Consider the following 132,261-nt stretch of genomic DNA (forward strand, 5'->3'; position numbering starts at 1 on the left):
AGATCATACGCTCATTCCTCATGTGATCAAGCATGTCTTCCAGGATGATCTGTTCCATGATCTTCCCAGGCACAGAGGTGAGACTCACCGGCCTGTAGTTCCCTGGTCCTCCTTGCTCTCTTTCTTGTTAACAGGATTGACATGACCCTTCCTCCTGTCATCTGGGACCTCACCTGACAGTCATGACTTTTCCAATATGATGGAGATCGGCTCAGCAACCACCTCAGCCAGCTCCTTCAGAACCCTGGGATGCACGCCATCTGGCCCCATAGACTTGTACACATTCAGTCTCATGAGGCGGTCTTGGAACTTGCTCTGCCCTTATAGTGGGTGGGAGATTTACCACCCCAGTTCCCACCTAGAGGTTTAGAGATACAGGGCTCAGGGACGTGAGAAATATTAGAGTCCTGGCTGCCAGTGTAGACTGAGGCAAAGAACTCATCCAGTACCTCAGCCTTCTCTTCGTCTGTTGAAGCCAGTTCTCCTTTTACATTTACCAAAGGAGGTACACTTGTTTTGACCTGTCTCTTCTGGCCAGTGTACCTGTAGAAAGTCTTCCTATTGTTTTTCACATCCTTTGCTAACTTCAGTTCCACCTGTGCCTTGGCTTACCTGATTCCATGTCTGTAAGTCCGGACAGCATCCCTGTATTCTTCCCAGGTGACACACCTTTGTTTGCAGAGCTTTCTTTGCCCTCAGCATGCCCAGCAGGTCCTTGCTGAGCCATGCCAGTTTCCTACCTCCTATGCCCGCTTTCTTATTCAGAGGGATGGAGAGCTCTTGTGCTCTCAGAAGGCATCCTTGAAGAGTAGCCAGCTCTTCTCAACATCTTTGTTTTTAAAGACAGCATCCCAGGCGATCTTGTCTAACAGTCCATTGAACAACTTAAAGTTCACTCTTCCAAAGTTCAGGGTCCTGACCTCACACTTCGCCAAGCCCACATTTCTTGAGGTCACGAACTCGACCAGGGATTGGTCACTGCAGCCCGGGCTGCCTACAACCTTAATGCCTGTGTACGTTCCTGTGTACATGTCCACCTGCATGTTCCCTTGTGAAGTGAGAATTCAGATGGCATAGAAAACCAGAACAGCTCATTAAAGAGAGTAAGGCCATGATTCATTTCAGACGCATAGTCTTTCTTACTCCATTCCTCTTTCTTACACAGTGCTGTTCCATATTTCCAAGGATTTGTCCTTTTGGTCTGTGAACCACATCCTGCTGTGTTCCACCAGGGCAATTCCTTTGACATCTGCCTCATTGCAAAGTCATGTCCAATGTTGTGTTGCATAGATTTCACTTATCAAAAGACCAACAATACCACGCACTTGAATGCCTTTGTCACTTTTTCTCTCCTCCTAGGTGTCTGCTCAATACCTAGTCATTGCAGTATGGGCATTTTTATTATCTATTTAGGAAATTCTATTTCTCCTTGTATTTTTGATCTTCCTGGACTGTCTGACAGCTGAAGCATAATACATAATGTCGCACATTGTAATTTGCCAGCCTTCGGCTACACATTCTCCTTCCTGCCTGAATTTATTAGCAACTCTGAAGCTGAGCTCTCAAAGACAGTTTTTTCCATAAGATGAAAAAGAGAAATGGAAACTGGTTCACCAGCCTTTCAGGCCAAAGTCTGCACTCCTCCCCCCATTTTCTTCCATAGTGCAATAGAATCTCTGGTTTTCTTGGAGTCTTTAGGCACCACTGCAACATAAACACTAAGTAATGATAAGAATACAAGAATAAAAAACAACCACATATAAAAAAAAGTTCTTCCCTCCACAACAAAGAGAATTAATATCCCTAAAACACTGTGTGAAAAATATTTTCCCACTGAAAGATTCCACAGGAAATAAGAAAAGTCATCAACATTTTGACATGAGTTTCTAATTGCACTGTTTCACTTTGTACAGAAATTTAATGAGTATTAAAAATATCTCTGTTAGCATGCAATAGATGGAATTCAACCTTGATGAATAGCCCTCAGTACAAATATTTATAAATGTTAAGACATCAGATGAGATGTTACTTACATGAAGGTGCTCTAAAAAGTCTGCTTGTATCACTGAACTTTTCCAACTCATAAAATGAGGAACAATTTGAATTACAGTCTTCTTTTACATATGTTTTTTCTTCCTTCTTAGGGATTCCTGGGAAGATTAAGTAGACTCATCCATTTCCACTTACCCCAGTCTCTGCTTGTCCCTGTTACACTGACATTCTGATGCAGTACTGAAGTTCTGCCCTCATTCCTAGAGACCTCATGAGAGCGGGTAGAGGAATAAGGTCTATTTTGCAGAGCCATGTGATCCAGCTTTGGTGACCTAAGTGAGGTCTTTGACTTTGAGTGGGCATTGACCACTCTTCCCAGTGTCCCTCTCTTGGAACCACCCTGTTAGACATCTGTAGCACCTTGCTATCTCCTGTGCTGCTCAGTGGATGCACATTGTCTTTCATTTTATGCTTAAAAATCATGAAGAGACGTTGCGTACCATGCAAGTGGCCCAGAGTCCAGTGTTAAAAAATGAAAATGGATCAATAATGGTGTTTTTCACTTAGAAATCATTTCTAACACAAACATAAAATAAAGTAAAACATATGAAGTGAACTTAACACACAAAATAAAGACAACAGTTATATAAGCTTTAAATATCAGTAAAGAAAAGCGAAACTGTAATTATTTCTGTCTATACATCTGATCTTCTATAAGAGATTTCTTTCTGTTATGTCTCAGTCTTCCAAGATATTGAGGGCCCTTTCTAATTATGCTCTCATAGTTCCTGTCTTCAAAGAGATAAATTAGAGACAAGTAATATTTAACTGTTATGCAAAATCACCTGACATTGCATTCCTCTTTAAATCTGTCCTCCTTGTCACTGGACAATCACTGTGAACATAATTCAGTCAAGATGCTAAATTTAACCACATGCTTCTGAATAAACTCCTCTCGCCTCTCTCTCTCTCTCCACAAGTTTTACACCATGGAGACAGCTGGACAAAGCCATCACCCACTCAAACTATGATCTTTCTAATCACATTTCAGTTTTCAGGCTACAGTTTCAGGAAACCTGAGTGCATTCAAAATAGCCCTTTTTCAACACCTTTTTTTTTTTACCCAAGTGATTGCACAGTGGGATTAATCCCCCTGTAAGTAAAACGTGCTGGCATGACAGCTACTATATTTTGCCATTTCAGAGGGAAGGAGAACTCAAAGGCCACCAAAGAAAGGCAGCAGCTCACACAGCCTAGAGAAAAGTCCATGGATGGGTGGCCTCTGGCTGTAAATTCTTGAAATGTGTCTGCTCCCATGGGCTACCCTGTGCTCTTTCGCACAGTAAAAGTAGTGATATTTGCAAACAACAGCAGTGCTCTGGCAATCTGAACTGGTTTCTTCAAGGCTTCTGTTGCAGTCTTGGAGACTCTGGTGACATGGATGCTGTCTGTGCACAAGACTTAAACTGTTACCTGTGAGAGGCCTCTCCAATGAGAAAGTATGAAATGTTTCCACTGACTCATTCAAAATAAACACTCAAGCCAAGATGCTTCTGGAAATAATGCTGATTACTGATTACAGATAGAGGTGATCTTCAGTCACCTAAGAATTTGCTGTCCCATTTTTTTCTGCAAAAATCCGTATGAAAAAGAAAAAATCTGCAGTTACTACTGAAGAAAAAAGTCTTCATACCTCAAAGCACCAAAAACAAGCATTTTCAATAGCAGCAGAGTTTTAAGGTCCTACATATGTATAGTAATGGGTATTGATGGTTATGTGCAGAATACAAATAAACATATATAGCAGAAAAACTGCTGAAATTAAATCATTAGACAGATGGCCAGGCAGAAGAATGGATGTAAGCTTAGAGCTAGCAAAGTTAGGTGAGTTATTCTCTGATAATTTCCATGCAGCGGGGTACTCATTGATACACAAAAATGTTATGGGACTTTATGATTTGATTTGGGTATGCATGTATTTTCATGGCTGACTTACTTCACTGTCACCCAGTTACAACTTCAGCAAAGCAATAAAACCAAAGAGCTGCATTTTGAGAATAAGCATAAGCAGTGTCACAAAAAAAAAACCTCAGAAGACAAACCCAGAAAGGATGTGGTAAACATCTGTCAGTCTGAATCCTTCTTAAAAAATACCCGGGGGAAATACACTTCATTAATGACTATGCATATTTACCACAGACTCAACCTTTTCATTGAATTATTGAGTATCCTTCATATTCTGAAAAAGATGAGTGGTTTGGGAGAGTTGTTAGGTGGGTTAGACTGATTGCAAATAATTATTGCATTCATCAGTTCTTTTCTCCTCTCTGGAAAAAAAAGTTCATTAGTGAAGAAAGATCACTTCAGAGGGACCAGTTTCAGACAGTGGTTTATACAGCCACAATTGTTCAGATGTTGAATCACCTTGAGGAAAAAAAAAAAAGTTGCTAATAACTGAGAGTTGTGCCGTCAGAAGATTTTGGAATAATCTAACATTCTTTTCTGTATTCCAGTATGATGCACAATGTGTGTAAAGAAATGAGAAAACCATTTAAATTGCTAATCATGCATTATCGCATGAGCACAATAAAGTATACCTACACAAGAGCATTAAGGTTGCTTGGATTTCTATTAAACTTCACATTAGTTAAAAACTTCCTGTCTATACAAAGAATTACTGTTTGGCAATTAAAACACTCCTGCAATTTACTTAACTCCTGTGTATATATGCTCTCTAAGTTGACATCATTTTAACATCATTTGCTCCTGAAAACTGAATAAGGCCATACGACAAGAGGATAAAGTTATGGACTGCTGGATTTTTGTAAACCTCAGGATGGTAATTTCTAACTCTATTGGGTCTGCAACCAGTCTGTTTTTAAAAATCTCTTGATCTACTACCAGGCGAAGTGGTCCTTAGTTGGGGGTAGGAAAGGAAGCCATTTCCTTGCACCTAAATCACACTCTACATTTTGTATTATTTATGTTTGGATTCTCAATGCCTTGCAGGAGAAACATATTTTGGATTTTATATACCAAATTAGAAAGTAGTGCTGTTACGAGGAAGCTTATTTTTGAGCTGCTAACTGGAATAACTATGATAAGTGCATCATCTCCTGAGACTGTTCCACTACGGTTGATGGAGACAAAAACATCTCGCTGTAGTTTAACTTTAGATGGCTCAGCATCACACAGTAGCATTCCACCCACTTCCCAGTGGGTTGTGGAGAGAATTGAGAAGGAAAAAAAGAAGTAAAACTTGTGGACTGAGATAAAACTATTTACTAAGATAGAGAAAATGAAAATGATAATGGTTATGACTATATATATGTATATATTTGTATGTAGATGAATGTATATAGCAGTTGATACACAAGGAATTGCTCACCACCATCCAACCAATATCCAGTTAGCTGCCCAGCTAGCCGCCCATGCAGTAGAAGATGAATTCCCACCCATATGATATGGAGTATCCCTTTGGCCAATTTTAGTCAGCTGTCATAATTCTGTTCTCTCCCAGCTCTTTGGGCCCTTTGCTGTGGATGGCCTTAGCTCTGTGCAACTCTGCTTAGCAGCAGCTATAAACATTGGTACATTATCAACACTGTTGTTGTCTTGGAACCAAAAGCATCATAGTAGACATTCTGAAGAAAAAAAATTCTATCCCAGACGAAACCAAGACATGTCTTCTACAGAAATACTGGTTAACAAGTTTTGGACAATTACATGCACATGAACACAGCATGTGTGTGACTCTGTTCACATTAACAGTCTGAGCTCCCAAACCAACCAGCTCAGCTATATGCTTACAGTGATGGAAGACAAATTTGGCAGTAAGATATCAACAAGTTTCCTGCCACAACAGAGCTAAAATTTAAAAGCAGAAAAGTACTGGCTTTATATTTATGAACTCAGTAGCTGCTAAGAGTCTGCAGAAGAATGTATATGGGATTTTCAGCTAGATATTTTGTTCTCCTCACGACTTGAAAACTAGGAAGTTTTTTTATGCTAAGTGAAGCTTCACAGATCTGTTATCTGTTTGCAGGTGGCAAAACACCCATGAGACTTTAGAGGAGAATTTTCTCATATGAGTGCACTGTAAGTAACTAAGGCCTATACTTCAACACTGCTCTTAGCAGTCTGGAGAATGATGTAAGACAAGCCTTTTTCCTCCAGACTTGAAACCAAGACCAACCTGCTAGTCATTTCTGTACAGTCATGGCCAGAAGTATAGGATTGGTTCTTTCCAAAAGGAGCAGCAAAATTTAAGCATTTGGATGTGTCTCTGTTATTCTCCAGAGTTGTGTAAAAAAACTAATACAAGCTAGATCAGATGCTAGATTCTTATCTAGATGCTAGATAAGAACTGGAAGTGGCTGCTCACTCAGCCAAAGCACTGCCTGTAGAAGTATACACTAGACTGAATACAGTAGAAAGCTTCTAAAACTCTGATTTTGGGAAACAATGCCAGCATGAGATGGATAACTCTGTTCTATCAAAGGTCATCTACATCTGTGCCAAGTGATGATGGGGCAGTCTTGAAAAAAAATACAGATATTATTTTATTACCTATCCACTAAAGTTTCATAAAATGCAACTCTCTTGTACCTTATATAATATTAATGTGAGGATAATAGATATGTCATGCTACTTTTTTATTTTCTTCTATTAGCAATATGTCTTGAACCTTCTAAAATCTCAAAAACGAGAAGAAGAACTGAGAAACAATGTACAAGAGCTAGTGATCAGTTTATGCAGCATGACAGAAATGTTCAAGTTCAGAAGGATATGAAACTGGAAGAAATATAACCACAGCTGTGCTGCTGCTCAACCAATCTGATATGCTTAGCAAAATAGGTGCGGGATTTTGGAATAAGGTACTATCCACACAGCATGAATGTTATCACAGAATCATAGAATAGGATTGAAAAGGATGAGAATGATCATCTAGTTTCAACCCCACTGCCACGGGCAGTGTTGCCAACCACTAGAATTCAAGTTAGAATTCAACTTAGAATTCATTCTAAGATCCAACTTAGAATGTTGTTAGAACTAGTATTTTGCATCACTCTCTTGTGCAAAAGACTGTCCTAAAGACCATATTTATCCCATCTAGCTCAGGCACCTAACTGATATGTATTTGCTCTAGTTTCACTGTATAATAAATGAAGAGAAATAGACACTTTATTGTGCCATTTGTGTCTTCAGTGAATTCTAAGTCATAAGCTGATATTTTATTCAAGTGTTTTGAAAATACTGCCTGTACTATTTTTTCAATTTCCCTAGTTTTGAGCATGATTCAAAATCAGAATATGATGTTTTGATTTTTTCCTTCTTCCATGCTGGTCTTCATTTATTTATCAATGTCTAACATATTATGTACAAAATAGTATGCAAAAGATATAGAGTGTCATTTTGCTCCATATTCTTTGGCAAAGGATTTTAAGGCCAGTGCATCAAAAATAGAAAGCATACTACATATGCATTTGTTTCACAGTGCCCTGTATCCAGCTAGAATTAGAAATATTTTGTTTAATATTTTTCCATTTGGGAGCAACAAGAAAAATAAAAACTGGTTCGTTTCACATTTCTGAATGCCAAAGCCATACAGGAAAAAAACACAATCATTCACAGAGAGAGGTGAACAGTGCACTGGATCCGAAGGTGCTAAATACTTTATGCCTGAAAGTAATTGATGTGACTTGTTCAGAAAATGACCCCAGCACCTGGAGCTTGCATGCTGTGTGAGCGATGACAGATGAGCAGGCAGCATGGTTAATTTCGGAGCATATTGCTGTTGGGTGCAGCTTGGCTTTGATTCATCAGCTTCTTGTAAGCATTTCTTCACACTGCCAAGGCTTCTAAACTCTACCTATAGCTTCATTGGAACATGGATTTAATTTTGAAAAGAGACAAAAAAAAAAACCACAACGGAGACTGGGCAATTCTGAAGAAAAACTGTATATGCAAGGTTGGTTGGTTAGATTAGCACTGTACTACCAGATTTGTATGCCCTTTGATCACTGCAGTAGAAATAAGTTATACAGGCAGTCTGACAGCAGAGTCAGGATTATTTAGACAAGATGCAAATGATTTGTGAGCCACATCACCCAATACTGTTGCAAACATATCTGAAAGTTTGCAGTGCCCAGTTATACATGGCGAGGATACCATGTGCCCAGAACATTCCCAAAGCATGGAAGTGGCAGCCACATAAATAGCTGTTTAGATGAAAGTAAGTGCTGAGTTTCCCACTGGAATTCCCAAAAGAGAAAGCAAGCATGCTGCTGGGGGCCTCACTTCTCTACAAACCACTTCAGCTTACAAAAATACAAGAGGAAATTTTTCTTCCCAGGACCCCATGAAGGAGCTTTTAAAGCTTCCTGTTAAACATTTGCTTGCTAGCAGTGAAGATAATATTTATGCTACATGAGAGATTTGTGCTCCTTCTTATTATTCATTCCACAGTGCTCTGATATTCAGAGCCATTTAGAAGGTTATTCCAGCCGGCCTGTGTCCAGGGCTGGCCCTAGCACAAAGCTTATATCTGCAACATCTGTGTTTCATTCAGAAATCAAATTCCTTAAATATTTACTTTGAGCACATTCCCAGGAAACAAGAGACTTTGCTGAAATTATGTTCCACCTGAAATTTATTACCACTTGGCACATCATGCATCCTTTACATTGCTTGTATCCACAGTTCACTGAGAAATGAATGGACTTTCTGGTCATACTCCACACAGTCATCACTAGGGCAAAAATTATTCCTCCAAAAAATAACAAAAGCACTTCACAACACAAAAAAAACTTTATGTCAGAGAAGCTGTAGCAAACCCATTGCACCTTTCCCTGGAAGGTCTATGGCTGGTTATAGCAGCCTCATCCTGTACTATGACAACAAACACACGATACTGATAGTGAGTGAGACTGGCATATTTGCTCTCCTCTAGACAGGACTGTGCCCAGATCATCAACTGAGCATGTTGGCATGTCAGTGTGTCTCATAAGGCCTTGTGTCTCAGTGTGTGCTGCCAATACACAGAATTAGCAAGCCATCGGCATAAAGGAGAGATCTTGAAGGCAAGCCATAACACCGATGTGTTTGGCTGATAGTTTTTTAGCTATTTTAACTATCACACCAGGAGCCGTCCTGTCAGACTCAATGCCACTGGAGGTAGTCTGAAGGCACCACAGGCTCTTAGAGTGTCAGAGGGCAGTAGTGAGCCACACTCAGAGTCACCGACATGGCCGACTGTTCGAGGATGATCTAGGAGGGTGCCCAACTCTATCATGCTACCACATCCAGTCCCAAAAACCCAGGGGTACAAGGATACCCTGAGTTGTAGTTGTATTCCCTCTGAAGCCCTAACAGAATGCAGTGGGCCCAAGGAGTGAAAATCCTCTGGTTTGGGTGGCAATGTGCATCACTACCCATAATATGCATCACTATGCTGTGCCTCATACTAGTTATTCGCGCTTCTTGCAGTCATGGAAGATATTTCAGATTTTTACATTTGGCTGGAGTATCTTGGCATGGTTTGCTCAAACACTGTGCAACTAGAGCTAAGGTAAATCTATTTTTTGCATCCTGTTTTAACAACTTCTGTTTTGCCAACACAAAACATCTAATACATTGGTTATTTCTTTTAAACAAAACTAAAAAGGCACAATGGAACTGTCAGTGCTTTTAATTTAGACACAATAGGTTTCTAGTTGTTATGTGGAAAATTACACAAAAAGAAAATATTCTGCAAATAGAAACACTTCAGAACCTTTCAGCTGTCCAACACTATTTACAAAATATTTGAGTGATTAAAACATAAGGTAATTTTGCATTTAGATTAACACATAAAGAGAAAACACCTCTGATTCATTGCAGAAAAATAATAATTTAAATTAACTTTAGAACTAGGGTCTCTTTATTACACTTTGGTTGCCTGATCAGTCTGAGGAGTTCTGCGTAAAGATGTGTTTATACATAACTTTTTCCTACTCCAAGTCTACTGGTGTTCTAGTGCATATTATTCAACATCTTTAGAGACAGATTTATGCATGAACAAGTGGTAACTACCGTCTGTGTCTGCCATGCAAATGCTGGCTTCATCCTTCACCTGACTCACTGATGGACTTCTTCTGTCCCTCTTAGCCTCTTCTCCCAGCACCTGTTGGTTAAGACCTCCTCCACTCCTTGCATGCCAAGGTGATGTTGTTTTGGTCCACCTTCACAAATCACTTCTTTTTGGACTTATACCTCCTCATTCCTCAAAGTGGAAGCAGTGTCAGAACTTTTATAAAATTAGTCTTTTCACCACCACATACAGCCAACAGTAACAAATAGTGAAGTTTGTTTATCTCAGCTGCCAGAGACCAAGATGGGATGTCCTAAAAAGGAAGGAAAGGTCCTTTCAAAGTAAAGTGAAATCCCAAAAAGAAAAGGCAGCAAGCATTTATTCCTGGCTGACAATTGTTGAGGCCTTGGCTTTGGTCCAGTATTGAATACCATATTCAGGAGGAAAAAAAAAAAGAGTAGAATTTGCATCAAAATTGTCACAGAAACTGCAATCTTATCTGCTAAGCCTGTCTACATAGCATAGAATTCACTTTCATGCAAAAACATAGCCCATTTGCCTGCTTTTCCACTTCTCTAACAACATTTTCCTCTGACTTTGGCTATACATTCTTCATAGCACTATACTCTAAAGCGTTTTCCATCCTTGGTTATTAATAACTTTCATGTGATATAGAGTTCACAGTTTATTTTAAGATTGTTGAAGCTCTCTTTACATCTGTAGCTTTGTATCTTGAACAGTTCACTGTCTTCTACTTTGAAAAGCACAGACTGTGAACATGCTCTGCGTTTAGACCTCATATGAAATACACTGAAACCCTTCTGGCCCTCTCAAAAAAAAACAAAAAACAAAAAACAAAAAACAAAAAACAAAAAACAAAGTATGTTCTTGCAAAAAACATGATACTTGCAGCAATCACCACCAAAGTCTGTCAGAAAAGCATATACTTGGTTCCCAGTTGTCCTTCCTGGAGAACAAAGGATACAAAGCATCAGGGACTGCGTGACTTAGCTGTAAATGTTGTGAAATTTGCAGGGCACTTCACCATGACTGCTGGAACAGTTTAGCAGCCAGCCTGACTTTCCTGGCACACAATCACCATGTAATTTCCCTAGTTTTTGAAAAAGTTTTGCAAACAATTGCAAGGAGTACTCATAGCAGGGAGCTGATTCTCAACAGGGCAGAACACCAGCAGCAACCCTAGTAGCATTTTCTTTGGAAACCATATTTCTTTCTTCAACAGCTCGGAAGAACATTACCAACTCTTTTCTCCCACCGAGGTGTCCAGCACAAAAATTCATAATCTGTATAAAAAAATATACAAATCCACTGGCTGAGTCCTAATGGAAGAATTTCAATGCTACAGGTGCTTTTGAGCACAGATCTTCCTCTCGTGCCCAGAAAATGCAGATCAGACTTTTAAAACTTCATGGTATGATAGAGCTTTTGCTCTATTTAATGCTCTATTTAAACATTAGTTCATTTTTCACAGTAATCATATTTAAAAACTGGAAGGGGAAATAACCGTCCCTGTACATAAATAGAGACTTCTCAGTAATTTATTCAGTAATTTTCACTGTGAAAACCTTAACATTCTTTGGGGAAAAGCCAGCCCAGTTATACAGAGGAAAGGAGCTTTACAGGAAAGCAATGCTGCACATACCTAGCCCCACAGTCCCATGGTATTAACTATTTACACCAAACCAGTTAGCAACTAATTAATTATAACCAGAGACTGTTTCTTTCCTGACAGTGATTGCATCTTCTTTTAGTGCTCCTGATCACTGTGCCAGGTCTACGGTTCCATCCTGATGCAGATGTCATTTTCATTTCTTTTTGGTCAAGCAGACACATTTCTTCACGCAGAGCAGCAACTCCAGGAATTATCCTGAAAGGATCCTTTTGCCTTTGTGCTGATTTCTTAATGAAGGATTCGTGAACAACTGTCATGGAGACATTCACCATACAGACAGACGAACAAGTGAGCATCACAGTTTTTTCAAAACTCAAGAAAAAGCACAATACAAGAGTTAACAGTGTATTCAGTTAAAAGATGGGAGGGGAACAAACAAACCCAAGTACACACAAAAGATCACTTTCAAAAGACCATTCCTACCAGTAAATTCTTCTAGTTCTGTCTTTGTAAGAGATGCAATATGCTCAGGAAAACTGTTACTCTACTGTGTGTGCACTCACACATATATTTCCCTACTGCAGCTGTGACACAGTCCATTAAAACAGCCACTTTCTCCCAAGTCTGCTGTACTTTGTTATACTTCTGTTACTACTCCACTCTTTAGTGAGTGATCTGTTGAGATACACTTCCTGTGGTTATTCATGAGAACTGTAAATACACATCTGAGTGGGTCAACACTCTTTCCTTCCCCTTTTCTGAAATAGATTCAATCTACTCACATATTCTGGACACAACTTCCTGAATGGGAACTGCTTCACTGCTACACGATGCTTCGGAGACTACGTTATCTGATGATACTAAATTAGTGAAGTGCATTTCTCCAGCTCTCATGAGAAATGGTGAGAGAAGGAGCACATGCTTGTATTAGAAGCATATGAAAATGCTTTATCTTTAGCAGCCTTGCATGACCCAGCAGCACTGCATCCATGGGGAAAGTTTTTCAACTCTGTTATTACTAAACAACCACATGGATATACCTGGAATCATGCCACATTCAACAACAGCTTTATAGACATTGCATCATTTCTTCTCCTTTTGTGCTAGGGAATCATGCCTGATTCTCCACATTTGTAACAGGAAGAACTCATATCAAACAAACAATTTTAAGCCACACTATTTTAAGTTGTTCATACATTAGAAGACTTTAACTGATAGAACAAGGACCAAGGTTCAACGGAAAGCTCTCCGAACAAGCACATAAAAAACACTGTTTTCTCAGATTCTTCTACATTCAACTATTCATTGAACTATTCATTCTACTATTCATTCTACTATTCATTCAACTATTCATTCAACTATTGACTAGCCACGTGGAACAGAAACTAAGAAGAATGCAAAAAGTATAAGATGCACACACACAGACGTACAGTACTGCAGCTATTTTCATTGGGATTACAAAATCAACACTTGCAAAAGTATGGCATCAAAACACATTTTGAAATCACCAGCAGTAATCAAAATAATACAGAAACTCACTCAGAAATTGTTGCACGCATACATTATGTACGAGAATTTTGGGAGGAAATATTCTCTTAAGAGTATTCTTGCCCAGAGTCCTTGGAGATTTACAATTGTGTTGGAAGAAAATGTTGCAAAGAACATCACACTGTTATTTCAGTCTTTCCTTTGTCTCTCCCTGCCCTTCACAGGATTGAAGTGTTCCATAGGGTGTGTAGAATAAGGACACTGCCAGAATTTCATTTTTACATGCATAAGTAGGCTTCAGAGAGTAAGATGTTGAAGCCACAGAGAGTGGACTCCAGCAGGTAGGAAAATATCTTTCACATAAACTATGTGAAGCTTAGACCAGCTGTAGAACACTTTGCAGTCAAAATGAAAGGTCTGTCATTTCTGGAACACAATCAAACTGATGTTTTAGAAGAAGAAATTTTCATGTTCTGCTTCTAAAAAGTGAGTAAGTAAATGAAGTGTTTGATTTAAATGTGTAAAGCTAGCAGAACTAATTTATTTACTAAGTATCCAAAGTTTTCAAATAAAAAGGAATGCTGTAAAAATGTTTTTCTACAACAGCCCTTGCTATGTGTTGTTTCTTTGACTTCCAGTACAAGGACAAGGATAATGATGTCCAGAGACAGCACAAGAGGATGACCTATTAGAAAGGAATGGATATAAACAGCATTTACAGAGAAAGGGCTAGTAGTGGTATCTGTATACAAGGATTTTCTGCATGTCCACTGTCCCTTATACCAGTTTTAGAGTACACATGCACAGTTTCCACGAGTATCACTAGAGAAGAACTGTTCTGAGAGTAGAATACACTAGAAAGTATTTCACTGAAATTCTCTTGCTTATTCTCTGTGCAGTTTCTGAGGGTAGTCTGTGCCTTGCAGCCTGAGTAAATATGTCAGTGTGGGACAAAATATCATCTATTACCTGATATGCTATTATCAATAAAAGATTTTGGATACACAACCTCAGTGCCATCCTCTGTGTCATCATGCACTCCCATGGAGTCCACATACTGGACTTTGACTGCTACCTTACGCAGTTCAAGTCCCACCTTTTGGGAATACTGCAACATCGATACCCTCCTTGTTTTTTTATAACCACAGCTTATTCATTAGTCAATGAAAATGGCTACTAACGTATAAAGATACATAGAGAAATTACATACTAGTAAAAGCATAGCACAATAACTGATCTCTTGTTGATGAAATAAATAGAACAATGACAAACACTTGCAGAAGCTTATACAAGCTTATTTGGACTTCCAAAAAAAGTAAATACCTCAAGCATAAAGCAGCACTTGAAATGAAATGTGAACAGCTTGTTTTATCTTCATCAGATCATGTAAAATGTTCTCTTACATGTAACTTAGGGAATTTTTATGAAGAGTTCTCTTCAGAAAAAATATCAGCACCAGCAAGATTCGCAAGCCTTTATACAACTCCAGGGAAATCTGAAAATTTAGAAAGAAGAATAGAATCTACGAAAATACAGAGAAATCTGATGCATTTTGAACTGAATCTTATGCTGACTTACAGATTTTGTTGTATGAGTTTTCCTGACAGCTACACAGACTCCTGAGGCTTCTTGTTACTTGAGCTTGAACTGTCAGTATGAGAAATACCCTCAGCAATTGGTTCTCTACCTTGGAGCTCATCCTCTTTCCTACCCCAACATGGTGAGTGTAGGGATTAGTAAAGAGATTTGAGCTTGAGTAAAGCAGAACAAAAATTCAGAGTCTTTGAGACATATACTTGTGACTTTTATACAAATGTGTTACGCTGCAATACAGCTAATAGGTCCTGGTGACAGTGTGGAGGTTCACTTCTTTTCATAAACCTCCCCTGTGCATGCTGTTATCCACTTAAGACTGGAAAGATTTCATTTTCAAGATACTGTGTCCACACACTCCAAGTGACCATCAGAGAAGACGCAAATTACGGATTTGCTGCTCCAGAACCACAGAACTCTGTATTTAGGCTAAATAAGGCTCGCCAATGGGTGGGACACAAATAACACTATTCCAAAAGTATTCCAGAAATGGAGACATACATTCTTCTTTTCCTCTGGAGGTGGGGAAAATTATTATGAATAATAATTTTCCTCAGGCAGAAGGCATACCCTACTGCACAAGCCCATGAGCTCAGCAGATGAGCAATGATAGTTACTGGCAGGCTTAGGCAAGTTATTCCCACTCTTGCAGTCTCCTGGAAGGTTATGAGATGTAGCAGTAAAACTGACAAGATAGTAACTTTTATTAACTCTGATGCTTTATACATTTTTGTCCCACTGATAGTTAAATATTTTTAGCATAGAAATGAACTGCTAAGAGAAATCTTCATTCAAATGTTCATCAAGAGAAATCTTCATCTTCATCCAGTAGTACGATCGAGTGCACCCTCCGCAAGTTTGAAGATGGCACCAAAATGTGTGGTGCAGTCGATATAACTGAGGGACAGGATTCCATCTGGAGAGACAGATGCAGGTTCAAGTAGTGGTGAACCTCACAAGGTTCAACAAAGCCAGGCATCAAACTGGGTCATGTTAATCCTCACTGTCAGTACAAGCTGGAAGATGTAATGATGGAGCTCCATGCTGCCAGAAAGGACTTGGGCGCACTGGTGGATGGCAAGCTGGACACGAGTCAGCAATATGCCCTTGAAGCCAACCATACCATGAGCTGTATCAAAAAAAGTGTGGCCAGGGGAGGTGATCTGAAGAACTGTGTCCAAATGTGGTTTCCTCAGTACAAGAGAGATATAGATCTGTTAGATTGTATCCAGAGAAGGGCCACAAAAATGATCCAAGGAATGGAACACCTCACCTGCAGGGATAGGTTGAGAGACCTGGGACTGATCAGCCTGGAGAAGAGAAGGCTGCAGGGAGACCTGAGAGTGGCCTTTCTGTATCTAAAAGCATAAGAAAGAAAAGGAGAGACTATTAGTGTCTGTTGAGACGGGACAAAGAGAATAAAAGAGGGGAGATTTACATTGGACATAAGGAAGAAGTTCTTTACAACAAGAGTGGTGAGAAACTGGCACAGGTTGCCTAGAGACGTAGTGGATGCCCTGACCATGGAGACTTTCAAGGCCAGGGTAGACAGGGCAACCTGACTGAGATTTAGGTGTCTCTGTTCATTTCAGGGGAGTTGGACTAGATGGTTTTTAAAGATCCCTTCCAACTCTATGATTCTACGATTCTATGAAATGAATACTAACATAAGATTCATGAGTGAGATTTCAACAAAAGGAAGCAGAGCTATAGGAATATATACAAACATAGGAATAGTTAATGCAAGAAATTGAATAGGAAAAGAACACACTGTAGTTGGAGAACTTGAGTTTCAGAGAAACATTTGAAGATCTGAAGAATAAAAGAAGAGAAAGGGGAAGTTGTAAATGAAAAGGAGACTTAGAAATAATACAAGAACTATCAATATCAGCAGGAATCTCTCTGTTGACATGAAAAAAAGACCAGTATCTCATCCAGTTTGCATCAACTGTTAGGTGATATATGAAAGAAAATGAGACGACTGGCAGACCTAACCACAGTTTAAGGATAGCATTCTCTGCTAACAGAACCTGGTAAAGAATTTTCTAAGGTCATTCCGGCAAAACGGACTGGATACACTTACGGCATGTAGTGATTGCTAGTGCAGATCAATAGACAAAAAAGTTGGTTGTCTACTAAATAGCTGTAGAAAATACTAAAAAAGGAGTAGTCAATGATTCCCTCAACAGGATGGAGGGTGGAGAAACTTTAACAAACTGGAGTACTCGGCACTCACCAAATACAAGAACAGGTGCCAGATTCTGCACCTGGAATGGGGCAACCCCAGGTATATGCACAGACTAGGGGATGAGACGGTGGAAATTAGCCCCATGGAAAGGGTTCTGGGGGTGTTGGTTGACAGCAAGATGAGGTCCCTCATGCCCAGCACTGCTAGCTGGTTGAGGGAAGGGATTGTCCAGCCACTCCATTCTGTGGCTGCCTCACCTTGAGCACTGTGTGCAAGTTTGGTTGCCACAATATAAGAAGGACATAAAATTATCAGTGTCCAAAGGAGGGCTACAAAGGTGGTGGAGGATCTAGAGAAAAGTATGTAGGGGGAGCAGCTGAGCTCCCTTCATTTGTTCAGCCTGGACAACACTGAGGGGAGACAGCCCACAGCTCCTCACAGGTAGAAGAGGGTTTGTGCTGGGCTCTGCTCTCTGGTGACAGCAGCAAGACCAGAGAGAACGGTATGGAGCTGTGTCAGGAGAGGGTCAGGTGAAAGTTAGGAAAAGGTTCTTCACCAGAGAGGGCTGGGCATGAAAAAAGCTCCTCAGCCAGTGGGTAAGGCTCCAAACACTCAAGGAGCATTTGGACAACATAAGATTTGAGTTTTGGGTGGGTCTGTATGGAATCAGGAGTTGGACTCAGTGTTTCTTGCGGGTCCCTCCCAAATCAGGATATTCTATTATTCTATAATTCTATGATATAACAGACCCAGAGAACGGCTTCATGTAAATAAAACAACTTATGTGTATAGAATGCAATAAGGATAGGTTTTTCTTTAACATCTGTCAACTGTTTATGGGCCAGTTCAGCCTGATTCCATGTCTAGTGGAGTGGAGGGAGCCACAGACCATTCCCTGGTAGAGAGGGAAAGGAAAAGGGCAGGGAGATGGGCCTAAAGGCCAAGCAGCAGTCTGAGAAGAAACAAACTTATTTACTGAATATGATATCAGAATACAAGATAACACAATATAACTGGAATTGAGGCTAATAAATCAAATAAAATGAGAGTGTCCAAAAATCGAAAGACTTACTCCAATGCTGAAGGTGAGACTGCTAAGGAGCACACACACTGTGCAAAGATGAGCAGAAAGGGAAAAAAGGGGACATCTCATGACCTGCAAAAAGTTTTATCTTTCACTCTGAACAGGAAATGAAACGAAAAGTCCTCTTGGGTATGTAGTTCTTCTTCCCTTCTGAGACAGGTATACCCAGAACTATTGACAATCCAAGGAATTGGAGCATTAACTCTCTAATTCTCAGTGCACTACATGATGTTATGATACGGAATACCGATAACAAGAATCATAAAGCCATGACACCATCCTTAGAAATGTGGCAGACACTCCAGAAGAGGCAGCAGTGTGCCCCCAGGAATGCGCATTGCTTAGCAGAGTGGAGTGTCCCATGCCAGAGAAATAATGCTTCCAGTAACCGAGCTATATTGTGGATGTTACTACTCAGCACAGACTTACAGTGCATACACAGACCCAAGAGGAACAGCAAAAAAATACACTCAAATCTTTAAAGCAATTTGATATTATTTTATATACAGATGTGGCATCATGTGGGTATGTGTACATTATTTTGGGCAGCCTCAATCACCTAAAGATCTTCTTCTGCCGTCAGTGCCTTTCCATCTAATGACACCATTTGAGGCACATGGGACTGCTCAAACTGATCCCCAGTTTAATCTGCAGGCTACTGTAATAAGGCCATTATTTACCGGGATGTTTCAACCTACATGTTCTATTGAATAGCAAAAAATGCACCATTAGCTCCTAAGAAGCTCTCAGGCTCTGATTCAAAGAAGTGGCACATAAGGATTCTGGGGAACTTCTTGCTTCATCAAATAATAACAGTTCTTAAGAATTCTATGTAGTATGAGAGGAATTTATCTTCAGTATAAGGGGAGACATATGTTGAAAAACATGAGATCATTAACGGGTTGCTGTGAGAGATCTAGAGTTCTTTTCTGAACAGTATTCGTTTTACAATTTGTTTTAACTGTAATTTTGAGTCATTATTATAAAGTCAATACAGATGTCTATTTTTTGAGTTTTCTGAGCATTCTCAATCCCTATTATCCTCAATGGGAATCAGAATATCTCAATGGCTTTGAAAACCCGGTCCATTTCTTTCTTAAAAAATACAAAATTTCTTCTATTCCCTTCTTCCGCTTCCCTTCTAATTTCTTACACTCAGTCCAAGCATAAAATCATAGAATCACAGAATGACTTGGGTTGGAAGGGACCCTAAGAATCAAGTTCTAACCCTCTGCCACAGGCAGGGCCACTAGCCTTCAGATCTGGTACTAGACCAGATTGCCCAGGGCCCCATCCAACCTGGTCTTGCACACCTCCAGAGACGAGGCACATCCACAATCTCTTCAGGCAGCCTGTTTCAGCACCTCACCACTCTATGTAAAACACTTCTCCCTGACATTCCATACTAAATCAAAGAGCATAAGATCACAGAAACCACTCACATTTCCATGTCTCAATTAACCTATTTTTCGTATTGCATATTGCATATTGCATATTACATATTACATATAACTCCCTGCCTACTTTGATGCAAGTCCAGACGCAGGTTTTGACTGAGTAGTAGCCTGGCATACTATTAATATATAGAAAGACTTCTGTATTGCATTCTCTTCCACCTATGGCCACCTCACACGGCCACTGTGAAAATGGCAAACTGGCTGATGAGGAGTACTAATTCTCCTAAGCAGGTATTAGAGGGTGTGTATACGTAGCCTTAATCTAGGCTGCCCACAATTGCATGCATGCTAAGGTACAGAGAATGTTAAATCTCTTTCTTTATGACCCACTGTTGTGTGAACTGTTCAGGTCTAGGCAAGTTGTCTAGAATTTTGCAGTATAAAGAGAATAGGTATCAGGTTTTCACAGTTGAGTCCCACACATCCTGCTATGATTTTCCTTTGAAGATCCTGACATGCCCTGTCAGTGGTAATTATGTTCTCCCTGGTTAGTGTGCAGATGTAATCAGCCATACAGTCCCTTCACGTGGAACAGGCCAGTGCTTATGCGTCTCAGCATGCAGCTTGGATTGTGTTTTCCAGGATATGCTTTGAGAGAATTCTGGAGTTGCATTTGTGGAAAGATCAGTTGCTAATTGAGTGAACTTGACATAGGACAAAACTGCAGTGTCTTTAAGCATGGAGTACCACAGAGCTCTGATTCATGGACTCCTCATGAAGTTCATCAGAGAGGACTAAATGTCAAGGCCCTAGGGTAGGCCATATCCTTCTAATGACCCAAACATTCACGGTCGAGATAACTTTTTCACAGTCCCACCTGGGCCAGGGACCACATTTCAGCTTGAGCTGAGCACCTCACCTCACCCTAGACTCAGCCAGGCTGCAGGGGGACCACCTCCAGCTGCATTTCCCATTATCCCCTGGCTGTGCCTGGGGTGGTGGTGGTCACACAGTGGCTGGGGCCCTGTGAACAGTCCTGTTCAGATGTATGGATCGGGGCCTGGCATCATGAGGTGGTCCTCAGTGAGACAGCCCCTCTCCAGGTTCCCAAACATTAAAAGAGTTATGGCCACAGTTGCCTGCCTGAACAGCTGTCATGGTCCCTTAGAATGATGTATTATCAACTAAGCCATAGATTGACATGGAAGAGGTAAACATTTTCAGGAAAACAGTAAAACAGAGAGCTGTGGGCAGTTTAATTCAGGAGGACTGAAGTAGGGCTGGAAAATCAGTGCCTGGAGTACCATGGTACTTAAATACTGCACATTAAGCATCATTATTACACAAAGTCCATTCTTTCAGCATTGCAAAATAGATTATTCATCTTTTCAGTATGAGTTCAAGTGAAAACTTACCTTGCTTTGTGCTTCTCTGCTGTGCCAGGAGAGCACCAATCAACATGTACCAGGAATCCAGATGTTGCCATATTCATCCTGTGTGTGAACATATGAAAAAACTGTTCAGAGCAGCAGCTGTGGAGCAAGATAAGCAGCATGAGAACCAAGGATATCTTTAGAAGAAGAAACAACATCTCATGGCTCTGATTGGCTAAGCGCCTGTGTGAATGGTTGAAGAGTGTTTTGCAGAATATTCTATTCACATGTATAAATAGAGTAGTACTTAACAATAAAGCAGACTAATAGCTTTTAACCACACTGGTGTGCTGTTATGTCTCTAGCGCGTCCTGAGAATCCTGAGACTTCCCCATATTTGGCGCCCAAACAGGGACACTTTGTGGGATGATTCAGGGAAGTGGACAACAGCAGGACGGTCGCAACAGAGATTGGCAGTGTGTTGCAGTAGCTGGATTAGGTGCCGACGTAAGTGTTGCAGTTAGCTGGAAGTGGGGTCGCAACCTGCCCTCTGCATCCACAATGGAGTGAGAAGCTGTGGAGAAACTGCTGGTAAGTATTCTCTCTAAGAGAGGGGAACAGTCATCTCCTAAAGGCATGACCCAGCTGGTGCATCGGGCTTAGAAGAAGGGACATTTGTCAGAAGTGGCGCTGATATTCACCGTCAACAAATGGCGTGATACTGGGGACTGCATGTGGAAATAAGTCATTAGTGGTGGAAAGGAAGAAAAACTATGGCCCCTTCTGGAGTTCTATTATTAACTCTTTGAAAGCTATGCAAGCTGAGTGACAAGTAGCTGCTGCAGCTATTCAAGCACTGGTCAGTACAACGACTAATTCAGCTTCGGTGTTTGACGTGCCTATTTGGGGTATCACACACCCTGTGTGTTCCTTGGCAGGTCAGGTAAAAGCATCGGTAGAGGCAGCAGCTTCTGATCTTTCAAATGACAGTACTGCAGCAGGAAAAAGGGGTGTACCTGACATCACTCCTGAATTACACTGCCAGGAGCAGTCTCCTGCAGAATCAGAGAGCAACGATGGGGGTGAAGAGGTTGGAAAAACTGAATTGCGAGGTTAAAATATTAACAGAGTGATTACGCTACCTGGAAATCTCTGTGTGGCAAACAAAGGGTACAGGACCTGACCAATGCTCTCAACTAGTGCCTTCTACAGGTCCTGTCCTTCTGATAGCGCCTGTTGCCCCACCGACTCATGCGGCAGCGCCGCCACTGTTTCACGTGTGCCTGCACCGTTCAGCGGGTCTGAGGTGAGCAGTCAGGAACTATGGGGAATTCACTAACAAAGGAGCAGCAAGTAAATCTTGAAGCCTTACAGATAGTTTTAACGTTTCAGAATCAGCCTGTATTTACCTTAGCATTAGTTACTTTTCTCAAATGGTTAAGCAAAAATGTCCCTGAATTTCAGAAAACTGGATTCCCTTTCTATGGAGAACTTTGGGACAAAATTGGCGCAAAACTCCAGGAGGCTTCTATTACTAAAGACAGCACGGCTGCCAAACTTTTATTTGTTTGGAACCAAATAATGGAAGGACTTAAACAAATTCGACAAGGAAGAATTTCTTCCGACTATTCCCCATCGCCCCCCCTCCCAGCCCCGCCGCTACCCTCGGTGCAGAAAGCAGCCCTGTTCCGGATTCGATCCGCAGCTCCGACACCACCCCTGACCACGGAGAAAAGAAATAGCAACCCCCCCCCACGCCGCCGCCCTTGGCTCCGCTCCCGGCGCTCACCCAGCTCCCGCCTTCGGCTCCGCCCCCGACACTCGCGCCGCTCCCGCCCTCGGCCCGCCCCTGTTGCTCGCCGTGACTCTGCCTTCCTCCGCCCCGCCTGCGTCGCCTGCTGCTAGGTGTCTGCAGCCTGCGTATAACTTAGTTAAGGCCAATAACAGGCCTGCTTATACTTCTAAAGACATTCGAACTTTCCTCCAAGAATAGGGTGTTAGACATATTACAGGCATTCCTCATTCTACCACTGGACAAACTATCATCGAGCATACTCATCTAACATTGAAATCCATTCTTAATAAACAAAAAAGGGGGAATACGGGAAACACACCACAAAGACAACTGTAAGCGTTTTTTGCTTTCTCTGTGCCGTCTGTCAATACAGCAGAGCCAGCCTCTCAGTATGAATGTACTGCCTCAAGACACGAAGAATTCTCCAACTATGCGTCAGCTATTCGTAGCCACAGCCTTGCAACCTATTCATAAAGCAAACCCTTATATGATTATTTATTATTACATGGCATACTGTGTTGTCAGGAACAGCCTTTTGATTATAGCTGGAAAGTGCAATTAATCTCCCATCTTTCTCAATTTGGCCTTACAGTGGCACCGGAGAAAGTGCAACGCACCTCTCCTATGTTATATCTGGGTTGGAAATTGTCAGATGCTATGATATATCTTCAGACCGTAGAATCGAAAATTGACATTTCCACACTCACAAACTCTTTTAGGTCACTTACAATGGCTGCGGCCATCAGTTGGCATTTCTAACGCTCAATTAGAACCGTTGCTAAAGTTGTTAAGGGGGAGATATGCTGAAGATGCGATTGTACTGATGCTTGAGGCTAAGCAGGCTCTAATTCAGATTACCGCCCAAATTCAAAAGGCAGCTAACCATCGTCAATCCTTACTTCATGACATTTCCCTTGTCGTGTATATCCAGGAGAAGCATCCTTTCACAGTCATTTGTCAATGGGGAAACAGAAAAAAAAAAAAAAAACCCACAAAAAAAAAAAAAAAAAAAAAAAAAAACACAACCCTTCTCCTCGAAACAGGCCTACTAAACAATTTTCTACTTCTCCTTCTGTACGTTTTTTTTTGCTGGAATGGCTGCTTCCCCCTGCCCAGCCTCAGTCGTTCTTGATGACTCATATCAGTACAGTAGCTGAAGTGATTCGTATGGGCAGAGACAGAGTTCTCTGCATAGCAGGTTGAGAACCTGATGATACTAGTTTACCTTTACCTTGCTGTGGGCAGAGTGGGTGTACAGTCACTCCCTCTCCTTACAGTTGGCTTTAGAAAGGGTACCCTGGCCATTTGCATACAGAACGCCCAGATCAGCGAGTAGTGCAGTTCCTGGAAAAAACTGACTGATCTGAATAACTCGGTATTCAAAATGACCAGTAGACCCTCACACAGTATATATTGACGCTGGACGCCGGAACCACAAAGCTGTCTGTGTGTGGTGGGACAATAGCTGGAAGCAGCAGCTTGTGCCAATAGAGCCATGAGACAGCTTACAAACTATGAAACTAAAGGCGATCTTATGGGCCTTTACTGCGTGGCCAAATGAACCTCTAAATGTTGTAACTGATTTCCTCTATGCCGCTGGCATATGTCAAAGAACTGAGGATGCCCACGTTAGAGACAACAAGAACGTGTGGCTTATCTCTGTTTTTATGTCTTAAGCACACGTTATGGCAAAGAAAGGAACCATATTGTGTCATCCACATTCGTAGCCAACTTGGTTTAGAGGAGGGTAATACTGTTGCTGATAAATTGGTTATGGTGACTCCTGCTAATCTGTTTGATGCTGCTCATAACTCTCATGAGATGTTTCATCAAAATGCCCGTGGTTTACATAGACAGTTTAATATTGGCGTGAATGATGCAAGCTTGATAGTACAAACATGTCTACAGTGCAGTCACCATAACGGTGGCCTTTGTCTGGGGACTAATCCCTGAGGCTTGAAAGCATTGGAAGCGTGGCAAACAGATGTCATCCATATTGCAGAGTTTGGTCAATTGCGATGTGTTCGTGTCACTATTGACACTTACTCTGGATTTATATGGGCTTCTCCGTTAGTGAGTGAATCTGCTAGATATGTCATTAAACCCTGGATTTTATGTTTTGCTATCCTGGGAGTTCCAAAACAAATTAAAACGGATAATGGGCCAGCCTGTAACAGAATGGGCCAGCTATTACAGAATGTGTGCATGCCACACTAGAAGCTCAACTAAACCAAATGAGTGATATCCATGATGTGCCAGATCGCCTCATGAGCGCTATTCTTCCTTAATTTCCTTTCTGTACAAGGAGGTCCATCAGTACCTGCTATAATCTTGCATCATTCAGATACTACCATAGAAGTGCTATCTGAGTCTACTGAAGTATCTTACAATGATCCATTGACTGGAGATTGGAAGGGCCCCATATTTGTAGGAAGAGGTTATTTTTGTCTTTCCACAGATGATGGCCCTATTTGGATTCCTACTCGCAGTGCTCGCCCTTGGTGTGGAAGCGCTACCTGAACCGCACCAAATCAACCTGCAATAAAATATGTGGGTCACCTGGGCTAAATCAGCAGGCCAGACTGACTTCTGCTTAACGCTTGCTTCTGCCACTGATCCCTTCCAAACTTGTTTTATAGGGATGATGTTTCTAAATGATTCCGACTTTTCTGCTTACTCCAAGGTAGTTGCAATGTATTGGATACTCCAGGTTATTGTTCTTTCAAGCTTCTTAGGAGTCTCAATACCACTGTACCCTGGGACCCACAGGAGTTAAATCTTCTTGGAACTCAGAAGATCAGTAACACATCTAAGGGATGGAAGAAAACATATTTTATGTTTGGAAATACCAGTAAATGCTTTTGGGGATCCATGTTACATTGGTAAACTCACTATATTTTCTCTCACTTTCCAGGACATGCGTGACATCCACTCTAAACATAGCGCATGGGTAGCTTTAGCTGTCCTTATACCAGGGGCTGTTGCTGAGAATAGGTATTATAACTATAACTATATTATAACTATATTAGTATAGCTATCAGGATTGTAAAATGTTTACTTAATAAAATGTCTGCTACTGTCCTACATGCAGAAAAAGAAAAAGGGGGAATGGTTGTGCCTACCCCCCCATTGCAGCTCCCCGTTGCAGCTGACAGAACCCACGAAAAGAATGGTGTCAGGATGTGAAATGATGAGAAAGACTGAAACCAGGCTTGAAACGACCATGAACTCATAATGATTGGGATTGTGTGCTTATTGTTTGGTATTGCTTTGTAACTTGTATTGCAAATAGCTACAGTAGTAATGGTTGTTGTGGTTTTTTTTTATTTTTTATTTTAAGTAATAGATTGAATGTGATTCAATCAGGATTTAATGTTACCAATGCTGGAATCTATGGAATAGCTATTTTAATGTATTAGTAGTGCTAAGACAAACTTGGAAAGGAATCCCAGGCAAAGGGATGACCCTATATTATAGAATGATTAATTCTCTTTCATCCCATTAATCAGGAATTTAAAATATGATCATGCAGCACCTGAGACAAAGGCACACTAAGACAGCTAACCTTGATAGTTTATTCTGCAAGTAGGTGTTCCATTTGGCCTCTGTATCACACACTGGCCATGCAGATGCAGTGTACAAATGGAAAATACCCGAGAAGAATAAAAGCAAGAGAGAATCTGTGGTGGGTGAGAGAGGAAAAGTGCACCTTGAAGCAGGGGACACCCTGCTGGCACTGCCTATCGCATTCACCATCACCGTGTTCTTTCTCTCTCCTTTTCTGCAGGTTGTTCTAAACCTACAGCCTTCATACGCATTTACATTCAGCTTGTGAAAAGTCCATGCATTTCCCTTTTTGTCATTCCCAAGTACTGATCTGGGGGAACAGAAAGCACATGTGATTGTATTTGGTTACTGTGTTTGTCAATCACCCCTAAGACAAACTCCAAAATTGTATATTAAAGCAATGTTAATATTTTCAGATGCTCTGACTCAAATACTGTTTTCTAAAGATTCCCATTTTAAATCTATGAACTCAAAACACCAGCAAAGTGGGTTAGAAATGTTGGAGCAGCAGGATCATGGCCTCAGTCATTCATACAGTGTATTTACAGGGTCAGCGTGCCAGATTTACTGTTGAAAAAGAAAGGAGGGCACAGAATCATAGAATCATAGAATCACCAAGGTTGGAAAAGACCTAAAAGATCACCCAGTCCAACCGTTCACCTATTCCCAATAGCTCCTACTAAACCATGTCCCTCAACACAACATCCAATCTTTCCATGAACACCCCCAGGGTTGGTGATTCCACCACCTCCCTGGGCAGTCCATTCCAGTGCCTGACCACCCTTTCTGAAAAGTAATACTTCCTCATGTCCAGCCTGAATCTCCCCTGCCGTAGCTTGAAACCATTCCCCCTGGTCCTATCACTAATGACACGAGAGAAGAGGCCGACCCCCAGCTCACTACAACCTCCCTTCAGGAAGTTATAGAGAGCAGTGAGGTCTCCCCTGAGCCTCCTCTTCTCCAGGCTGAACATTCCCAGCTCCTTCAGCCTCTCCTCATATGGCCTGTGTTCCAGACCCCTCACCAGCTTTGTTGCCCTCCTTTGAACACGTTCCAGGGCCTCAATATCTTTCTTGCAGTGAGGGGCCCAAAACTGGACACAGTACTCGAGGTGCAGCCTCACCAGTGCTGAATATAGGGGAACAATCACCTCTCTGCTCCTGCTTGCAACACTGTTTCTGATGCAAGCCAGGATGCCATTGGCCTTCTTGGCCACCTGGCCATGTCGGCTCATGTTCAGCCGAGCATCAATCAATACCCCAGGTCCATTTCCTCTACACAGTCCTCCAGCCACACCGCCCCAAGCCTGTAGCGTCGCCTGGGGTTGTTGTGGCCTAAGTGCAGGACCCGGCATTTGGCCTTGTTGAAACTCATCCCATTGGCTTCAGCCCAGCTCTCCAGCCTGTCCAGATTCCTCTGCAGGGCCTCGCTACCCCCAGGCAGATTCACACTTCCAGCCAATTTGGTGTCATCTGCAAATTTACTGAGGGTGCACTCGATGCCCTCATCGAGGTAATCAATAAAGATATTGAAGAGGACAGGCCCCAGCACCGACCCCTGGGGAACACCACTCACGACTGGTCACCAGCTGGATTTAGCTCCATTCACCACTACTCTCTGTGCCCAGCCCTCCAGCCAGCTCCTTACCCAGCCAAGAGTGTATCCATCCAAGCCTCGGGCTGCCAGCTTCTGCAGGAGAATGCTGTGGGAGACAGTGTCAAAGGCTTTGCTGAAGTCTAGGTAGACCACATCAACAGCCTTTCCCTCATCCACCAGACGGGTCACTAGACCATAGAAGGAGATCAGGTTGGTCAAACAGGACCTGCCCTTCATGAACCCATGCTGGCTAGGCCTGATCCTCCGGTCACCCTGCACATGCCGCATGATCTCCCTCAAGACGATCTGCTCCACAACCTTCCCTGGCACCGAGGTCAGGCTGACAGGCCTGTAGTTCCCCGGATCCTCCTTACGACCTTTCTTATAAATGGGAGTCACATTGGCAAGCCTCCAGTCTTCTGGGACCTCACCAGTCAACAAGGAGCGCTGACAGATGATGGAAAACGGCTAGGCTCTCACCTCCGCCAGTTCCATCAGCACTCTCAGGTGGGTCTCATCTGGCCCCATCGACTTGTGACAGTCCAGCTGGAGCAGTAGGTCTCTGACTGTTTCTTTCAGAATCACAGGGGGGTTAGTGTGCTCCCAGCTGAGATTACCAGGTCAGAGAGAGGGGTATCCTGAGGATAACTGGTCTGACTTTTAAAGACAGACGTAAAGAAGGCATTCAGAACATCCACCTTTTCCTTATCCTCAGTGGTCACATTCCCAGCCTCATCCAGCAAAGAGTGGATATTCTCCTTTGTCCTCCTCTTACTGCTAATGTATTTATAAAAGAGTTTCTTATTCCTTTTCACACCAGCGGCTAGGTTAAATTCAAGCTGGGCTTTTGCCTTTCTGATTTCACCTCTACACATCCTAACGACTTCCTTATATTCATTCTGAGTGGCCTGTCCCTCTTTCCACAGGCAGTAGATTCTCTTTTTCTCCCGGAGCCTCAGGAATAGCTCCCTATTCATTCACGCCGGTCTTCTTCCCCGCCGGCTCATTTTGCAGCTCGGGGGACTGCCTGCTCCTGCGCCCTTAAGACTTCCTTCTTGAAGAGCAACCAGCTCTCTTGGACCCCTTTACTTGCTAAGACTGAATGCCAGGGGACTCCCCCTATTAGTCCCTTGAACAATTCAAAGTCCGCCCTCCTGAAGTCCAAGGTAGCAGTTTTACTATTCCCCCTCCAGGCTCCACCATGAATCACGAAGTCTATCATTTCATGATCACTCTGTCCAAGACAGCCTCCAACCTACACATCTCCCACCAAACCTTCCCTGTTTGTGAACAGCAGGTCTAGTCGGGCAGTTCCTCTTGTGGGCTCTCTGACCAGCTGTATCAGGAAGTTGTCCTCTACGCATTCCAGAAACCTCCTAGACTGCTTCTTCTGTGCTGTGCTGTACTCCCAGCATACGTCAGGGAAGTTAAAGTCCCCCATGAGGACAAGGGCAGGCGACTGTGCAACTTGTGCCAGCTGCTTATAGAATACCTCGTCTGTTTCTTCATCTTGATTTGGAGGTCTATAACAGACGCCCACCAGGGTGCCTGTCTTGTCAGCCCTTCCTCTGATCTTTACCCATAGGGATTCAACGTTATCGTCCCCAGTCATAATCTCAGTAGCGTAAAAGCATTCCCTAACGTAGAGAGCCACACCGCCATCCTGCCTTCCTTGCCTATCTTTCCTGAAGAGTTTATACCCATCCATTGCAGCACTCCAATCGTGGGAGCAATCCCACCACGTTTCCGTTATGGCAACTAGGTCATAGTTTGCCTGCTGCACAATGGCTTCCAACTCTTCTTGTTTGTTGCCCATGCTGCGTGCATTAGTGTAGACGCACCTCAGCTGAGCCCCTTGCCTCTCACCTAATCCTAATACCACTTCCCCAGGCTGCTCTCTGGCAGGCCTGGCTTTATCCCCCTCCCCTTTCCTATCTAGTTTAAAGCCCTCTCTACAAGTCCCGCCAGCTCCTGGGCAAGTATCCGTCTCCCTTTTGGAGACAGGCAATTCCCATCAGCAGACCTCAGGCCAGATGCCGAGTACACCACCCCATGATCAAAGAATCCAAAATTTTTGCGCTTGCACCAGCCTCTCAGCCATGCATTTATAAGATGGCTTTTCCTGGTCGTCTCAGCGTTCATCCCTGCCACCAAGGGAATACTGGCAAACACTACTTGTATGCCCGCTCCATCAACTAACTTCCCCAGTCTCCTAAAATCATTTTTTATAATCCTCAGGCTTCTAACAGGGATCTCATCACTGCCGGCCTGAACTATCAATAGAGGGTAATAATCAGAGGGGTGGATAAGGCTGGGGAGTTTTCTAGAAATATCCCTGACCCGGGCTGCAGGAAGGCAGCACACCTCCCTTCGGGTAGGGTCAGGCCGACATATTGGACCCTCTGTTCCTCTCAGAAGAGAGTCACCTACAACTACCACTCTCCTTTCTTTCTTGGAGGAGGCAGTCTTTAAACGCGGAGCTGACCGCCTCACCTTAGGCAAGCTTGGCGGCAGTGCTCCCACATTATCATCAGTCACCACTCCCTCTGGTTTCAGGGTTTCATACCTATTACAGAGAGGGATCAGGGGAACTGATATTTAAAAAGATATTTAAAACAAATAGAGAAAATCAAAATAATTCAACAAATGCATAGCTATGACAAAAAAAGTGCATAAGGATGTGAAATTATAATTTTTGAAGCATCCAGAATCTTCTTTCATTACTGTGATTGATAGATAACTTCTTTGATGTAGCAACCAAATATGTTTTTGTCCCTGAGGATTATGGCTCAGCAGCTTTCCAAATTAATACTCTTTTTGTTTGTTTTTCTTTAATATTTCGTATTCTAATAATCATTTCTGAATTAAACAATATTGGGTTTGAGCTTGGCTTTTAAGCACAAAAACATGTGAAGAACCAATTTTACAAAGAAAAATATTTTGCACAACTTCATTACCAAAACATGAAAATGCACAATGTATCTTGCTAAAAAGATAAACTCAGCTGCAGTCAAAAGCAGACAGCTACAATAAGTTATAATATAATTAGGTAAATGTCCTTCTATTTTTAATTGCAGTTTTTTAAGATTGCTCTGCTCATGTTTTGTTTACATATTAAACCAATCAAATAAAAAATAGATGACTGATTTTCCAAGTTATGAAGAATTACTTCAGGAACGTCAGGAAATTAAATCAGTGACAGATCTGCATGAGGATTTCTAACTAATGCATCAGTAGTACATGGTACTAACGTTTTTTAATCTGGATAAGCCAAAAGACCCTAAGTTTTATAAGATCTAAAACAGTTAACATAAAAGAGAGTTTCTTCTGGTACCTGAGAAAGTATTAGTCGTGTCACATGATCTGTGTTTCTGTATAAAAACTGCAAACTCAAGTCTGAGGGTGGCTTCATCTTGTCTGGCAGTTACCACATTTTTTTTTATTCCTATAAGTATTTGTAAAGTTCTAACATTGCTTTTTTAACTTTCAAGCCTGTGCTGAAAACCCTTTAATATAAATGGTATATGCGTCTCTTATTGAGTTGAATCAGAAGCAATTTCTGAATGACAAAATTTACTTATAAATTCTCCATTGAACACAGATGACAGAGAAACAAAGTCATCAGCTGCCACAGCGTGCTGTGAGGCTCCAGACTGATCACATGACTTGGCTACATCACTTCCAAGTCTATTGCTTTGGCTGAGCTACTTCTCTGAGTTCTGAATCTTCCTATTTTATATTCATCTTAAATTCCACCCCTCCCCTCAAAATAAGTGCTCAGTTTTTCTGTATCTGCAGAAGCAATGTTCATGCCATCACCTATGTGACTGTTTGTTTGTCCTTTTAGACAAGATCATGAGTTTTTACAAAAAGAGAGGAAAGAAAACAGGTGGGATCCACCCCATACTAGCTCCAGGGATGGAAGTGTGCTGCCCCAGCCCGGATCCAGCAACCTCTGTTCCATGCTGTGTTTGCCACTAGGCTTAAGAGTCATCAGAACTGTACCTGTGTGTACGTTTAACCATCTTCTACTTTTTTCTCCTACGGCAACCTGTTCCTCAGTTCAATACAATCCTTTTGGAAATTTGTTTCCTTTTGTTTTAAACTGCCTTTCTTCATTGCTGCGCTTTTCCCTTTTGTCACATTAATGATCAGGCCCAGCCAACTTGCATTTTCTCTGCCCAGAAAACTTTCATAACCATCCTGTCACCTTGTGTGCTCTTTTCTGTGGTTCACTGTACCACATTATGCCAATCATAGTGTATAGATGAAGCAGCTAGAAATATGCTCTGATTTTCTTTTCTTATCTCATCATTCCTAATACTTAGTTTCCCATTTACAGTTAATGAGTACAGTGTTTTCAAGTAACTATCCACAATTACATCCATCCCTCCTGAGTGCTAACACTTCAGGCAAATTTATGTATGTATAAGTACAGTTGTTTTTTCCTATATTTCACTTAGCAACCTGGAACCTGACACATTATTTTATCAGCAGGTCACTCAAGACCTTTAGGGTCTGGAAATTTTTTGTCTACAGTTTTAGTTTTCCTGTTGAGTACCCCAATAACATCAGCAAATGCTGCTCTCCCATTATGCATCCTATTCACCCAGCTACTCATGAATTTCCAGGTCATAATAGACTCCACGTTGCTGGGCAATTCAGCAGCTAAACTCCTGTTGCTATGAAAATTGACCATTGTTCTTTGCCAGTGCTTTCTGTTTCTTACCTGATTGCTAATAATTTACCTGAGAAATATGCCATTTCTTTTAAGAGTGCTTCAACAAAGCTGAGAGCTTTTTGGAAAACTATTTGTAAGCATGCCTTTCAGGCTGTTGCACAACGTTCAGAAATGAACCAGAGGGCTGTGCTGAGCTCCCAGAGGGTTGCTGTGGAGAGCTGCTGGGATATGAGGTGTTACCCCAGAAAATCCCTGACAGCACCTGCTTGAGGACCTTTCTCCACTCATTGCTCCTGGGAGGCTCCTCCAGCCTGCACTGCACTATCCTGCTGTCTGCCTCCCTGCCTTCCAGAGGGGAGAGCAGGGGTATAATGTCCCCTGTGCTTACTGCTGGGATCATACTATTCAAAGGGTTTTGTTGGCAGAAGAAGGGCTTGGGATGCCAAACATCAGCATTCTCAGAAGTAATATCTGGTCTGCACCACATATACAGTACTTCCCAAGCACAGTGCTCTGCAGTGAAGGGCAGTTTCCTTGTCCTGTTGTGGGCCCTGGCTACTCATACACCCTCACAAGTTTGTGGCAGGACCAACTGAGGAGCCACACCAAATCCACTGCAGACAGCAAGGCTCGGCTTGGCACCTCCAGCCACTGTTGCCAGAAGAATCTTGTGGCAGATTCCTGACTCTGACCAGCAAGGCTCCTCTCTCAAAGTATAAAAAGGTACTAAAGGAAATACAGAGGAAAGGCAAAGAATAATAACAGATCTGAGAGCAAGACAAAGAGGTGCCTACCAAAACATCTCTGCCAGAACTGGGCTTTGCAGCATGTGGAAAGTGACTTCCAGGGTATCTGCAGAGCATTCTGGGGTCATTTGGCTGGACAAGACTTTCCCATGGTACAAGAAAGCCCCAGCCCGTAGGCTTGGAGTCCCCTTTGCTGTAAGAAGTGGCGTGTGCATCTAAGCAGTGTGGAGGGAACTTTCATTCCACAGAACTGAACAGACCTCAAACAGTATGCGAGATGGAAAGACGAAATCAGGCCAGCACCACTCTCACTGCAGCGCAGTGCTGCCCATAACTTGGTAGGGCCTCAAATACTGGACCCAGAGGCTTCAAAGCAATTTTATGAGTCTTCTGTAGTCTGTAGAGTCTACAGTCATCTGTAGTTCTTATTTCCTAAGCTCCTATCCAGAAATGTTTTTTTAATCATCTCCCATAGATTAAAAAAAGTAACAGAAAACCACCTTGTATTCTGTTCATCAGCTTTGTGTAAAATAAATGTCTAGCTTTTAAGACCCCATTTCTGCTTTCTTCTAGGACTTTAACCAGAGAAGTGGTGCAGGCAACTTGACAGCTGAAACCGTGGCATGAGTATCAGTGCAATGATGCTGAGCTGAGAACATCACTGCTGTGAGGCACTGGGCACCCTTGAGGCCTGCCTGCACTCAGCAGTGCAGCTGTGCTGTTCCTGTGCACCGGATGCACTCTTGACAGAAAGATTTTGCTTTCTGACTTTGCAGTTACTGCTTTGCAGTACCCACAGGTACTTTACAAATTGGAGTAAATTAAGACATTCTAGGACACCAGTTTCAACTTCTTTTGAGAAGTATAGCTTCCAGCACTCAAGCAACCTGCATGCCTATCGCTATCCTTGAGATACTTTTATTCAATCAATACTTCTGTCAAGATGTACCTTGCGAAGGGCCTATTGTAATTGGCAGTTCAGTGTAAAACCTCCACAATTTTTGCTTGGAATTTCTAAATGTGCCTTTCACCTGGTGCCATCCCTCTCTGCCGACTGCTGATTATCAGACACAATAAAATCGAGGGCAGCTGCAGGAAAGGTGAGCCTCACTCGAACATGCTAATAATTCGAGATGAGTAAGAGCTACCTAGAATTTCCTCCCCCTCTTCTCTCCAACAGCACTTAGATGGTCCGCAAAAATACTCCGCAGTGGGCTCTGATGCCCCGCTCTTCTCTCTCTCGGTGCTCACTGCTATTGTTCCACGCCCAGCCTGTCTACATCGACAGACTGACAGCGGGACAGGCAGAACAGGAGGGAGGCGGGAGGAGGCGGGCAGACTTCGGGGTTGAGGAGGGGGCCGGCCGGTCGGGGCGGCTCCGGGCCGGCGGGAAGCGCTGGCGGGGAACGGCTGCTGCCATCTCAGACCCGCCCGACCTGGCCTGGCCCGGCCCGGCCCTGCCCCAGCACAGCCCGCGAGCTCGGGAGCTGCTGCCACTGAGCTTCGGGGGCGGGAGGCAGGTACTGTTCCTCGCGGCGCGGCCCTCTATCCGGCGTCGGTGCGGCAGTGGGTGAGTGCTGTGAATCCCCTGTCCGGCCGCCAGGGAGCTCTTGTTCGGAGCTGGAAAGTTGCAGAAGGCGGCGAGCCCAGGATGCGGCGCGGAGCGGCGGAGCGGTGAGTGGGGCGCAGAGCGCCGGGGTTAGGTGACGCCGGCCTTCTGCGAGCATTCTGGAGCTGTCGGGGTTGTGCTCGGACGGCTCCAACGAGCGCTTTGTCACATACCTCTCCTCCCCTCCCCCCACCCCGCCCCCCGAAGTTCGAGTTGCTGAGAAATTAGAGTTTGCGAACTGAGTGCTGATTTTTTGGGGGTGGGAGGAATAAGTTGAGAGCAGCAGGGGCCGGCAGGGGGGAATAAGTGAATATTCCTTCTTTTAGCGTGCTTACATGCAGGAACAAAACTGGACGGGACTGCGAGGTGCCCGTGTGCTGTTCGGGGTTACAGAATGCAAACGGATGTCTGACTTTCAAAGCCAAAAAGTAACCATTGCTAACGGCCGTAAACTACCAGAACATTCACTTCAAAAACAATTATTTTAAAATTTATTTGAGTTGTCCAATACATTGTTTTGCAGCAGATGTTTGTTGTCTGGATTCTGTTTACATTGAGCATGGCTGTTCTTAAAGGCCTTTTTTTAAATTTGACACTGCCAGGGTTACCAGAGAAATTGCACACATTTACTTTCAATCTATAAAGGCTTTAAAATATACAATGGTTTGGCTGTGAATATACGTTCTTGTCTTTCCCTTTGCTTTTCTTAAAATTGTAATTTGTGGCCAAAGCATATGGCAATGTGTGGAAGAGAAGGAAGAACAGGAATGTGCGTGGTGGTGGTGAGGGGGGCTCCAGTCCGCTTGGGCATGTATTTTCATGGATGATTGGAAGGTAGGAAAATACAGAATCCAGATGACTTGCAGTGAGTGTCCGAAACTTAACTGGATTTTATGCTGTTGTGAAAGGGAAATGTAAGGAGCAGTAAATTAAGTCTTGTTTTCACTTGTGTTTTGTAAGACTGACATGGGCTACCATGAAAATTGTTTGGCTCAGTGTTTTGAAAATACGTCTTATTTTTTCTGCTGTAAAATGCACAGTGACTCATGAGATGGTGGCTGCCTTTTACTCCCTGTGGGTCTCTGAGCAGAATGCCTGATGAGAACAGAGGTATGCTGCAGATAGTTGCAGAAGGGTGTTGGGAGCCTGCATTATCACAGAATCACAGAATGGCCCGGGTTGGAAGGGACCTCAAGGATCGTGAATCTCCAACCTCCCTGCCACATGCAGGGCTACCAACCTCCCCGTTTAATGCTAGGCCAGGCTGCCCAGGGTCCCCTTTTCCCCTTGTCCTGATATCTGAGGGCTAGCTGGTATCTACCCTTTCAAAGAGTTGATTCCCCTCCTGTTTGTAGGCTCCCTTTAGGTACTGAAAGGCTGCAATGAGGTCACCCCGCAGCCTTCTTTTCTCCAGGCTGAACAAGCCCAGTGCCATCAGCCTGTCTTTGTAGGGGAGGTGCTCCAGTCCCCTGATCATCTTCGTGACTCTCCTCTGGACCCTCTCCAATAGCTCTCTGTCTTTCTTGTACTGGGGGCTCCAGACCTGGACACTCCAGTTACTACTGCAGGTGGGGCCTCATAAGGGCAGAGTAGAGGGGGACAGTACCTCCCTGTCTCTGCTGACCACCCCTCTTCTGATGGAGGCCAGGATACCATTTGCTTTCCGAGCTGCTGGCACACTGCTGGCTCACGTTAAACTTTTCATCTATCAAGACCCTCAGGTCCTTCTTCACAGGGCTGCTCTCAAGAACTGCTTCTTCTGGTCTGTATGGATGCCTGGGTTTCCTCTGGCCCAAGTGCAAAACCTTGCACTTTGCCATGTTGAACCTCATTAGGTTCACCCGGGCCCACCTTTCAGCCCTCTGAATGGCATCCCTTCCTTCAACCGTGTCAACCGCACCACTCAGCTTGGTGTCATCAGCAAACTTGCTGAGCGTGCACTCGATTCCGTCATCGATGTCATTGATAAAGATGTTAAAGAGCACCCATCCGAAGAGAGACCCCTGTCTCGTCATCAGCTCCCTGCTGCCTTCAGGTACTGGGAGTTCCACAGTCCCAGAGGAAAATTGCAGGTTGTCCCCAGCAGCCTTACCCAGGCTTACCTGTGGAGAGCCCGGCTTGCCCACCTGCTACTGGTATGTCTAGGGACGGTGGTAGAGATGTACCAGGGGGCAGAACTGAGTGTTACCGACTTCCATGCGGAATTGACCTTTCCATGTGGGTGGCAGTATCAGCAGACTCTGGGAACATCAGCTGTGGCGGTGAGCTCTACTGCAACTTGGAAGGATGCATGAGGATCTTGGACCTCTACAGGAGACCACACTAACAGCTACTGAAATCATAAAATGTAGCGGTGGGCAAGAAGGTTTGCCAGCATGGGCAGATCGCGATGTTCACAGCCACACTGCTCACCCAGCTGCTTGTTCCATCCTCGGAATAGGCAGGAAAGGAGGCAGCTGAATTGTGCTCCACTTGGCTGTGGTTCTTGGCGTCGTTCCTTTGTTTGAACACGCATCCACAAGGAGTCATAGTCAGGTTGCCCTTGCTCTGCCTATAGCTTTATGCTTCTTGTGGTGCCTGGTGGTGCAGCAACAGAGATTCTCCTCTTTCCTTTAGAGAGAATGAAATGGATTTCTCGCTGTATCTCAGGGTATTGAGGTACTTAACCACACCAGTGCTGAATGTGAAACGCACACCAACATATTCTTCAGGTTCTTTTTTCACTGTTTAAAGGTAAGGTCCATACTTTGCAGCTAGTGACTAGTCCTCTGCATCTGGCTGGCACAGAGGCATTTGGAAGACTAGTTTGTAGAGCTGTCAGGAAGCAGTGGTATGGGTATTCTAAATCTGACTGCTGCTATCTCATTGTTATAGTACACAACCAATTGTATAATTTCTGAGTTACTGACTACAAAGAAGGAGAAGAATGAAAACAATCTTTAAAAAATGGCATGGCTGAATGCTGCTGCCAGAAAGGAGTAATTTTTAATTTATTGTATTTCAGGTGACTTTTCAGGTGTATTTCAGGTACTTTCAGGTGACTAGTGAGTGAGATTCATTCCCATAGAGTCCTGGTGAATACTGTTACATTCTCCACTGCCATGACACTGGGCTGTCAGAGGCAGATTTACCAGTGATACTGAATTTGCTGTAATAATTTTAAGAGAAGAAGTAATTATAAACAATGGAAGAGACCCAGTGTAATTTCTGCTGATTGAGTGCATCACCCATGCTTTCTGCCAGGGAAACTGGTATAGCCCATTGCCTTCAATGGAGTCAGAAAGAAATGCATTTGCTCTGTGATAGAAGAGTATCATATCTCTGCTTGGAAAAGTCTTATAGAAACATGCATTTTGTTGCATGTGGTGTTGTAACAACACTAAGTACAATTCTCTCAAGTAGTCTGATGCTAGTTAAGCTGTCATTAATGAATACTTTTCTAATCAAATATAATTGCTTATTGTACAGTGACAAGCACTTGCAATTCATATGAACAGTGGCATTTTGTTGTAACTCAATACAATGAAAGATTGTGATAGTCTGTGATAACAGTGTACAGATTTTAACTGAATTACAATTAGATTGAACCTTGGCTGAGGTGAAGCTCAGAGCTTTGCTGTTCATGCTTCAGAAAGACGGTGAACAACTTGAGGGCCCAGTTCAGATCAGGAGAAATGAATGAGGGGATTGCCATCTTCAGAGAGAAAAAGACTTACAGCTCCAAGAGATAACTGTGCTTCTTGCATAACCTCTCCTTGTGGTTCTCTCCACCAAAGAATTTTGGACATAGAGACTAGAATGGGTGAATAATAATAGAAAATCACTCTCTCAAACAATCATTTTGATATGTCCTGAATGTGATAATGAAATTATGTCATGTCACCACAAGCTTTTGTTAGGTTCATTCTTTTCTGAAGGAGAGAATCCAGGAAAAGGGAGGGTGGGAAAAATGGATTGGGTCATCCTTTACTCCGTTTACATTCAACTGGGACTTGCTTTGCTCCTCCAGTCTTCTACAAGGCACTTGAAATTCCACTCCCACTTCTGAAGTGTCCAAAACGATGTGCTGGAATAGTGGTAACTCAGGAGCTTTTGTGATCTTCAGAAACCTGTGTGCTTTCCAATGAAAGTACATACACTCCTGCGTTAAGCCTAAGCCTACTGACAGTAAGCCTGCATACCTCAGTTATGTAGAATAATTAAGAGAGTCCATGCACTGTATAGGTCAGAGGTTGAAAACTGCTGGTGTACTAGTCGAGGCTGAAATCTCTAATTCATCTCTTGATGTCTTCTTTTGAAAGTGTTTTTGACATATTTGGGAAATGCTCATGGCCATTTTGTAAATAGTATATATATATGAGTTCTAGCTCTTATAAATTCCTAAAATTAAGTTACACTAGGGGGAGGGCAGACCAATAGAAAGTGACCTCCGTGTAGCAGAAATTTTATTTTCCTATTTTTCCTGAATTAAAAAAAAACACACAAATTTGCTTCAGATGGAATCAGTTCTGTTATTGTCTTCATCCTTGTTTGGTAGCTGAACTGAAAAAGTGGCTATCTATTCAGCCTTACTGCATGCATTTGAGGCATGAGCACTGATTCTCATTGAAGTATGCAGTGCCTGTCACATTTTGGTAGAGTATTAAGCGCTTCTGTCACCACCTGATATTTTTATAAAGCTGTATAGATCTCTTCCAATACTTATGCATGGAAGTGCAAAAAAAGAGGTAAGAGAATCAATCTGCTGTGAAAATGCATCATTTCAAAGTCCATGGGAAAATGCTACAATTAATCAAAGTTTCCATTTGAAGAACAGAAGTAAATTGAAAAGAACAATGACTGGTCATTTTAGTATTTAAAAAAGAAAAATCTTAAATCAGTGTCTTTTATACATACTCTATTTTATATCTAGATCTGTGTCCAGGTGGAGACCAGTAATGAGTGGTGTCCTCCAGTGGTCAATCTCGGATCTAGTCCTTTTCAGCACAGTGGGATCGAGTGCTCTGTTTGATGATGACACAAGCTGAGTAGTACAGTTGACATAGCAGACGGAAGGAATGCCATCCATAAGGACCTATACAGGCTCTAAAAGTGGGCACAGATAAACCTATTGAGGTTCAACAAGGACAAGTGCAGAGAGACTCAGGACAATCTCAGATATGAGTACAGACTGGGAGAAGAATTCATTGATAACAGCCCTGCAGAGAAGGTCTTGGAAATCCTTGTGGATGAAAATCTGTACCTGAGCCAGCAGTGTGTGCTTGCAGCTGGGGCTGTATTCTGGGCTGCATCAGAGGAGGGGTGGCCAGCAGGGTGAGGGACGTGATTGTCCCCCTCTACTCTGCCTTTGTGAGGCCTCATCCGGAGTTCTGCATCCAGGTCTGGGATCCTGAGTACAGGAGAGATGGGGAGCTATTGGAGAAGGTCCAGAGGAGGGCCACGAGGATGGTCAAAGGGTAGCTCTCCTACGAGAAAAGATTGAGGGAACTGGGCTTGTTTAAGTTGGAGAAGAGTAGGCTCCAAAGGAGACCCCATTGTTGCCTTCCAGTACTTGAAGGGAGTTTATTAGCAGGAGGGGAACCTACTTTTTACATAATCTAATAGTGAAACAACAAGGAAGAATGGCTTTAAACTAAAATGGGAGATTTAGGTTAGACATTAGGCAGAAGTTTTTTACTCATCACCCTTTGAGGCACTAGCACAGAAAAAACTTCTGGATGCCCCTTCCCCAGAGGTGTTCAAGGCCAGTGGGATGGGGCCACGAGCAGCCAGATCTGGTAGGTAGCAGTCCTACCCAGGGCTGAAGGCTTGATCTTTAAAAGATCACTTCCAACCAAAACTATTCTCTGATTCTGTTTGGTGCATATGCATGTGTTGCATACACAGTATACAAAAAAAATAATAGAAAGATGTGATTGGCTATGTTTGTTTAAAAAATGATAGTCGTAGGTCAACTAATTTGAATTTGAAGTAGGATTAGCTTTATCATGAATGGCTTTCAGAGTGTCTCCTTAATTGCAAGTAGCATAGTTTTGGTGTTGTTAAGTGTGGAAAGCTATTTTACGCATTGGCAGTGTGCACAATGGACAAAGTTTGATGCTTTCTTGTGTTCTCTGCTGCCTTAAATCTCTGTGGAAAACTAAAAAGCAGTAATTTTGCCTTGCTACTGCTCAGGCAGTGAAGATGGGGTGGTGCTTTGGCAGTGCCACATACACTCCAGCCTTTCTGAAATTGCACCAGTTACTGTGCACACAGGCTTGCTGGGAGCTTCTCTCTACTCCTGCTTTTTTTTTTTTTTTTTTTTTTTTTTTTTGGACTTGGAACTTTTGCAGGTGAAAACACTTACCAACAGTTCTTTACATTGAAATCATATTTCCATAGCAGAATTGAACCCATAAGGAGCAAGACCTATGGCTTCCTTACCACCAGCTTAATAAATCTGTGACCTCAGAACTCAGCCGTAGCCAACATCCCTTTTGGATCCAGGGCCTGTATTACAGCTTGAGCAGTCACACAGTCTATATGGGTGATGTGTGATGACAGCGAGACTTACTTTGCATTTGTTCTTATTTTCAGAACCTGGTTTCTTAGCTGCTTTCCCAAATTAACATGAGAGACTCACTGGATCTGGGAATATCCACTGCCTACCCAGAGGAGCACTTGGAGGATTGTGGCTTGATCTCCCTCTTGTGGAACGTTACTGGAACTAAATTCTCGTGACATTAAAGAAGAAACATCCAACAGCAGCTAATAAACTATGTCAGCAGTTACTGTGATACCTGCTGCTGTTGTTGGTACTGAAGGAAATGAGGAGATGGACTCTCTGATTGTACTGCATTATAATTACACAGGAAAGCTTATTCTGAGGGAAAAGGCAACTGATAACATAGACCTTACCACTGTTGCATTTCTGATCCTATGTAGTTTCATAGTCCTGGAAAATCTGATGGTGTTGATTGCCATTTGGAAAAACAATAAATTTCACAACCGCATGTACTTTTTCATTGGCAATCTAGCTCTCTGTGATCTTTTAGCTGGAATTGTTTACAAAGTAAACATTCTTATGTCTGGGAAGAAAACTCTGAGCTTGTCCTCCACAATTTGGTTTATTAGGGAAGGCAGTATGTTTGTTGCGTTAGGAGCCTCCACCTTCAGCTTATTAGCAATAGCTATTGAACGACACTTGACAATGATTAAGATGAGGCCTTATGATGCAAATAAAAAATACAGAGTGTTCCTTCTCATTGGAACCTGCTGGCTTATTTCAATCTCCTTGGGTGCCTTGCCCATCCTTGGCTGGAACTGTATAAACAACTTGCCAGATTGCTCAACAATTTTGCCTCTTTACTCCAAGAAGTATGTTGTATTCTGCATTAGTATCTTCATAGCCATTCTGGTAGCCATTGTTATCCTTTATGCACGCATCTACATCCTGGTAAAGTCCAGCAGCCGTAATGTCACTAACCATAATAACTCAGAGCGGTCCATGGCACTCCTCAGGACTGTTGTGATTGTTGTTAGTGTCTTCATTGCCTGTTGGTCACCTCTGTTCATTCTGTTCCTTATTGATGTGGCCTGCCAAGTCAGGGAATGCTCTGTCCTATTCAAAGCCAACTGGTTTATAGCTTTGGCTGTCATCAATTCTGCAATGAATCCTATCATCTATACTTTGGCTAGTAAGGAAATGCGTCGAGCTTTCTTTCGCCTTGTTTGTGGCTGCCTGGTGAGATCCAGGGCAGCCAGATCTTTGCCTATCCAGCCCACACCAGATCACAGCCGAAGTAAGTCCAGCAGCAGCAACACCCAGAAGCCAAAGGATGATTTCCCACAGATTAGCATTCCATCACGTGTCATTGGGAAACATGAATCTTCATTTTACAATGGAAGCTTCTGTAAGTAAAATATTCCTCAAGACAAGGACCTTTCTAAACTACAAGTGTAGTTTAACTATTCGTGCACTTAAATTTTAGGGGGAAACACTAAACAATTATTTAACTTTAAGGACTTCATCATCAACAGTCATTTGCTTTGCGTATCTTTCAGTAAGGCATCCAGAAAAAACTTTTCATGCTACTCAACAGCCAGTTCAGAGACCATGCACATCTATTGACATTGTGACCGTGATGGCATTACGTTGTGAAGCTGTACTGGACACCACTTGATCCTTCAGGACATCAGTAAAATCTGTTACATTCACTGAATGTTCACAAAATAAGTAAAACTTCAGCATTCACTAAACGCTGCTGATAATTAAAAAATGAGCCTGATTTTGTCTGACTCAGAGAAAAGCTCATTCCATATACTGGGGATTATAATTTTATGTATCTTGCTGTTATGTTAATGGCTTTATTGTATCTGTTATAAATAGCTGTATATTTGTACAATACCTTATTAAAAAGTCATTGACGGGTTAGAGTTAACTGTATTTTAAACATTATATTGTAGTATAGAGTATAAGGTGACGAATTATGGTAATAGGCAGATGTGTTCTGAGGGGGATTTTTAAAATACATGAAGTAGTAGCTTTAAACTGACAAACTTTGATGCCATATCAATGCAGTATTTTTGTTTCTACTGCTGCTCAAACTTTTCATGTTTAGTGAAGGACAACATGACAGTTGTCACCGACATTTCACGATTTATTTTAAGCATGCAGTAGTAAATAACTATTGTGAGAGGTTATGTATGTTTGCTATTTAAAGCAGTTAAAATGTGACCCAACCATACATAAATCAAGGGTGTGTATTATTTCAACGCATATATTTTTACTTACTATTTTAAGTGTATTTAAACATGCATGTAAAACCCATGTAAACCTGTGTACGTTGTGAATGCACTACCTAAATTGAGATTCTTAAGTTTCTGAAGCAGGGATGTATCATTTCAGAGAGCAGTGAACCACAACCAGTGAACCACATTATGCTTCTATCATCTCTGAGCACTTTTGTAGATACAGGAGGGAAGATGTGGTACAACAGAATCATGCTGAACAGCATCTCTCAATTTATACCAGGCCCTGCGTTGGATCTGGAATGAGAGCCCACTCAGTTTGAAAGATCTTCTAACTTTTCAGGAGCCTCAGAATCATCCTTTTGAGGGGCAGGTCCAGAAAACCTCTATGAAAACAGCTTTGTAATTTATCACTGCCTTACCAGCCTCAGTATAGGATGCTGTTTGGCATCACTAAAACCTAAGACCTAGAGTAGATAGGACTTCAGAAGCATCTGAGTTTATATTCCCATGGAAGTGGCCTGTGGTACTTCCATCCAGTTACTTTACAGCTAGAGGCTTTGGTGTAGGCTTTCCCTTCAGTGGAAGGGAAATACTCAGATACTTCTCAATGAAAACATCTAACTTTCTTGGACTCTTTTGAAGATTCCTGTTTAATGCCTCAAACCACACTTCACCTTAAGCACTATCAGAAGAGGTTGAAGCTTTTTTAATTAATAACTTGTAGCAGCTCATCCTTAGCTTGAGTCTGATCTTAGTCATTATCAACAGCATTAAGACAAGCATGTACAATGCAGAAGTGATGTAATGCCTTTAAAATGTAGAGGTTTACATTGTGATTATCTTTACAAGTTAGAAGGGTACTTGTAAATGTTTTCTTCCTTTTAATGAAGTGTACGAACAAAGAACATAGACTGCATTTGAACGAACTGTGAAAGAGAGTAGTAAGTATGAATAACTTCTACCAAAAATGGTATAACACAAGGCATATAGAGAGAAAGAACCAGATAAACAAAGCTTACCATGAACAGGAGCATACACTGCAGATAAGGACAAGGTCAGCAACTCTGTAGGTTTTTTTACAAATAAAACTGACAACATTGTATTGTTGTGGCTTAAGTTCTTACATGCTACAGTGCTATTTGTGTGTATTTTCGGTCTTGAAGATCTGCCTTGAAGTTGCCTGTTTGGAAACTGCCTGCTAAAATGCTAATGTGCTCTTAAGTGCTAGCTAATGAAGTGGTGGCATGTGGCAGCATTTCTTGCTTTTTGTAAATGAGAAAGGCTGAGAAGACAGGACAGCTGGTGAAGAAATCATGGTGGCTGTTCCACATCAACCCTCACACTGTGTTATGATGTTATGTGATATTCCATATTTAAGTGAAAAATAAAAATTTCAGTAGCCAAAATCTAGAAACATGCCTGTAAGTACGAGTTGTGACATCTGGGTGCTAGCCTTAGCTGCTGTTAGTTGATGCATGGTACAAGCAATACAAGAAACCGATGGAAGACATGATTATGTGTCAATATTAATTAAAAAAAAAAAAAAGAAAAAAAAAAAAAAAACAACTCTCACTCTACTTTCTCTCTTGTTTTGGGAGGTCTTTGTTTTTGTTTTTTAAGTTTTGGATTTTTTTTAGGGTAGGAAATTGGAAAGTGAGGAGTATTTCATTGCCCAGCATACTTGAAGCGGGTTCTTAGTACTCATGCTTTTTCATGGAACACTGGTAATAAAATCTACATAATACTGATAAAAATAAGATTCCTGGTCCTTCTTCAGTGGGTACAAGATATATTAGGTTAAACGCAAATTTGGGAAGATTTCATAGCAAAATTTTGGAGTAGGATAAATCAAGGGCTTAAAAGTTATGGATCCTAAACAACTAGGACGTAGCTCTACCCCCCTAAAATTTTATAAAGTTCCTTAAAATGCTGTAGTATCCAAACTTTTTAATATCTTGGATGATTTGAGTCTGCCAGAAATCTGAGTCAGTCTTAATTCATTATTGGTTTTACATGGAACAAAAACTGTAAAGCAAGTTCACATTTCATTCATATTTCAATTTCATGGGTTGGGATTTTCTTTTCCAGATTGCAAAAGAAATTGAAATACAACCATCTAAGGTGAAAAACAACAACAACAACAACAAAACAAAACAAAAAAAAAAACAAAAAAAAAACCAAAAAAAAACAGCCTTCATATTCAGCTTTCACAATTGCTGAGTCTTATTGAGTATGGGTACCATAAACATTTAGGAAACTTTTATTTGAATCTCAAAGCTTTGAGCAAAGTTGTTATGTAGCATTCATCTTTTCAGGAAATGTAGAATGATTCTGGCCTTCCTTAGAAAACACAGATGTAAATTCTGAATATCATGCCTGAAAGCACTATCTGTGAGAGCAGCAGCGAGCCCAAGGCTACTGTTCTGTCAGTCTGGAGCCAGCAGAAAACAGCCTCTTCTGGAAGCTCTCTGACCATATCTGCTTTGAGGGCCCACTGACTGGCTGCAACATCCATAGAAAAGGCTCATTTTGCACTAAGCAACTGTAGCATTGGGTGTAGCATTGCCTGAAGCATTTGTTTTTTTCCAACAGCTTTAGTGAGAAATGGAAAATAGACCTGGGTGTGAAATGTTAGGTGCCAAAAAACACCTCAGATCCTGAGGGCAGCCAATCCACCCCTCCTGAGCTGAGGTTTGCTACCACCAATCAGTGTCATTTAACCCGCCATTTGCAATATAGTCTGCAGCGCAGATCAGCCCTTGACTATGCTGGAGGCATAGTCCCTGGACTTGGGGACAGTGCTTTCTCATGGCAAAAACTCACTAGCAGCAAGGAAAGCAGCAGTGATTCAGGGGTTTCTGCTTGGGTGTCGCTGGGCCATGAGGCTTAATGCAGCCTTCAGCAGGCTGCAAGCATCGTGAAGAGATGTGCCAGCACCTATGTGGACTTCAGGGATGCAGTTCTCACCAAGAGCAATGGCATTCTTGGGCTAAACTTTTCTCCCATTGGTTTTGAGAGAAGGGTCTTTGCAAGGAACTTCTGGTGGTGTAGGAAGGGGAACTGGGGAGTGTCAGCCCAGCTAAATGTCCTTCAAACGTGAAGGCTTTCTTCTCAGCACACTAAACAGCTGCTCTTGTATGGACGTCATCCTTGCAGTCACTCTCCGTGGAGAAACTGTGGAACTGGTTTACTCTCACTCATACATCAAGCTACCTTTTCAGGCGAGCACATCGTCTGCTGCAAAGAGTATGGGCCTGTACTTGTATCAAGAAAATGTTGTTTGGCAAAAAAGAGAAGTAGAAATCAAAGTCATTTCTGTCAAAGTGAATAGAACTGCTCTAATGTAAAGTCAGCGTAGCTGACCAGTACTTTTACGTACTACCTTGTCCTCTGAAATGTTTGGTCTCTATTGCTAATTCATTAACTTAAAAATATTCAATATCCAATCCATAAGTAGGTAGGTAGGTAGGAACTAGGTAGGTACATGGATAGTAGATAGATAGATAGATAGATATAGATGGATTATTAGGGAACCTGGTCATAGGAGCACAAACTTAAGCCCAGTTTACATGCATTCAGTTTTGATAGCAGTGCTTGTTATTTTATTAATTTGGTTATCAAACACAAACTGAGTAATCAGAAAACAGCTGCATGACACTTACATGACACAAATTCTGTTGCTTAAGGACTTCCTCAGAGACAAGATTTGCCTCCATATCTAGAATATTACAATCAGCAGGCAGGCAAAAACTTGAGATTCACTGAAGTTTTTGGGAGTATAAGTGATCTGTTTTTCCACACACTTTATTTTTTCCTGCAGTTCTCAATTAAAAATATTTCTAAAAGTAATAAATATTAATAAATATAAAATGTATAGTCAGACTCTCTTTTACAGCAAAATAGCCACTTTTTTGTTTCATTATTGTCCACAAAATATGAAGAGAAACATTTACCTCAAAAGAAGAAACCCATCTTCCCTCAAGATTTAACTCTGCAGAACTTAGAAGTGTCAGTCTAGCCACAACACAGGATATGTATCTCCTACCAATCATAATCTTCACATACTTCAGTTAACGAAAAAATTCACTGTTTTAGAATGAGTATTTGGGTGTTTTGGGTAGTTTTTGTCTCACTGAAGAAAAAGGACGACAAGCTGTCATTTATTCTTTGTTATTCAACCTTCACAATAACTACTACAGGAACCTAAGTCTGCATCTTAATCTCAGAATTTGAGGCTACATTCCTTACAACGAATCTCCCACAAAATGGGTTAGTAGAATGAATGATCTAGTTTCATCTTCCTTTTTTCTTTTGTTTTCCACACCTGGTGCTGTTGTCAAACAATGTTTTAAACACCCTTTCCTTAGCTTTTCCCCTATACAGTACTTTGGCTAGAAACCTGCATCTCTTATTCTCCTTATTGAGATTCCAAAAAAAGTTTTTGAAAACTACTGCTCACTCTCTGTGGAAGCCATATATTATGCTCATATTGGAGAATGCAGAGGAACAGATCGGAAGTGTCTCAAAAAAAGATGAGCCTTAGGAATTGCACAAGTGTTTTGCAATTTCCCTTGCTGTGGTTCTGCTTTAACCCTATCAACCAATCAGCATGTTTATAATTTGGTGACACATCTTTAGTCTTCTTAGTGGCTTACATGCCTATTGGCTCATGTTGGCAAGCCTCATACTTCTAACCCCCAGGGTCTTCTCTCCCAGGGCAGCTTTTCACGTTTTGCCTCTCCCCAAGTCTCTGGTTAACTGCCGGCAAATCATTATGCCTGTGTATCCTCTACACAGCCTTGTGCATGTTACAGTTGCATCCAGCATGGATGTGAGCAAAGTTCAGACATTGAGTGTGTGTAAGAATTTGAGCAGTAATTAGCTCCATATCCTGACAGCTTTGAACCAGCATGGAGAGTGTATAGGTGCAAACAAAGTTTTGCACAAAAAAGACAGAGCAAACCAACATGTTTTTTCAGCAATTTAGGTAAATGTATATTTGGATTTCTTATGAGCATATTGAGAGACTGGTAGATCAAAAGGAAAGTGTAGCTATTACTTCAGCTCTTTTTTTTTTTTAAGGGAAATGTGGTTTACATAAAATTCTTCGTTTCACCACTTACTTCATACAGATATTGGGATTCTAAGAACAAAGGTTTGAAAGCTGATATGTAATACATTGTCAGAAAATGCACGGATTGCAATTGTTCTAGAGATGCAAATGTCTTAGAGGCTGCAAAACTTTGCTTTGAAGTGAAGCATTTACTACTTACAAATATCAAAATACGCATACATTCTATGATGAATACTGTAGCTGGCTCTTGATATACCAGTAACAGTTGCACTGTGATATAAATTTTATGAATTCTCCTCCTCTTATTGCACATCCTGATGCCTAGGGACCATGATAATAAGAAATGCGAGCATTTTGTAGTGGAAAGAAGAATGATAACAGAATATTAGAAATTCAGTGTTGCCAGGTAACAATAGGCAGTAAATGTACTGTAAATTGTACTGAAATCCTAGTCTAAGACATACCTCCTTTGTTCTTTTCTTTTTGTTGAACAAGTACGGCAGATAGATTTCTGATAGAACCCTGTAGGATTTGCAGTGGAGGAAGCTACTGTACAGAATCACAGAATCACAAGGTTGGAAACGACCTGCAAGATCATCTAGTCCAACCACCCTCCCATTCCTATTAGTACCACAAGCACTAAACCATATCTCGTAGCTCCTCATCCAGGCGCTTCTTGAACACCGCCAGGGATGGTGACTCCACCACCTCCCTGGGCAGCCATTCCAGTGCCTGACCACCCTTTGAGAGAAAAAGTTTCTCCTAATGTCCAACCTAAACCTCCTCTGGTATAACTTCTGGCTGTTTCCTCAGGTCCTACTATTTGCCTGGGAGAAGAGGCCAGACCCTTTTGCACCACAACCTCCCTTCAGGAAGTTGTACAGTGCAGTGAGGTCTCCCCTGAGCCTCCTCTTCTCCAGGCTGAACAATCCCAGCTCCCTCAGCCGCTTCTCATAAGACTTGTGCTCCAGACCCCTCACCAGTTTCGTTGCCCTTCTCTGGACACGTTCCAGGGCCTCAATGTCTTTTTTGTAGTGAGGGGCCCATAACTGAACACAGTACTCGAGGTGTGGCCTCACCAGTGCTGAGTACAGGGGATGATCACCTCCCTGCTCCTGCTGGCCACACTATTTCTAATGCAGGCCAGGATGTCATTGGCCCTCTTGGCCACCTGAGCACACTGTCGGCTCATGTTCAGCCGAGCATCAACCAACACCCCCAGGTCCCTTTCCTCTTCACACTCATCCAACCACTCATCCCCAAGCCTGTAACGCTGCATGGGGTTGTTGTGCCCAAAGTGCAGGACCCGACACTTGGCCTTGTTGAACCTCATACTCATAAAAGTACTTTTATCCACCTCAGCCCAGCGATCCAGCTTATCTAGATCCCTCTGCAGGGCCCTCCCCACCTCCCAACTTGGTGTCATCTGCAAACTTACTCAGTGTACACTCAATCCCTTCATCTAAGACGTCAATGAAAATATTAAACAGGATGGGCCCCAGTACCGACCCCTGGGGGACACCACTTGTAACAGGTCTCCAGCTAGACTTCACTCCATTGACCACCACCCGTTGAGCACGGCCCTCCAGCCAGTTCCTTATCCAACAGAGGGCAAAACTGTCCAAGCCACGGGCAGCCAGTTTCCGCAGGATACTGTGAGAGACCATGTCAAAGGCTTTGCTGAAGTCTAGGTAGACTACATCAACTGCCTTTCCCTCATCTACCAGTCTGGTCACCTAGTCGTACAAGGAGATGAGGTTGGTCAAACACGACCTGCCTTTCATGAACCCATGCTGGCTGGGCCTGATCCCGTGAACGTTGCGCACGAGCCGTGTAATCTCTCCCAGGAGGATTTGTTCCATGACCTTCCCTGGCACTGATGTCAGGCTGACAGGCCTGTAGTTCCCCGGATCCTCCTTACGGCCCTTCTTGTAGATGGGCGTCACATCAGCCTTCTACCCTCTCCTCATGTGCAAAGTCCTTGGCATTTAAACAATAAACCATGGAGATTGCATCCCCTTCTGCTCTGAAGACCAGCCAATCTGAACATCCTTTTATTTTGCTATGGAGGGGAGTGAGGGACAAACTCTCATTGACGTTAGAAGGAATTCAGTTTTCAGCTCATGTTTTCTACCTTTGGGGTTGCTTGTAAAGCACCTGAAGTAACTGGTAACCTGAAAATTTGGGATGTGACTATACCTCAGCTGTCCAATGTAGCCTTCTCAGCTTCAATGGAAAATGCTATTATTGGAATAATTAATCTTTAAAAAAATCAATCATAAGTACTTGTTTCACTTGTCTTGTTTAAAGGAATGTAATGTATTTTCATTGCTTGTAGTTCAGAGAACAGCAATACAACTGGAATCAAAAATGTTAATGAGATTTTCTGATTCAGTTTCACTTCTAGCTTCTCAGTTATTCCCTGGAAAAATATAAAAGGATACCACAATATTGTCTAATTTCAGTGATTTTTATTGAGCCTAGTAGATTTTTCTTTCACTTAAAGTCTAACTCTTGTAGTCATGGTGATGATCATATGATAGTCATGATGATCATATTTTTAAACAAGTAAGTGTGTAGCCCTTGGGACTACATGGAAAAGAAAATCAAAAGGAGAGGGGATTCATAACCAAAGGCAAACATTAAAAGGCTCAAATTGTAATGGTGTTGGCAGTATCATATTTAGTTAATTGTACACCATTCAAATCAGTCTCATAACTTCATGTATCTTCAGTTGCCTACAATGGTGTTTCTCACAGAAATGAGCCCTGACTCCTCAACTCTAATGGCAACAGTTTAGGATCTTGTATCCAAATGGCTGTACAATTTTTACAGCATTGTCATATGGAGGAAAGCCAAATCTATGAGAGTAACAGTGAAAAGAAAAAAAAGAAAAAAAAAAAAAAAAAAGAAAAAAAAAGAAAAAGGAACTTTGATTTGCCCCTGTGCTTTTCCTTCTTTCTACCTTCAAGATCATTCCCAGTGACTTAGAAAAGGATCTGGACCTTGCTACTGACCAGAGTCTCCCAGAACATTGCCACAGCAGGACATTATTGCAGCCCAAAACACCTAGGACTAAATTGTGCCCAATCAAGCTATATGTAATCCTTGGAACATCAGTGAACATACTTGGCAAATTGGATGAGTTGACAGAACATTCTGAAACAGCCTCTGAAAAAAAGTCTGAAAATCTGGAAGCGGTGTGTGACATACAGTTTGGGGAACTGTATATTTCCGCCAAGATTTTTCATTTTATGTCTCTGACACCTGCTTTAATTTCCAAAACATACAGCTATTTGGCTTTTAAGTTATTAAAGCTACCATTAGGACAACAGTAAAAAAATTAGCTGCTTATTTCAGGCTTTATTTAGTGTCTTCAGTCATACACCTGTGTCTGGTCACATTTTTCCATGCATATGTTGACAAGATACTTTGGAATCTAAAACAGAGATAGGTAGCAGGTGGTGTTCTTGAAGGCATCTGAAGAAATTAGGCACCTGACACTTTCTGAAGTGGCCTTCTCTTATGGCCAGTGATATAATGGTAAAAACTTCCCATTTCATGGCTGTAGGAAGGTGGAAGCCCAGAACAAAGGTATTCTGTATGATGAAAAAAAGTGTCAACTGAGATACTTCAAATGGAAATATGGTAAGAATGGATTCTCATCAATAAAAACAGTTTGATGGATCTCTTCACTTTCCCTTGCAAATTCCAACCTGGTAAAAGGACCTAGATCTTAAGAATTCTACTTGTCCCACTCCATGCTAATTTGTGCCATGCTTATTTGATTTCTTTCCTTTGGTTTCAGCTTGCACCCCGACCTAGAAACCTAATAACTAGCTGCAATCAAAATGAATTGGAAACGTTTGGTTCACTGAATGTCTTAGTTTGGTTTCAGAATGTCTTGTTTACAGAATCTGAAGTACTTTTATGGCATAGGTCACACGATCAGTCTTAGAGACCTTACCAATTTTTGTTCTTGTGAACAAAAAAACCTTCCAAAGTTGCAACTTCACCATGTTTCAGAGCAAAAGGTCTAAGAAAATTACCTGAAGTTGTGGTAAGTTTTTTTGTGTTTGGGTATTTTTCTTTCTGTTTTATATATATATATGTATACACACACACATATATAATGATGTTGTCTGAATTCATTCCAAATGAATTCTTTCATCGGTTTGATCTTAATATAACAAATTCTTGAACTTTCAAAATCCTTAAAAGCAAATATCTTAAAAGCTACTTCAGCACAGGCAGGTGCATAACCGAGACTTATCCTGCTGAGTTTTGGTCATTACAAATCAAGTCTATTATTTGATTTGAGATGCCTGTGACCTTGAAATGCTGAAGGCTATATAGTGGCTCTGGCTAAAAACTCTGCCATAACAGGAACTGTGTCTATTGAATTTGGCTCAATGATTTTACATTTTACAGGTTCTAGGAAGATAAATTCATATAGTCCTTGCACTTGAACAGCGCAAACCTTCATTAAAACATTTCCCAGTACCAAAAGTCAAGGATGTATTTGCCAGAAATGCATCTTTGATATACAGAGAAAAACTGATATTTGTACTATCACTTGCTGAAGGCCGAAGTCAAGTTACACTTTGGAAGAGGCACCTAGTAACTTGGTAAACACAAATTACATCATTTGCAAAACTGATCACTAAGTGTTAATAGTTTTCATTTTTTGAAAGAAGAAAAGCTTTTTTCAAACGTCTTTTACCAACCATTCATGTTTTGTATTAAACCAACTAAACACAAGATACTGGAACTTGTCTAATCAGTATATAACATCTCCACTGGAAACTGACAGTCAAGGATACCTACCTCTTCACTACAATTAGAGAACTTTATCAAATTAATCAAATAACTTTGTCACTCAAATTAATAAATTCAAGTTGCAGAATATTGTTATATTATAATTAAAAACAACCAAGTGCATACATCTTGTACACAAAGAGATCACACCAAATCATTGTTAAAGCTACATATAAATGCTTTGAGTAGTATCATACAAGAATTCAGACTTGACATCAGAAAGATAAAATGGTTTTGATATCGATAACACTGAATAACATTTTAAAAATCCTTTCATGTTAAAATTCTGAGTTGGAGTACAAGTTGCTGAATTCATTCTCCTTACATAGTATTTAAGCAGTGTGATCCAATGGTTATCCCCATAGTTGTGCTTCTTAGACAAAATCATAAATAAGATGCTCTTTTTTTTTTCCCTTGAGAAATTGAGACTGCTGTTTTTATCTGAACAATCACAACTGGCAATTTTCTTCAGTTAAAAACACATCTAACAGAAGATTAGTCCTATAACATCAACAGACTGACTTGAAAAATATAAATACTTGTAGTATTTATGTATAATGTGTATACATACACTTAATATTCACAACAGAGAATCGGAACAATTTTATTGAAATTACTTTTTTAGAAAGCCTTCTGTTGTGGCTTCATATCCACATAAAGCATTGAGAATTTTCATGTGAAAGAGGGTTTATTAAAACTAAAGAAAATATACTGGTGAATCATAGGGGAATATGCTTTTTTTTTTTTTTTTTTTTTTTTTTTTTAAACATACATTTTGAGATCTGCAGTTTTCACCAGTTATAGCTTGCAAGTTACAAAAACTGAAATAATTATCTCGACTCAGTGTTTCCTCTCAGCAGGCTGCTGCAAGCAGAGTTCACTCCCAGAAGAAACTATTGGCAAATTATTCTCGAGGTGATGATTGATGAGATGACTTATGCTGTCAAAGACACGATCTTTTGTACGAACCTTCAAAAAAAGGATGCAAGAAGATAGATTAAGCAGCAAAATACCTTTTCCCTTAACTTTACACCAAATTCTCTAAGGATGAAATGGGACAATTGATCATGTCTTAGACACTGGCTGCTCTTCCATCAGAAACAGTAGAAATAGATCTCTGTTTTGTCTATGACTCTTTTAGTCTCTCCAAATAGATATTTGGCTAGTTATCTATGGGCCAGTATACTGTTTTTACACCTGATGAAAGCACACACCTGATCTGCTTGAAAAGTTTCCATAGAATATTTTGCTTTGCCATAAGATGGACTTTTAGCTCAAGTTTTCTTCTTCAAGAAATTAAAGGTTCCTTTCAGGTGTTTTCACTTTTTTTTTTTTTACTTTTTTTTTTTTTTTTTTTATGGCAACAACAGAACCTCTCTGTGCACTTTAGCATCTCTGCCTTTTCCTCAACAAAGAAGGTACCAACAAACATCGCTGGCTTCCACTGGAAAATTCCCTTTCCCTGAAGGTGACCAACTACCACTGCTATTTGACTTGGGTTTGCCCCATGCTGCACGCATAGTATCTGCTTGGGACTTTGAAAATGAAACACATTAGGACAAGGAATGTAATTTTCTCTGGCCCTCTTACTAGCATTTGTACCAGTATCCTGAATGAATTATTACATCTGTGATATGAGAAAATTAATGTTGCAAGGTAAACCAGTCACAGCTAGAACAGATCAAAACCTAATTTGTATTACAAAGAGATATTTAAATTTATAACTTCATCTTCTCAAAACATTTTTTTCCTTTTTACATTTAAAATTATTTCAGGCATATAGTTCCAAAGGCAGAGTAAAGCTGAAACAGTGCTCTGTATTGGGATAGCACTACGATGTCGCAAGAAAAAGTGTATAGACACTGCTCTAAAATTAAGCATATCATCTATTTTCCTTCAACTGTTCTCAAAAATAGATAACAACTTTTATAACCTATTTTTCTGTTAAAACTTTCCAGAAATACTGTACTTCAGTGAGCACCTCACTTGAAATATTTCAGTCTTCATAATAAAGTTCTGGTAACATTATTAGAATTTGGGATACAATGTCACTGGAAAAGGAAACAACAAGCAACTTTGATGCCTTCCACTCAGTTACACATGGCTGCCTCACTAAAGAAAACTAGCAGGCTCTTGTGATTTTTTATTCTTCTTTAAAACACAACTTCCTGTCATTATTCGAAGCTATATTTTGCAAATTAAGATATATTTATAACATCAGGAGCTTTCACTACCTATATTCAAGCCAAGATACTCTCAGTCCTTCCAAATCATGTTAGAACTTTCTCACCATCAGCAGCACATATCATCCTCATTACTGTTCAAGCTCTAATCCTAAACCCAGTAGAAAGTTTGCAGTCCTTATCTTTAGCATGCCTTATCTGAGCAAGTGGGGTTTTGTTTGTTTGTTTGTTTGTTTGAGCTGGATCAGAGTAGAAGCATCAGGACAGTTATCTCTGCTCTCAAAACAGACCTTGAGGGGCTGTAACATGCTCCTAGATAATCTGTGTGTGAAGTGGCTGTTAGGCACGCTTTGTATGAACTAGCTTTTTTTTCACTCTGAGGCCATGCAGAGAAGTACATGCCACCACACACACGCATTTTATGGATGACTGTGACAAATTACAAATAAAGCTGCTCAGGAGCTGTGTCGGGTCCTCACAATTCTTACAAACAGCTCAACTAACCTAAATATAGCTCATTACTGAGTAGTGCCTCCCAAGTCAGCCAAACTCACTGCAAAGCAGCAGAAATACTTGGAGAGTCCTGCCAAGGTGTGCAGAAAGCATCTCTGGCCTTGGTACTCCCTGCCAGCCAGAGGAGTAACAACTATCACAGGCTATCACAACTATACACAACTATCATCAGGCTTCCATACCTCCTGGCTTCAAATCTCTGCACTTGCCACACCACATAGCAACATATTCCTTGCAGAAAGTAGCCTACAGTGTTTATTTTTAAGAAAGAATTAGTGGGTCCGACTGCAGGAGTCAGACAGCACCCACCAACATTTTAAAGAAGGAGGCTACTCCTACCGGTAAAGCCCAAGCCAGAAGCTGGCACATAAAAGTATTAAAAACAGTCTTTGACTGCCCTCATGTGTCAAAAGTAAGTAAGTAAGTAGGCCAGAGAGTGCTATGGTTATTCTGGTTAGAGTCTACAAGACTAGCACAATTCTCCTGGGTCTTCCTTCTGCAGGTTTCTCAGCTGAAATGGATGCCAACAGGCCATCTCGTTCCCAGGAGTTTCTCATTTACTTTGTGGCTTTAAATGCTGTTCTTTATAGCATAAGAGGATTTGCCAGTTGCCAGCTACCAGGAGCCAAGATTAATGTACACCAGTGCTCACTGAAGCCTGCCTCAGCCTCCCTGGAAGTACAACAGGACAGCTAGAAAAACAAAAAGATCTTGGCACTCACTGTGCTGCTGCTGGGAGGCTTCATCAGTTAAAGGAGTCCCTGTGCAACAAAGTGATAGTGTAGCTTTTAACCCATCTGTCTTCTAGCTTTCAGGGCTGGAAAACTTCATGGCTTGGGGAACTTGGTGTTGGTCCTCAAAACTGCTGGTTGAACTTGCATGGCCACCAGCAGCTAGACGATTAGATAAGGACTCAGCTACACTTTTGAGTATGACAATACTGCAGTGGCCAAAACCGGGGAACCTCATCCCTAGGCTTCCTGCAGTTTACCTAAGTCAAGCAGGATGTTTTCACCTACCCCTACAATGTGCAGAATTCATGCAGTACATCTTCGCCTAGGCATTAGGAGAGAAATGGATGTAATTTGCATTTAACATGAAGCTGTAATTACAATCAGTTGCAAATAAGGTTAAACACTCAGAGAAAATAGAGATGGAAACCTCCTGCATCACTGAGTCATACTTACAGTTCCTTCTGGATCCACCAAAAGAAGGTGTTTGGCTTGTCCATTTTGCATGCCTGTCAATACGTAAGAACCTGCATTTGTGGTACTCTTTCTCACAAGGAAGTCTCCGCATTTCTTTAACAGCTGTTCAGCTTCTTTCCTACTCATCTCTCCTTGATACCATGGCTCTATACTCAGCTCTTCTGTTCTAGTCCAGTCAGCAGCTCTACATAAGAAAGGACTAGTACATTCAACAGAAGTCAATTTACTCAGCACAGGCTCAGACGTTTGGTTCTTGAGGGCATCTTCAAATGGTTCTGGTTGTGGAAATAAAACAAGTGTAAGATTATTCAGAGGTAAATCAAATTGCAAAACAGTGATATTCCAGTCATTTTAAACTGTACTTACTTTGTGTTCCAGCAGCTTCTCTTTATCTTTAGAGAAAAAAAGAGACAAAGGTGGGGTGCTGGGCCTACTGATTTATATCATATACTAAGACCAAGGAATGTAATATGTTAAAATAATATGTGACATGCAGAAAAATAGTGACAAAAATCAAAGTGAACCTTAGCAGGAGCTTTTGAAACACTGATTTTTTTCAGAAATGGCCATTGTCAACAGTTGTATTTATATAACCTGGTACAGAGCAAAGCTGTCCTTTTGCCTTACTAATTACATCATTCAGTCTCATTTCAAATAAATTGCATAATACTGGTGCACAAAGTCCATATAATTATATCTGTTCCATTGTCAAGCAACATACTCACTTAACAGTTATCTATTACTGAGTCTCCAGAAAGATTCAGTCACCCTGATTACTCAGCCTCCTCCAAGTCTCAGCTTAGGGAGGGGACTTTGTGATACAGAGGCAGACTGACACTTGTGGTGTGATTTACCTCAGTGAAATCAGCCTTCGTGAAACAGTATTTTAAATTTCAGCTGAACCTTTAATCCCAATGAAAAAGATGTATCATTAAATATCCCAGCAGTCTTAGAGAAGTAGTAAATTGGTCAGTGTATGCTTCATTATAGGCTATACTTAACTAACAGAAGCTATTTGCTCTTTCCAGATTTTCATCTGGCCAACTAGAGCATATTATAAAGACTTTTTTTTTTTGTGTGTGCCTGCTAGTTTTACTAAAGAATATATGCAAAGCAGTACTGTGAAGCATTACAGAAGCTCTGAATAGACTGCTCTAAATCTAGGGACACATAGCCATACTTGTAGAGAACCACTGAGAAGTTATTTTAGGTCAAATTAAAAGGACACATACAGAACTGTCATGATTTGGGTAATTCTTGAATCTATTTTGTGTATGTCTTCACTACATTACAGTCTGCACAAAGCCTGTGTTTAACTTGACAAATTAATAACTTTGTTCAAGTTGACATATTTTCAGATACTACTTTTCCATTATATTTCAATGGTCAATAAAGTATAACACAGGCTGGAACATGAGAAATCAGCTTTCATTTTTAGGAAAAGAATATGTTTAGTATAGAGGTAAGCATGTCTGTATTTTAAGGGCAAAGTTGTTTCAAATCAATGTTAACATGTATAATTTCAGACAGCAGACTTTTCTTATTTCATACATATGTACACTGTCTAACTTTCTCCCCTCTCCCTTTCTTTCATTCTAAAATCAGTGAAAGCATGTCAGAAAGACAGTTTTGACTGAGATATAAGAAATGGAGACAGGTTATTATATACATAACATGCAGGCACCTATCACTTTGTCTCACTGCCTTTTAGTTATATGACCTAAATTGAATAAATGATATCAGCTATTGAGTGGCAACAGAAAGAATAGAATAACAAGAAAAGTTTCCTATTCATCAAACAACTTTCCCCACACTTTTTTTTTTTTTTTTTTTTTAAGTACCAACTCAGTACTAAAAACACTGTATATGGGTATAATCAGCAGCAAAATAATGCTGATGCTGATGCTTAAATCTCTATTTTAAGACAGTAGATAAGATACTGGCTTTGGGAAAGCTGACTCCCAAGTCAAAAGAGATAGCTAGGTAGGATTGTAGTCCTACCCAGAGGAGAAGATAACATACTCTTCTGATTTCCCACTCAGATTCCATGCTGCATAAAGTTTTTGCTGTATGCATTGGCTTTTTAGTAACACATACTTAGAGCAGGCAAGTTCTCCAAGCCATTCACTCACTTTCCTGCAGGACAAAGTCCATGATTAATTTTCCTTCTGACACAGATAGCCATGATGCTGTGGACAACAAAAGTTTCAGCTCAGACTAACACGTATCTAGTACAAATTAGCTTCAAGACTTTGGTCAACTGCATTTTTAACCATGTCAGATATGAAACCCCTGTGATTTCTAAAATTCATTTTAAGTTCACTGGAACACTAGAATTCCATCTGGACAATTCTATAATTACTTGTATGCAGAATTAATGCATGAAGATATTGATTTTCCTGTTAGAAAGGGAATGAAAAGAAAGGGAGCTTACTCATATCGAACAGATCCTTTTCTGGGCTGCTCTCTTTGGTAATATCTGTGTTTCCACTGATGTCACTTTCAGCATCTGCCAGAAGTGCCAGTAGACTTTCCATATTTATATGCTGTGTGTTCACATACGTTGGCATCTCTGCTGCAGTGGTTGCTTGTGATTTCCCTTTTGGCATACAATAAATATCTAGGGATCCAAGAAAATTTAAGAGATTTTTTTTTCTTTTTACTTTTTTTATTTTACAGAACAGTGTTGCTAGAAAGACCAAATGATAAAATCACAACCCATCACCATAGGTTTAAAATTTGCTGAAATGGGAGCTGGAAAGATAGTAACTGATGAACCTTGTAGGAAAAAAGGCTGATGAGTGGACAGAACTGTGTTTCAATGAATTTTAATTATTCAAAAAGGAAGGGAATTTTTTGTAAACAAGGATTCTGAGTTTCAAAATTAATATTCAGCTGGGGACTTGTGAGGAAAGGAAATAAAACAAAATCCCCAAATTGCTGCACATTAACAGCAGATACCATATTCCAGCATTTGAAAATAGAGTCCCCAGAAACACCTCAAAGCTGTCATTTAAGAATGGATGGGGTAAAATTTTATGCAGACATTTTGATGTGATTTCCTTATAATTTACAAGCAACAGAAAAATGAAAACCACACAGTATTTGTTACTTTTAGAGCACAAATAATGTGCAAACACATGCATTATTCCATATTTTAAAATAGCTGCTGACTTTAGGCCCTTCCTTTGGAAGATGGAAACTCCATCTTGCATATTCTCATGGATCAAATTTTCCGAAAAGACCAAAAAGCCTGTCTTTAAATAATACACACTTTAAGACATGGCAAGCTATATGGCGGAAAGATTGGGCTAAATCCATATATGAGTTGTTCTGCAAAATATACATTTTTATAAAACTGTGCATTAAATAATTTATCCAGGGGCATTTATCATATGCTTTACGTTGATATCAGCAATAAATTCTTATCAAAAGGAATCAGGGAAGTGCATTTCATTGCCTTAAGGCTTTAAGGCATCAGACTGCCACATGTTTTGCACACCCAAGATGTTTTGCAGTATTAAAGGTAAAACTAGCAAGTCTCACCTTGCTTAACAGTCTCCTGATGCCAGTCTTCATTGAATTTGTCTCCTACGTGACGATTCTGGTAATAGATCTTCTCTTTTTTCATTCCTGCTGCAAACTAGAATGGAGACGTGCAAAGAAAATCTTTATAACGGTCTGGTATACTATGAGTGGTTTGGACAATTCCCTTAGTTGTATTCTGTGTACTCCCATTCTTCATTTCTGATTTATTATTGTGTCAAAATATATATTTCAGGAATGTGTGTAGGAATAAGATATTACTGGTGACCCTCATGAAAACTTCACTCATTCCTGATTTTATTAATTTCAAATGACACTTCAGAGCATTTGCCTCCTTAGGCAGCCCTGACATTCTATGGGAAAAGAAACTACATGTAGGATCAATGGACACCCCAAGCACTCTCCATAGCTGAAAGAGTCACACTGCTACTGGAAGACTCACTCAGGTATTGATAGGAGAATATTTCATGAAGACAGGGCCCTAAGAGATTTCAGCAGAACTGGGCTGGATCTAAAACACTTACTTGGCTATGTAGGTACTGCAGTTAAACTTCCAACCACGATGCTGGCAGAAATATCTTATTAGGCTTCATTTCAGTATGAGATGAAAGATCTACGTATGAATCTGGCTGAATACTAATTGCTGCTGAGATATTAACATAAGTAACTGTTAGCAATGACTATGCTAGACTGTTCAAAAACCTCTGTATCATTATTTTTCCAGTTAATGTGCACTCATTTCATACTGAGACAGATGTGGTGTTTACAGATACAGTAATCCTGAATGGGTTTATCTTCCTTGAATCTACATAATTTTTTAACACCACAAAGAATTAATCTCCCTTTGCTCTAAAAATGCCTAGTCTGTCGTCTCCTAGATCTTCACTGATCATTCAAAACTGAACTAGCCACACATTTGTGTTCCTGATGTATCCACTTTATAAGACTTTTTTTCAGATCCATCTGTGAGAAGGCAGAAATGCAATTGCACTGACCTGAGTTGTGTCTGCAGCAGTGGGAATCTTTGCTTTGAGTCTGGCATCAATGAAGCCACCAGAAGGGGGCATTTTATTTGGGATATTATTATAATAGGGATGTTCTGCTGCTGCACTCTCTTCCTCCATCAATGGCTCATCAAAACTCTGCATCCTGTAAGAAAATGAGTGCTTCATTTTATCCTTCACTCACAAAGCACTTACAGATACTTGCAGCATGTTGAAACTGCTTGTTAGGGAATCACTTGTGCATCTTATTTGGAAAACTCAGATACCATTATAAGTCAGGAAGGAATGATGGATTGCGCAGCAGACTCATTCTTGGACAGTTTGCTTTAATTTTTTGAAAACTCCCTTTGCAATGGGTGAAATTCCTTAGTCTGAGTAAAGGATGTTTTTACTTACCTTCAACAGTCAGTAAAAACTGCATTAGCAAAATATTTAATTTCATGGTATCCTTTGTTGTATTATTACTTCATTGACTGACTAAGCTCTAAATCATTGTCTTTAATTTTATCTACTCTAGCACTAGTAAATCTTCAAAGTTATTCAAGTAACTATGGAATAACTTCATGAAATCAAGAGATTGAATCTGTGATTTCAGTCGGAATTTAACATTTGTTTACATCACTAGTCATACTGGAAGCCCAGCAACTCTAGTTCACTTTATCTAAATTGAATATGAGAGTAACAACAATAAGGAAAAGTCACAAATTACACTCACTTTTAGCTGTCCAGCTCTGCATATAAACAGAGAATACATGATCATTTTAGTAACTGTACTATGGAATCCAGATTTACTGCATTCTTTTAAAATGGTTGTGTTCTTTTCATATTAAATAGGCAAACCTGATTTGCAATTTAGCAGAACTCTCTTTCTGAAGCATGTAAATCCTTTTCCTCTTCAGCAATTTTTTTCTACAGCACATTTTAATAAATAAATATGAAGTAGTAGATTCCTTAGCAATCTTCTGTAATCATACTCACCTATCATGGAAAGTAGGTATCTTAGAGGGGCACTGCAAGTATTGCTTAAATCGAAGCTCAAATGCTTGCCCAATGGTGCTGATGACATCCTGGGCTAGGCCATCACAGCATTCCAGTATATGACAAGCTACATGAAAAAGATTAACACATGGAAGCTGTTACTTATGTTAGAGTGCATGCAGTACAGCAGGGATATGCAGTGCAGCAGGGATTCGCTGACCTGTGACAAAGCATCTCCATGTCAGGCATAGTTGCCCTATTCACGGTATGTGTATTTCAATAAACCCTAAAGCAAGCACAGTGAACTTCAAACAATGGAATATTTAACGGTTAAATAAAATTGCTGTAGTTTATGTCTGTAATAGATGAGAGCACAAATCAGTTCCACAATGTTAACAGGTCCATAAAGACTGTGAACCTCATAAAAACTCATCTGTAATTACCTCAAAATAACAAGCTGCAAGAAAATTCTGAGGTTTAAGTTGAGCTTATAAAGACATTAGTAAATATTAATAACAACACCAACTATAAAATATTTAACCACTCCATAATTTGTTTTCACTAATATTATCCCACTTAAGCTTTATCCCAGACTCCCATGACTACAGTGTTGGAATGGAAAGATAAAGGCTTTTTAGGAAGGACAGGCAGGGGAGGTGAAGCAGAGATGTCATATTCTATGTCAGTGACAAGCTGGAGCACACTGAGTTCTGTCCAGGGATGAACGAGGAGCTGACGAGAGTTCATGTGTAAGGATTAAAAGGAAGAAAGGATTGCTAACATTATATTGGGGGCCTGCTATAGGCCACCTGGCCAGGAGAAGCAAGCAAATGAAGCCTTCTACTAACAGACAGTTAACCTCTCATTCACACAACCTTGTCTTCATGTGGGACTTCAACAACTCTGATATCTTTTGGAGGGAAAGAAGGATGTAAGCAATCCAGGAGATCTCCTAGAATGTGTTGATGGTAAGTTTGTTTTCCAAGTGATAAAGGAACCAAAACAGAGATGTGCTAAGCTGCACCTCGCTCCTGTCAATAAGAAGAAGCATGTGGGGTATGTGAAGCTCAAAGGCAGCCTTGGCTGCAGTGACCTGAAATTCAAGACTTCAAGATTCTTAGAACAGTAAGGAGAGCACACAACAAGCTCAATACCCTGGACTTCAGCTGAGCAGGCTTGGCCTTTTCAAGGGTCTGCTTGGTAAGTACTGTGGGGTAGAACCCTCAAGGGAAGAAGCAACCAAGAAAGCTAGCTAATATGGACCACTTTGGACATGCTTTGGAGCTAGTCTTTTTCCTCTATGAATCTATGATAATAAATAGATTCTCAGGTACGTTATACAATATTCTGCATCTAGTATTAAGACCTATGATGCTTTCTGCATTACAAGCAGGAATTTTTATGTATCCATTATTACACACTGTAACTCACACTTCTTTTAATTTGCTATCATCTTTGAGACTGTACCAGATCTCAGTCTTTGAACACAATCAGGAACAGGTTCCCTATTCCTGACTTTTCACTGACAGTGAAATAGAACCTGGAATCTGCATTAATAAAACTTCACAGAGAAAGAAGATTTACAGCCTCCAGCAAGCTGGTTCAAAAGCTCACACTTAGTAAAAATATCTGATTCTACCAGGAAGAATAAGTCATGAATTGAGCTCTGACAGATTCAGCCTCCTAATCACAAGAGTTAATCAAGATGCTTCTTGCATCTTGATTGAGGCAGCTGTTGATTAGAAGCTTGTGCAGACTGGCTTTTGATTTAAAAGATGAAGAAAATCTGAGTGAAATTTAGAAATGAACGACAGAAAAGGCCTTTTCCAGGTTTCAGAAACAACTTGCATATGGATGTTCTTTATTGCTACACAATTGTTCCATTACTCTGTCCAAGACAATGTTTTATTGGGCTACGTTTATTTTTTTCAGGGAGCAAAAAAGTCTGAATTACATCATAAATAGTCCATGTTTCTCCAGGGAAAATAGATGCCAAGCAGACATTTCTAACTTACCTCTCCGATTAACAGGATCCTTAGCTACGTATGCAACATAGTCAGTTGTATCCTGAAAAAAAGTTAGCGACATTGAATGCAAAAAATTTGCACAGGTTAAATCAAATTATCGCAGTCCAGAGTACATATTCCTGGGAGTATGGGCTCAATATAACATGTTATACACAACTTAAAATGAATAAAAACACTTACATGTTTTGGTATGATGGTCTATTCCAGCATAACTTAAAAATCTCTTTCAAGGTCCTGGAAAATCAATTAAACAAATCTAGTAGAATGATGTGGGTAAGGCCTAATTTAGAGGTGAATAGAAATGTCAAGTCCTCATCTTTCAAGTACCCAGAGAGTTTTTTTCAAAATACAAATAAGCAGAACTGAAGCAATAACAGAAGCAATACAAAAAAGCAGAACTGATGGCCCTCAGAAATATTGAGCAGTGTAGTTCATTCATGGGTAATAAGAAGATGTATTTACATTACTGGCTAAGCATCACTAAGGTCTGACTCATTGCAAAGAGAAATACTGCAAATATGAGATGGTATTCAAACAGTTCTACAAGACCAAGGAACACTCTTCTGCTGGATATATTTTCAGTTATGAAGGTAATTAACACTTAGAGAGTAGAAGGAAAGTTGCAAAGCTAATAGCTAGGAAAAACGTGTGGCAGAAAGCCTGAGTAGAAAAAATGGATGGGTCGAGGAGTAGTGGCAAATCCACTTCTGAATAAATCAAACTTCAAAATTCACTATAAGGGAAGTATTCCCTGGAGTAGTTCAGGCACAGATCTCAGCTTCTCACATTTTGTGCAGTATGGCCATTATGCCTACATCTGAAATCTTATACAATGAGATGAGTGTATGGACTAGGACTCAACTGTGATTTGTGGATAAGGTTTGTTGACACCAACCTTCAACCAAGTGGACACAATTAAGGGGCTGATTAAAGTTCTCTCTGAATTCCTTACAGGTGGGTTAATAAAGCAGTACCTTGCATCACATACCTAACATTCGCCTTCTCTCCTGTGCTCTTGGCACAAAGGAACCACCAGCAGTTGTCATGGGGTTATCCCTAGATACAAGTCCGCGATAGGGAGGGCACAGGCCCCAGGAAGAAGATTTTAAAAAAGAAGGAAACTAACAGTTTGCCACACGACCCGCCCCCCCCCCCCCCCGGCTGCGTGAGCTCTGGGAGAGGGAGAAGGGCAGAGAGCTAGCAGGTAGTTTTAATTGAGAAGGCACATTGGCAACGATCTGAGGAGGAACGGTAATTTACTAAATTAACCAAATCAAACAAAACGAGAGTGACAAGAACACTGAAAGCGCGAGTCAAACCAAGACGGTGCGAGAGAAACACGCGGCTGATTGGAGCCGGAAAGAGAGGCACCCCCTGGGGTTCTCCGGAGCTCGACCTCACTTCCTCTTCCCGCCAGGTCCTCAAGGGATGCCGCCCCTCTCCTCCCATCAGGATGCCCATAAAAGGCAGAAAACGGGACCTGAACATTAACTTTTTAACTGCCGCTGGTCCACATGATGTTCTGATGCGGAATGCTGACAACAAAAAATCACTGAACCACAACATTTATGAAGCAGCTTTTGATTTAAAGTTGTGTCATATTCTAGCCACCTGAGATGAGCCTGCACAGTGTCACACCTACCCATTCCACCTCCAGGATGAGATCATATGAGTGGTCATACTGAGAAAGTAATGTCACAATTTCACTGTCTCTCAAAGGCTCTCTCACGCCATACCTTTCGATTTCTCTGCTAGCTCACTGACTCAGTAGTATAATTTTCTCTTCAAAACATTTAGAAGAGCCTGTTTACTCCAAATTCAGTCACTACTGCTTTTCTCCTCTTCTCTGGTAAATCACTCTATCAGTGGGCAGTGTGCAACTTAGCTTTTGGGATGGCAGATGGGGAGCAAAGAATCTTCTTACGGAGGCAGAGATCTGTGCTAATCACTCCTCTGCCTACTTCAGTAATTGTTCATTTGCAGCATCCATTGCAATCTGTTGTATTTGAAAGCTGCTGTTAATCCATTTTTTGTTCCTCAGATTATTATGACATGGTGTCCTTTTCCCTTCTGGAACTTAACTGAGTTCAGCAGAGCTATTCAAAGATTGATGTTTGCCCTTATGTTTACCAAGGACAGTAAAATGCACAGGGGAAATGCCACCAGTCTTCAACTTAACAGCTTAACTGAGAAATAGCTTACAAAGGCAGGCTGTAAGTCACCTTACTGTACTCTGTGACAGATAAATTAAGATAATATGACAGAGCAAAAAGTAGGTTCATACAATTAGTCTAGGCTTAAAAGATCTCATATTCCTAAGGTTATGAAGAAAGCACTGTCCTGTTTTACAGTTCTTTCACTTCTTTGTAAAGGAGAAATACTTTTAGAGCACATTTATTATGCCTTTGGATGGGCCACTCATAAAGACAGGATAAAGCACAACCAGAGTTTGTCCTTCGATCTAAAATGAATCAAATGTGTAGGTGTATCTAAAAACTTTGCAAAATTACAAAGAAAGATCTAGCCTTTTCTGAAAGCCAGTCTTCAAACTGCCTGTGTGTAATGAGTATACCTGGAGGCAGTACTTAATGCACTCTTCATTGTATTCTTCAAGGCAAAAAGGAAAAAAACCTATACAGATACCTGCAACATAACTGTATGTTACTGCAAAGATGACAAAATAAAAAACATTTGGGATGAAAATTCACACAATACCCATTTGCTTATCCTACAATGAAAAATGGAGCTCCACTTACCAGTTTCTATATGAATGCTTGCAGCCCTTGACACTTTTCCTTTCAGTCATTCAAAGAGCAGGGTTTGTGACTGCCTGACATTAGTTTCCCTCAAAAAGAGTTTGATGGCAACAATCAAGAAGAATTCATGAAACAAGAAGCAGGAGCTAAGGTGGTTGTATTTTTCTTCCAGAAAGCTATACAATAAATTTTGTCACGCAGTTCTCGAAGCATTGTCTGTGTAGGAGAAAGCTTAAAAATAAATGCTTACCGGGTCACCTCCAGATGCAAAAGAGATAGACTGCATATGGTGATTTGCTATGATCTGTGTCAAAAGATCAAAAGAATGAAGTGCAAGTCAGTAGGATTTTTTCACAGTTTATCCCTTTTTGGGGGTGAAAATCCAAAACCGCAATCAAAATAAACTGTGTTATATCTACAAAGGAGTGCATCTGTAACATGAGAATGTAAACAAACTCAAGGATGAATGTATTCGTTCTGATATTCTTTAGAACCTGGCCGGACACAGCAAAATTGTTAAATGTTCTTAGAACTCCAGTAATTCATATGGATTTCTCATACAGACTCCACATGAGAATTTTTAATATGTTAAAGTTCGCTTTCTTTATCACAGTTAATAATGAATGAAGCAAAGGGTCCCCTTCATCAAAATACTTTCCTGCTAATACCATGATGGTGAAATTGATGACATCATGCCAACCTGCACACCAGCTCAAGTTCCTAATATTCCTTCCAATAGCTCTGTATTGTTTTATGTTGCAAACATAAATGTTTGCAATATGCAAATGGGATTTTCAATCTAGCTGCAATCTAGCATCATGGTAAAATTTCAGGCATACTCCAGGGCTTTGAAATGACTAAATTCAATTTGCTTATGTACAGTCTGAACTAACAAGATATTTCTCTGAAGAAATGAATTGTAGTGAACCTCTAATACGAGGATAACAGTTCTGCTGCACTGCTGTCCTGAGATTTAACTTATTATTCTTTTAATAATAAAATCATGTAAGAACCAAGAAAGAAAAGGTCATTTGAGAGAAAATTTCTCTTGGTCATTTTATTCATAGAATTCATACCAAAGTATTCATCTGTTTTAGGACAGGCCTCTTACTCAGTGCCTCGGACATTTCAATCCCTCACTTTGAGAGGGAACCATAAATTTAAGAAAACTGTTTTGGGGGTTTTTTTTGGAGGGGGAGGGGAGCAGGTAGAGGAGGGAAGGGAAGAATGACTCAGTAGAAAAAATTCTGTGATGTCTTTATTCATCCTGAATTTTAAAGATCTAAAAGAATTAGCAACCATCCTTCCTTAAAAAGAAAACTTCATCAAGTCAGATAGAATCAACACAGACAACTCAAAGTGTTTATTTCATACATAGAACATTACCTTTGTAATACTCTTCCTTTTCCACAGCAGCCTCAGGATTTATCCTTAATTTTTAAATTTTCAATGCAGAACCACCACTCTGTATTCAGCAGTGAGAATTTCCATATCTTTTTTTTCCATAAAAAGGAAGCGAACTTAACAATGAAAGTGAACTAACAGATATTTTCTGCACCTTTGGTATTCTGCAAACATCTCATTCTTCAGCATTAAAAAGAAAAATTAAGATTGCCTCAAAAATATTTTTTCAAATTTTAAGGAAATGTAAGACTTCTTTTTTTTTTTTCTTTCCAAATTCCATAGTTAAACATTTTAGATTAGTTTGAGGCAAACTAAATTTTTTCCCCAAATACAAAATATTTAAAGGAGTGTCAGATAATTGGTATCTTGCCCTAATTTAAATGAAGGAGTTTATTCTGCTTGGCAAATTGTTTGGAAAAACCTCAGCTTACCCAGATCTGCACTTTAAACAAATAAAATGAAACAAAAGAAAACAAAAAGGTTCCGTATGCCTTTGCTTAGCATGATCACAACATTCTTGTGCAGGGACATAAGCCACTGCTTGCCTGCCACCCAAGAGCCTGCAACATCCTTTTTTTCTTTCATTTCACCTCCTCTGGGAAAAAGATGCCCAGAGCCATATTCCTGGGTGAAGCCTCCAAGGGCAGAGCCATGCTTATTTTAAAGTCAAATGCTCAGCACAAACAAGAGGCAATAGTTTAATTGATCTCTGAGAAACCAGATGTTTCTCAGACTGGGAGCATCCAGAACAATAATGATCTGGGAGAAACAGTTTTGTCAACTCCTTTTTTTGTTTGTTTTTCAGCTCACTGGTTATCACTTCATCACAGAATCACAGAATGGCCAGGGTTGGAAGGGACCTCAGGGATCATGAATCTCCAACATCCCTGCACATTCAGGGCCACCAAACTCCCCATTCTATGCTAGACCAGGCTCATCACTCACAGAGAAAAATCAAAGCATTTGGGGGAGGATCCTTTTCAGGGATATAACATTTAATTGCATTTCTACTCTGATGTCGGCTGAAAACAAAATCACTTTCAGGGTCTGGCACTTTTTAAATAGATGTAGTATATTATAAATAGGTAAATAGATGTAATATAAATAGATCAAGTTCCTATGCTTCTGACTGTGGGCAACTGGCCTAATGAAAAACATCTCTTTATCTATTGCATAATAAGGCTCCAAAATACTGCAATCAACCATAACACTGCACTCATAGTCTCAGTGCTCGTTGTAGAAGATTACAATGCTTTTGAAATGGAGGATAAGAATCACTGAAAATATAATCAGTGAAAATATAATAATGAACAGCAGGTTTTTTATCACACAATGTGTATATTCATTTTCTTCTGTAATCCTGATGCTCTTGAAGCCAGCAAAAAAAAATTTTTCCCCCATCTGGGCAGAAAGTTGTGTGCCTTATCACAGTATGAGGCTCCCTGCAAATAGCATAGCAGTGACTACACAAGCCTGACTGCTTTCTCTATACTCTGAGCAAGAATTTTTCTCATCTCATTCATAATTCACAGACCAATGCAGTAATTCTCCAAAGTCTGTAGGGTACCTTCAGCAGAGAGAAGAAGAAATGGGCTGCCTGAAAAAGTCTGCCTAGTCTTTTGAAAAGACTGGCATTTCACTGCACTGCAAAATGCCTCCAGCTATATTTTTAGCAGCACTTTAGAAACAGATTGCCCTTCAAGGCTCTAAGACAGAAGAATGAAAAAAAAAAAATCAGGGTTGCACATTCCGTCCTTTAGTCACCTACTCCAGATGTACCTCTCTGAACACTCTGAATGCTTGTAATTGTGCCTAACAAGAACTCCTATAGCCAGTAAACGCCTTTTCAAATTACGGGTCCCTTAAGAGCAAAACCTCAAGCATGGTAAGGAGAAAATCAAATCTGTATTGAATGCTACAGCATAATATGACTCCTAATGTGATTTATATTCTATTTTCATTCACTTTATTAACAATGTTGAATAATTACACCTTAAGCCAGTATTTTGGTAGATTACAAATAACTGCACACTAGGCTGTTTGCCAAAAGACTCACAAATTAATATCGTTCTTATACTCACCTGTTTCATATCAGGAGTCATAAGGTTTAAGCTTGCAGTAGAAATATTCAGCATTATGCTCATTCCTGCAAACTGAAGATTGCTCTTTCCCAAGATGCTGGACAGAACTTTGTTCGGTGTCTGTTGGGGGAGGAAAAGCATATTTTTGCTCCATTTACTTGGGTGACCTTTCTTGTAGATAGGGTTATCCCAAACAATAAAACTTCTAAAAAGCTGCTAACCTTTGAAAGATCACTTCATCGGAACAGCTATTTTCCTCTCGAGATAGTATCTCATTTATACTACTACTACTAATAGTGATTACAAGTTAGGTAGGTATACCCTGATGCCTGATCAAAGTGTAACCTGAGGGGTTATCTCAGGGCAGTTACATAGGTCACAAACTTCCCACTTCTGGCAGCTCATACAGCTGTCTTGTCTAGGTTGATGCAGCCTGAAAAGCAGACCAAGCCATGCACTCACTGCAGATATACAGCTGCACAATGCATGTTGGTAATGAGATTATGAAAGCAGAGCTGTGACTGAAGGCAGTGTTCCTCTGCCAATGTATCTGAGATACAGTGCCTGCAAGGCCGGTAATCTTTGTCTCTACCACACTGGCCAATCTTGTACTCCTCCTTAAAGCTTAAATTCATTGCTAACTTTTTCCTTTCAGTTTGATTGATTAAAAACACACTGACTACTTATTACTTGCATGCAACATCTGTGCTCCATGGGTTTTAATTCATATTGTTACAGAGACAGTATTTTCACAAGAAGCTTTCTAAAACAAGCTCTTCTAACTATTCTTCTTTCTTTTTTAAACCCTTCCCAGCTAATGCCTGATGATCCCCACTTAACGGTGCCACTGTCCTCAAGAAGTCTCCTTAACCAGAACAGTAACCAGTAGAGGCAAAACCATGAAGTTACACCCTGACAACAGATAACTTGTCTTTAACGTTTTGCTGATATTCTGTTGCTGGGCAAAATTTCTTCTCCACCAGTAGATTTATTTTAAGAACAGTACTTCATTTTCACAACTAATAAGTGACACTACTCCTAAACATAGTAATACAGTGTCTCACTAGGCGTGTAAGATCATTTTGTATGATAGAACACTTACAAAAAAGGCATTTTGCCTTTTTTCATTTAAAAATCAAGGCTGGAGAACCTAACACTGCCAATGAGATAAGTTTCCTGGAGAAGACAAGAATCACAACTTCAATTCTGAGACAATTTCCAATTATGCTGTCACAGATGTGGTTCCATTGCCTTATTTTGGGAACATTACCTATTGCAGAAGCAGAATTCAGTCTCTCTATTCTGTGGGGACTGCAAAGATGGCCAGGCAGTGGCAAGCAGGCAGACCTCACTTTCACCTGCCTGTTCTTCTGCATCCAGAAACACACAACAGTTACAGTTAATTTCATTCTGCATTCTCTCCCTGAGGCTTAGCGTTGAATCCCAACTTTGCTCATGGGCGTGTAGAAGAGCGTATGGTGCTGCAGGGGCCAAGCTGAGGCCTCCTCCATTCCTTGTTTGCAGATCCTAATTCGCACTACACATAAGAATCAAAGTATAGTAATCAGTGCGCTAGGCCAATGTTGCTCAGGGAAGAGCATGTGAAACAGGAAATTGCTGGGCACATTCTTTCAATTTCCAGTAACTAGCAATTTCCAAACTCTTTAAATGTCATCAGAAGAGCTATGCTCCTTAAACAGATCTAGTCACTTTCAAAATAATGTATACTTTTGAACTCTTCAGTAGTTTCCAGTATGGATTTTCACAATTCGCTCATGTATTGAATGAAAAGGCATCCCATTTTGTTTGGTTTTAGCCTTTCACCTGCAAATCTACAAAAGAAAACACACACACACAAATGGAGTTTCTACAGTAGGAACAAGCTTCAGTCTGTTTCTGAGATGTACTCCTACTTCAAGATTCCTGTAAAAGAAGATTCTGACAAAGAGAGAGAAGCAGCATACAGTGTGTAAGAAGAGCAAATACTTTAAATACATAACGATCTGCAATTCTCAAAGCTGCTTTAAGTTGCCTGCCTGCTGTGCTGGTCTCCTTGGTGTGAACTAGGAAAAAACAGTCAACTTCACTACAAGAAGGGAAGAATACCTTTCGTTTCTTGGAGGCTCCTTTGGCACCAGGTACAGCTTCACAAACACGACTGATTGCTTCCCTGAAAAGGCAGAAAAAAGGTTTGTGGCAAATGAACATGTGGGTTTCTTCATTGTACTTCTGAAATGCACTAGAAAAGACAGAATCTCTGTTCACATGTGAGGACAGTTAGTGAGTCAGTGAGCTCTCCATCAGTAAAAGACCCACTATTCTGATTTAAACTACTTCAGAGTAAAGCAGAAGGCAACAAGCAGCCCAGCATTAATGCAAGGGAAAATACTTTGAAAACTGCAAAGGATAAAAGTGTTTCCTCACACTACAAAAAATATCTTTCATCACTTTAAATTACAATATTTATTTTAATACTTTCTTCCACTTCTCATTCCTGTATCTTACTAGGCCATGAGGAATCAGAACACAATACATGCATTTAATTAACATTGCTTTACACCTTTATTTGAATACTTTCCTGTAAAACAAGGGTTAGTAACAATTCTTTATCTCACTACATACTTCTTCAGACACAGCAAAACCACCTTTTTACTTTAGACAATATCAGAAACCTGCAATATTCTTGGTAATACGCATGGTGTACAAAGTATGTTTTGACACAATTTAAATTGATAATATATTCAATATGAGCTAAGTAATTTATTCATGATATTTTTACTGTTGTAATCAAAATTAGTGCCCTACACACTTTTCCTCTGTTTTCTTCATTCTTCGCACCATATACAACATTCAGTGAAAGAAAATCACATTGAAAGTGAATTTGAATGAGGAGAGTAACCATGTACTACTAATTTTTTTCCAAATTGCACAGCAACAACAAATCCTTTATTTACTTTTGGTACTTAACAAAAGATTACAAAAATGGTCAATCATCTGGCTGTTGTTTAAAATGTGCTACTGTGCATATCCAGACATTCCTGTGACAATTATCTACAGTGCTAACTGTACTATTAATAGACCTGCACCACTGACACTGCAATATAGAATTGTTGCATGGAGTCCAGTAAAGCTGATTGCAACTCTTGTTTATTTAAATATAAATTGGGAATAATAGCTCATTGTCTCTAGATCTAAAATCTTGCAAAAAGTGTGTATTTTATGCCAAAAATATATAGAATGAAACGCAATTAACTGTGAAATAAAGAACAGTCAAAATACTCAAAGCATAGAAACACAATCTTGATAAGAATATGTATTATTTTAATTTTGTGCCATATACAGGATGTTTTTTCAACAACACATTAAGTGAATGCATAGGATCAACGAGAGAGTCTGGAGAGAAACATCATATATGTTTCATCATTCAATACGTAATAGCTGAGCAAATGTCGCAGATTTACCTATACGTACTCAGTAATTAATCTATAGTTGTGTCTGGGTTGGTTTTACTTAGGGCAGGCCAAAGTTCAAGTAATCTGAAAGAACTGCATGTTTTTTGGGAGGAGAGTAAGGGAGTAACAGGCCTTGCAGCAGGTTTAAAGTCCTGCCACTCTGAAGCAAGATTTAATGAAACAAATAATCAAAAAGCTTTCAGATCCTTTCTTCAGGTCTAGAGGAGAGCTTGTTTTTTTCTCCCAGCTACATCTGCTCATCTAATAAAATTGCCTCTCGCTACAAATTCTGCCTTGTCTATGTCCTTATACCATCACAGCTACAATAGCAGCCCATTTCACAGTACAGCGCCCCGTTCCTACATTCAAAACAGCACTTCTTCGAACCCAAACAAATCTTTTAGTTAAAGCAGCTACTAGAAGGTAAAAAAGTTTGTTTAAATAAGCAGCTCTGATATGTCTTAGAAATAGAGCACACAAGCATCACAAATGCTTATTGCCATGAGATACTCAGACATAGGTTATTTCTGAAAATGTAATGACGAAAATAAATTTTCTTCTTCTCTGTCAGAAAAGATTTTCCTAGTATTACAAAACCAGCAGACATTATTTTATACAGAGGTCTTTATCTTGTCACTGAACTCAACATTGTTGTTTTCCACCTCCTTCTTAAACTGCACTGCACCCTTTGAAGGCAATGTGGCAGGAAGCCCAAGACTCCTGCCAAGGAGAGAGTTGTCCTTCCCCCACTGCAAACTGCTGTCACAGATGCACCACCAGAACTTCATCCTCTTTGTCCCCATCCTTACTGTTATCAGTGGCACAACGGACATAGGAAGATCCCTCATACATTTTGCCTATTACAAAAAGGCTTTGCATTTTAGATTCAGTGTGCTTGTGCTTTAAATTTGTCCATAATTTCCTTTCTCTTCCTATTGCCTCCCTCATTTTCTATCTTTTGCAGCAGTGTGAAGTGAGCAGGAAGAAAAGGAAATTTTCTGGCCTAGCCAAAACTGTTTACAAGTATGTAGTTTTTCTGGTGCAGGGTTGCGGTTTGTAATATTTCTAGTACTGCCTTTTGTGTTTGGCATCTCCAAGTTACCAGGCATAAAGCACGTAACTCAACAGATCGATCTGACTCAAGGACCCTTCTTGATCAAAACCATGGCTTGATTGTGCGACAGAAAATGAACCAGCTCTAGAAGGGTTGGGGACAGCAGGGCAGCCTTGGTTTCTGTGGCCCTGCTGAGAGAGCACAGAACAGCGGAAAAGCCATGGCACACATCCTCCTATTCAATAACAAAGCACTATAGATTTTCCTGTAACAGTCCTTCCTTTCAGTAAAATACTAGTTTTACTGAACTCAGTGTTCCCAAATGCGGTGAATGCTGGAAGTGGAAGGAAGACCTGAGAAAGGTGGCAGCACATTGAGATGCATGTCAGGTAAGCAGGTAATTTGAACTGAAATTTGACAATTTGTATTAAGCCCATTTTTAAAAACACTGTGAATACTAAATCTACTCAAACAATGGCAAGGTTTGAGTTAATGCTTTTGGTGAAAATACTGCCAACTTCAGAAAATACATTATTAAATAAATTGTCATATGCTATTTTAATCACTGGGCAGAGGATAACACCAGAATTAATCCGGATATCTTCTAAAATTAGTTACTGTGCTATCTGCATGCGGAACCAAATGCTGAGTTCCAAATCTGTCCAAGGGTATTTCCTATTCTGCAGATGGTCATATCGTGGAGTCACTTTCTTGGCATAAAACTTGTTTTGCATTTTGAAAATATTTTCAACATGCAAATATATCCAGTGAAAAACTACCAGTGTGCATTTCCCCAGACTGACATATTCTACCTTGAAATGACTCAACATCTCTCTCAGAAAAAAAAAAAAAAAAAAAAAAAGACATTTTATACTGCTATTTTGTTTCATTAAAAAGGCTAATGCCCTAATATTTTTCATTGCTTTTCTCTGACAGTCGTACAAAATAGCCCAGTCAGGAAGCTCAATCTATTCCTCTATTAAACAGCACCATATGAAAATACCTTTCTTTCTCATGATTTAAATGATTTTTTTTTTTTTTTTGGCTGAGATGCTGAACCTTATTGTTGCTGTTTATAATAAATACAATTTAATTGAGTAAAAAAAAACCCCAAACACAACAATTCTGGAAATCATATTTCAGGGAAATTATAGCACATAAAATTGAGCAGATTTTTCAACATGTGGAAGAAGAATAACCATCTCCAGTATTAAGACTAGCAACTTTGACTGGTTTTTAGTCTGAAATATTTTTTATGACTAGACTAATAAACTACCAATATTCTCTCATTAATTTCATCTAGAATCTTTTAATTCCCAGCTTTATAATTGCCATCTCCAAAGGCTAGGGCTGCACAAGTTTAAAATTAGTCATCAAAAGATGGGACATTTTTAATGCAAGCATAACATATCTTTGCGAACTGTACTCAAGGATCCCAGTTATGTCTTCACAGTGCTATATTCCAGTCTTCTTTCAATAATTTGCAAATCAGATGTACGTATCCACCAAGGAGATACCAAGTCTATGCTAAATATAAAAATAACTTGCTTCTGGAAGAAAAAAATAACAGAGAGCAAAGAGCACTCTCAGAAATCTGTTTAATAATTGAAATATTACTTGTTTGTTTGCAAAACAGGTAAAATGACTGAGTGCTGCCTAAAGTAGCATAGGGGACATGCACAGACTCTGAAGACTAGACCAAGGCATTACAGTTTACAGAACTTTAATTGCCAACAGACATAATAGATGATGTAAGACTGAAAAAGCAGCTAATGAAAACAGGGTGGAGAATGCAAAACACAGAGCAGGGTTCAGGCACAGGGTGGATACCACAACTCATAGTGTGGGGAGCACCCCTTGGGGATCCACGGGACACAACTGCTGCTCTGATGTGTCACTGGTCACAGGTGGCACAAAGGCAGCAGGGTCCGGTTGAGTGAGATCAGGCTGGCAGTCATCTGGTAAGTAAGGAGCAAGCTATTTGCCCTTCTTTTTCCTTCAGTATGTTTCTTGAAATTGAGTCTTTTTACCTGTCGAAGATCCATGATGAGAAAATGAAAGAAAGCTGGCCAAATTCATTTTTGTTACACTGGATAAAATTCATATGACAGTAACACTGTCTTCAGCAACCATTACAGTACAGAATGTCGTACACAGAATGCAACCTATCCAGTGGTAATTCAGGCAGGGCAACATGGCTGTTATTTTAGTTCACCTACATCTTCACTGTGAGACTAACGTTAATTTGCTAACGGAAGCTTTTTTATGGTTTTAATGTAAAAAAATAAATAAATGTAGTCCCTCCATTTGCCTTATGACAGCATATGTAATCTAACTTTAAGGGACATTTGAGGCAATTTTAATGCCATCTTTATCTTCTTATCACGTTTCAGAAACTTGCTCTGTTCCATTCATCACTAGCAGAGATATTCAACTGCTTTTGATGGTATCTCCCAAGACAGTGGCTCTGAACAATGCCCTGGTTTTTAGAAAGGCACAGTGAAAACTGTTTGTCCACCCACTTTATCACTTCATTCTGCATGCACACACAGTAACCTTAGCACTTAGAAAACTGCAGTAACCATTGTAATTTTTAACTTACAGTTTTGTCAAATGTATGTTACCAACAGGTGACACCAAAAAGGCTGCTGAGAATATGGCCATAAGCAATTGAGTATTGCTTTGTCTCTGATAATCTTGGTCCAAAATCTGGGGTATCTTTCAAAGAGGAAAGCTCTTGAAATAGTTTACAGCTTTGGGGATATAAAGTAGAGATATAAAAAACCTTGATTCTGAATGCGTATCCACCAAAACCTTTCCTTTTGCACAACCTTCCGTCAGGAATAAGACCAAAAAAAAAAAAAAGAGAAGAAGAAGAAGAAGAAAGAAAAAAGAGAAAAAGATGTACTTGGAGGCTTAAACTGTTAGATAGATAGCTCCAATCCTTTCACCTTTGTGATCTCCAGGCCTTCTTCCATTCAGCCTGGTCTCTTGCTGTTTATTCTGGTTGTTGTCAGGGAGAGGGACAGGATCTGGATAGGGATCAAAATAACCTCCAGACTGAGTCCAGCCAGGTCATTTAGTATAGCATCCTCTCAAAAAAACAGCCTGTAGCAGACATTTCAAAGCAAGGCATAGTAAGCCTTAAAAAATAAAATTTAAAAAATTGATCTAAAGAATATTTTCCTTTACTCCTAATTGGTTTAACGTCTAAAACAGGACTTCAGAAATAAAAAAGGAGTCTTGGGAGATATTGTTAGAATATAACCATTCTAACATCGTGCTTTCATGCAATCATGCAATCTCATAAGATTTATGACATTTTACAAATATACAAGATGTATCTGCCTAAAAGGTCTACCTGATGTTGATGAACTGTCTGGTATGACATGTCACATAAAAGGCATAAATTTATCTGTGTAATCAGACCACTCGGTGCTATTAACAAAATTTGAGAGTATGCTAAGACACTCTGCTATAACTGTAACTGCTTCCTTGAATGTTTAGCTTCAGATTCTTCAGCTTTCCAATTCTCTGAGGGCTCTTTCTCATGAAGGCAAGTGGAGAGGGAGAACTCAATTAATTACTCTCACTCAGGCTGGCATTGCCATGCATTAGTCAAATGAATCCAAAAAACAGTTAACATTTTTCCCCAGAAGCTAACACATCCTAATGAAAGATATAAATATTAGACATACAAAACCCTTTTTATTCTAGTCTGCTTCCGTGCTACTGACAGCTAAACAAGCAAATGTAAGTTATTCCCTGACATATTAAGCAGCTTCAGCCATCACTGCCTCACTTAATGACCTGTTGTCTGAATTATGAGGATGACTCCATCCACCTCCAGGAGTACTGCTTCCTGGTAAAGCGGCAGTGGTCAGCAACCTTCCTTCCCAGGGCTTTGGCCCCAAGGTAAGTGTGCCCATGGAAAGCAGACCATTGCTGTTCCCAGCTCTGCCCTGTGGAGCCACGTACCCAGGATGCTGTGCTCTGTGTTTTCATGTAAACTAGTCCTTCCCTACTGCCCCACACCCAGAGCCCACACAGCAAAAAGCAGGGGCAGACGACATGCACCTTCTACACCAGAGGGCTTGATATCAAGAAAGCTGGGCTCAGAACTCTCTGAAGATGATATGTGGTACCTATAGTCATCCAAAATCTGAGAAGAAAACTCTGTAACTCCTATGTGGTGTTAGAAAGTGGCATTCCTTTGGCATTCCTCACGAAGCACGTCGAGCAGCTTGACAAGAAAGCCTACGCTCTCAGAGTTCAGGTTCTATATTTAAACAGTTAAGATAAACATATGCAGTACTTTGGCATATATATTCACTACTTTTCAAGAGCACATAGATATATGCTAATGTTCCTTTGGGAATGCTAAGTGGTATTCAGGGTGGTCAAGTGCCCACCTACTTCTTCCCTTTTTTCACCATCAGCTTCATCATGGAAGCCTTTGACTCACTTTCATTAACTTTTCTCCAATTTGGAAGATTTCCACTGCTTATTAGACCACAGTGAACCGCTTTTTAAAAATAATGTATGTGGAATCTGAGGAAAACATCCCTGCATGTTTTGAGGTAAAAGATAAAAGCATTCTATTGTGACTCAAGTACATCTCATAAGGCAAAATCATTGAGGCAGAAAATAAAAATATTCTATTATGTCCCCAGTGCAGAATTATTGAGGAAAAACAATACTGTTCACCCAATAAAACTGAAATGGAAAGTTTTAGAATTATCATTTGTGGATTCCTTTTGCTAAACTTAGTTTATATTAGTTCTTAAACTAATGTACTAATCCCTATTGCTAGACAAACCAACCTATATCACTATCCATCCTCTGAAAACACAGTGGAAGCATCTTCCTTTCCAGTGTCTTCAGTCATTTTTCACTGACGCTTGTTGATAGCAAATTTCTGAAACAACAAATACGTTTGAAGGAAACACTTCATGAACCAAATTTTATTCATGTGGTTTAGCATTGAACAAACTCAGAAGCATGGATTTGCATTCTTACCCCTTCAAGAGATTGGGATATTGTCATAAATGAGTTAGATTTTCACTCTTACTGAAGATGGGGTCATGCCCCAGATATGTAGAGGAATCTCTTTCAAACCATTCAGCATTGCATAGCTGCAGAGAAGATAAGAGTATGGATTTCGGTTCAGTGCTAGTATGAAATACTTTGCACCCCTGTTCTACTTGTTATTGACACTGCATGCCATTTATTTACTATGCAATGTGTTTTGCACTGCAAAGACAGGCATGGTTTTCTGAAGTGTATGCAGTAATCCAATTGCATTTGCTTAGGTAGCTTACAGTAGGATAAAAAACACATGGCGTTGTAGCCCAGATATTGCTGTACAATAAACAGTGCATGCAACATTATTCTAATTCAATCCAGTGCACAACTACGCTCATGCACATAACAAGCAGTGAAGACTCATTACACTGTAACAGGTTTAACAATAAGCTTACAAATACTAGATGAATTGCAAACTCCTTACCTGATCTTTGCTTTCTAAAAAGCCTGAGGGAACAAATGCTGGGGTCACAAAAGCTCAAGAACACAGTGCACCTTTCTCTGTTGATGGTGACAGATTTCAGATGAATGACTTCTTGACCTGTTAGCTGAGCATTCTTGCCTCCTCCTCTTTTCTCCTCCTCTAGTTTTAAAATTAAATGCTTCTGTTCATCTTGTTCCTTAAGAAAGTCATCTTGACCTTACAAGTGTTACAAGAGTTGTCACCCGATTATTAATGATGCACCATGCAGATTCAGATGGCTTTTATTTTTCACTACGTTAAACTACTGGCCCTTGGCTTGCACTTCCATTAATTTGCTCAAAAGTACATTACATTCATTATAGAAAAGAACGAATGCAGTACAATTTGTTAGTACACTACTCAAGCATTCCCATAATTAAAGAATCTTAGAACTTCAAATATGCAATGAAAAAGGAAAAAATATTTTGTAAAATGTACTAAGCTGTTCATTTTTCACAAGATTCAAAGTTAGGATGACCAATATGTGAGCACGTGAGTACCTGGAGTGGCATGAGAGAAATAAGGCTGCATTCTTTGGCTCACTGCCCCCTCCCCACCCCCCCCACCTTCCAAAGAAACTCCCCCCCCCCCCTGCATTTCTCTTGTCTTCCATTTCTGCCACTCTTTGTTTCTCAGTCAGCTAATGCATTGCCCACTTATTCAGTTGTTTCTCCCTTCCGGTGGGCTTTACAGTACATGATAGCCATCTTCTCAGCTAGTTGTACCACTTCTAGTGCAACTGCTACTGTTCTTCCCAATTTCTTTCTTTCATTTACAACCCCTGTTTCTTTATACTCTCCAAGGCCCCCTCAATTAATTTATCCAGGTCCAGTATTTCAATTCCTTTAATCTGCGTATCATTGGGAGGAAATAAAGACGTTCTCACTCTGATTAGCAAAAGACCTTGGGAGGTGTAAATAAGTTTGGCAGACATGGAGGGAGAAAATCAAAAGATTGTAACTATTTATGTCAGACAGTACCTCTTGACATAATCACCAAACATCTAGCTTGTACACCTGGCATGGGTGTGAGCGGATGCTATAAAGGGCAAGCTGACCAGTGGCAAGCCCCACCAAACCTGAGGTGGCTGACAGAGGTGAGTGGCAAGGAACCGTGGGTCCATGTGTGACAAAGGAGCAGAAGGCAGATTGCCAAATGATGAAACACTCCATCAATTACATGTGGATCTCACTCTACATCCCAGCCAGAAACAAACATGGGAGACAACCTGCGCAGAAGGAGGTGAGCAACAACACTGAGCTGAATTTCACACAGGAATGGTTCCATGGTAAGCTGGGAGTAGGGAGTGGTGGGCGGCACCTTGCTGAGTGGCTCATGACAGAGTACTGCACTGAGATGGGGGTCCCTGTTGGCTCCTTCCTCATCAGGGAGCATGAGACATTTGTTGGGAACTACATTCTGTCCTTCTGGTGTAATGAAAGGGTGCAGCCTTGCTGCATCCACTGGAGGCAGTCATAGCCTGAACCAGCCTGAACCAATGTGTGAGCACACGAGTGCCTGAAGTGGCACGAGAGAGATAAGGCTGCATTCTTCAGCTTGCATCCTTTGGCTCCCCCTCTAGCTCCCGTTTTCTCAGCTGTTGCTCAATATCCCTCTCTATAGCGCCCATCATTGCCTTTGTTTGCTCTTCACCCCCTTACCTAGTTCATAATTAAGCGAGTGCTATTCTGAAACAATTCTAAAGAATGATTTTCCACAGCAAGGATAAAAATACCCTTTGACAGGCACCACCAAGTTTGTAAAAAATCTCATGATGATGATGAGTATGACAAGTGAAAGTGTTTGCTCACTGCTTTTGCACAAAGATAAATGTATATCTACAAGTTTAACATTTTAATTTACAAAAGATACGTGAAAATGTGGAAAAGAAAAACCAAGTCATAAGTTAGATACAATGGCACTAGATGTTATGGATTGGTAATAACTGTAATTCACCCCACGATTATGACAGGAAAAAGTCCTGATCAGACTGTTGATAGCTTGGCTTCAGTCCTGTTCCTGGTGTTGAAATTACGATTTATGATTTGTCAAAAATAGTCCATGCATTCATATTGACATGTATTCTCTCCTAATGTGTTAACTATAAAGGATGGAATTTTCAAAGACATGAATACATCTTTTCTCATTTTCTTTCTACAGAATATGAATGTCTAATCAACTAGTTCTGTGGAAATGGTAGCCAGATTTTAAGCAATTGCTAAATGTTCACCAATCATGCAAGTGCCACATGTCAAGCACTAATTCCCTTCATCACAGAGTTATCAGAAAGTGAGACTAATGGTTCCCAAAATAATGCCCAGTATTTACAGAAGGGCCAGTGACTACTCAACTCAATCACACAATGACTGAGCCAGTTTTGTTTTTTTTTTTTCCTATGAATTGGTGCTGCTTATCTTTCCTAGAGGATTGTTCCTGCTCTGAGCCAGCAGAAAGATAACTTGATATATAAAATATGATGTACAAAATAACCAAGAGAGAGGAAAAAAAAAAAAAGCTAATACAGAATTCTGAAAGATTGATGTCCTTTGCTGGAGCTCTACAATGCGGAGGAAGTGCAAAGACAAGAAAGCAAACAGGTGCAGGTAGATGCTTCACCTGAGAGTGAGTGTTTTGTATGTGTCAAGCACAATGCGCACCAGTTAGGAAAAGGTATATCCAGGTTTCCACACACACTAGATAACCTGGATTATCTTTTCTGAATGACTTTTACGCTGCTTGGCAAATACAGCATGATACCGGAAATTAGATTGGCCCAAAATGGATCACTTTCTTCTGTGATTGGTTTTGCAAAGTCTAGGAAAAAAACAGCATTATATTGAAAAGTTATGATACAAGCTTACATTTATAAAGTAGGTTTGAATTATTAAGTAGTGGGTCAGAAAAGAAACAGAGCTGCTAGGAAGTCTCTTTCTCCAGATACTGAAAAACGCACAGAGAATTTCACATCGCCCCTCACACAGAGGACCTTGTAGCGCAGCCGCAGGGAGCTGAGAACATGTGGAGCCCAGTGATGTTCTGCCACAAACAGCTGGATCACAAGTGCAGTCCTTGGCTGGCAGCAGGCCACAGGGAAGGGCCTACTGCTTTGACAAGAGCCAAGGGAATCATTCAGAGCAGTTCATGTAGACAGAGGTAAACTGAAACAATTATCACTCCCAAATAGACATAGCTTTCAGGTACTTCCACTTTATTTGTAATTGAAGGGTTGTACAGAGTTACAGGTGTCGCTTTGAGAGGGAACTGGTGCTTGTAATATGAGAATATCAGCTATAATAATTCAAAACATACCTTCAAGCCTATGTTATGCTTCTTAGTGCACATGAGCAAGCTAGCTCGCAAATGTGAGTTTTAGTAATTCCTTAGTAGCAATTAGTATTAACTAATTAAAAAAATAGGCTCGTACATGAAATGCTACAGGATGAATCCTGATCAGATTGTTTCCTGCAGGTACTTAAAACACGACATGAGGATTTCAGGAGCCAGAGGAATTAATGAAATGCAAGTTAAGGTGCTAGATTCTGATTCCAATTCGAACTAAAGATTCCAACTTCAGAATAAGTTTTAGTTGGGAATAGTATGATCAGAATGATGAATTAGAAAGTTCTTGTTATTTTATGAATCAAAAAATAGGAAACGCTTAAGCAAACCATGAAAACAGCTTCCTGCTTGAAAAAATATCCTGTGCACTACATGTGGTCAAGGGAAGATAAGCCAACAGTATATCCAGCATGTAGTCAAATATGCTATAACATAACAGAAAAAAAATGTGATTCAAAGTCTGTTTCACAATGAAAGCCAAAAAGCATTTTGTATTTAAAGAGTTGTAAGACACAATACTTTGTGCAAATGGCACTGGGTTCAGATCAACAGTACAATTAAGTTTATGCATAAGTATATGCTTAAGTATCAAAAGCAGAGTTGTGCCTATAAGCAAAATAATAAGAAAATTGGAATGCTGTTTCATTGGAGGCATAAAGTGTAAAGAGACTGAACAAAAAAAAAAAAAAAAAAAAAAGCTGAACTCCATCCTCAGTTATGAAATATAGAAAAATAACCTACCACAGTAAGTCATCTAAATTCCAAGTGGTCATCACAGATGTACCATAACATTGGAACTGTAAGTCTGCCTGGACATACAAGCATTTTAGAAGTTCACTGTTGCAAATAACACAGAAACGTACACTATGAATTTAAAACAACACAGTAAGAAAATTCTCAGATGACACCATTGTCTATATTGTCTGAAATTCAGAATTCAACTATTAATCTTTCCTTGTGTTTTTATGTTCCTCATCAAATCAGTGTCTTGACAAGTAAATGATAAATATTTTTAGGGACACACAGGGTCCTACCCAAAGCTGATATATGCAAGGGTAACTCAAAGGCAATGCATACAGATCACAAGAATGGCATCCAAGCCTGAAGTAAGTCATTATACTCATTCAATGACAGAAATACTTAGCTACCTATAGTATGACCATGCTTTATGAAAGACTATCAGCAGCTGTGACTATGGTCATTGAAATGTGATCCCAGTTGCTGGAAGATGGCAACACTACACTTCTCTGCATCAATGACCTCAGCTTTTCAAGTGAAAACATCTTCAAAACACTATTTGCTACTGCTCTCAAAATATATCTTAGAAATGAAGTGATTCATGGTCACTTCTTAAGACACTATACTACCTTTAAAACAATACCAGGATAGCTTTCAGAGAAGAATTGTAAAGAAAGTCTAATATGAGCTTGTTGTTTGCTACATGTTATCTGGAAAAGAACATGTCCATTCATTTCTTTTAGCTCCCTTGACTAATTTGGACAAATGCCTTGTAGACTTGTATACAGATTATAAACAAACATAGTTCTCATTCTTGGTAGCCTAAATGTCATGAAAGTACTAGCTAGCTAAGTGCCTTTTGGGGCAGCATAATTTGAAAAACAGACTAAAATTTTCTAAAGCAGTTTCTGGCACATAAAATTAAAAAATTAGAACAAAAAAGAGAAAGAGAAGGAATATATTCCTTAGACTCCACTGGAGCTCTATTAATACTAGGTGTGATGTTTGAGTTTTTGAAAGCAAAAAAAAAAGCAGATTTAAAGTATCCATAAAATATTTACTATATGTCTTGCCTTGCTATTTTCGTATCCCCTCCTCTCTGTGGAAACAATTCATACTTTATTTTAAATATATACTTGTATAAAGTCTTACCTTGTAATCTGTGTTCTAGTATTGAAGTCAAGAGATCTCATTGAACGCAAGACTTCTATACACCCCAAGTACTGCAAGGAAAAAGAAACAGTTGAAAACCATGTAAATATTCTCAATTTATAAGACAAAATACTCACTGAAAGGCATTGCACAATTTGTATTTTTACATTCCATGAATCCTATGTGTCAGGGAGATTTTTGTAATTATGCTCTTGTATAACACAGATTTATTCCATAAACACTTAATTTCATTTAAGTCTCAAGATTCAACATCTCTCTGTAAGTTTAATCTAATGCCATTACTATATGTTGTTCATAATGTGCTGATTTTTAGCTTTTCACTTTCCATGTTTTATTTTACATACAAAGCTATTCAAATTAAAAATTACATAAAAAGGAAGTGCAGAAAAACAACTTCAACTACTGTTAGTGGGGGAAAACGAGAAAAAAAAATTGTGGCAGGGAATTGAAAACAGCATCAGCAATCCAAAGATTCCTCAATGATTACCTCAGGGACAGGTGGGATTTTCCGTAGTGTTTTAATGGTAACAGTATAAAGATACAGGAAAATCTTAAGAAAATACGTTAGTAACAAATGCAGGGAGACAGTTTCAACAGAATTATTCTAGAGAGGAAAGATATGAAGGCTGGCTAATATTTAGGAAAAGACCAGACATTTCTGCCTGGCATCTCTTTGAAAAACAGGGATAAGTTGGAAAATATGTTCAAATGTAACAGTAACTGTCATAGGAGTGAGACAACCTCAGATGAATTCTGAACTTACTTCAAAAAGCAGGGATAATTTGCACATGATAAAGCCTACAGCTACAGCTGCAGATCTCAACAGGTATTTAGTAGAATGGCTTTGTACAAACCAGCTTATAATAGGCATATCCAGTGGCAGCATCACTGCATGTACTGCATGCACTCAGCCATTCACCTGGCTTTTGAAAGTTATGGGAAGCTGGGATGAGTTTTTAGATAATTCACTTGATAACACTATTCTAGCATAATACCGATTTGCAGTGTAATCAAACCTATTTAGACACAAAACTGGTGCAAAAACCAAGGGAGGTCAGCATTTTGTGTCTATTTAGGACTTTTTCATTCTACTGAAAAAAAAAAAGATTTTATTTCATTACTAGGATCTTCAGCAGTGCTTTTTCTACAGAAACATATATGTTACAAAATGTTTACAAGCTGAGGAAATTACTTTTTTGTTTTCAGATGTCAATTACTATTTATTAAATGTTATGAAGTTGTTACAACACTAAATAAAACAAACTAGAATATCAAATGACTCATATTCATTAAATTGCTCAAATTTGGATTACAATTGCCTGAAGTTTCTGGGAAGGCTTATTTCAAGATCATTTTATTATTATTATTACTATTCTGCAATATTATCTTAAATTTTCAAAAAGTTTGTAAAATCCTTGTGGAAAATATCATCTTGATAGAGATCTGGCACCTGGAGCTTTCAAAATAAGGGTCATGTCCTCAGGCTTTTTAGACTATTACCAATCCTGAAACAGTGAAAAAAAGGTAACCTCCTGTATCTCATTGCAAGTAGCTTCTTTTTTTAAGTAAATTTCTCCCTAAGCACTTAAAGCATCCAAAAAGATTGTCATGTTCTGATGAGAGAAGTTAAGCTATTAATTCTATTTTTAAGTATCTCAGAGGATGATTTGATTTTCTTGAAGTTCATTATCCATCAGCTGAAGTAAGTTAAGCCAACATACAGACATTAATCATTTTGGTTTAGTTCTGTGATTCTTTTAAAGATAAATATTCCCAAATATTTATTCCATACAGCACTTTTTTTTTTTAATTTAAGTATGTTGAAAACTGGTAAAACTATTGAAAGGCATTCCAATGACTGTTCCTTACTGAAATATTTGTTTTTTTCAACATATCCACTTAGGCCGCTTGATACCAAAAGACTCTTGAATTGCACTTGTTCCTTTACATGTTTGTATTTGCCACAAGTTTTTTTAAAGCTCAGAAATTGCAGAAATGTTGAGGACTAAGTCAAACACTTTAGAAGTAAATGCTGAAAGGTAGTTTCACAAGTACATGCAGGCGTGCAAATAAATATACAAACACATATTCACACACGTATTGAAATAAACACACAAGCAATTAGACAAATATCCATAAACAGAAGGCGTGCAGTTAGACTCCTTTTGAGTCATACTACCTGGTCTGCATTAGCGAAAGGAGAGACAAAACTAGACTGAAGAAAAGTCAAATGGAAAAATTATCTTGTACTTGCTTTATGTATAGCATGGAGACAGTTGAACACAACATAGTAAGGCTTGCAATTTTCCTGACTGATCAAGGCAAAGATGGCAATTGATTTTCTTAGATAAAAGATGTGAACACTTAATCACCATGGCATGTTTTCAAGTAATGAAATTACTAAAAAAACTGACATTCAAAAGGCCCAAAGGCCAACTACAGGGACATATAACTCACCTACTGCTATGCTTCAATTATTCCCAAAGACCAATACTGTTCTCTAAAAATATCCATTTGAAGTACATCCTGACAAGGATCCACAGAAAGGAGACATACAACCAAGATAGCAAGTAAATAAATTATTCATTTATTTCAACAAATACATATCCTGTTTAAAAAGAAATGCTATCTTTTGTTTTAGGCATTCCACAAAACATTTAAAATATAGTTATAAAGCAGTCTACTTGTAAGAAAGCTCCTATTCACCCAACACTTAGTGCACATTCTAACCAATTGGTTACTGTGCATCAAGATAGCATCCCACTAGCATCCTCTCTCTCATGCTCAATAAATAAATACACCAAATGCAGCTCACCTTAAAGTAGGAAAATTTGGGAGCACCAAGCTCTCTCAGATAATGTTCTGCTTTCTGTCTAGTTTCTCATATTTGAATGAGAATATTCCAGCTTGTATACCTTCACTGAGTGGTACTGCACCCTAAGGTGACATCTTTCAGAGGAATGCATGCCACCCCATTCAGAGGTTTTAGAATCATAACATTCTGCATTCTAACCAGTGCCTTGCAGGACACTGATTTAAATCCAATAGCATGGTATCACATTCTACTGGAATCATGTCTTCTACTGCAGAGTTTCAGACATCTTGGTTAGTCATCATTTTTTCAGGTAAGCATAACACATTCCAGGTTTTTAGTTTATCCCACAGGCAAAGGTTTTTTCCAAATTCCCTGAAGTTTCTCTATCTTCTCTATGACTCACTCAGAAAATTCTTGCTTAACAACTAAAATTTTTTACAGTACTCAGGGCAAGAAAGGGTACAGAGTTTTTCACCATGTGTCAGAAACAGACAGTTCAACAAATGAGGGTTGAGTGTGTTCATGTGTGTGCAACGAAGAGGAAAGGCAAAAGAGGGAAGTCACCATCAGAGTTATCTTTTTCCCTAGAACATAAAATCTTGCTCAGTTTTTCATAATGAGCTCATTCAAAACACCAATTTACTAGAAGAAATCTTTCACTTTTTTGTCAGAAGCTAGTAATAGCAACAGCAATAAACATTTTTATAAAAATATGGCAACACTTAGGCACATATAGCACTGCAGTAGTCCAGCCTGGGAACAACAAATGTTTGAATGGCAGGTGTATAGGTGCCACTGTCTAGCAGATTAGTATCTGCCCGAAGGATGGGTAGCATTAAGATAAACCTATCATGAACTCTCAGACAAAATAAGGAAACCTGATCCCTGAACCTAAACTGTCAGAATATCATTAGTTCACCAAAGCTGCATACTTATTCACAGCAAATTAAAAGTGGTTTCAAATCTGTGTTTCCAGCCACCTGCTATAAATATGAGCGGCTCACAGCGCTGCAGATTGCATCTGCAACACACATAGCCTTGTGCAAGTTATATAAAGGATAACAAGGTTATGTCAGCAAACAGACACACACTTGGCAGTCGGCCGTAAATTAACTAGTACCTTCAAACACTAGAGTATCTGAAATCTGTTCAAGCATTGCACAAATGCTGATAATAGGCTAGGGACCCAATGAAAAACAGAGGTGATTCTGCATGGTGTATACAGACCTAATTTTTGAAAATAGAAAGCTCTGAAACATTTTGTAAGGTACTCTGTAATAAGTTGGACAATTTGTCACCCTCAGGCTCAGACTATACATTTACTTGTGAAGTATACAAAAAAGAACACTTTTTTACTTGCCACATCTATTTCTCATGTGTATTTAGAGTAATATCCTGACATTTTCATGTTTTGGTTTTTTTTTACTTGTTAGGTGAAGTAATAAAAAAAAAAGATAATTTACCAGTTAAGAGCTGACTGTTGCTAAATAAGCCCAGCTGATGGCTCCTTATTTCAAAAGGAGAGCTTTTATGTCAATTTCAGACTATTTTGCTTCGACTGCAACATACATTTATTTCTTCATCAAAACAACCAATTGTCGGTATTTCAGACACTGTCAATAACAGCCTAATATGTTTGGGAAAAGGACACTATGAGTTCCAAAATGTTCTACAAGATTTACAACTTACAAGCTTGCCTTCCTTCCTAAGCCCTATCAAGACTGAAATCTAGATGCACACTAACAAGCACTCTAACTAACTAACACTAACTAATACAAAAATACTGACAGTTTCAAGTTAATAAACTTCTCCACACATAACTGAAAATTCAGTCATAGATTTGTATTGTAAAAACTCATATTGATGCAAGAAAAGAAGAAAATCAAGCAAAACCAAAAGCAATCCAGGTCCTAGATAGAGAGTTCAGAGTTAACCACTTTCAAAGTAATTTTTGTCTTTGGCAAAATAATAAGGAGGAATCAACTTGAATCCTTTTGACATCACTTTTTAACACGTTCCTAGCTTAACTGAATTTATAATACCCACTTACTAAATTACTGAAAAGGAAAAGAAAAAAAGGAATTGTAATCAAAAGGTCTTTCCATTAATACAAAAATGCTAAGTAAAAAATTAATAAGATATGCAAAATATTTCATAATCTTCTAAAATTTTGCTTCAACATAACATTTACTGCCTTGAATACCTTACTGATTGGAGTAAGGCACTTCAAATTGTTTGCACGAAGAGAGGATAGTTTATCATAATATACATTTGCTCCTCCACTTCATAAGGACATTGTACCTTAGTTGCATGTATACCAAACTACATAGAAGAAAATCTACTAATTCTGTGAAGACAGTGGAATCTTAAAAGAAAACCCATAAAATAATCCCCCTTCTAGGCTGTTGCTTATCTTCTGAATGCTACATTTTACTCATGCACAGAGGCAGCAGGAGTCATTGTCTGACAGCATCTGTCTGAAGGTACATGGGAGTAAAATGGTCCTTGCAATTTTTTTTAAGGCAAAACGGGTAGAATCCTACCTAGCATTTGAATTACATAGTTGCATGCAACATACATGTTATGTTACCTGTAACAAAGCGGCACATGACAGGAGAACATATCCTACCACATCTGCAGGAAGAAAGTTAATTGCTCAGCATTTTTTGAAGACAAATCTATCCAATTCAGGCTGTCTATTTAAGGACCCTTTGTACCCTTTGACTTGACATAGTGTTCACACCTCTGTGTCAGGCTAGCACATTGGAAAGGAGGTACTGAAGATCTGGAAGCATGGTTCTAGGCCCGGATAGCTAACATTGATAGGCATTTATAGTTCTTATGTATATTTGAATAAAATTTTGTTTCTAATATAATGATATATGGCACACTTATATTGCAGCTTAAAAAGCATAAATCTCTGCCCATTTAACAGAAAGAGCCATTCAAACCAGGTAAACAGTTCCTTTAGTTAGGTTAAGGGTGGGGGTAGCCTTTATTCCATTGAACAAAAGGATCACTTTAGAAGGAGGGTTGTTGTGAAGATATCTCCACATAGACAGGCTGAAGCTGTGCCATACATTTCAGCACTACTGGCTGAAGCTGTGCCATACGTTTCAGCACCACCGCAGACAAAAGTTAGAATAAGAGCTGGCATAATAATTGTGAGTACTGAAAACCATGGAAAGCTCTTAAGGCTAAATTTACGCTTGAAAACTTTCAAATACAGTGTTACTGCATTCATACTGAAAAAGACTACATATATAGGGACTTCATCCACATGATACTAGGAGCTCAGCAGCTGGGCTGGAGCCTTGGTCCCTGCAGGATCTGGATCTGGTCAGCTATTACACTGAAGCATCAGATCTACTCTGAAACTAAACCAGAACACAGTATCATAAGGAAGTTTTCCTCTATAACAGCTGAAAGCCAGCATTTTCTGTAGAAGATCTGTACTCTCAATATGCAATAACCACTTTATTTAAAAACAAACAAACAAACAAACAAACTTTAGTGTCTGCTAAGAGGGTGTTTGCCAAAACTCAGGCAAAAATCTTCTTGTAAGTGAAGAGTAGGTGTGCACTGTCCTGCCACTGCCTTGCCCCAGTTCCAGCACCATGGATGTCTGCAGACACCCCTTTTCTGCAGTTGTTGCTGATAAAGCAAGGTTCCTCCTGGGAATGGAGCTGCTTTTCGCAAACATGAGCTACCATCTTCTGAAGAGACAGCAGAGCAGTGAGAAGAAGGGCTTAGCATGTACATAGCCATTCAGAGTTATGTCAGAGTATCTAGATATTTTAAGCAGAAGGGTGGAATAGAAGATTAGTTCTGTGATATTTCTAACATAGGGTGAGTTACAATATTAGAAAAAGCTGTGGGCAGAAGTAAAACTGGATATTTAGAGAAAAATAAATTTGTATGAGCAGCAGATACAGAGCCTTCAAGTCAGCTGTTAGAGATTTTCAGTTTCTCTAGAAGTTTGGGATATGAATATTCGTCTATAAGTCCTCTGTTTAGCTATCAATTAACATTTATTAAAATCTTACCTAGAACTAGTGTTACACTGTACGTGCACATCATAAAGTAGCATAAATTAATCTCATAGTCTGTTATTTGAAATTTCATCAATCTTTTGTGTAAGAAGATACACTTGTAGTGACACGTTTCAGATATTTCTATACATATAGCCATTTTCTGAACTACCAAACTAATCCTCTCCTGCAATTATCTCCAAAATGTAATGACTGCACTGAGCCTTAGGATGACCTCAGAGATGTACTGAGGCACATGTGCAGCTAGTGGGGGCTGAGGTCCATGCACTTCTGTGAAGCCATGTCACACCTAGTGTGATTTTCCTCCTATCCCCTATGGCAAGGTTCATCTTCAGAGCTGCCTCTGAGGGTACCTGATGCCTGTCATTCACCAGCAGATGTTGAGGGAAATGATCCGCATCACTGCCCTGTGCTTCCCAAGTATCCGCATAATGTTGCCCTGCTTCCTACAGAACTCAGCAGTGTTGTAGAAATGAAACATGGGCAGCATAATGAAGGAAATGAATGAGGGAAAGGCCCTAAATGACATTGTCAGAATCTAACACTAAAAACGTGTCATAAACATATGCTGCCATGAGAAATAGAGAAACATTTTTCTAATTATCATAGCTGCAAAACACTTTCATAAGAGACTGCAGGGAAATAAGACTTTCTACATATATCTGTGGCTTGATATATTTTGATTCACTGCCACCAAACAGTAACACTTCGTTTGGCATCTAGAATACAAAATAATATAAAGAAAGGTCATATTTTAAAAATTTCACTGCATGACAGTAAGTCACTGTATTTTTCCTAGATGCCTAGCTTTAATCATGTAAATCCCTTTACAAAGAGTTTCTTGAAGATTTTCATAAAGGCATTCAGCCACATAAGTAAGGGGAGACGGACTTCCAGCAGGATTCTGAGATCAACAACAGAATGATGTGCTTCACACTTAATCAATACAGAGACACTGTGAAACTTCATCTAAATAAATTCTTAAGTCTGATCCACTGCTAGAAGTACCAGCTTCTAAACAAAAGCAGGCAACTTGTTTTTCCTGTTTTTCATATTTTTGCTTAAATGTTATATAAAGAATCAATCCATCTTAACATATTAAAAAATGCTTTTAATTTATATATGAGTGCATATATATATATGCACATACAAACCCTATATATTGACTACATGTTTGCAGAAATGTACAGTACCACTGTTCTTAAGAATATTTACCAAGTACCATTAAGTCTGAAAAAATTTTTTTTTTCTTCTTTCTGAAAAACAGTTTATAGATAAATGCCATTTTAATATTTTGTGGGCAGCTGATAAATATACTAACTTTTGGCATATTAGCTGTATATATCTATATGTATATATCTATGCACTTGAATATTTTTGTGTAAGAAGTATTTGCCAACACTGAAAAAGACAGAAATTTGTTATCCTTTTCCTCCCACAGAGATTAAAAAATAATAATCTGTTAAGGCCCTCTTTATTACCTGGGGGTTCACATAAACACTGAGGCCTTAAAGAAAATATGAACATTTTGAATGTCTCCAATTCTTTTTGAAAGTGAGTCAGAGAGAGAGCAACATTTGACAAAGAAATGGCACTTCTGTGCCACTGTTATCAGGGCAGAAGGACAGAAGGTAGAACAGTACTGAGCAATTGATTCTACATTTGTTAACATAATTCCCAATGCATGACTAAGATTTTATGTGATTAAAAATTATCACTTGCTGAGGGAAATGTTGTCTGAAGTTAAGCTGTGCATCAATGTACAATATTTTCTCCATGCTTCCAAGTGTAGTTTTCTTCTGTTGCTAAAATATATTTTCCCTTGATTTTAAGAAAATAAACTTTTTCTACTGATTTTTTTCTACTATTCCTGTATCAGACTTGTAGATATGAGTAGCCCTAGAAATCGTCACGCAACATTTTATCAATAATTTAAAAAAAAACAAAAACAAAAGGATATCTCCTAAATCTCTGTGCAAAAAAAAGAAAATCAATGCCAATCTGGATACATATTAATAGTGGTTTACATTTGTCCCCTGTGAAAACATTCTGTCAGCATCTCACACACAAGTCATAGGATAATGATTCAGAACTCCATTAAAAAAAGGCTAAGGATTCAGCTAGGGAAAGGAAAATATATTTTATCTTATCTTGAAATGCAATTTTTTAAGTCAACTCTAAAGTCTCATTTCTTGCTAGTAAGAAGAAAAATAGCACAGGGAAGCACATTTTCCATCTGTTGACTTTCTAATTTCCATCTCAAACAGTACTCAAAACAACCATCTTCAAAAAAAAGACCTTTTTCTCATTTCTTACTTGTAGTATAGAGAAAGAAGACTGCCAACATCTTGCTCAAAAATACTCATACAATGCAGATGCTAAATGGAACGGACTTTCACAAGATTCCACATTAAAAATATCAGTACTTTTATATGCACAATATTTCTTTTTGTTCGTATTTTGCAAACTTATATTTTGCATGCAAAGACTTGGTAATGTTAGAATAAGAAATTCATACATTAGGCACCTACCATTTTATATGTAAACATGTTTTGCATACTGCCAATTTTTTTTTTTTTTTAATACATTGCAGGTTCTAGTGAAAAAAGAAGTTGCATGTAGTTTAGTTCTGTATTGTTCAGATATAACTTTCACGGCATATAATAGAGGATGAGTGCAATTGCTGCAGTGTGACGTTAACCAAAGTGAATGCCTGTAATATGCACAACAGTGTCACAAATGAAATGCTTCATTTCCTCAGGTACATGCCGAAAATGGGTGAACACTTTCCAGACAGTTTACTTGCTACCTTGAATATTCACTAAGATGTCTTTCCTTCTAAATCTCCATGCAGATTAGCTCTAGCAGCTTATACTCTGCACCAAATTTCATCTAATGCAAATGTACAAAACTTCTGCAGCCAAAACATGCTTCAAAACCTGAAAATCAGAATTAGAAGTTTAAAATCATAAATATGGAGACTGTAGATATATCCAGTTTTTTGAAGAACATCAGCTTAGACATGAAGTAGGACTGCTTGATGAATCTACTTATTACAGCAAAGATCCAGAAGACGGGTGCATTTCCTCTAAACTGGGTATAAACCTGAGATAAGATTCTGAAACACTGCTATGTTTTCAAAATTGTATATTGTAATTGTATTCAAATATACAATTTGAAGGTGTGATTCCAGAAGTATTCTGCCAATGTTAAAACCCACAATTCAAAATAGAGAGAGAGAGAGTCCTTTCTTATATAAATGCTACAGGTTTTCATCACAGGAGTTAATATACATTTTTACTGAATCTTGGTCAATATTCAGCTTTCTTGCATTTAATTTCTTGTGTTTCTTGAAGGAGTGCCCAAAATACGGCCCAGCATGCACAACAGAAAAGGGAAGGTTAGAAGCATCACGGACCAGATGTAAAGGACTATAAATCTCTATAGGCAGCAGGGAGGCCTGGAAAGCCAGTGGGTAGGAGCAGAGCAAAGCAGGGGCTGGAAGCCACCAGTCTTGCAAGGACACACTCCCACAGTCCCTCTGCTGCACAGAGCAGCCCTGCTCCTTCACAGGAGGATATATCCTGAAAGAGAGAGTTGATGGGACGATTCTGTTCACTTACTGGTCTCTGCTTATTTCATGACTATAAAATTAATTTACAAAAATTTGAAAATGAGTAAAAGCTATATCTTTCAACAATTGGCATTTGAATGTTTTGTTCTAGAGTAGGGTTGCTGTAACAAATGAATGGCAATAAATGGTAAAATCCACAAGTAATTTATACTACATTCCTAAAAGAATTTTAAACAGCCTTAACCTTGTCTTATCTTGAAAAGTCTGTTGCATCAAAGTCTACAGGCTGAGCTATTCTTCACAAGCTTGATCCATCATAAAAACATCCATACAGAGCACCAACTCTGAGCATCTGAAATATGTATCTAAATTTTCTTTGAAACATTTTTAATTATGTGTGTGATAGGAAATCCTTTCTTTCTTCCAGCTGTGTCAGGCACTATGTGCCAGGTGATCTTTTCTGACAATGATTACAAGTGTCACAGTGTCACAGCAGACAGACCACAGTGATTCAAAGGCAAGGTCTGCATTCCTGGGCAAAGATGTATCTCTGTCCATCCAAAATTTTTACTACAATTTCTGCCATAAATCTGCTCCATTTGCAAATTAAAAGAGCATTTGCCTACTCTTCTTGCTCAGCTGGCGATTTGGTAGCCTGGAAATCAGACTACCAGGGGTAGTTTTTTCTTGCACCTGTGCTTGGCACTTGGAAATGAAGGATAGATCCCATACTGCATGGCAATGGTAGCATTTCCAAAACGTTTAATTTCTAGGAAAATTAAGGATACTTTTTCAATGCCCTGTGAATTACAGAAGAAACTTGTTTACGAGCAAAGAGACAGCTCTATTTCCAGTAATTTCTTCACCAGAATCACACTGTGTCAAATGCCATTCAGGATGTTGGTGCCAGCCTGTTCTCATATCATTTCAGTGCTAACAAGAGCTAAACATAGGAATAAAGGACAGTTAGTACCACAGCAACTCCAGAAAGACATAAATGGTGCTGAGCAATCCCCTGGACACCATATCTTCCTTTCAGTCTTGTCCCTGTTCTTTCTCGTATTCGGCAACTAATTCCAGGATCAGTTTCTGAGATTTTTTTAAATTTATTTATTTAAAATGGCTGTGCCAGTAAATATAGTATGATGGTGCTTTGGGAAAAGAGGCCCAGGAAGCTTTTTCTATCTGCCTCATGTTATTTTCTTTTTGTCTCCCAGCAACTTGTTTATCTTTACTTTAAAAAAAAACATTTTTTTTTTGCTTGCTACCCTTCTCTAGTTTTTATTGTCTTCTTTTCTACCCGTGTTTTAAAACTTTCAGCTGCAACTTGGCTCGTCTGAGTCAATCTTTTCAGGCCCTAAGGAAAACTTATTTGAAAAAAATTTATGGAATAAATATCACTTGTTAAGCAAACATGCTAGATTAGCCTTATGAAACTGTCTCCATCCTTCTCCAAAAACACATGACACCTGTGATGTGGCTGCATCCTTGTTGCCATTGCAATGGCCAGGTTCTGCCCCAGTGCGTTTCAGTACAGACAGGAACAGTGCTGCAGTGAAAGCTGTTATAAGTGCACAGAGTCACATAAACCAGGAGTACATCAGGACAGTCCAGAAACACATGCAAGCAATTACTTTTTCTTCTATGACTATGGAATTTGTTTCATTGTCTCCTTTGCTTGCTTCACCCTGCCTGAGCATCTGCTGCCAGGAACGCTGCTTGTCTGGGGCTGTCCCAAGGCAGATCTACACTTTTCCCATTGCAAACATGAAGAAAATCTAATACTAATACCTTGTGTACTCACTTGAACTTCCTACAATAATTGAAGCCAATCTGGAGCTGGTGTGCTAATAGAAATGTAGCTGGTGTGCTAATGGAAATGTAGCTGGTGTGCTAATGGAAACATTTCTTGATAGGTTACAAGGCTGGGGGACAAAGGAGTGCCCAGTAGGCAGGATAAGTGCCTCACTACTGGCTGAAAAGAAAGATGTGGATTTTCCCTGAAGGTTCTGATTCATCCATGTGTTTTCTTTACAGAGGAAGATATTTAAATTGGACACATGGTACTCTTAAAATAACCATTATTTGAAGATACGAAAATTACAATCCAACTTCTAAGGGAAAACAAAGAAAGAATTCTGTCTGTAGTTTTGCCTCCTAAAAGGATTAGGTAAATTTATATGTGGACTTTAAAACAGTATCAGTTTCATTTTAAAAAAGGATGTCATTCTCACTTAAACTATTGAAATCAAGATGAACAGTGGCCAAACTCTGTCCCTTACAAAACAACCTTAGCTGCACAAATTATACTATTTTGCAAATACCCCAGCTATTCTGCAGACCAGATATTTGCTTTCAGTGTTGGTTCTTTCACTACTGAAATCACCAGGTGCTTTTCTTTATCTGAAAGGTGTGTAAAAGTAAAGAAATAATACTTGATTTATGTCGTTAGAGTAATATTGACTGTATGATTTCTGTTTGTAGGATTTGATTTAACTTCTGTGGGAAAGTCTCTTTTCAAATCAGTTCACGCTACAACAAACCCAGATGTGGGAAGCTGTCCAGAATGGGATTCTGAACCGAATAATAGGCGTATTTTTCATAGTTCAAACAACAGCAAAGCAAATTTGAAGGACACTAACTGATTGCAAAATAATATAATATGTTGGCAGGAATCAACTGCTAAAACCAGTACTGTCTTTATCACATTTTTCCTCTTTCACTCCTTAAAAAATTCATGCATGCAGCATTAACAGCCAAGATGACAAGCCAGTCTTATAAGTCTTTGAGCTCTGGCTCTTTGGGTACCTACATAGAGGAGAGCAGAATCTCAAATAAAGGGTCTTTTTTCAGCGCTATTATCACAATTTGCCTGAAATATAAAATCCACATCTTAAGCATGTAAACTGTTTGGGACTATTTTCCTTGTTATTAGAATCACATGCACAAAATCCTACCAACTAGGTTTTTACTCAGGGCATAAAATATCAGTGATAAACTACTAATACAACTGCAACTTGACTGATAGAAGCAGAATTCAAAAATAAAAAAATTGAAACAAAACGAAAAAAAAACATTAATTTTTTCATAAGACAGAATGATAAAACTAGCATCAATTAGAAAGGAAACTAAAAATCCTTGCTGTAACATTAACGTTCTTAAAAAATGAATAAAAAGGTAAAATGAAAATTGTAAATTTGGTTATAATTTTGACTTTATGTCTATTTAAAAGAGTAAGAGGAAACAATAAACCCTCTTCAATCTTTTTCTTATGGTACATGAAGTACCTTTCAAACAGGAAAATGGAGACTACCATGACAAAACCATGAAATATGGTATTTTACTGCTGCTGTAGGCCAGCAGCAAATCCAATTTTTGTTAGAAAAGATGGAAAAAAATGGCACATATGTCACAGTTTCTGCCATGTTAGCTCCATGTAAGATTATACTTTGCAGACTGGCTTAGCCATTAAAGAAGAAAGTGATGTTGTAATCTTGGTACCTACTCGCAGAGGACTGCTGAAATTATATTAGCCCTGCACATATGCTGAAGGGAATACTACAATGAAGTAGAAAAAGATGCAATAGATTCATATAGCTCAGTAATTCACTTCATCCTTAAGCACATACTTTCAGCATAAGGAAGTAGTTATTTCAGTGAGAATATTCTTTTAGGAATGTTCACCCATCCCAAGACACATAAATGTTAAAATATTATAGAAATAATAATGTTAAAGAATAATACTTAGCCATTAACTCTAGCTACTTTGTCTTAATAAACTAATTTGCTTTTCACTGAAATATTATTTGCAAGGTTTGTGTAGCTTCTTTAAGATGAAGTCCTTTCTCCTTCCTATTAGATACCACCTTTGTAACTCCTTTTTTTCAATATAAGATCTACCCAAGCATTTTCTATGACACTCTCTTGTTTTCAAGGCTCTTTCAGAAATATTAAATATATAATTTTAACATTATATTTCAGTGTTTTGGCTCTACATAGTTTTGAACTGCTGAAAAATGGAATTTTAAACTCAGCACAGTTTTATTGCAATGCCCATCCACAAGTTATCTAAAGTCAGATGTATATTTGCCTCTTATCATGGTTGTTGATTATACTCCTAGTTCAATCAACTAAAATCTGGAAAATCTCTGCCATTACTCAGTTAAATGCATCAGTAGATATTTGTCACTGGAAATAAATAGATTTCAACTGTTGTTACATTTCAGAAGTTAGCACTTTTTAATTTTATGTATTTGACTCTCTGACAACATGAACATTTAAAATCACTGTCAGTCTCCCTATGGGAAAAACAATAAGCTTATCAATTAGTTTCATCATTGCAAACTATTTTTTTTTCCATTAATTCATTATTTGTTAAACTGTTGAATGGTATTTTTAAGTACCAGTACCTTACCACTTTATGTCCCTGGTTTTGGCTATGGACAAAATCTGATTTGTTACACAAACGCTTGCTTTTTCTGTGAAGAAATTTTCTAGTGAAAGTAATGTACAAAAATTCAATGCAAAATCCATGGGAAGAAAAAAAAAATAAATAGAGAATGTGCCAGTAGTCCAATGGCAGAAAACAATTCCATTGCAGCAGACCATGTAAATCAGAACACAGTTCCTGTTTACCATAACTTTACACTCCTTTTCAAGAATTACCATTACACTGCACATTTACAAAATGGCTAAGGAAAAACAGGAATGAGCACTGCTAGAAAATGATTGGAGAAAACAGAAAAAGGCTCTCCAGAAGAGTTGGAGAACAGAAACATATCAAAAGAGTGTCATGAAAGTGTTACATTTGTCATACACTGCACGTAGTAATTTATTTCTCTTACTTCAAGAGATTCCAATATGATTTACCTACCTGCCCAGCACTGATTATTTACCCTGTCCCAGAGATTATTTTCACTGAATATGGAAAATGCAATCCAGTGCACATTTGCACAAAAAATGCTGGTTAACAACAAATCTAATTTTTGTCTTACTTAACTAATTGCATATGGCTTTTGCTTCTGCAAAGCATAAAACAATAATTAAACACAGTGCCTGTCTCCCAAATAGTCAATACAGCCTTGAGGTATCCAAGGAATGCTTCCCTTCAGTGTACATTATCTATCTATTGATTTGATAGTCTGAATGCATAAAAGCCTTGGGAAATGACAGTGTTTAATGATGCAGGAACTGCACTTCTTATCTACATGAATGCTGCAGTTGCTGAGAAAAATTCTGAGATACTTAATGAACAGACAAATTATAGCTAAATGAGAACAGGTTTATTTTCATTCATTCATTAACCATTGATATTATGGCAAAGAGTACAAAATGTAAAATATCACCCTGTTTTAATAGAAACAATACTTAATTAAAAATAGATTCTGTAAATTCTAATGACAGGAAAATAAACTCCAGTAGTGTAAGTTGTACAAAGTGCTAATGATTTATTTTGAAATTCTAATATTCATAATATTTAGAAATATACTTTCACATATTGGAAATCAGCTAATTGAAGTTCTTGTTCTAGTATCTGTATTAGATAGAGGTTGATGATTAAATGAAAGCTTGCTCATATATAATTGTAATTTTCTTTTAAACTCAAAGTATAAATTCAACCAATGAAAATCACAGAAAATGAACAATGTGTTTGATTTCAGGTAAAACAAAAAAAAGCTGTGAATTCTCATAGTGACTCTCTGCCTACTTACAGTGCCCAAAGCAAAATAAATAAATCAGCTGAGTTTCCTGACCTAACCAGAGAATGTTAAAAAATTTTCTTCCAACTAGAGTGTTTCTTGTGCAGAAGGGTCTCCACAGAGTTACACCTAGCATTAATGGGACATTTTTATCGAGATGCTTCTCAAACAGTAAGAGAGAAGCATTTTATACCCTGAAGGGTAACACTGACTCTCTTTTTCTTTTGTAGTCGCAGTAAATGTCAGAATAGTCAGGAAGTGCTATTTTAGATTACCAGTCTCTGAATTGGCCTACTTATTTCATCTACCATTGCTTGCAAAACATAACTAGCAGAAACACATGAAAGCTGCTTCCCAGTGTTCCAAAGGTTAAATATACATTTGATAATGACACTTGAGAAATATTGTTAAGAGTTAAGTAACTCTTGTAATTCACTTTTAAAGCATCCTGATACAAAATCATGCTTTGTATTGCAAACAAAACCTTTGTCCCCAAAATAAGGGGAGATTTAAAATAGGTCTGTAATCTTATTAACAGTCTGCTACAGTTAAACATCATGCAAAAGCCTCTCAGCAAAGAAGAGTGACTGAAGAATGAATTGCAGATGTTATTTTTACATTGATGCTAGAAGGCATAACCAGTATCATACCTGACTGCAAAACTATGCAGCACATAACCTATTCTCAGAGGATCTATTTTAACAGATCATTTCAAAATACTTTCAAAGCATACCAAAATATTACCCTGGAAACTTGTGATTTGCTGCTATTGACATTCAGTATCAGTGAATTGAAGAGCAATAACATTAAAAGTGGCTGAATTCTCATTATGTAAAACAAGCATTTTCCTGCTCTACCCACAACAGTATTTCTATTTGTGGAACATGATAAGAATTACAATCTGTGCCTTATACTTTCACATTAAAAGCACACATGCCTTTAAAGGTATTTTCAATCTGAAATATCGTGCAGGATAGATGGTTGTTCATACATCAGGGTGTATTTCTTTCCTACTGTAGATTGCACCAGATATGTTGGAAGCCCATGCATCCAAGATACATACAGTATGCTAGGTAACTCTGAAAACCTAAATTAGGAAGATGGGTGGGAACAACCAACACAATTGTAATAAAAATAGCCATTAGCTTAAAAACAATATTTTTACTCAGCTGCAGAATATTATCTGACAAGAAGTCTATTTGCAGGTTTGAGCTGGTATAAGTAATTAACACTGCTTTCCAACACTGCCTTTCTGCATTTACATACCATGCATTATGCACAAAAAAGGAGCATACAAATAGAGATCTTTTCTGCCCCTCTAGCCTGCCATCAAAACCAGCACAGAATTTTTCATTGATAAAAAAAAGAGAATGGAAGAAATCAGACCAACCTTCACAGTGTACGTCACACCAGGTCCCAGGATCTTCTCATTCCAGTGCAGCCATCCTTGAGAGGGTTTATCAACAATGCTGCTCCTTTGATTCCAGTCTTCATCTCCGGGGCGTATTTCCTCTGACTGTGTTTTTCTCCCCATATTCATCTTGCTCACGTCCTGCTGCAAACACGAAGTAGCAGAGACAAGGTTACATGTGTTGTCAAAAGCTTCTGCTGCTGAGCTGGAAGCACTCGAGCTTCCCTGTAACTTGGAGACTGTAAGCTCCTTCACTGCAGAGGACAGGTTTTTGATACCCAAAAGGCTGCCTGTATTAGAGAATTTCAAGTGGGACACTTTATGGATGAGGGTACACAGAGTGGTGGGTCCATCTTCTTGGTCCTTGCGGAGAACCTCTGGAGTGACCAGGTATGAAGGTGCTGCCGAAGTTGTAGCAACTGCTGAAACCTTGCTGTTCATGGACAAATTGTGAATAAGATCATCAACTGATGTCACTGAATCATTCCTGAAGCGGTTATACTTGGTACGTTGAAGCATGCCCTTCTATCTAGTTTCCTGCATATGTTCTGGCAAATCTGATGCCAATGCAGGAGATGCCTGTGCTAACATAGCCGGCGATTCATAGCAACACAGGCAGAGAACAAGATTTTGGGGTAAAAAAGAAAAAAAATGAGGAAGAACAAAAAAATTATATATTTAAGATATTTTTTGTGGTTCCACGTTAAGATTAGGTGAAGAAACAGTTTTCTGTAACAGAGATCCCAGTCCTGCTTAGAGCTGCCAACTTGCTCACAGCAAAAGCATGACTCACATAAACAAGAAGGACCCTTTTCAACAAAAGGCTCAGTGAGCACTGCAAATCACTTCCTGTAGCAAAAAAAAAAAAAAAAAAAAAAAAAAAAAATCCACCCACTTACAGCACACTAGCACCAATCAATTCTCAAATTTCCTTATCCTCTCTCCTCAAACAGATATTTCCTTCTAACACTTTATTCCTCCCCACCACCACTCCTTTTCATACCAAAGGCAATTACCTTTAAAAAGGAATTAACAGCCTTTATAAAACACTGTTTAACTGTTCTTTCACCTCACATATTTGTGAATCTATAAAGAAGATACAATTAGAAAGCAAATATCTGGATAATATATACACACATATATTCCCCTCTCTTTCCACCAGCAAAATACAGATACTTCAATGGTTTTCAGAATACCTTTAAGCATTTCAAAAACAGATGATAGAAATAAAGAAAATACACTATTTTCCCTCACAAAAAGCAGTCTAGCAGATTTTACAAGCTTTTGTGTCAATGCTATTTCTCACAGAAATTCTTACTTCCAGTTTTTCACAGAGAAAGCAATCCTTCTCCCCTACCTCACAGCAATCTTAGGTTTTAATGCAGGATTATATAAAGTACCTATGTGTGAAGTAAGTATTTTTCTGACGTCCAATAACAGGTGTAAGAGATGCTTTTTCTTTCACCACTGATATTCACTCCAAAGAAAAACGTGAAATAGATCTTCCATTCCCTAGAATATTTGCTACAATTCTGAAAAACTGAGAAGTGCAAGGGGAATAGTCAAAAGTCCATGCATCATCTCACTAACGTCCTGCAGTACAAGGACAAGAATAAACCAATTCATATTAAGCACAAATATCAACCACAAGCACTTGATCTGGGAGGAGAAAAACATGAAGAAATCAGATACTTCATTTTTCTCTCTTTTTTATTCTTTTTAAAATGCAAAGTGTATACAGCATTGTGAAATACAATGCTCATTACAAGCCATATGGCTCTTTTTTTAAAATGACCTTCTCTTCAAAACATCTTTTAGACATACAAAAATACAGTATATAGCATTCTTTTTTGAACAGACAAATAACTGCAGAAAATTTTAAAGGAAAAGTCCTGTGGTATTCCTTCCCTCTCCCTTAATAAAGGCTACAGTATTCGAATACAACAAAACAGATTAAATACAGTTACTTAATTAGTATATTTATGCCATTAAATTAAATCAGCACCTCTTATCCCCGCAGTGATGAATAATGTCAGTGTCTGTGTTCCTAGTGATCTGTGGAATAGCCTCTCACCATCACACTGCCAACCTGCTACAGCATCCTCAAAGCATTTGTTCCTTTCTTCATCCTCCTAGCATAGCAACAGCAAATATACATATCATAGCCTAATTTTACTTGACTCAACTGCCCAGAAAACCCTATCACTCCCAAATGGCTCTCTTCATTAGAAGCAGCTAGCAAAACTGCAAAATATGAATGAGAGTGTGTGAATGGAAGGGCTGGCTAGCAACCTCACATTTCTGTGAATGAAGCAAGGCCTCACAGCCTCTACCAGGCAATCCCTTGGGTACTCACCAGGCCAGCCAATACCAGCCGGCTTTGATGACTCATTCAGCAAAGGCTTGCTATATAGTGGAATATTCCATTCTGAACACAGGAGGTATCTTTCCTGCAGTAGCACGAGGAAACAAAGCTGGTGTCAAGGGTGGGTGACAGCACATTGTAAAGCCACTATAGGGGAAAGGGTATAGCAGGAGAAATGCAAGGATTATGTGGGATAGAGGTGGCAGGGGAGGAAAAATGGGGACCCAGGGCTGTGGTCTTCCCTGAGCTGTTGGTTTGGCTGATTCATTTGCATCCAGAGTGGGAACGTGAATGTGCATATTTTGTTTGATGTTTAACTGCTCTGCCTATGTGCCAGCAGATTCACAGATTTTACAGCTCTGCATTCATAAGTCTATAAGGAAAAAAAAAAAAAAAAAAACTGCCCGAAAAAAAAAAAAAAAAAAATAGCAGATATTTATTTGCACTATTAGCACATTATTTTAAAATGTTGTGATTACCAGGCCAGTGAGAGAGAAGCAGAGGGAAGAGGATTGATTCCACTTCCCAGACCCACAGAAGCAGGATGGAATTCTGACATTATCATAGAAATGCTACCTAGATCTCCAACAGACTCTGAACTCTCCTAAAAATATGACATTTAATGCTGTTGCAGAGCAGAGCAGTAGTAGCTACTGAATCCCTAAGGGCTTGAAATTTGATCTGATAGGAAATGGTTTCCTTTGAAAATCTGTCCCAAAACTAGAAAAACTGAACATCTGAAAATTTAGTCTATAGTAATTCTTGTGACCAGAAAATGTAGAAAATTTTCCCCTACAGACAGCACATCCAAAACTCACTCAAGCAAATAGTAAAAGTAGGAAAACTTGTAGTGGCCTTAAAATGCAATTAGAATTAGAATTCAGTCACTTCTTCTGTATTGTCAGATCATTATAAGGTGTCTTCTGAACTACGTGCCCATTGTTTTCACACATATAATACCATGCTAGCCTGCAACCTTCATTATTATTATCATCATTACCAGAGCACTCTCAACAGTAAGGCATTCAGTGAACTATTTCCCTCTAATCCATCTGCAGCCAAGCTAGGTCAGCTAGTAAAGTGAATCCAAGTTAAAACATGAGCCTTTTTGTTGAAGGGATGTGAGCCAGACACTGGCACCATGAGTAATAAATAGCCATAGAACAGTCAGTCCATTGTGGACTCAGTAATAAAATGATAAGTGGAACTTCAGTGTTGATAAATGCAAAATAATACATAGCCCTAGCAATATACACATAATAAGGGGAAGTAGCCACCTCTGACCAAGTACAGCATTTCTTAGGAACTACCATTAATTTTGGTGTCTCTGATTGCTCCTTCTTGCTTTGAACTTATCTCCATTGGCTTTTTATATGAATGCAGACAGTGTTTCACATTGTTATTTCTCTTTCCCTTTCAGATGGCTCTCAAGTGCTGTTTTCCTATTGTATCTTAATGACCTCTACAGCCAGTATTTCAGAAGCAACGAAGTTTTATTACTCACAAAGAGGGGGGGAAAAAGATAATTGGGTCAAGATCAGAGAAAGGAAAGGAGAAAATTCATTTTTTTTTTCTTTCTGTTGTTGGGATGAGGCTTAAAGGGATTACATTTCCCCAGATGCAAAGGTAGGAGGCACTGTTCATGCAGGAGATGTTGTGATCACCACAAAGGGAAGCGCAGGCAGAACCAGAGTGTTCCACCACTTTCTGATGGAAGCCCATTTGATAGCAAAGCAATGACTTCCAGTGAGTGACCCATATTTAAAGAAATGTTAATCATTTCAGAATGAGGAACAAAATCCTAGTACTGCATTGTGGTAAATATGTACAGTAAGCAGCCAAGTTGGGTGATGTTAAAATTGTGCGGAAAGGACATTTGCATTTCTGACGAGTGGTGAAAAAATTTATTTTGGACTAATTTTTAAAAATGATGTGCATGAAAAAGACATTGATTTTGGAGGAAACATACTCCAAGCTGATTTAGGGTTAGTTGTTACAAGAAACACTGAAAATGTCAAACAACTTTGAATACAGATGTTGCCATGAGTTTTGATTGCAACACACAAAGCAGATATGAGTTCTACTGTAGTTGACCTTCCTCTTTACAAAAAGTCCTAGATAATCAGTGCTGTGATGTTGCAGCATTAAATCATCAGCATATAGGATTATATTTTTTCTCCTTGTAATCTGGTAGGCACAAGGGTTAATGCTCTGTTTTAGTAAATCATTTTGCAGACTATTTAATATCACAAGTGATTGATTGCTCACATTAAAACATAGCATTTCAACAGTCCAATGGTTTCTAATGTTCTGTGAGGATACTTAATCTCCTGATTTGTTAATTGAGAGAAGAAAATACCAGCTTTCATCCTCTAGATATTTTCCGGGAACCTCTAACCGTATATTCATCAGGCTTTAAACAGCTTTATATATGTGAGGGAAGCTTAGATGACATGGTTATAGATAAGCAAGTAACATTACAACAAGCAGCAGAGCATTATAATCTAAACTTCTTAAGCAGGTATGTAGCTATTATAGTTAAAGAAATTATTCTACTTAATTTTTATATATCTATTCTGTTTGAACATACTTAATACATCAGTTCCTGTCCTTACTATCTCTGGCATACCAGCACACAGAGGTCAGTTACATGCTCCTGTGATTTTAAGGGACACTTTCACAGAGCTGACAGGAATATCCAAAGGAACCAAAATCTCCATCAATGTCATTTGTCATGGTTCTATGTTTTTGTTTTTGTTTTTGGGTTTCAGTATTCCACATCAAAACATCATGTAGTGTACGGGGCATTAAAGTGTCACTGCCCCAATTCCAAGTACCTATCCCTGTACATTACAGCAGTCACGGGATCTGGCCCTTCCGGGTGGGGGGGGCGCTCTCTTGCTGCCTTGCAGTGGGTGCTGGAGGGTGCTTTCCTAGCCGTCCCAAGCTTTTCAGGTTTGAATCGGTCCCGGGAACTCTCTCTCTCATCTTGTCTGATTTATTAATCCCAATTTCAATTAAATTGTATATATTGTGTTATCTTGTATTCCAATATTATAGTAAAATAAGTTTTCCTCCATAGATTGTTGCCGCTGCTCTTTTCCTCCCTTCCTTCCTTCCCATTTTTTTTGTGGGACCGGGGTGGGGGGGGGGAGGGCAGAGGCCTGCCGCCCCTGTCACGGACATAGATTGATCTGATCAACTCCTTGACACATTAAAAAGAGCCACGACTACTACAAAACAGTCTGCAGGAAAAGAATGAGGTCTATTGCAAAGTCTGCAGTTCTGCTTTAGAAAAGAAAAAAGAAAAAAAAAAAGACAACAATAAAAACCTCCAATAACTATTTTAAAAAGTTCTAGTTGATTTATTTCAACAAAAACCTGCTGCAAATTGCCTTCCTTTCCTTTTCATCCTATCCTCTCACACAATCAGTTTTGCTGCTTCTGTGGCAATCTTATTGCTAAGGGTTAGCTGTGTGAGTAAATTGGAACATTATCTGCAGTTGTGCAAGTTATTTCTCTGGAAAACCATATTGTTGGAAATATAACTGTTTAAAAACAATGATTACTATTTACTAACATTCAACTTCTGCCTTAATTTGAAGTAGTCCAATGTAAATAAAGGTTCAAAGTATGCCAAAAAATTCTGTGCAAATGTGCAGGTTTGAAGCCAGAAGCTGATCCTAAACAGGATCATTTCTGGTTGCTTGAAAATACTGGAACACTTCTGCCTCAAGACTCTTTCATTCTGTGAAATATGACATGGAACAGTTGGTAGAGAATGAAACTTGCAACTCTTCATGCTGCATCAGTGTGGCTCCTGTTGGCTTACTGCTAAAAGCCAGAACAAAGTGAAAGTTCAGTATGAATCTGAACTGGATCTGGATCTTACTACAGAATCTGACTGTGGCTCCATGGTTTCATGAGGCATGGAACTCCATCAGAATCTGCAAATTAGCAGTAGGTCAACCTTGTAACACTAAACCTGTTCTTGAGAACACAAATTTTTACAGTAAACTCTTATCTATGCTATCATCTGAGGTGAGAATGGAAATCAGCTGCAGCAGTAGTGGATGTACCTTCTGAGCACACCTAAAGTGCAGCAGTATGGAAGGTGCACAATGTGGATTATTCTCTCTGCCTCCCTCATCTCACTTGTACCAAAGGACATTTCCACCCTCTCAACAACCTTTGTAGATCCATTGCTGCCAGTATTCATTTAAAAACTCACTTGTTTTACTTTCAGTTGAGCTACATTACTTTTTTGCTATTCATTTTTCTCTCTTTTTTTTTTTCCCTTTTCTCTCTTGCTGTACTTTGGCTGCTTCACAGGAAATTTCTAGACAACCTCATGTGAGTGTTTTACATGAAGTGATGTACCTGAACAGCCTCCCTCCCTCATCTAACCAAGCTGGAGGCACAAGGAGCTCTGCAGAATCACTTCAGACCAATGTTCCTACAGAGTGACTGCAGGGACGCTGCTCCTGTAGGCACAGACTGAGTTCAGGTGCTACACTTCAGTTGAAACACCACACCAGACTTGGAGCTTGTCTCCCAGAGAAAGACCACTCAGCCATGTCTTTTTCCACCTCCAAGAACTATTGCATGGCTAACAAACTGTGTGGTCCTGTGTAAGATAGCACGAAACCATAACTGCCTCTCTAATGCTGTGATGCTCCAGTAGACAAGAAATGATAGTTCTCTTTGGCATATCCACATTATCATTCAAGTATTTCTCCCTGCTGCTACAGGTGACACATGAATGAAAGATGAGAATAAGGACTGTATTGTGTACGAAGACATGAAAGCTGTTGTTCAAGTAAACTAAACCTGGAAGTTAGAAAGCAAGATGGCAGTTGTAACACTGTAATTTGCTGATGCTAATGATGCAATCCATTTATGAAAAAGAGACAAATCAGAAAATTAGGCAGGATTTTTATTTTGAACAATTAGGAAGATTCATAGGAAAAAGTAAATAGCATCATCTTTTACAAACAAGTGATGCAAGAACTCCTACTCACGAAGAATTATGTGAATATGGCATGTAGGCTCTTGTTCATTGCTGGCAAAAATGCAAAGCTAATGATAGTGATTGCTGAAAAATACTGTTTTATAACTGAGAACTTGTACTATCAAATAGTGCTATTATATTCTTTCAATCTGTTGTAATTTCTATAGTAATAAATAGCAGGCATTACATTCAGAGTGAGCTACTTTTCACACATACAACATATAAAACAATCACAAAGTAATAGCATAACTTACACAAAGGTCCTGACCCCAAAACTTTCTCTATATAAACGGGTACTCATATTTGTCTGAAATTGTTGTTCAGTGAAAATCACACTGCTCCTTCTTTTATTTTTTGTATAAGTGGTAACAGCCTTGTCTTAGCTGGTAATTGTCCAGTAAAAACGATGAACTTTTTTAATGCTGCATGTTCCCCTCCTCTTACCAAAAAGATACAATCAAAATGATAAGGACAGAAAAACAAGGAATAGTATAAAGGGGCGCCTTTACCTTGTATTTTATATACATCTGACCAAAATTCTGGAGGTTTGCATAGACATTTGGTGGCAGTTGCAAGAGCTGCTTAGCCTGCTTTCACACGCCTTTCATTGACTTGTCACCACCTTTGCTCTGTTGGCATAAAACACACGCTATGGCACCTGTCTGAAGAATAACACAGAAAAATACAGTTATTTTTTTCCAGACAGACAAGATCTAGACATTGTTTCACTAAACGAAAAATTGAACTGAGGGCAGAGCAAATCTAGGAATAAGTTATGGGTAGTGCAGAGATGAAATGTACTAATTGCACAGGCCAGGACAAATGCCTGATTATCTACTCTCACCCTGAAATACAATCCACCAGCTTGTGCCATTAAATTATACAGGTTTCCTTAGCAAATGAGAAGTTATACAGTGTGCTGTATATACAGCGAAGATATCACTGATCACTGCTTTTACTGAAAGAATTCTAACAGTTCTGAAGCGGAGAATAACCAGCGGTGGAGGGTTACTGGCAGCAGCACTCATTCCAGCAAACTGAGAATGTGGGATACTTCTGCATTATTTGTACAAAGCGCTGGTATGAGACACTTGACCTTCTCACAGTATTCTGCTTGTTATCTGGCCTGAGGTGATTATAAAGTTCTTTCTGGATACAGTAATGTAGAAGAGGAAGCCATAGAAACATGTATGTGTGCACACATGCACCTGTGTGGACACATGTAATTATGTCTTAAATATGTATTTTCTCAGCTAGATTGTTCATCTTTCATATACTTAAGATTATTTATATAAGAATGTGAATGACAAATAGGGTGGCCAAAATGCAAAAGGTCTGAAGATGAAGCAGGGGAGAGTGGTAGAATTTAAACAGCTGAGAAGTGTTTAAGAGTAATTTAAAGGAACTGAAGTTTATAAAAAACATTGCAGTAATGTGAGGAAAGACAGGAAGTAGTAATGCAGCTGTGAATGGGAAGACTGAGAAGCTCAGGCTTAAGCCCCATGCTTTGAAGCAGACCAGAAGTAAGGAAAGCATACTTCACTCTCTAAAGGACTCCAAGATTTAAAATGTTGAGAATGGATGGAGATGAAAATGTATGTAGAGCTCTGCTATCTTCCATTGCATTTTATATGTTTCTTTGCAGCAGCAAAAGTATACAGCGATTATCTAGGTACACTCAGAAAATCTATTTTGTATGCTCAAACAGTACAAGCCTCTGAGAACAATTAAGGACATGATAAAGGATGGAAGTTACTGGTATTCTTAGGGTCAGCAGCTCTCCAAGGACCTTGTCTATATGAATAGCAGAATCACAAAATCAGAGCAGTTTCAGTTGTAAGGAACCTTAAAGACCACCTAGCTCCAAAGCCCTCTGCTGTGGGCTGGTGCCAAGATGAACAAATAGAGAAGTGCCACTGGCAGAGACACAGACTGCAGCTCCCACTTCCTGAAGAGAGAAAGAAAAAAGGGACACTGAAGATACTGTATGGTCTAAGAAGGTTTGTAAGAGCAATAAGTATAACAGAAGGAAACATTTTACTAAGTGGCAATGAAAACAATCAGACTAATTGCTTCCAGCAAGCAGTAGAGATGTTATCTCTAAGTAGTTAAACCCATTGCAGCAGCAGCACATCTGACTGCTTAACTGAACACTACTAATACAGTCAACATGTAGGCACTGCACAAATGTTGTCTGCTGTTATTAATTTAAGTGTGGCAGAAAGGATGAAATTACCACGTATTACTGAAGCAACCTGCTAGATCTCTTCTGCAACAGTTGTTATTGGCCTCCGTGAATGGCTGTTAGCTGTAGCATGACTACAAGCACTTCATCTCTCTAGCAGCACCAAAGCAATGCCATAGTTATGCTTTGTCCTACCAATGCTGCTTTAGTTAACCAAGTGCAAGAAATTACTCAATAATGACACAATTTTTATATAATATTGTGTAAATACCAAAAGCCTGCTTTTTACAGCATGTGAGCAACATATGCCTGAAAAAGCATATCTAAACTGGCAGAAATTTGTTGTCTAGATGTAAGCCTCATCTTCATCAATTGTCATGTGGCTACAAAGTCTTTACAACTGAACTAAAAATTGGCATCAGATAATGATAAGTCAACTGCACAAAATTATGTATCAGAATAAATACACACATCTACTTCCTGTGACTCAAATGTGACTGATCAGACCATCACAGTGACAGGCAAACTAAAGAAAAGGAAGATGTTAGATGGTTTCAGTATTGTGATATGTATGTAGGTGTTACAATTCATAGCTTGGCACTTCTTTTACCTTGCCAGTAACATTTTAATTTTGTTTTAACATTTTAGGGCAAAACAAAAGCTTTCAAAAAGAAGTAAAAGAAGATTCTACTAAAAAAAAAATCTTCATGTATGCAAAGTAGCATCTATACTACATCCTTGCAACTTTGGCAGGCACAGACCCTTTCACAACGTTCACTCAGTCATTTCCCATGATAAACATGAAACACCCGCCCTCTGCTGTCCAAGATGCAAAAGAAGCAGGAGGGTGCTTTTCCTTTCCACAGCACGCACGAACTCTTTCTTAAGCATTAGAACACAAGGTCAGCTAAATCAGCATCCTGAAAAGCACACCTAAAAGATGATATTAGGAGAACGAAAATTTTACATCTAAGACCTGGAAAGGTCATGTGATAGCAGAAAGAATTGACAGTGGCCCATGTGAAAGTAATCTTGTTTAAGACAGCAGCAATGTTCTACCTTTCACATCTGTTCAGCAGCATGTTGCACTGACAAGCACACATTATCTCTGCAGTAAATATATGAAGCAGTATCGATTTCTGCTCAGATTTTCATGCTCTTGAAAGAAAGCAGTCAGTCTATAAAATATCATCAACAGATAAAGTGGTATCCAGCCCAGAGGGTTCCTCTGCAACAGAAATGATCATAGAATCATTCAAGAAAAAGGAGCCAGAAGTGATTCACAATAAAAATGGATGAGGCATGAACAATGTAGAGAGAACCATTCACCTCCATGTCATTTTAAATTATGTCCCCAAATTATCTTGTACCTATAAATCAGCAGAAACATCAAAACAAAAGGATGACTAGAAAAGAGGCATGCTCCTCATAACACAGATTGTAAATGTCAAAAATACAGAGGCAAAAGAGCCTAACTTTCTATTTCCAACAACTGTTTTCCCATTTACAATTGAGTAATCTGTACATCAAGATAAAAATTCAAACTTCTCAGTACAGCAGAAGTCCAGAATCTTATGAATAAATAAACTGTACAATGAAACAGCAGAATATGGCAGCATCAGAGATCTTGCTGAAATTTAATAATATAAATATATTCCTTGAGAACAGTTAAGTGGCTTTTGAGAAAGCTCTTAACTTTCTCAATCATCATTTGCTTGTTTTGAAAAAAAACTCTGGCCAAAGTAAATTAAAATTAGTTGCTAGAAAACTAGCACAAAACTAGCTCAATCAAATCAAATTAACATCCAGCATTTCTTAGCTTGCTTTCCAGTCCCTGGTTATCTTTGTAGCAATTTAGTAACTCTGTAAGTCTATCTGAGTATTATTCAATGTTCAATCAACCATCACCCAGTTTTAGCCAAAACAATGTGGACAAAAATGTCAAGTAATAACATATTCATAGAATAGGCAAGCAGGGAAAAAGGGGACATTCTGCCCACTCCCACAGAGAAAAGCACATAGCGGTATATGACAGTCCTATTCAGAATCTAAGTAAATTTTATATAATAAAATCCAAATAAATAATCAAACAAAATAAATTTAGATTATGTGTGAGTAAGTAAATAAAATTATGTCTTGCTAGGAGACAGTCTTTTAGACAAACTATACAAGGGAGACTCTGTAAATGCCTCCGCTCATAGAAACAGCTTTAATTGGATGTTTTAAGCTACCTGCAAAGCCAGTCACAGGATCATCATAAAAACAGATACTTATCCAAAGAAGTAGAATATTTTTCCAAGGTTCTTCCATAATACCCTCTTTCGTACTTCATGCTTTTGATAAACACACTTTACATGTTGTTATGGGAAATTTATCAGTACTGTGAAGACTCACAGACTGTGCCCAAAACATCTGCAACATAAACAACATGATTAGCAACAGTTGTTTTGCAGTCATTGTGTTAGAGTAAAAAGAGCTTGTATTATGCCTCAAAGTTGTGTTTACACTTAGGAGTAAAAACCAATTTTATAATTTGAGTTTGGAGCTTCAGTTCATGCTTGGTTTTTGTTGTTTTCTTTCTGAAATCCTGAAATTGTTCAGATGCCCTCAGGCTATCTCACAAAATAAAGCAACCTGCCTTTAACCCTTCTTGTAGATGTTTACGAGAATCACTTGGCAGTACCTCAACATACCACTGTACTTCAGTACACTCGTTTTCATTATGGTTATTTTAATTAATATTCTTCATGCTAACACTCAAAAATTTAAAATCTGTGTTTGCCAAATTCCACATACTGAAATAATTAGAACTGGTTCAGTTGATCTGTCAGAGATCTATTCCATCATGATTATGATTACTATCACTAGTTAGAATACAAAACTCAGGATTTCTCAGAATTTTGGCAGATTCCAACCATTACTCCAGCTGTCCCATTTCAACAGCACTAAATATGACACCATATAATTAGGAGTTTACCAATAGGCTTGAATAGTTACAGTCAGTAATTCCTAGAACAAATGCAAAAAGGAGTCACCTAATACCTACTCTGATCTTTCACATAAAACATCTTCACTGAGTTAGTTCTTTACTGTCACTGGACTATTGTGTATTTGCACATAAAATAGTTATTTTTGATGAAGAATTCAAAGAACTGTCACAGCTCTGGGTAAGTTCCTACCATAATCAATTATTCAATTGTTTACTGCTTGTGAGCAGAAGCAAAAAAACATGTCAAATTTTACTTAGGAGTCTGTTCTTAGGGAGCTATATCTTGATTACAGTTGCCAGGACTAACAACATTTATTATTATAACTTTTGATATGCAACTGTGGAAACTCTACTTAAAGGGAAAATGAAAAAAATAAAATAAAATTGGAATTTATGCAGGGTATTATTGCCAGTGAAAGTGGAGGACAGGGGACAAAACTTAGTAAAAAATGAGCAGAGATATATCCTAACTTGGCTTTAGCAGCATCAGTTTCTAAAACGTTGCAGAGTAACAAGTATTTTTTAGTAAAATAAATGTTCACACGTATAATAATTTTACTGTTCCTTTGATGATCTTGCTCCCAGGTCAAGTAAACAAACGTATGTACATGTATTCATATAAGTACATACACAAGCATAAGCACATATGCTGTTTCTTCCTTGTTCTATGTGTAACCAATATACAGAAGGAGTTTATTTTTAAGGCGCCTTTTCTATATTTATATATACTTATAGACATGTTATTTGTACAATTCTACATAATTCAAACACATTGCATAAAGATCAAGTAACAAAACTAGCAGACATCTCTAATTCTGTAATTCAATTAATTTGTCATCTGTGGGAAATAAAGTATGATGGACAGTAACACACATTTTTACATGTAAGTTTCTTTCCCTATTCCTTGACCACTATCACCTCAATATGCATTTTCATCGCAGAATGGACTTATCAGTATTTACAGCACATAGAACTCCAGTCTTCAATAATTATCTGCTAAAACAAGTAAGTACTTTTGATCACTTTTAAGTTCACCAAAGACCGTCAGATTTAAAAATATGTAGTATTTAGTCATGCCTTTTTTCCCCTCTTAATTTGAAGTAATTTTACTTCAGAACAGATTAGATTCCATGAGAAATTTGAGAGTACTTGAAATGGAAGATGGCTTTGGTATTTGCAGTGTTAATCTGCTGAGTTGTGACTACTTGTAACTGTCACATTCTCTCCAAGGATAAATAATTAAAGCTTCAAGAAGAATAAGCACTCAGGAAATGGTGGAGATTGGATGTATGTAGGTGTTAAGGGCATTCATTTTTATCCAATCACTGAATAAAAAGTACATTACTCATGCAATTTTGTTCATTCACTGCTACGTGATCTGCACCACAATAGAAGACTGCAGGATGTAATGCTATACTGAACTGATTAGAGGCAGGGAGGAGACAGCTCAACACACCGGAACAGAATGCCATGTTGTAGGTGACTACTTAGCCTTCAGTTAATGCTATAATTAGATGAGTTAAAGCTCTTGTGACTAACATTGAAAAGACACAAAAATATTGTTTCTCGTAGATTTTTTTTTTTTTGGAACAATAAAATCAGCAAATATACTTAAAGTAAAATGACTTTCATTTTCTCTTCAGCTTATATAACTCAAGCAAGTTCTTAAAATAAAAATCAAATAAAATAGAAAACATTCATTGATTAGCAAAGCAAAAAAACCACAATGCATTGCAACATTTGAGGTACAGAATTTATGATAACAAAATATTTCAATAAAGCGAACACTTTAAGGTGTAAAATCTACAGGAAAATAATACTCGCAGTGAAAAATAAAAAACACATTAAAAAAAACAAAAACAAACAAAAAAACCCACCCTGTTGTGTATTCCTGGTGGTTTTTTAAGATTGTGTGTATCATTTAAGATTGCTGTGTATTCCTGATGGTTTTTTAGATGTCTTTGTCTTCACAGTCCTATTTATGTTCCACATTTATTTGATGTGGATTCTCTCTTTGACTTTGTCTGTTAAAGACTCCTTTAAAGTTGTTTACTTGCTTGAACATTTGTTTAGCATAAATAAAAGGTGAAAATCAAATAACATTCTAGTGAAAAAAATCTACAAATAAACATTGAAATGCTGTGTATCTATAATCCTTAATTGAAGACTATGGTTATTTGAAAGCAAGGACCGTGTTAAAAGTGTTTCTGTCACCTCCATCCACTACCTACTCATTATGGTAATTTTAAATACCAGCTCCATTACATTACTCTTAGCAGCAAATGTTACAGCTTCTTATCTTATATGCAAGTTTAGACAAAAATAATGAAGATTTTAACTCTCATCATGAAGCACAATCATTCTACAGAAAGGCTTGAAAGCTGAAGAATTGCATGTTGGCTTATTTGGAAGCACTGAAATGTTACTAGAATTAAACTAATATTATTTTGCCATAAAAGACATGAAAATACTGTCCAGGATATATTTAAAGCAGATAGGAACGTGGGAAAACCAGAAATGAAACAAATTTTAAAACAGGAAACACTGTAATTTAAGTATCCTTCCTAAGAAGGGCAATGAAATGAGTAATCCATGGAGAAAAGTGATGGAGATAAGTAATAGAATGAAGGTTATAAACTACACATTAAGGGTAGGAAAAGAGAAAAGTCCTAGACAGGCATTTAAGAAAGAGAATAAGAAGAAACAAGCAAACAAATAGACCAGAAATATCTCTGAAGAATAATTTAGCAAGAGATCAAGCAGAAATTGGGAAATATATTAATGATTGTATTAGAACAATTTTAATTTAGAAATAACTGGTAAACTTAAAATATCCAAGTCCTCAAAGAAAAGTAGTTTTTTGTTTTGAACGTTTTGTTTTGAACTGTGTTTCTTGATAGAGACCTGAAAAAATTATTGGACTGATTGCAAAACAAACAAACAAACAAAACAAAACAAAACAAAACAACTTAGTATGTTTCTAGTTAATACTTGTTGCTTACAAATGATTTGTTCTCTGCTTGCAATTTGCAGCAAAGCATTAAACAATTTATTGGAGAAATTAATAAAACACAAGAAAGTAAACATGATGTCATTACACACAGAGAATGTGGAAAAGCTCTCGTAGACTGGAATGGTCCTTTCAAAAGCACTGCTTTAATACAGATACAGTAGGAACCAGCATAAAAGTCTGGATAACAGGTCGCTCTTCCTCCACTTGCATTAATGCTGAGGATTGTGCTTCCTAGAATGCGAAATAGCAAAGTGAAGATGATATTTGTCATTGATGCTTTTCCTTGATTAACCCCTTCACTGAAACCCTGAGATAAAATTAATAAAAAACTCCATAAAATTGTCCTGCATCCCAAAGATGTATTAATAATGATTGTAAGACATCTGCCTTACATTTTGAAAGAAATTAAACAACATAGTGATAAATTATATAATTAAACATTGTTAATGTTAAAATCTAAAATGATTCAACTCCCAAGTAAACTCAACTTTGATGTTAACAACTGTGTGATGTGACTCAAGAGAAAATAGTATTCTTAAACGTTGATAAAGAATATGATATTAACCTCTCTGTACTGTTTCAGAATTGTAAGATGATTAACTAGAACGGAAAAGTAATACAATTAATTCTCCATTTATCATGGCCAGGACATAAACTACTGGTCAAATTTGTAATAGGTTCAAAGATTAGTCCAAAGGAGGTTACATATGACAGAAAATCTCACTGCTGACGCTAGTGGAAAAGAAGACTGATTATTTTGTCAAAAAGAGGAAAATCTCCCAATATTAGTGGTGCAGACAAATAAAAGATTATTAAGATTTTCAATTTTAAAAAATTGCTAATATCAAGTAGCTTTTATGACTCATTATTGCCATTTGTAGTATTGGTAGAAAATTAATTCCTAGATAGTTGACCAATGCAAATGCAGCTTTTCTGACATACAAATAAAAGTGATTCATAACACCTACAAATACTTGCTTGTAAACTTCAAACATGTTAATGAGAACTCAGTGTGTTTAAAATAACCACAGAAAGGCAACTCAAATATGATTATTGCTTCTCAGCAGAAATGCAATGTGACAGCAGAACCATTTGTATCCTACCTATATATACTACATGTTTCTGATATAAATACCTTTATTGGAAGTAGGACATTCCAAGTGTAATGCTGATTTCGTAATTAAGTGGCATGTCCACTAAATCCATTTTCATCACATCTAATTTCAGTAATTTATTGGAAGGTTCTAAGTTAGTCATTTGAAATACCCTGAACAGACTATTGAAAGAAATAGTCACCTGTACAAGGACTAATCAGAGTTTAATGCAGTTGAATTACATTTAGTGAATGTCCTACCTAGTAATTCAGACTGAAGCTAAATGAATTAACAGTTCAAATGTTTGAATAGCATTCAGAATAAACAAATTCTACCTAATCATTAAATAAGTTTTGTACTTCCCTCCACTAGTTCATTCTTCCCATGAGCTGTGTTTGTGAAAAGCAATTCAGCCTTTTAATCATTATTACTTCTGTGTTTAGTATCTTCAAAAAAAGAACGTTCTTCCTTCTTTCACAATTTGTTTCTCTGGGTAGTAAATGAGAAGTAATTTATTATCTAGAAGACTAGCACAATAGTCTTTTGAGATTAAGGTGGATGACGAGCTTGTAACTGCTTGACATACTTTAAAAACATCAAAAATTCCCAAATATTATGGCTAGTATTGAAGGATCTTCTCTTCCAAACAAACTATTTGGTAAGATGAAGCCTGGGAAAGTAACATCACATTTGTCAGTTTTATTCCAAAAAGCTTAAGGCTTGAAAAAATAACTCCAGCAAATAAGTTGTTGACAGTTACAGTTAAATAACTTTTCCAAGATAAAAGATGATATGGTAGAAAGGAAAAATGAGGGCATTATTGGTTTTTCCATTTCAACAATCAACAAACTGGCAATATGAACACTGGAAGCTATCTTCTAAGTGTATATAACATAAAAATACATATTCTAAGCTAAATACATTTTCCTAAATAAGCACAAAAATACGGAGTGCAAGTGAAAAATAGAAGCAAACAAACAGGAAAAAAACCAACCCTACCTGATTTTTGAACATCTTTAGATGTATCATAGAATCATAGAATGGCCTGGGTTGAAAAGGACCACAATGATCATCGAGTTTCAACCCCCTCCTACGAGCAGGGTCACCAACCACCAGACCAGGCTGCCCAGAGCCACATCCAGCCTGGCCCTGAATGCATCCAGGGATGGGGCATAATCAATCTAAAGGAGGGAAACAGGACGGATGAAAGAAAAAGGTCCACCTAATGCTTGTAAGGACTGAAAGGTTATTGGAAGGGACCTCAAGGGTCATCAAACTCCAACCCCTGCTGCAGGCAGAGCTGCCAATCTCCATATTTAATACCAGTTTGCCCAGAGCCCCATCCAACCTGGCCTTGAACACCTCCCAGGGATGGGGCATCCACAGTGTCTGGTCAGCCTGTTCCAGCACTCACCACTCTGTTGCTATAGAACTTCCATCCAACCTAATTCTTCCCTCCTTCAACTTAAAACCATTTCCCCTTGTCTGGCCAATATCTACCCATTCAAAGAGTTGACTCCCCTCCTGTTTGTAGGCTCCCTTTAGGTACTGAAAGGCTGCAATGAGGTCACGCTGCAGCCTTTCTTCTCCAGGCTGAACAAGCCAAGCTCCCTCAGCTTGTCTTTGTAGGGGAAGATTCTTTGATTAAGAGCAAAGGGAAATCATACTTTCTTAGCACACTAAACGATACTTTGTTAGTCTATGGTGAATTTGGGCTGGTTTTGAAAATATCTAACTGCGTGGACCAGAAGTGGGCCTACTGGCAGCAAGACAATTGTTCCAATCAGCTCCTGCAAAACACCTATGTCTGTTTTCCCTATGAGAGACAATTATTGGAGTTTTTGTGAGAGAAGTGACAAGCTCAAAATGCTTATATTACAATTTCTAAATACTGGTGTACTTTCTTGCTTTTCTGATTATTTAAGAGCTGTGCTTTCCATGCTTCTGCAAGAAATCTTGAAGAACCTCACTAAGGGCACATACCCAACACACACACACAAACACATTTGCTAGCTGTTCTCTACTTTCTGACCAGTAGACACTGATCTTGTGATCCTGTATTCCTTGTGGATTCAGATTTCCCAGAGAGTGGCAGGCTTCAGAGGAATGGGCAAGACAAAACAAATTTTAGTCATCTGATTTATGTTCTCATGGGATACAAGAACAATGGTGTTTCAATGAACAGCAACAAATTTAACCAGAAAATGATTTTTTTCCAAAAGACAGTAATTACACAGAGCAACTCACTTCCATAGGATAGCAGTGGGGCCATCTATCAGTTAATAAACCAGATCTTTATAGGATAATGAGAATTATCTGCCATAATATGCAATTTTTATATGGGATAAAAGCTTAAGGTCATCAATTATCACATCTTCAGGTTATAAGGAGATACATACCATCCGGCCCCATGGACTAATACACGTTCAATTTCATAAGGAGGACTTGGACTTGTTCCACTGTTACAGTGGGACAGGATCACTCCCCACATCCTCACCTACAGGCTTATGGTCCAGGCAGACATGGGAAGCCTGACCACCTGTAAAGACTGAGGCAAAGCATTTATTCAGTACCTCATCTTTTTCTATGTCTGAGGAAGCCAGCTCCCCATTACATTTAATCAGAGGGGGAACACTCTCCTCGGTCTGTGTCTTCTTGCCTACGTACCTGTAATTTTCACACACATGGACAACAGCCTTGTATTCCTCTTAGGATACACAACCCTGCTTCCACTTTCTGTTACATTTGCCTCTTTTCTCTCAGTTTAAGCTGCGGATCCTTGCACAGCAACAACACTCACCTGCCTCCTCTGCTTGACTTCTTCTGCTAGGGGATAGAGAGCTGTTGCACTGTCAGAAGGGTGTCCTTAAAGAGCTGCCAGCTCTGTTCTGTGCCCATGCCCTTAAGGACAGTTTCCCAGGGGATCCCACTCAGCAGTTCCTTGAGCAGCCAGAAGTTTGCTCTCCTAAAGCATGGGGTCCTAGCTCTGCTTTTTGCCAGGCCCACATTCTTCAAGATCACAAACTCCATCAAGACATGGTCACTACAGCTCAGGCTGGTTCCAGTCTTAACCTCTGTAATGCTCTCCTCTGCATTGGTGAGCACCTGGTCCAGTAAGGCTTTGTTATTCAGTACTCAGTATATAACTGTAGTACTCAGGATATAACTTCCATTACAGAGTATCTAAGAGAAGGATCAGAAGCAAACACATATTTCTCTTGCTTACTATTGAAGAGCCAGTTAAGACCAGCAAAGCCTGTTAATTAGCAACAATGTACAAACAGGGCAAGATTACAAGAGTCTTTCTCATTTGCTTTTGAATGTTTGTTTTAAATTCATCACATTAGAATCTCTGCATTTTTACCTTTTTTCTTCCTGGAATGAAGTTCACTTTTGTTCCCTTTACCTCCATATAGCAGCTACAGTTCTGCCCTGTCTCTCTCCAGGAGCAGCAGTGCAGCTGTTTGCTCTATAACCTCATCTCCTCTTGCGCTTCTGGACTTAAAGCTCTGTATAAAACATTATGAAAGGCCTCATCTTAAAAGCAAAACTGAAACACTCCTTCTATCATCTTTACTATTCATATTTCAGTGACATGTGTCAATGGAACATAATACGATCACAAAAGACACTGCATGAAAACCAACCAACCAAGCAAACAAATAAAAAAGGAAACTCCGCGGTCCAAGAAAATCTGATATAGAAAGGGGCTTCACACAGGACCAAACTGTCCCATAAGATATCTGTGGAGAATGCAAATAAATATGTAAGTACGTATTTTAGCCTATGGACTGAAAAATATATTCTTATTCACTCTTACTAAGTGAACATACTTGCTTAGCAGACCACTGATGGAAATTCTTGGAGAACTAGAAGAACGAAAGCAATTTATGCAAGTAGCCCACATCTATTCTACCTCAAATCAACAATGGATTTCAATACTAGAGAACATACGCTAATATGTCATGCATTCAGCAAAATCATCAATTAAACTTCACGCAGAATGTAAAAAAAAGAAGAAGATGACCATAGGACATATAGGAACAGAATAGTGTTTTTTCCCAGACTTAACCGGAGGCAGAGAATTGAATTCTCTGTTCATTCACAGAAGATATACAAAGTTAAGCAGGTTGCTCTGAAAATAATACCTCCTATTATTTTCATGGAAACTTCAACAGATACAATGAACACAATAATACTACATGATAGAGCAAATTCTCAGCTACAAAATATGATTTTTCAACGCCATTATTTACACCAGCAATGAACAAAAGCCTGCATGCTGAGCTTCTAAAAATCTGCAAGCAGAGGTAACCTACTGTTTCATAGTTGCGATGATGACATTGTCGCTAGGAAAAGGTTGCCCACACAATCTATCTGTCATTGGTCTGAACATATGGAAGTCAGAAGGCACCAAACCCAGACGATACAGTGAGTGAGGTAGGACAGTCCAGCCAACACTGGCTGTGTGCTCCACAGTTTTAAAACTGACATGGAATCTAGTGCTGTCATGCTTGCAGAGAAATGTTGTCTTCTTCTCTGGCCTGCTTCTGGAATATTGAGCTTTCAGCTTAGCCAGCGTCGTAGGACCCACCTGGCACAAACTTTTAGATATTCTAATGTTGCCACCATTGACACTGATACTCTGCACACAGTTCCCTGGTCACAATTGGATGAGCTGACTGAGACGCTCTTCATTTTACAGTATGACAGCTGTGCATGGCCATCTGGAAAGTGACCTGTCTTTCACATCGCTGTTCCCATTGCTGAAACACCCTCCACTGCACTGTGCTCACATTCACTGTTTGGACCACATAAATGTCCAGAAAGTGTTGATGAACAACCATGGGTGCAAGTTTTTCTGCATGGAGGAATTCAATGATACACCCTTACTTCAGTGAACCTTGCTTCATGCACCCTCAACCTTGCTTCATAAAGTCTCATTACCCAGCTCATCTCCAGGAAATATAATGAAACCCACATTTGGTAAGGCATTCTAAAACATGGTAAAGTCATGTATTTTGGCTATATATAGATGAGATAAATGAGAGCATATGTTTAACTAACAGACAATACATTACAGGACTGTGTGCTTTAATTTATTATCAATCATACAGAATGTTTTTATGCCAAGTTTATTTTAGCATTATTCCATTCCAAAATTCTTCACTCAAACCTTTTTTTTTTTCTTCCCATCCACCTGCTGGTTAGAAAAATATAGCGAAGTACCATTGCAATACTTGCAGCTATAAGACATACTCTATAATAAAGTTGTCAGACTGCTCAGGCCTAACAAAGATACATACAAACATTCCAAAGATACTATTTTTGGTGAATTCATATAGTTTTAGCATATTTTATATTAAAATGTTTGTAATAAACTGCAATAACAGTCTTTTCCTAATAAAGGCAATGAACTATTTTGTGGACACACTTCATGGTTTGAAATAAATTTCAAGCAGTGTCAAAGTATGACCTGTCCATTTTGATTTCTAAATGTCACTGCCCAGTATCTAACTACTGATGTGAATGATCAGTGTCACTAAGAGGCAAGTGATACTCACAAGGACTAACTTTGAGGCACAAGGGGTTAATCTCCCTAGACTTCCTTTCCAGTCAGACGAAAAAAGAAAAAAAAAGGACTCTTACAGGAAAATTCAGAGAACAAAACAGTTTTCCCTTTATAAAGGTATATCTTTGTCACAAAAGAGATATAGATGACTAGCTATACTATGATAAGATTGCCATTGTGTCCTCAAAAATCAAACCAGTTGTGATCTTCATTGAGAACTCCTTTAAAATTAAGCCAGTCCTGAACTTCATTGAGCAGCACAGATTAGTAACTAATATGAAGAAGGAAACAGTATGATAAAACCATGGCTTTTACCTCTTACACAGCCTTCTATCTCATAAGAAAAAACACTGGTCTACATTACATATACTGTGTTCATTTATTTCTCCCACTTGCAGCCTACCGAGGATGGGCCCACTTCTCAAGCATGTCTAGGTCCCTCTGGATAATATCCCTTCCTCCTATTATATTAACTGCACCACTCAGGTTAGTGTCATTAGCAAACTTATTGAGGTTACACTCAATCCTACAGTACATGTCATTGAAAAAAATATAAAAGAGCACTGGTCCCAAGACATACCCCTTGGTGACACTACTTGTCATGGGCTTCCAACTGGACAACAACCCTCATGCTTTGACCTTCCAGTCAGGTTGTATTCAATGAATAGTCCACACTCCAAATCCATTTCTCTCCAACCTAGAGATAAGGATGTCAAGTGAGACCATGCAGATGTCCAGGCAAACAACATCAGCTGTTCTTCCTTTGCGTACCAATGCTGTCACTCTATCATACAAAGACACCAGATTGGTGATCAGCTGATAATGCTGTAAAATATGGCATTTTAGGCTTAGAGAACATTGATCAAATCCAACTGCAAAACACTATAGTTTGTTTTGTTTTGAGTTTATAATTCTATCGGTGGAGTTTAATTTAAAATATATTGCTATGTCTGTCAAATCCTCTATTAGAATTTGCCTTGCTTTTAATCTTATTCACTATTATTTCAACAGTCCTAATACTTTCAGACTTCACGCCCACCTTTCAATGCAGATTGGCTACCACAGGAGGAATAGCAAAATCCAAGAACAGCACAAGAGTAAGCTGACAGAACATTGAAGTCCAGTGTCTTCTGGGATGGCTCATAATACATATCCATTTTTCAATATTGGAATAAGATGTAAAAAACATCTGACAACTATTATGAAACAGAATATTTACATGCATTGTACTGTTCACCTAACATTCTAGTCCAAAATCTATTAAAATGGCCAAAGGCTTTTCACTTATTTCAATGGAATCTCAATTAAATCTGTAAGGATGGTTATCTCAAAAAAGTGGTAAAGGAAAATTCCAGTTTTGGCGTGTCTCCAAGTTGGCACAATGAGTCCTGACTCAGTATCCATGACAACCCTACTGATGTGCTGCTATAAATAAGACAAAGACATGAAGACACTGGAATCAGTTCGTCCATTTCTATTCTTTGATGAGATTTTGTGTTGTTTTTTGTTTGTTAGTAAATTAAAGTAAGTCTTTATACATATGTGTGCTACAGCCAAGATTTCAGTCAAGGATATTCTTAATACAGTGGAAGGAAGGCATATTCTCTTTAAGTCTCTTTAAGGCAAGGTCTGTGAAGATAGGCACCCTCCTTCCTTAGATAAGAAAGTACAGCTGGAAAAAAAATAGACAAAGTTTCAAACTAAGCATGTTACCACCATGCGTCTGTTTCAGAAATGTAGTCATCTAAATAAGTAATTTTTTTTTGTCAGACTCACAATATGTCCCCACAAGCACCAAGAGTGCAGCAGAATTGAGTCTGGTTTTCAAACTGACAGGTGGGAAAGAAGACCCAAGCAAAATTTATTTCAAGTCAGAATCTTCTGTACATCTATGTTATAACTATTATTTTTTGTACAGATACTACACGGTAAAAGGTAATGAGAGAATTTAATTTGTGGATGTTTTTCTTTAGATGAACATCTAAAAAACTTCTTTTCGGGACGTGTGAAACACTAAGAAACTAAAAATGTGTACCTAATCTCCTCTATCTCCTATGATGATTGTCCTTGTACCTAAAATGAAGAAGGAAGGAAGTCACCAGTCTGTCTCCATCTCTCCTAGATCCCATTTAAGTGCTGACTACCACTGAGGAAGGATCTCCTTGTGGAGCTTACTGCAAGCCTACAACACTGGTGAGCATTTCCATTTATTTTGATTATTTTTCCACTGTGATAATCTTACTAAGCCTAACCTTTGTACACCTACTGATTGTACATATATAGTCACAGGAGCAGAAAGAATTATATAAGCCTATTTATTACTAGTGAATCAACTCTAGGAACAGTGTCCTTTGTTCTGAATGTCCTTGCCTTACAGAAGAATGGAAAATACTGCTGTGAACTCAAGCAAGATGACAATACTGAACATAATGAGTTTAGAGGTATTTTAGGGATATGGTGGTAACTGAACATTACAAGTAAGACTATATGAACCCCCCCCCCCCCCCCAAAAAAAAAAAAACCTCAGACTGATTCATATTAGGAAAACAAAACATAAGATTAGGAACTGATTGTTCCTAAAGATTTTGCAAGCTGAAGTCTGTTTAACTTTAATGAAAACTGTGCAAAATTCCAAGAGAAACTGACATCTATTAAACTTGTTCCCAACTCTACAAAGCAGTGCAGATATGCCTATGCTCTAGATTCTACTCATCACTAAGCCTTCAGTGCTAAAAGAAAGGAGGGGAAGATCTGTCAGATATGTGGGTGGCTCCCCAAAACAGGGAAACTTTGCTGCCAGATAGTATGACTTCTTAGATTTTTATGGTAAGGGAGTGAGAAATCTCATCCTTTTATGTGCATTTGATGACAGTGAGATCCTCTTGTCTTCCTAGTCTTTATAAATGTTCCTTCAGCTTGACACAGGTATTAATCACAAGAGTGTTATTCTTTGAGATGAAAATACATGAGCCCTCTGAAAAAAAAAATAAATCTGGTATTATGAAGTCGTCTTCAAGTGCTTAATGCACAGTTAATATCATCTTAGTCGACAACTACAATTCCTGGTGTTTGAAGAACATTTAGCACAAAATCACGGAGACCTCCAGTGGCTCCTGTATTGTTACAATAAGCAGAAGAACAAATGTATATACAGTTGACTCATGTTCCATTCAATATCAATAGAATTCAGTCATGAGCTACTATTCTCATTAAATACTATCATAGCAACATATTAAAAGGTTTTAACAATACTTGTAAATCTCACACATTTTTGACTTAGATACACTTCCTCTCCTTTATACGTACAAAAATGACATATGATTACTTGGCCAGGCACGTGTGATTCAGACAGATCCTGCAATGTGTTGAAGACAACTTTTTGATGCATGTGGTGGAGGAAATGATGAGGCAGTGGAGTGTTACTAATAAGGATGGACTTTTTAGGGAAGTGAAGGTTAGGGGCAGCTTAGGATATAGTGATCGTGAGATGGTGGAGTTCAAGATCTTGAGTGAAAGAAGTGAAGAAAAAGTAGGATTGCTACCGTGTACTTCAGGAGAGATAATTTAGATCTCTTCTGGGATCTACTTGGAGCTACTTCGTGGGCTAGGGTAAGGGTTAGAGGGTAAGGGGGCCTGTGAGAGCTTCTTTCAAGCTCAGCATCACTGAGTCCCTATGAGTAAGAAATCAGGGAGGAGACATGTGCAGATGAGCAAGGAGCTCATGCATAAATTTGAAGGGAAGAAGAAGGTACATGAAAAGGAAAAACGGTCTGACCACTTGGGAAGAATACAGAAGTGTTGTCAGGGCCTTCAGGGATGTGGCCAGGAAGGCTCACCTGGAATCTGGCAAAGGTGATAAAGGATAATAAGAAAAACTTTTTAAAGTACATTAACAGTAAAAGGAAGACTAGGAAAAATGTAGATTTCCTACTAAATGAGGGGGTTGTTCTGGCAATGGGGGATGCTGAGAAGATGGAGATACTGAATGCCTTTTTTGCCTCTGTTGTCAATGGAAAGACTCTCCCTTGGGAATCCTGGACCCTTGAGGTGAGTGAGTGAGTCTACGGAATGGAAGGCTTCCCTTTGGAGAGGGAGGAGATGGTCTGAGATTATACATAAATCCCTGGGCCCCAGTGGGATGCATCCACGTGGACTGAAGGAGCTGGCAGAGGTGAATTCTGAACTGCTCTCTATCATCTTTGAGAAGTCTTGGAGAATGAGAGAAGTGCCTGAAAACTGGAGGATAGCCAGTGTCACTCTGGCCTTTAAAAGGGCAAAAAAGTGGATCTGGGAAACTATAGGCTCATCAGCCTCACCTCTGGCCCTGGAAAGGTGATGGAACAGCTTGTTCTATATGCCATCTCCAGGCAGTTGGAAGACAAGATTATTAGGAGTAGTTGGCATGGGTTCACCAAGGGAAGGTCATGCCTGATCAACTTGGTAGTCTTCTACAATGTCATCACTGGCTGGGTGGATGGGAGGAGAGCAGTTGATGCAATCTACCTGGATTTCAGCAAGACATTTGATAATGTCTTCCACAATATCCTTATAATGAAGCTGAGGAACTGTGGGATAGATGAGTGGACAGTGAGGTGGGTTGAGAACTGGCTGACTGGCCAAGCTCAGAGGGTTGTGACTGGTGGTGCAGAGTTCAGTTGGATGCCTGTATTTAGCAGTGTTCTCCAGGGGTTGGTGCTGGGACTGGTCTCATTCAACATCTTCATCAGGGACCTTGATAAGGGGTGTTGTAGTTTGGTGATTTTTGGCTGTTGCTTTTTTTTTTGTCCAAAACAACAGTATTCCACATCAGAACATCATGTGGGCCAGTGGCAGTTAAAGAGTTAATGTTCTGGTCCCGTTTACTGCCTTTTATGGGGATTTTGAGTATCCTGTTGGGAGGGGAAGGACGGCATCCCTGGAGGACTTGGGGGGAAGAGGAGCTCCGGAAAACCCCAGGGTCTGCCTCTCTTTCCAGCCCCCAATCAGTACATGCTTCCCCCTCACTATGGTGCTTTGACTTGTGCTTTGGGTACTCTTGTGTCTCTCATTTTGTTTGATTTGGTTAATTTAGTAAATTACCGTTCCTCCTCAGATCATTGCCATTGTGTTTTCTCTTTGTTACAACTGTCTGCTAGCTCTCCTCTCCCAGGCATCCATACAGACTGGAAGGAGCGGTCCTTGAGAGCAGCCCTGCAGGGAAGGACCTGGGGGTCTTGATAGACGAAAAGCTTAACGTGTGCCAGCAGCTTGGAAAGCAAATGGTATCCTGGGCTCCATCAGAAGAGGGGTGGTCAGCTTACTGGGAGCTTACTGTCCCCCTCTGCTCTGCTCTTGTGAGGCCCCACCTGCAGTAGTAACTGTCCTAGTGTGGAGCTCCTAGTACAAGAAAGACAGGGATCTGTTGGAGAGGGTCCAGAGGAGAGCCAGAAAGATGATCAGGGGACTGGAGCACCTCCCCTATGAGGACAGGCTGAGGGAGCTGGGCTTGATCAGCCTGGAGAAAAGAAGGCTGCAGGGTGACCTAATTGCAGGACAAGGGGAAATGATTTTAAGTTGAGGGAGAAAGATTTAGGTTGGATATCAGGGGGAAGTTCTTTACTGTGAGAGTGGTTAGATACTGGAACAGGCTGTCCAGAGAGGTTGTGGATGTGCCATCCCTACAGGTGTTCAAGGCCAGATTGGATGGGGCCCTGAGCAGCCTGGTCTACTACTAAAAGGTGAGGTTGGTGGCCCTGCATATGGCAGGGGTGTTGAAGATTCGTGATCCTTGAGGTCCCTTCCAACGCTGGCCATTCTGTGATTCTCTTTGCCCATCCCCCTCTCCTGGAGTGCACATGGCCGGCCCCCCCCCCCCCCCCCCCCCCCCCCCCCCAAAAAAAAAGGAAGAAAGAAAAAGAAGAAAAAAAGGTGTCAACAGTTTACAACTCATCTGGCCTGGCCCTGTGACTAATGAGGCAGGGAAACTGTGGACCTGTGGAAAACTGGGGAAGGGAAGGGAAGGGAAGGGAAAGGAGGGGAAGGGAAGGGAAGGGAAGGGAA

General features: G+C 39.2%; 2 protein-coding genes across 3 annotated transcripts; one reads left to right on the top strand and one right to left on the bottom strand.

Moving 5' to 3' along the window:
* The first annotated feature begins 34,779 nt into the window (after positions 1 to 34,779).
* S1PR3 (sphingosine-1-phosphate receptor 3) lies at positions 34,780 to 44,956 on the top strand. The gene is made up of 2 exons (XM_042822915.1): positions 34,780 to 34,878; positions 41,390 to 44,956. The coding sequence occupies exon 2, from the start codon at positions 41,571 to 41,573 to the stop codon at positions 42,711 to 42,713; it is 1,143 nt and encodes a 380-aa protein (XP_042678849.1). The 5' UTR covers positions 34,780 to 34,878; positions 41,390 to 41,570; the 3' UTR covers positions 42,714 to 44,956.
* Positions 44,957 to 54,017: 9,061 nt separating this feature from the next.
* SHC3 (SHC adaptor protein 3) lies at positions 54,018 to 104,512 on the bottom strand. 2 transcript variants are annotated; one of them, XM_042822955.1, is made up of 12 exons: positions 103,973 to 104,512; positions 86,422 to 86,492; positions 73,245 to 73,308; positions 71,139 to 71,258; positions 67,904 to 67,957; positions 64,886 to 64,937; positions 62,871 to 62,997; positions 61,884 to 62,037; positions 60,890 to 60,985; positions 59,777 to 59,972; positions 57,322 to 57,617; positions 54,018 to 54,407 (listed from the first exon to the last, which is right to left on the bottom strand). In XM_042822955.1, the coding sequence occupies exons 1-12, from the start codon at positions 104,510 to 104,512 to the stop codon at positions 54,279 to 54,281; spliced, it is 1,899 nt and encodes a 632-aa protein (XP_042678889.1). In that variant the 3' UTR covers positions 54,018 to 54,278. The 2 variants fall into 2 exon arrangements, with proteins under 2 accessions (XP_042678889.1, XP_042678887.1); XM_042822953.1 differs by having other exon boundaries at positions 59,777 to 59,962; positions 60,889 to 60,985.
* Positions 104,513 to 132,261: the final 27,749 nt, after the last annotated feature.

The sequence above is a fragment of the Centrocercus urophasianus genome, unplaced genomic scaffold, assembly GCF_019232065.1.
Source record: "Centrocercus urophasianus isolate 14NV4802_14NV808 unplaced genomic scaffold, USGS_Curo_1.0 seq_21, whole genome shotgun sequence".
Lineage (NCBI taxonomy): Eukaryota > Metazoa > Chordata > Aves > Galliformes > Phasianidae > Centrocercus > Centrocercus urophasianus.

Excerpts from the sequence above, each read along its gene's own strand:
- SHC3 (XM_042822955.1), bottom strand. The coding sequence starts at position 104,512 with ATGCTTCAACGTACCAAGTATAACCGCTTCAGGAATGATTCAGTGACA. Across the intron at positions 73,309-86,421 it reads ACTAGAACACAGATTACAAG|GGAAGCAATCAGTCGTGTTT; the intron begins GTAAGACTTTAT and ends CTGCCTTTTCAG. Across the intron at positions 62,998-64,885 it reads GGATCCTGTTAATCGGAGAG|CTTGTCATATACTGGAATGC; the intron begins GTAAGTTAGAAA and ends TTTTTCATGTAG.
- S1PR3 (XM_042822915.1), top strand. The coding sequence starts at position 41,571 with ATGTCAGCAGTTACTGTGATACCTGCTGCTGTTGTTGGTACTGAAGGA.